Source organism: Pinus tabuliformis, chromosome 6 (genome assembly GCF_031772625.1).
Source record: "Pinus tabuliformis cultivar Carrire ecotype Pingquan chromosome 6, CPIR1, whole genome shotgun sequence".
Classification (NCBI taxonomy): Eukaryota; Viridiplantae; Streptophyta; class Pinopsida; order Pinales; family Pinaceae; genus Pinus; species Pinus tabuliformis.
Genome location: NC_142292.1, coordinates 201112851 through 201257029, shown reverse-complemented (window position 1 = coordinate 201257029; position 144179 = coordinate 201112851). Strand labels below are relative to the sequence as shown.

Here is a 144179-nt window from a genome sequence, read left to right as displayed (position 1 = left end):
CTTCCCCGAACCATCTTGCGATGGGGATGATATCTATCTGTGCCTCAGGTGAGCACCTCGGGGGTTCTTTATCATACATCATTCTATACATGGGTAAGATAAGCCCATGACAAATTTGGTAGAAATGCGGAATGAACTGAGAATCCCATAATATCTTATGATAAACATGGATGGGTAATGGGTCCTGAGTTGTCCATTTCCAACCCATAGAGGGAAATTTAGACACATAACAAATAGAATCCATAACATATGCGGATAGGTAAAAAGGAGGATAGATCCTTTGAGACATGGATCTCTTAGACCGGTATTTGATAATAGTTGTGAACAGGTTATCAGAAAAGATCTTGGCCCAATCTATAATAACGGCATTTGTGGCAGCATCAATCAATGGTAACCATTCAGACGAAAACTTATTGATATCTGGCATCCCAAATAATCTACAAAGCATGGCCGCAGCAAAACAATACGGAGAGGTGAGGGAACCAGTGTTGTACATACCGTTTTTATCCTTTTTGAGCGGTTCATCTTTTCTGGACCAATCTTTAGTGGTCTCTGATAGGTTCGGGTTCTCTGCCACAAATTTTTTAATGAATTGTGCATTGTAAGTCGCCTGCGGTTCAGGAAGATGATACATGAGCTTCAAGTCTTGTGCAGCAACCCGATGAGCCCATGTCCTTGAATCTTGAACTGTCTGTCGTTCATTTCTGCATTGTCAAGTATCCACTTGATCATATCCGTATATGGGAGAATTTTAGGCCTTGCTGCTATCCGATGAAGGAATGAGCATGCCAGTTCTTCTAAGGATGCTTCGGAAGAGCCCTGTGAATCTGCGACAGCGGTAACCTTCATTATTCTGGGGTTTTCTTCTTCAAGCAGTCTGTACATGCTTTCCCACGTCGATATTCCCGCATCTCTATTACAAGCTGTGTCTGTATATAAAGGTGCCATCTCCTTCACCTCAAAGCCCTGAGCCTTACTTTTCTTTCCCATCTCTTCCTGCGTATGGCTTTGTATCGCCTTTCGTTCTTCGTTCCTGTAGCTCACAAATGGAAATGATTGATCAAGAAAGGTGATGGGAGAGTCTTAAATGACGCAGATATATCAAATATGCCACCTTACGTGAAGTAATTCTTTGCAAAAGCACGCGTCTACATTTAATAGATGACAACTAATTCCTTTATTATCATTAAAAGCGCATGATCTTAAGTCAGATTATGGTAAGTGGCTTTTCTTGAATAACGCGCCCAAAAGTTTCGTGATGGGGTGATTTTGCGATTTGGCTCGCAATCGTCGCAGATCGTGACATCGCATTATCGCACCATCGCGTTATCGCATTATCGCACCATCGCGTTATCGCACCATCGCACACATCGCAGATCGCAAAAGTTTTATGCTTGTCATATTTTTGTTAGCCCATTCCTGCGATATGCAATCTTGCGATCGGGGTTATCGCAAATCGGAAAACCTTGAAGGCTTTCCCATTGGCATTACTTTATTGCGATGCGATATATCGCTTAGTACGAGAATCTTGCACATACCAGGATTATACCCAAATGGAGGAGTTTTTTAGTCATTTTATTATGCGACTTTTTAAAGATTTTTCTTATCATAAACTTAGGTTTTAAAGTATGCAAAAGATCTTCCTAAGCTTACGATGGTAAACTTATTTCGAAGAAAGGAAACTCTAGCTTTTCCTAAAGTTTTAACTAAGGGTCCCCATTCATTTAGTATTTTGGACAACACTTAAATGAAAAAAAGGGGGGGGGTTGTTGCTGGCCACAACAGAACTGAAAGTTTCTTGGACACTCTAGCCAACAACACATGTTGTTGATTTGATGAATACATCTTTGACATATGTCATATTCCAAGTGTTTGATGATGATACTCTACCAAAAAGAATACTAGGCATACAATTAGGGGGAGCTTGTAGAAGCTATCTATGAAAGGGCCCAATGAAATCATTGATGAGTCACTCATGGACAATCTTCCTTTGATAGATCATCTCTCAGGAGAAACTCCATTGAAGAACATGATCCCTTACTCATCCGATGGACTATTGTTGAATATTTCTTCCATTTGATCACAAAGCAAGAAATCTTTCTTGAGCTAAAGGAGTTTATAAAGGCAGGGGGAGTTGGTTCATCACATGAAGAAATGTAAACAAATCTATCATGGACCACATTTCCAAAAGGAAGAGCACCACAATAGGGGAGAAACATACCTATGAAGAACTATTATTGATGAAGAGAACCATAACAGGGGGAGAAACATACCTATGAAGAACTATTATTGATGAAGAAAATATGATGAAGAGAAGAAACTTAATAGGGGGAGTACTTGGGCACCCCGTTTGCCATTGATGTCAAAGGGGGAGAAAATGTTGGAAGGGCAAGAATATTTCCATCAATGACAAAGGGGGATACTGTTGGTTAAGTTTTTCATTGATGTCAATATGACATTGTTGGAGATGGAAAATATTCTTGTGATACATGCCTTAAACCCTTTCATGATGTTGCCCTAACTACATGGCAAAACCCTAAGTACATTTATGCCTTAGATTGGTGATGCATGATCTAAATGCCCATAATACTCTAGAAGATGCCTTATCCCTAACACATTGATGCAATTCCTAATACTTATGATTCCCTTAAGATACATGAATGGAAGCCTGTGTATGAATCCCCAATCGTAATGAATAAGCCTTTGCCCTAATGTCCATGAAAAGCCTTAGATCATTGATGATGAATCCTTAAATGAAGATGCCCATGAATTCATATTGAAAAGGCACCCTAATCTTGTTGATGTCCATGATACCTTTAAAGAATCCCTAATCCTAATCAGCTTGATGACCTAATTATATAAAGAAGGAGCCCTAAACATTGGATGCCTAAAACTAAAATCCTAATGGTTGCCATAAATAAAATAATAATGAAAGTCTCACAAAAATAATTTTATTGGTGGTAAAATGACCCTATTTAAGGATGGGATTGGCATAGGAGTGTAGAGGATTTTTTCCTCTTTCTAACAAGCTATTACACGCCCCCAAATTCCTTATCGTTGAAGAGAAATCAATTTTTGAAATCAACATATGTCAAAAATTATCAAACTATCCAAGCCGACTTGAGTAGGCTCATAACCCTTGGCAAAGAGACGTGTCCCTTCAAAATATGGAAAAACCACTATAAATATAAACCTAAATTCATCCATTTAAGCTCAGATTTTTCAGTGGAGATAAGACAAGAGGTAGAGAAGCAACTGCAACCTAGAAAAGAAACGAAGGCAAGGTTGTGGAATTGTTCCTGGGTTAAATAGTCTCCCACGGGTTCGAGTTAGGAGCAGAGAAGTTGTTGTAGTTGCTATGGTCTAATTTGTCATAGTTGTTGTGGTCGAAGTTACTGTAGTTTCTGTGGTTGAAGTTGTCGTACTTTTCGTGGTCAAAGCTACTATAGTTGCCATGGTCGAAGTTGTCGTAGTTGTCGTAGTCGCAGTTGTCGTAATTGTAGTGGTTGAAGCTACCGTGGTTGAAGTTTCCATAGTTTTCGTGGTCGAAGTTGTCACAAATGTCGTAGTTGAAGCTTCCGTAGTTGCCGTGGTTGAAGCTATCGTGGTCGAAGTTTCCGTAGTTGTCGTGGTTGAAGTTGTCGTGGTCGAAGTGTTGATTTATTAGGATTGGACAAATAGGGCTTGTTGAAGTCTTCTCTTGAGAACAAAATAGGGCAGAGTTGGAGAACTTTCTGAATCAACATATTGAAGATTTTTGGAGATCATTGAATACCATGATGCATTGAAGCCATCATGAGGTAACCTTGGAGATTTTGTTTGGGTGACATGAAAAGTAGTGGTGATACCTTCTAAGAAGACAAGGTTGTCATTGATGACGTGATGTGGAGACTAAGGGAAGGCATAGATGAAGATTGACAAGGCTTGTTGAAGAAGACATTGGGCGCCGTGAAGTATAACCAAATACATGTTGACGAAGTAAAGTAAGGGTTGGAGCCTCAAAAAGACAAGGTTGGTGCCTTCCTTGAAAAGACAAGGTTAGTTCCTTGAAGGATAGGGTTGGAGCCTTAGAGGATCAGAGTCCTCAAGAAGCCAGGTCGGAGTCTGAACCAGATATAGGGTTGGATCCCGTGAGGTTGGTGCCTCAAAATTGACAAGGTTGGAGCCTTGGAAGTCCAAGTCGATGCTTGGCAAATACAGGTTGGAGCCTAGGAGATTGAAGATCGGTGTCTTCATCTAGGGTTGGAGCCCTACATATATTGTACTTGATTTATTGTAAAGAAGAAATTAATAAAAGAATGTATTCTTATTGTTCATTTTGTGTTCTAATTATAAGTGATCTAAATGGTAAAAGTAACAATTGAAAAGAAATATTGATTCACACCCCCCCCCCCCCCCCCGCCCCGCCCCTCTCAATATTTCCAACAATCCTTTTTGAGAAAGCATCATTCTCCTCATATGAATCCAGCAAAAGCTTCATGAATGGAAATGATAATTGAGTGGGTAAAATAACTTATGTTCCATAAACAAGTTGAAAATGATATATACTAGTAGATCTCTTGGGTGAAACTCTGTTTTCCCATACTACATATTTCAAATGACTGTCCCAATTTCTTTTATGATCTGCTAACACTTTCTTGATGACTTTAATCAGACTTTTGTTTGATGATTCTACTAGCCCATTCCCTTGTGGATAATAAGATGTAGAGTGATGTAATGAAATTTGATATTTTTGACAAAAATCAATCATTTTAATGGAACTAAAAGTTTGAGCATTATCTGTAACTATTTGTCTTGGACAACCAAATCTAGACATAATGTTTTCCTCAATAAACTTCATGACCACAGAATCAGTTGCATTCTTTACAGGAATAGCCTCTACCCACTTTGTGAAGTAATCAGTTGTTGTAAGTATCCACCTGTGTTGATTATTGGAAGAAGGGACTATTTCACCAATAAAGTCTAGTCCCCACTGTAAGAAGGGAGATTCAACTAAAACTGGAATGAGAGGGAGAGCAACTAATCTTTGTTTTCCTGCAAAAATCTGACAAGGAATAGAACTTTGTACCAACTCGGGAAAACAATTTTGGCCAATGGAATCTTGCTCCGAGTATTTTGTGTGTTGTTGCTTTCCAAGCATAATGGCCTCCACACACTCCTTCATGGCACTGTTCAATCACCCCTTCTATTTCACTTTCAATCAAACTCAATAAAAGAATGTTCAATGGGTCATTCCAAGATAGATTTTTATTTACTATACAATATTTCATTGCTTCGAGCTTAAAAGATTTGCATTGATTCCTTGTGAATTCAAGAGGATATTCAAAATCTCGCAGAAATGTACAATGTCTTTATACCAATCTGATACGAAAAACTTTTCATCAATGTGCAGAGGAAGTGGTACAGGTACTTAGATGGGAGAAGGTTCTTGTGTATTCTTCTCCTCTGAAGCAGAAGAAGTCTCTTGTGGATTCTTCTCCTGTGAAGAGTCTGAAACCTACATGATTGAATTGATGCACAAAATTTTACAATTTGATTATTCTAACAACATAGCTAGACCTTGCCCCTTAACCAAATTTGTTGGTTTAATATCAAAACCAAAATCCATGATATTAGCAATCCATCTCCCCCTTTTCCCATCTGTATCAGGTTGAGTCAACATTGTTTTTACTACATTGTTAGGTACATAAGCAATTATAGGAGAATGCAACACATAGATTCTAAAAGCTTTCAAGGATTGAACTAAAGCATAGGCTTGTTTTTCAATTATGTCATACTTCAATTTTGCATCCCTCATAACTTTTCTAAAGAAAGCAATTGGCTGCTCATGATGGTCTTCATTTTTCTGCAATAAAATTGTTGCTATTGTGGCATGTGAAGCAAAAGAAAAAATCGTAAAGACTTTTGAATAATCAGGACTGGAAAGCACTGGTGCCTTTGAATTGCTTTCTTAATCTGAGAAAATTAAAATCTAGCTTGTGCACTCCATTTGACTTCATGATTTTTCTTAAGCATATTAGTAATATCTTTGACAATATCAACATAATTCGATATGAACCTTAAAAAAAATATTTTCCCTAAAAATGATTGAATTTCTTTTTTTGTTCGTGGAAGGCTGATTAAATGAATTTCCGAGACTCTTTTAGGGTCAATTGTGACTCATTCCTTTGAAATTATATGTCCTAACAATTTCTCTTCCATCATGGAAAATACTTATTTTTTGGGATTAAGCAAAAATCCCAAATTTTCTGCATCTCTGAAAAACTTTCTTCAAGTGTTTGATATGTTTTGCATCAAATTATGAAAATATAGTTAAATCATCAAGGTAAATTACTATGAATTTATTTACCTTTCCAAAAAACGCCAAATCCATGGCTCTTTGAAATGTTGCACCAACATTTATTCAACCAAAAGACATTTTAGCATACATGAAGGTACCCCGTGTTGTTGTGAAAGTTATCTTTTCTCTATCTTCTTGACTAACTAGAATATGATTGTATTAAAAAAAACCATCTAACATTGAAATCTTGTCAAAACTTGTTACTCTTTGAAGCAATTGATCCATTTTTTGTGGTGGATAATTATCTTTCAATGACAATTTGTTCAGGTTTCTAAAATCAACACAGTCTTATTTCTCCATTATTTTTCCTGACAAGAACCAGATTAACTATCCATTCAGAATATCTTAAAGGAACAATGATTTTTACCTCTAGCAACTTCCTTACATATTTCTCAATAATTGGCAACATGATAAGATTAATTCTTCTCAGTTTTTGCTGAAATGGCTTAGCTCCTGGTTTCAAAGGAATTTTGTGCTCAATAATAGTTGTATCATAAGTCTTCAAATCTTCATATGACCATGCAAATACATCTTTGTATTCTTTGAACAAATTAATATATTTATCTCTGATATCATGTGGCAAGGTTGTTGATATTTTGATATTTCTTACTTCTTCTATTGTATCAATACTGCAATCATGTATATTTTCTTGCTATGAATTTGACAATGAAGATCTTGGTACATCACTTTGATCAATTTTTTTTCAAGAGGAACTAGTCCTTTAGGAATTTAACTATTAGGCAATTGTATAATATCATGATCATCTATTTTTTGTTTCATAATTGTATCTGGATCACCATCATTTTCTTTTATCACATCACTGTTTTCTTCTTCAATATGAGAGCAAGAACTCCTCAATAGTTTAAAAAAAAATTCTTCAATTTCTCATCATCGTCAAAACCTTGCCAGTGTCTTAAGTTATTAGGGATAGAAGGTTTGTACTTAACTTCAATTTTTTATCGCAGCTAGAGGATATTTGGAATCTTGAGAGTGCTTGCAAAAACTGCTAAGGAATCTACATGTATGTTATCTTCTCTTGGAATAGTTGAGATGTTAAAAGCTTGAAAATATCCACACAGTCACATACCTCATTTTTGTAAGCCTTTAATATAGGATGTTTTGTTTGACAAAAAAATCTAACCCATTTCACTATCAATTATGAATCACCAAATACTGTCAAATTTTGCACCTTCATTTTCTTGGCTAACTCTAATCCCAATATTAAAGCTTCATATTCTGCCACATTGTTAGTGACTTCAAAATATAACTTGAAAGATTGAGTGATGATTTTATTTTCAGGTGAAATCAAAACAATCCCGACTCTGGCTCCATCTCTAGAAAAGGCTCCATCAAAATACATTTTCCATATATCATTCTTTGAAGACTGATGAACATTTATAATATCTTCAATTGTGTTTTGTACATTGCACTCATCATTTACAGCCAAGATAAAACATCCTAAATCTTTATCAATGGCATATAGAGGGATTTACTGCTTGATTAACATTACACACAGTATTTATAAACCTCACTTCTCTATACAATATTAATTTTCTCCTCCATAAACAAGGATGGTAGTGTAATACATATCCATTTGTAAGCTTCCTCCAAGCTTAGAACAACAGGATCTTGATAATAACATCCAAAATTTAGGATGGATATATGTCACTACTATATCCATTACTATGCTCTTTACAGGAATCTGAGCAAGGGTGACAACTAGATCTTTGACTAGCCCCAAGCATGGCACTTTCTTTGAATCAAATGTATACAAGTCATGATAGGGCATAGTGATTTGCAACTGAAGTTGATCGATAATAACTTTAGGAATTAAATTGTGAGAAGCACCATAATCTAGCATAAAATTGTACAAAAGAAAATCATGAACTTTTAATGTGACATAGAAAGGTGGAACACTTTCATCTATAATATCCAATCCAGGACCAAAAACCATAAAAGATTTCTCATCTTGTAGGCTAATCACATCTCCTTCAACATCTACACTTGAAGACTGTATCCATTTAGAAACATGCTTCTTATAACCTGGATTTCTTGAAAGTTCAGATAGAGGAATTGGAATTTTGACCCTTTCTAATTCTTTTTCCACATTGAAAACATGTGACATAGGCTTTTCTGCAGTTGATTGATCTTATGGCTAGAATTGAGGTTGAACAAATGAAGTTTCAATATCTTTATCTTGTGGGACATCAAAGGTAACCTTTTTTACAGGTCTACCTGAGCCTTTTCTAGGTCTCAAGTCATATATTTTAATTAACTCAACAATAAGAAATTCAGAAAAAGCTTGATATTTAGAAATTTCAGAAGATTCTTTATTTTGAACAAGAGGATGAATTTGATTGAGAGGGACAATAGCATTTTCAGATGGTTAGTTAACAAAATAATTGATATCATTGGTCACAACTGGTATTACTTATTCAGGGTCTTGATCATCAATCATCAATGGAAGCTAAAAATGTCTTTTGTATTGTACTGGAGGTCTATTTACATTTTATTGTGCTACTCTCGTTTGAGTTTCCATCCTTGAAATTTGGTTAGACAAATTTATTAATAATGAAGTAATATCATCAATTTTGTGTTCCTCTTATTTATTCTTTGATGATGAGCCATTTTCTTCTTTAGCTTTCAGTTTCCTCTCTATTTTTTTGGCCTTTGCCTTTAATTTACCTGATGTTTCCCTATTAGCTTATACCTCAATTGCATTGGTTTTCTACTAAATTTTTAGATTTTCTTTCTCTTAACATTAAAGCAAAATCATCATCGAATCCTTTAGAAAATCTAACTTTTCCTACAACAACTGGAGGTTTACAATCTGGTGGAATCTTATTGTAAATCTTATTAAACCTCATAATGAATTCTGCAACAAGTTCACCAAGATTCCTTCTTACATATTTAAATTCTGTAAGATAATAAACAAGATCCTTTTTATTCCCCATTGATTTATGAAGATATTTTCTTATTCTATCCATGAATTTATAGAATTTGCATGTAACTGTCTAAACCAAATCTTGACATTTCCTTCTAATGATTGAACAAATAGTCTCATATAAACATCTTCATGTTCTATGTTCATATTATTAGCAAAGTCAAGGAATGTAGATAAATGATCCTCTGTTGATGGTCTTGTTTCTCCATTAACTTTGGGTAGATGTTTCAAATATCCTTCAAGAAAGTCATGGATTTGATTTGCTGGTGGAAGTGCTTGTGTTGCATACCGAGTTGTCACAATTGATCTAAATCCAACCATTTGTTGTTGTGGTAACAATGCTATATCTAGGAGATAAAGCTTTACTGGAAGACGACTGGTCTAAAACTATAGGATTCTTTGGAAACTAAGGATGAACAATTAACTTTAGAAAATGGGTGTAATATAAAAAATTCACCCCTCCAAAATATAAAACCCCTTAAATTTCACCCATGGGCTAAGATTCACCCCTAAAATTTTCTATGGTTGTCCTCCTTGAGTTTAGGACAATTCCTTTTGAAGTACCCATATTCATTACACTCATAACATTGTATCTTTGACATGTCAATTCTCTTTTGAAATTTCTTTCGACGTTAAAATTTCCCAAAATTTTCCTTGTTCCTTGTTGATGTTGCATATGCTTGAGATGGTTTAGTTGATCTAACATCATTCTCTGCTTTTAATCTAGATTCTTCAATTTTACATAATGACCACAGTTCGTTGAATGGAGTGGTTTCCTTCTTCCATAGATACTTGATTCAAAATTGCCCCATTCATCAGGTAGTGCATTGAGCACTATGTTGGTCATCTCTCGATCAAACATTACTTCCCCAAGTTCTTGTAATTGGTCTCTAATTCCAGATACTTTCATGAAATACGTTGCTACCTTTTCTTCCCTTGATCAACCATTTGTTGTTGTGGTAACACTATATATCTAGGAGATAAAGCTTTACTGGAAGACGACTGGTCTGAAACTATAGGATTCTTTGGAAACTAAGGATGAACAATTAACTTTAGAAAATGGGTGTAATATAAAAAATTCGCCCCTCCAAAATATAAAACCCCTTAAATTTCGCCCATGGGCTAAGATTCACCCCTAAAATTTTCTATGGTTGTCCTCCTTGAGTTTAGGACAATTCCTTTTGAAGTGCCCATATTCATTACACACATAACATTGTATCTTTGACATGTCAATTCTTTTTTGAAATTTCTTTTGAGGTTAAAATTTCCCTTGTTCCTTGTTGATGTTGCATATGCTTGAGATGGTTCAGTTGATTTAACATCGTTCCCTGCTTTTAATCTAGATTCTTCAATTTTACATAATGACCACAGTTCGTTGAATGGAGTGGTTTCCTTCTTCCATAGATACTTGATTCAAAATTGCCCCATTCATCAGGTAGTGCATTGAGCACCATGTTGGTCATCTCTTGATCAAACATTACTTCCCCAAGTTCTTGTAATTAGTCTCTAATTCCAGATACTTTCATGAAATATGTTGTTATATTTTCTTCCCTTGATATTTTTATCTTGTATAGTTCGGTTCTTAAGAACATGATTTCTCCTGCAATGCTCACAAAAAAAAAAAACAGATGAGAGAATCCTTGATTGATTCTATAAGGATCCTTTGAGCCCTTATTTGTCCTTTCGTTAACTTTGATAGAGCTTGAGACTTCTCTTGTGATAGTTTGGTGATGGAGCCCTTTACATATTCAATAACCTCATTCTCCATGAGAATTAAATCAATTATCTTCTTCCATGCAAGGTAGTTCGAGGTCCCAACCAATTTATTGTTCTCCTTGCAGAATGAAGTCATTTGGTTTGAGGATTGAGACATAAAAATATAGAATACTTACTTGTCAAGTGAAGATGTTCCTTTGATGACGTTATCTTCAACTTGATGCCTTCTTGATGATGTTGACAATTGAGAATGCCTTATTGATGATGAATGATTTCTTGATGATGTCTTTCTTCTTTAAAGATGACAATACTTCTTTTCTAGACGATATGCTTGAGATGCTTAAAAGAGAGGGAGATCACCTTGATTTCTTTGATGATGATGGAAATGCTTCTTCTTACTTCCTTTGGATGCAGAAATGTAGAATATGGAGACTTCAAGATGCTTAAAATGTGTAGTCCTTCTTTATTTGAGTGGAGGTAGGGTCCTTGAGGTCTTCATCTCCTTGTGATGATGTGATCCTTGAGATGAGTACCCCTCCTTGATGCTTCATGGTCCTCCTTAATGACTTCCTTGTGCTCATCCCTAGTGTATCCTTCTTTATTTGGATGACCTTCTTCAATTTGCATTGTCGTAGTCACCTTAGCTCTGATACCATGTTGAGAAATCTAGGGGCATCTAGGTTGGGTGATGTCTCTTACTTTGATAATTGCTTGTGATGTATTTTTACTTAAGTTTTATTAGCTTCTTTTTTCACTTGATTATAATTAGTGTTGTTATCATCAAACAACTACCAAACTATAAAAATCAATGAGATGAGAGGACACAAAGTGTAGGTTATTATCCATGGCCAAAACCTCTCCTCTTCAGAAGAAAACCCACAAGAATTCTTCTCTTCTTATAGAATGTTCAAAGACAAATTCCAAGACCTATGACCCTTGCCAAAGACCTCTCCAAGACCAAGTTAATCTCTTATATGATCAACTCGTCCTTCATAAAGTCAACCCTAGTCAATGTTGCTTCAAACCTTCTGATTTCATCCTCTCTTCAGGATTTTGGTCACTGCAACAAGTCTGTGATTCTGGGCCCTTCTATACTTTAATTTCGCACGTGTGACTATTATAGAGCATATTTATAACCTTTTTCTCCTTTTGTCCTTCATTTGGGGCGCTTTTACTTCCTGGGAAACTTGGTTTTTTCTTGATTCTTTGGCTCCAAACTTTGGCTTCACTTTAGCAGGTCTGAAATCTAGTATTTTTGCAACAGTGATGATGCCCTATATCTCGCACGTGTTGGAAGATATAGCCTAGAACAGTCCTTCAAACTTCGATTTCTTTTTCTCCTTTTGTCCTTCTCCTTCACTAGGTATTAGGCTCCTTCTTTCTTCTTTGATCGAACTATTTCTTGCTTGAATGTGTGTCTCCAAAATGAGGTCAATGATCGTCTTATATATAGGCTTCTTCATGGTGGTCGAATGCCCCTAATGAGGCCGATTTGTTCCTCCTTGAAGGTTGAATTGTTGATTGCACGTTGACAAGGTCTTGGAGGGTATTTATGACATTTTTTACTTATATAAAATTTATTTGACTTGATACACGATGCCCAAACGGGTCTTATACATATTACAAGACTCAAATGACTTATTTGACTCAATGACAAAACCTAGAAGCACTCAATGGGTGCTTGACCTACAAATAAAATAATACTGAGCATGAAACCCATGCTACAAAATAATAATAATAAATTTTATTTTTATCTTTTCATCAAATACATAAAATCACGATTTAGCCCCAAGGGATAGTTCAAATGGTCGAGTTCCCGTTGCTAAGCACTTTCCCAGTTGGGAGGTCACGGGGTCAAATCTCCTCGATGCCCTCGGGGTTAGGCTTGTTAAGATTGGCCGACGGGCAGATCCCTTCAGGTGGAACTGCCCCGATATTTACCGTGGATGTAGCGGCCACTCAGTGACCGTGAACCACAGCTTTAAAAAAATACATAAAATCATGATTACATTAGACATTATGAACCTAGTTACACTTTTCAACACATCCTTCCCTTCCTCCTCTTTTGTTCCCTTAATCTTTCATTTTTATTTTTATTTTAGCTCTAGTTCCTTTCCCCTCCAAAATACAAAACCCCTTAAATTTCGCCCATGGACTAAGATTCGCCCCTAAAATTTTCTTTGGTTGTCCTCCTTGAGTTTAGGACAATTCCTTTTGAAGTACCCATATTCATTACACTCATAACATTCTATCTTTGACATGTCAATTCTCTATTGAAATTTCTTTCAAGGTTAAAATTTCCCAAAATTTCCCTTCTTCCTTGTTGATGTTTCATATGCTTGAGATGGTTCAGTGGATCCAACATCGTTATCCAATTTTAAACTAGATTCTTTAATTTTGCATAATGACCACAGTTCGCTGAATGGAGTGGTTTCCTTCTTGCATAGATACTTGATTCAAAATTGCCCCATTCATGAGGTAGTGCATTGAGCACTATGGTGGTGATCTCTCGATCAGACATTACTTCTCCAAGTTCATGTAATTGGTCTCTAATTTCAGATAATTTCATGAAATATGTTTCTATCTTTTCTTACCTTGAGATTTTCATCTTGTATAGTTCGGTTCTTAAGGATATGATTTCTCCTGCAATGCTCACAGAAAAAAAAAACTCCACCAATTTGTCATAGATCTCCTTCACTATCTTCAACTTTGCAACATAAGGGATGAGCGAATCCTTGATTGACTCTATAAGGATCCTTTGAGCCCTTATTTATCCTTTCATGAACTTTGATAGAGCTTGAGATTGCTCTTGTGATGGTTTGGTGATGGAGCCCTTTACATATTCAATAACCTCATTCTCCATGAGAATCAAATCAATTATCTTCTTCCATGCAAGGTAGTTCGAGGTCCCAACCAATTTATTGTTCTCCTTGTAGAATGAAGTCATTTGGTTTGAGGATTGAGACATAAAAATATAGAATACTTACTTGTCAAGTGAAAATGTTCCTTTGTTGATGTTAACTTCAACTTGATGCCTTCTTGATGATGTTGATAATTGAGAATTCCTTCTTGATGATGAATGCTTTCTTAATGATGTCTTTCTTCTTTAAAGATGACAATACTTCTTTTCTAGATGATGTGCTTGAGATGCTTCAAAGAGAGGGAGATCACCTTGATTTATTTGATGATGATGGCAATGCTTCTTCTTGCTTCCTTTGGATGTAGAAATGTAGAATATGCAGACATCAAGATGCCTCAAATGTGTCGTCCTTTATTTGAGTGGAGGTAGGGTCCTTGAGGTCTTTGTCTCCTTATGATGATGTGATCCTTGAGATGAGTACTCCTCCTTGATGCTTCATAGTCCTCCTTAATGATTTCCTTATGCTAGACCCTAGTGTATCCTTCTTTAATTGGATGACCTTCTTCAAGTTACCTTGTTGTAGTCACCTTAGCTCTAATACCATGTTGAGGAATCTAGGCGCAGCTAGGTTGGGTGATTTCTCTTACTTTGATAATTGCTTGTGATGTATTTTTACTTAACTTTCATTAGCTTCTTCTTTCACTTGATTATAAGTAGTGTTCTTATCATCAAACAACTACCAAACTATAAAAATCAATGACATAAGAGGACACACAGTGTAGGCTATTAGCCAGGGCCAAAACCTCTCTTCTTGAGAGGAAAACCCACAATAATTCTTCTCTTCTTATAGAATGTTCAGATGATGAATTCCAAGACCTATGACCCATGACAAAGACCCCTCCAAGACCAAGTTAATCTCTTCTTTGATCAGCTCGTCCTTCATAAAGTCAACCCAAGTCAATGTTGCTTCAAAACTTCTGATTTCAGCCTCTCTTCAGGATTTTGGTCACTGCAACAAGTCTGTGATTCTTGGCCCTTCTATAATTTAATTTTGCACGTGTGACTGTTATAGTGAATATTTCTAACATTTTTCTCCTTCGTTTGGGGTGCTTTTACTTCCTGGGCACTTGGCTTGTTTCTTGATTCTTTGGCTCCAAACTTTGGCTTCACTTTGGTAGGTCTGAAATTAGTCTTGTTGCAACAATTATGATGCCCTAGATCTCACACGTGTTAGAAGATATAGCCCAGAACAATCCTTTAAACTTCGATTTATTTTTCTCCTTTTGTCCTTCTCCTTCGCTAGGTATTAGGCTCCTTCTTTCTTCTTTGATCAAACTATTTCTTGCTTGAATGTCTGTCTCCCAAATGAGGTCAATGATCATCTTATATATAAGCTTCTTCATGGTGGTCAAATGGCCCTAATGAGGCCGATTTGTTCCTCCTTGAAGGTTGACTTGTTGATTGCATGTTGACAAGGTCTTGGAGGTTCTTTATGACATTTTTGACTTACATAAAATTTCTTTGACTGATACATGATGCCCAAATGGGTCTTATACATATTACAAGACTCAAATGACTTATTTGACTCAATGACAAAACCTAGAGGCACCTAATGGGTGCTTGAACTACAAATAAAATAATATTGAGCATGAAACCCATGCTACAAAATAATAATAATAAAATTTAGTTTTCTCTTTTCATCAAATACATAAAATCACGATTTAGCCCCAAGGGATAGTTCAAATGGTCGAGTTCCCGTTGCTAAGCACTTTCCCAGTTGGGAGGTCACGGGGTCAAATCTCCTCGATGCCCTCGGGGTTAGGCTTGTTAAGATTGGCCGACGGGCAGATCCCTTCAGGTGGAACTGCCCCGATATTTACCGTGGATGTAGCGGCCACTCAGTGACCGTGAACCACAGCTTTAAAAAAATACATAAAATCATGATTACATTAGACATTATGAAGACCAAACCTAGTTACATTTTTGAACACCTCCCTCCCTCCCTTCCTCCTTTTTTGTTCCCTTAATCTTCTTTTTTCTAATAGCCCTAGATCCTTTTCCTTTCCCTTGCTCTTCCTACACTACCTCCCCTATCATTATTTCCAACACCCCTCATTTCTCTTAATATCTATTTCATCTTTTAGTTCATTTCTTAAATAGTATTAATACATTAATAATATTCAATTTTATTCTTAAAAATAAATCTATTCTTAATTTCTTTTCTGATCCAGATTTAAACAGGAACGCAACAAATTACAGAGATAACCATATACACAGAGATGCAGCAGAAATAATACTTCATTTCATTAATGGAAAATACTGAAATATGCTTACAACCAGAAATGGAAATAAACCAGCTAGGGCGATGGTAGCTTATCTCTGAGAAGAGATGTGATGGCTACATGCCTCTGAACTGTTCCGAACTGAGTTACAATGAGGCTCGAAGGCCTATTTATTGTTGAGAAACAATGAAAAACCCTTCACATCCCGAAACCTAACCCTAGAAGATGAAACGCCAAATTGTGGGCCCCGTTTGGGTAAATTGGTACATCAATTTCCCGGGGTCGTAACTTTGGCATACGATCTCCGTTTGACGCATACGATAGCTCGTTAGAAAGATCTATCCGAGTACTACCACTTTGGGAGGCTCAAAACGGCTCCGGAAGTTCCCAAATTCCCAAAAAAACGTCGTTTAGGGCCTCAAAACGGCTCCGGAAGTTCAGGACCCGAAAAACTGCTAAAAATAGTAAGTTGTGCTACAATTAAGGAAACTGAAAATGCTGAGAAAGACAATGGTGGGGGTCCAGGTGGACTTGGCAGGTGGCCACCAATATCCACCTGGATCATTCCTCCCCCCTTAGGAAGCAATGGTCCCCATTGCGTTGAGCTCCTCCATGAGATGAGGAAACTTCTGTTGAACTTGTTCCCTGGTGAGCCACTTGCCCTGCTGAAGGAGTTGGCCTACTTTGACAACTCGATATAGTTGGATATTCTGTTGGCGAGTGTTCTTGATCTGTGTGTCCATGATCCGATCAGTTGCAGCTTGTTCCATGCAATCTGGATTTAATTCTGTGGGTTTGAGCTGTTCTGCAATGTCGGATGTGTCTAGCAATGGTGGAAAGTATGGCCGAAGGCGGTCCACATTGAACACTGGGTGCAGGCCAAGGAATGGGGGAATGCTGAGCTCAAATGCATTGTCTCCCATCGCCTTAGTAATGGTGTAAGGACCATATCGGAGTGGTCTCAATTTCCGATAGGCTCCAGTAAGGCGTTCCTTTTGCAAATGCAACCAGACTTTGTCACCCACCTGAAACTTGTGTGGCACCCGGTTGATCATGTCGCTGCTTGTACTTGGCATTTGATTTCTCAAGAATGTCATGGACCTGCTGGCGAATGTGTTGGATGCGCTCAATGAAGCTGGTGGCCTTATCTGTTTCGGACTGGACATGAGCTGAATTCATGTGAGTAGCTGCAAGTGGTATGGCCACATCAATGGGGCATAGTGGCTGGAATCCCAAACCCACCTGAAAAGGGCTATGGCCAGTGGAGCTGTGAAGAGCTTGGTTGTAGCTATGCTGAACATAGGGGAGGCTCTCGTCCCATGTGCGTGGATGCTTTGAGTTATACATGCGCAGAATGTGCACAATCATCCTGTTGACAACCTCTGTCTGGCCATCAGTTTGAGGATGGAAGGCTGTGGACTTCGTGAGTTTGGTGTCCAGCATTGACCAGAGACTGGACCAAAATGCGCTGAGAAACCGACTGTCCCGATCTGAGATGATAGACTGTGGGATCCCAAAGTGCACCCACACTCGTTCAAAGAAGAGTTTAGCAGTGGCTTCTGCTGTGATATTCTTCTTGCAGGCCATCATAATGGCCATCTTCGAGAACCTGTCGACGACCACAAAAACACAGTCATTTCCATGCTTAGTGGAAGGAAGGCCTGACATGTAATCCATGGAGATGGATTCCCAAGGTCGACTAGGGGTAGGCAATGGGGTATAGAGGCCGTGCTTCTTAATGGTCGGTTTGGCAATGGCACAGGCAGTACATGATCGGATGTACTTCCCAACATCCTGTCGAAGATTCGGCCAATAGAAATAATTTTGCAGTACTGCCACTGTTTTCTCGACCCCGAAATGCCCAACAGCCTGACTGTAGTGTGCTTCCCAAATCATCTTGACACGCTCGCTTGAAGGAACACAAAGGTGACCGAGGTGGCATAATAGGGCATCCTGGAGGTGAAAATCTGCAACATGCCGACCCTCCAAGAGTGTCTGGTATGTGTGGCCGAATTCTGGGTCGCTTTTGTAGAGAAGTGGCCAGTCAGAAGTCTCGTGCCCACAAGAGTTGAGCACGGTGGTTAGCGCCATGATCGGTGGCCGACTGAGGCAATCTGCAACATTATTGGTGCTGCCCTTTTTATACTTGATGTTCAAGTGAAACTATTGCAGGTATGTAGACCACTTCTGATGGCGATCATTCTGCAATTTCCCTTGGGTCTGTATGAACTGCAGAGGTCGGTGGTCTGTGTGGATGACCGTTTCCTTCCCCAAAATGTAATGCTTCCATTGTCGGCAGGCCTGTACAATGGAATACATCTCTTTATCATAAGTGGGGTACTTCCGGACTGTGTCTGAAAGTGTTTCACTGTGATATGCCACTGGATGTCCATGTTGAGTAAGGACTGCGCCAATAGCATAATCAGAGGCATCTGTCTCGACCTCAAATGGTTGTTGTAAATCTGGTAAAGCGAGCACTGGTGCCGTGCAGAGCCAATCCTTCAACTCCCTGAATGCCTTCTGTTGAGATTCAGACCAAAAGAATTTTGCTTTCGCCCCGCCCTTGGTGACTTGACTCAAGGGCCAAGAAATATGAGAAAACCCCAACACAAACCTGCGGTAGAAGTTGGCAAGACCTAGAAAGCTGCGGAGCTCTGTTAGAGTGGTTGGAGAGGGCCAATCCCGAATAACTTGGATCTTGGCTGGATCGACATGCACCCCCTGTTCATCAATGATGTATCCCAGATACTGAACCTGGGTCATGCCAAAAGTGCATTTCTCCAAATTGGCACATAGCTTGTGTTGCCGCAGTGTTTGGAGAACCTGTCGGATGTGGTGGAGGTGCTCTTTCCAACTTTGGCTGAAGATCAGAATGTCATCCAAGTATACTACTACAAAGGAGTTGGTGAATGGCCGCAAGATGTCATCCATTAGCCTCATAAAGGTTGCATGAGCATTCGTCAATCCGAAAGGCATGACCAACCATTCGAAGAGGCCCTCCTTGGATTTGAAGGCAGTCTTCCACACATCGGAGGGTTCGATTGGTACCTGGTGATATCCTGACTTCAGATCGATCTTGCTGAAATATTTCGCCCCCTTTAGTTGGTCTAGGAGGTCATCAATCCGCGGGATTGGGTACCTATTACGGGCAGTGATCTTGTTCAGCGCCCAATAGTCAATACAGAGTCTCCACGTCCCATCCTTCTTCTGTACCAACACGATCGGGCTCCCACAGGGCGATGAACTCGGACGAATGTGACCTTTCTGCAGGAGCTCCTGAATCTGCCTCTTGATTTCATCGTTCTCCAGAACGGAGCGTCGATAAATTGGTCCATTGGGTAGCGGCGCACCTGGGGTCAGATCGATGGAGTGCTTGACTTGACAGTGCAGAGGAACCCCTGCCGGGGAGGTGAAGATGTCCTCGTACTCCTCCACAACCTTGTCCATCTGTAGTTGTCGTGCAGAGGGACCCCGTTTGGAGGCTGCGGCCACTGTCTTTTTCTTTCCTTGAGGGCATATCATCAGGAAAACAAATTTCCTGGTTTTGGAAATGATCTTACTGGATTATTTTGCAGTAATCAAAGAGATGGCGGCAGGTGGTGCTACCTCTGGTATCCTGAACAACTTATTTCCCAATGTAATAATAACAGCACGGGGCCTTGATTCATACACAGCATGTCGCTTCCACAAGTATGGTTGTCCTAGTAATACATCACAAACTTCAAGGGGAGCAATGTCACACAATACCTCATCCATGAAGGGTTTGATGTTGTATGGAAGGCGACATTGTTGGCTCACGCGAAGATCTCGTCCTTGGTGAAGCCACCCAATGGTGTATGGTTGTGGATGTGCTGTGGTCGGTAAGCCCAACCGCTTCACGACCTCTGCCGAATGAGGTTCTTTTGACTCCCGCTATCAACAATGAACTGTATCGGGGAGCCCTTTACCCACATCTGGGAGTGGAAGAGACGGTCCTCCTCCTCTGGATCTTCGGGTTCATTTTTCTGGATCTTTGCGGTAGCAACAGTGGCACTGGGATCCGCATCAATGATCTGCTTCCCTTTTTCATACCCCTTATCGGGTTCCGACTCAGAGTCGGAACATGCATCTGATTCTGAAACATTTAGCTCAGCCACCAGTGACTGCTTGGCCCGACACTCACTTGTGTTGTGAGTGGAGCTCTTATGGAACTCGCACCATTTTCCAGTGTCCTTTCTCGGCTTCGCGGCGCTGTTCTTTGCTTGCAGCTTCGACTGGTTGTCTTGGGTTGTCCCGCCTTGGCTTTGTCCTTTGTTCTGTGGTTTAGGGGCACCTTTCCCCTGCTTTGGATTCGCAGATCCAAAGTCTCGCTTCTTTTGTTTAAACTTCTGCTCGACCTTGACGGCATATCGGTATGCTGCGCCGAGCGAGGGGATGTTTAGGAACTGTATTTCTTCCTGGATGTACTTGTGTAGGCAGCCACGGTATTTGAGTATCAAATGTTGCTCTGAATCCTTGATACCCAACTTTGTGCGAAGGGTATGGAAAAGATTGGTGAACTCCGGCACGTCTTGGTCCCTTCCCTGCCGCAGCGTGGTCCACTTTATGTATTCATCCTCATAGCTTTCGACAGGGTAGTACTGCTCCTTGATGGCATCCCGGAACGAATCCCAGGTGGGTGCGGCTGAAAATAGTGAGCCAGTACTTTCATCCTTCTGCTCACAGTAGGTTTCCCACCAGTCCTTGACGTGGGGGGCTGCTTTGAGAAGGGCAAAAACAATCTTTTCCCGACTCGAAAATTCATGAACAGAAAAATAACCCTCTAGCAGATTTAACCATTTATCTACGGCATCTGCATCTATCTGACCCTCGAATATGGGGATTTCAAAATTAGCTTGTACCTTAAATGGTGTGGCGTTTCCAGAGTAGCTGCTGGAAGCCGATGCGTTGCTTCTGGGTAGCTGCTGAAGGATCTGGGCAAAGCTGTCCATCATCGCGTTCCATTGTCGCTCGAGGGCTTCTTCGAGCAAGATTTTGATGGGATCTCCTGCCCCCTCGTCTTTCTTCTCGTCTGCCATGGGAGGCCGTCGGGATTTGCGAGGCTGGTCTTGCAAAGGTTCAACCAGTTCAAGCCCTAACTCCTTATATCCCGACCTTGTTGGGGACATGCAAAGAAAAACAGAGAAAAAGCAGACTGCTCTGATACCACTGATCCGGATTTAAACAGGAACGCAACAAATTACAGAGATAACCATATACACAGAGATGCAGCAGAAATAATACTTCATTTCATTAATGGAAAATACTGAAATATGCTTACAACCAGAAATGGAAATAAACCAGCTAGGGCGATGGTAGCTTATCTCTGAGAAGAGATGTGATGGCTACATGCCTCTGAACTGTTCCGAACTGAGTTACAATGAGGCTCGAAGGCCTATTTATTGTTGAGAAACAATGAAAAACCCTTCACATCCCGAAACCTAACCCTAGAAGATGAAACACCAAATTGTGGGCCCCGTTTGGGTAAATTGGTACATCAATTTCCCGGGGTCGTAACTTTGGCATACAATCTCCGTTTGACGCGTACGATAGCTCGTTAGAAAGATCTATCCGAGTACTACCACTTTGGGAGGCAACATGGGTCCATGGACCCATGTTGCCCCAAATTCCCAAAAAAACGTCGTTTAGGGCCTCAAAACGGCTCCGGAAGTTCAGGACCCGAAAAACTACTAAAAATAGTAAGTTGTGCTACAATTAAGGAAACTGAAAATGCTGAGAAAGACAATGGTGGGGGTCCAGGTGGACTTGGCAGGTGGCCACCAATATCCACCTGGATCATTTCCTTTAAGTGTTAGTCAACTTTAATAATACATTTCCTAATAATAATAATTTATTCTTAATATGAGTATTATTATTTATATCTTTTCATTTAAACCAGTATTAATATTAGTGATTCTTAATTCATTTCATCTTATAATAATTATCTAATTCCTCTCATTGAATTCTCATAATTTGATTTTATTATCATAAATTCTATTCACTTTATTGTTAATTTGACTTCTAGTCACATTTTTGTTATTATTATTTTTTTTTTTGCTAAGTTGTGTAAGTCCTGAGATAATTACATACTTAACCTTTGTCTTGACAAACTGCAACCCATGGGTATCTAAGCCATCAAAATCGCCCGAGGATCGCACATGGCCTACACCACACTAGCCCTTAACATGGTTGGATTTTTGCCCACAAAGTTTTGAACCGATGACCTTCACATCATGGAGTTCCTTAACAATACACCCCATCACTGTCTATTCTATGCCCTATGGGCACATTTTTTTAATTCAACTAAAAATTAAATAATAATTACATTTGTACTTACATTTATACTTCTTTTATATAGTAATAAATTAATGTATAATTTAAACCTTAGTCAACCTTCTTTTTTGCCCCTAATTTTAATTAATAATTTTAATACCAAAAATAAAATTCCCTTAATTCATGCTTTTAATGTTCACATTTTTATCTCTTATCCTTCTAACATTCAAATCATTTTTCTTTCATCTTTAATGTTCACTTTTTTATCTCTTATCCTTCTAACAATCAAATCATTTTTCTTTGATCTTTTTATCTATTTATACTTAGTTTACACTCCTCTTCATCATTCAAGATTTTTGTCCCTGAAGATGGGTGAAGTGTTCACTCAAAACGTCGGACATCCCATGAAGATTACACAGTGTTCCAAAAAATGTTGCCAAAAAATTTAGTTGTATAATCCTCAATGCTAGAAAACAAATTTCTACCATTGGCCATATGATGAGAGTCCACTTAATTAATTCACTTATTATTTGGAATACATAGTATAGCAGAAAGAGCATGAGATCTAGTTGGACCAAAAGAAGAATAGGTGGAAAAGCTTAATTGATTTTCTTCATATTTGCTTACAACATTTCTATCTTCTTCCAAAAATGTATATCAAGTTGCCCACCTTCAACGCAAAATGATAAGTCTTGCATGGAATTTTCTCTTTGTATTTGGCTCTCTTGTTAGAATGTGGAGTAGATATAGTTGAAGGGGAATTGTTGTTTTTTGGTTATTTGGATCCTTTGGACAACTTCTAGAAGGGGTTCTTCCCCTTGTCATTGATATATATTGGATCATTATATTTTTTTGTCATCCATATCAATGTTTTCACAGTGGAAAAAGTAGAGGAATCAACTCACATGACCATTTTTACCAGTGGGACCTAATTTGGCAAACGGGGTCCGAAACTTTCTGGGAGCATTTTGAGGCATAAAAGATGTTTTTTGGGGGTAAACATTTTTTGATTTAGCATTACACCCTTTTTTCCTATTCTACACACAAATACCTTTCCAATGACGCAAGAATTACACCAATCAGAGTCTATACGCGGAAATTATGCCACTTAGAAGTTGACCTTCCTTTTTTCACCGCCATAATTCGAGAGGATGCCACACCAACCCATATAATTCAGGGAAAATGGTCTAGCCATGTGATTATGATGAAGAAGACTCTAGAAGATTCTATATTGTAACTTTGGTTAAAAGTTGAGGTAGTCAAACCTAACCACTGGTAGGCTATCAGGTTGTGTTATAAGTGGGCCACTAGGAGGAGAAGGTGTTCCATTCTTTCGAGTGAATTTGCTTCATAGTTCAGCGAAAATAACCAATAGGGATAGGAGATAGAGCGCACAGAGAGGATTTGTTCACTATAGTAGCCCACGGGCCACAAGCCATACTTCTTTGTACTCGCAACCGTATTTCCATTCAAAGAAAGAGAGCAGAGTGACCTCATCTTCCATCTGGGTTTTTCTCCCGAAAGGGTTTCCCGGGTCATATTAGGTGTTAAATGTGTTTGTGGGATTTTATTTCACCATTCTCTATTTTTTGCATAATTTTAATTGACATGCATATGATATTAACAATAAGCTATAAATCTAAAGAGAAATAAAATTGTAAGTGTAGATTTTGGATTTTTAAATATAACTTTATTAGATCTAGTGCGATGAACTATCCAATGGAATACCACGACAGTTTATGGATCAGTGATCATGAACAAACAAGGCTTTTTGTCTGAAATACATGTCAAAAGAACCCATCTTCTTAATTTCTCACAAAAAGTTTAAAAGAAATCGGAATATAATTAGCACAAAACACATCTCTAGTATAATAGATGTAGAGAAAAAATATGCTTTTCACTTGGAAAGGATATCTCGTATTACTTGATTTCCATGTTTAGTGATTTCACGATTACTAAACTAAAAGATCAATACTTCGAATTTAGAAATATAATCTTCATCTTTTTAGGAACTTAGCACAATCAAGTGATATTAGTTGATTTTCCAGTTGATGAACATGAATTAAATTGGTTTTTTCATAGAGATACTCAAATTTTAACCATGCTTCTTTGGTGAGTTGAGGTTATGAATATGAAATTTCAAGTCCCAAAATATGAACATGTCAATGAAACCTCTGGTTTCATCCCTTCGATTCAAACATTCACAAGCCTCTCATTATCCTATGGTGCAAGATCTATCACAATTGTGATCCAATAAAAACCTTTACTTTTGAGTAGGTCCTTCAGATAAGTATTCTAGGGGTAATAGTCGATGCTTGTCAAATGGAGCTCGTAAAGGTTAGTATCCATTTTGCAAATTATAAAGTAGAAAGCAAAATGAGCTAAAATAAAGTACACCATTGTGTAACAATGTGCAAAATTAGATAACTTAAGAAAAATGGGACTTAAACTAAATTTGTATGAGGAGATGAGGCCCTAAGGGAATCTCCAAAATGAGGTTTATGCTTTATTATTTATAAAATCATGGCGATTCAATGATATCAAATAGAACAAATTATTAAAACGAGTTACATCACTATGAAGAGGACTTAAAGATACATAGTCTACAAAAAATTGTAGTGAGAATCGATGTTGTATGATAAACTTATAGCAAATTGAAAAACACTAGCAAAATCTAGATGATGAACCTAAGGTACCATGTGGTAGTTATTGATTGGTCCACTTGATAAAGATTGTGCAATCTTAGATGGCAAACACTACCTATGCAAAAGAAATTTGATGTGGCATGTTGAGGTAATACCATGTGCTATAATTCTTTGCTCACTATGCTAATGTGGTAGTGTGCCACATGTCATGGTTTTCTGCATGTTACAATGACATAATAGAGTGGTATCATGTGTTGGGTGTATTGGGTCTAAGCACAACCACATAGTGATATCAACTCCAAAAATCACCAAAATCTTTGAATCTTAAAAATATCCATGTAATCAATCTACATAAACCAAAAATATTATTAGTTCACTAGTTGAATTTTACTCCGCAACCTCTCTCATGCCATGTTTGAACTTGCACATGGTCACAGGATTGTGGTAGCACAACAAACTCACAAAATGCTTGAGTTTTGTGATAAAAACCTCAAAAGGGAGACATCCATGAAGGAAAGAGAAAACTCAATTATTTTTTTGACTTAGTGCATTGTGTACAAGCTCCTTTATTAAAACAATTACTTTCATATTGAAGATTCGCTTATTCACAATTCACTAGGACAGAATTCAATTGGTTATGTATAAAATAGTAGAATACTCCAAATGTGAATTCCAACTTCGGATATATCAATGCATGGTAAGGTCACACTGATTAAAGTCAACCTTATCTTTATAATTCCATAGAAGCTAATATTGTGTATAACTAATTATTTATATGTGCACAAATAATTATCGACCAATCAAATGTTGTGATAATTATGTTATCTTCATGAAATTTTACATATAAATTTTTATGGATAACTTTTTTTTTCATATATTTTCCCACTAACATCCCATGTTTAGGGATATGCACTAAAAATCATATTTGACTTTCTTATTTTTCTAATTTTTATATTTTACATTATTTACTTTATTAGTTATTTTCATTTTTTTCATGTTTTTATAAATGGGAGATCAAATTGTTATAGGGATATTTAATAGTCATAGGTAAATGATTCATGTGATATAATGATTATGCATCATTGACATATATATACTAGAAATAGATCATATATCATATCCCTCTCTCCAAAAATATAAGAGAATGAAGTTTGTGGAAAATATAAGAAGAGAATATTCAAACAAATAAATGACTAAACATAAGAAATTTTGAGACAAAAAAAAAATAAAAAAAGGAGACAAATTATTTCCTATTTTGAAAATCCAAGATTCATCATAAGTATTCTTGAGTTAGTTTCTCTCATAGAGAGAAGCATAATATTAATCATAACAAAAGAAACTGAGGAATTTTTCGACTTATATTAAAGGTTAATAATATTCATGAGTTAGTTTATCTCATAGGTGTTGAAAACACTGAGAGGGAAGTGAATCAATATTTATTTTCAATTATTATTATTACCGGTTTAGATTCTTTACAATTTAATCAAAGAAATGATTTTATTAAATATAGAAAAATATTGAATACAATATCTAATGAGTTTTGCCAAGCACCCACTTGGACTTTAATGAGGCTCCAACCTCTAGGGCTCTGACCCTATCTTACCAAGGTACCAACCTTGAATTTAGGAGCACCAACTCCAAGGACACCAATCCTTCCAATTCTGAGGCACCAACCCAAAGGGCTCTGACCCTATAGATTTATTCTGTTAATAAATGTTTGATTGTAACATATTGCTTCCAAGGACTTCTTTACAAAAAATCATGTCCTTGTAGTCTTTGCAACAGGTCGCTTGTTTGTGCTATGGTTTCACTTTGGATCTGAACCTTCCAAGAAGAATCAGTTCAAAATATTGTCCTCCTGCTCTGTCTTCTACTTCCTTCTTCACTCGGCTTTTGACTTATGTTGTACCTTCGTCGTCTGCTAGACCTTCGGCTTCTCGACCTTCGGCTTTCTTGGTCTCTTTAAGTTCACAAACTGTGAACTTCTTTAATTCTTCTCTGTATCGATGCCGAATTGCTCCTTAAGGTGAGGTTTTATAACTTGTATTTATATGGGTTTCCCCAATACTCAAAAGACACGTTCATTTGAAAGGAGAGGCCGACTTATGGATATTCATCCAATTACTCATAAGCTTGTTTTATTTACGGAAGATTTTATAGGAGAGACCGTACCCAAAGAGGTCCCACATCCACGTCATCAATCACAATCGCAACTTTCGGAGGTCCCGTAATCGCAACTCTTAACATCACCGATGTAACATGGTCGATATCCATATTGCCGATGAAACGGACACGATATAATATTAAACCATCGTCAATAGATCCGTCGGGTCCACAGCTAATATCGCAATCGGCGGTCAAGTTCACAAGATTTATCGCAATCGGCGGTCGGGTTCCCAAGTCTTATCGCAATCAGCGGTCGGGCTCACAAGTATTATTGCAATCGGCGACCCGACAATGACAACCCTTATGATTTGCGTAACTTCCCTGATACCTGGACGCAATATTAAATACAGGTATATTCAATGGAACTATCGGGTCCGCATATTATATCGCAATCAGCGTTTTGACATTCCTTTGAAACTTGCAATTCCTACAGATGTGATATTTCATTAAGTCATGCTATAATGGTGCAACGAGTCCGCAATGTTATCACAATCGGAGGATTTGGATATACATTCCTTATGACTTGCAATATGAATGTTCCGACAGGTGGACACGATATTTCATTAAGGTGAATTGTGATGGGATGATCGGGTTCGTAACTCATATCGCAATCGGGGATTTGAGCAGTGTTTACATAACTTAATATAATAAAACCACTGATAAGATTTATGCCGATATATACTATCACTTCCTCCGATATGATTCTTATTCTTGGCATATGCGATTGATATGTATTGTCTTGGCTCGTTGCTCCTGTGGTTTCTCTTTACTCCTATGACTTCCGATACACTGCTCCGATAACTCTTCTTCTGATTAGCTCTTCTCTGCTCCGATAGCTCTTCTTCTGATAGCTCTTCTATGATGGTTTCTGATGAACTTTTCTTGCTCTTATTGTTTCACGGATCTACTTTGCTTGGCTTCACATCATTATTTACTATCCAAAATATTGTCATATTGACATCAATGAAAATCTAGATCAACAATCTCCCCCTTTGACATTGGTGGCAATATTCTTCTTCTCTCCCCCTTTGACATCAATGGCAAAGGAGTGCACAGGGACTCCCCCTGCCGAACTGCTCCGCCCTCCATGTGGCATCTTAAGAATCGGTTTAGTGTGATGCTAAAGCAATAACCCCCATCTTTTGACGGAGATGTTCAAATGTTTCTCGAGGAAGAGGTTTGGTGAAAATATCTGCAATATGTTCCTTGGTATTGATATATTCCAACTTGATGTTTTTTTCAGCCACCTATTCACGGAAAAAATGATACTTGATTGGTATATGTTTGGTTTTTGAGTGCATCACTGGATTTTTACTAAGACTGATAGCACTTGTGTTATCACAATGGATGGTGATTAGCTGTTTAGTTTCTATGTTGACATCCTTCAAAGCTTCCTTCATCCATAGTATTTGTGTACAACAATCAGCTATGGCTATATATTCAACTTCAGCTGTAGAGAGAGATATAGATGATTGTTTTTTGGGGAGCTAAACTACCAAGAAATCTCCCATAAAACATGCATTTCCATTGGTGCTTTTACGATCATCCACGCTTCCAGCCCAATCAGCATCGGTATAAATTGTCACTGTAGTATTTGTGCTTTTGGGATACCAAAGACCAAAATCAATGGTTCCTTTCAAGTATCTGAGAATTCTTTTCACAGCGAACATGTGGGATTGCTTAGGAGCTAAATGAAATCTTCCCACTATTCCCACTGCTTGCATAATGTTGAGCCTTGTAGTAGTTAAGTATAAGAGAGCTCCAATTATTGACCTGTAAAGAGTTGCATCTACCGAGGGGGAAATCATCATCTTTTCTTAGTTTGCAGTTTGTGGTCATCAGTGTGCTCATAGGTGCACATTCTTCCATTCCATATCTTTTAAGCATATCTTTGAGATATTTTGTTTGAGAGATAAACATGCCTGTTGTGGTTTGTGATACTTGTAGTCCAAGGAAGTAGGATAGCTCACCAATCATTGACATTTCAAATTCTTTTGACATATTTTGAGCAAACTCATGGCTCATTTCATCATTATTGCTAGCAAAAATCAGATCATCAACATATACAAGGGTGATTAGTAATTTATCCTTATCCATCTTCATGTAGAGATTACTTCCTGCCACCCCCTTTTTGAAGTTTTGTTGTTGTAGATAGTGATCCAATCTTGCATACCATGCTCTAGGAGCTTGTTTCAAACTGTATAATGCCTTTTTCAACTTACATACAAAGTCTTTTCCTTCTGCTAGATCAAAACCTTCTGGTTGCTCCATGTAGACTTCTTCCTTGAGTTCCCCATTCAGAAATGCTGATTTTACGTCCATTTGATAGACTTTGAATCCTTTTGAGCATGCAAATGCTAAGAACATCCTTATAGCTTCCATACGAGCTACTGGTGCAAAGATTTATTCAAAATCAATTCCTTCAATTTGTGAATAACCTTTACAAACAAGTCTTGCCTTATTTCTGATTATTTGTCCATCTTCATTCATTTTTTTCTATCACCCACTTAGTTCCAATTATATTTTTATCCTTTGGACGAGGTACTAGCTCGCATGTCTCATTCTTCTCGATTTGAGAGATTTCTTCTTCCAGGGCTTCCACCTAATGAGGATCCTTGCTTGAGTAAAAGTTTATGGTTCTATCATAGATAGGAGAGCAATGTCATTTCTTTTTGGGGTACTGTCATCCTTCTTCAGGTTTGTATTCCTTCATCTACATTGCCAATAATCTATTCTTCCGGGTGATTCTTTTGGAGGAATTTCACTTTTAAAGGAGTTTGAGATGATTCTTTTTCTTCTTCTTTTTTCTTGACCTTTTTCTTCCTTTTCAAGTTCTTCTTCACTTTCTTCAATAAAGGAGTCATCTTTATGATCTTCAATTTTCTTTTCTGGAAGCTCTTCATCAATCTTCACATCAATACTTTCCACTATTTTTCGTAGTCAATTATTGTAGCATTTGTAAGCTTTGCTTCTAGTAGAATACCCAAGAAATATTCCTTCGTCAACCCAAGAATCAAATTTTCCCGGTGAGTCATCACTGATCTTTATGAAGCATTTGCTTCCAAAAATATTGAAGTATTTTACTAAAGCAAGTCTTCCTTTCCATAATTCATAAGGAGTCTTCTCATTATTTGGTCTTAGTTGTGTTTGACTCAAGGTATAAACTGTTGTCCCGACTGCTTCCTTCCAAAATTTTCGCTGCAAGTCAACTACTAGTAACATAGTTCTGGCCATTTCTTGAACAATTCAATTTCTCCTTTCAACTACCCCATTTTGCTTAGGTGTTCTAGTAGCGGAGAGCTCTCTTTCGATTCCATGTTCTTTACAGAATTCATCAGATTCTTTTGATGTGAATTCTCCACCTCTATCTGTTCTAAGACATTTAATTTTGGAATCCTTTTCATTTTCTACAAGAGCTTTAAGATTCTTAAAATATTCAAATGCTTCAGATTTATATTTTATGAAATATACCCACATCATTCTAGTATAGTCATAAATAAATAAAACAAAATACCTTTCTCCTTGGAGTGATGGAGTTCTGGTTGGCCCACATAAATCTGCATGAATGATCTCTAGAGGTTTTGATGTGGAAAACTCCTTAGTCTTGTGGTTGGTTCTAGTTTTCTTACTATGTTGACATGGGCCACATACAGCTTGATCGGGTTTTGACATCTTTGGAATGTCCCTTACTGCATTAATTTTGTTGATATTGATCAAGTTATCAAAGCTTGTATGCCCCAGTCGATTATGCCACAACCAGCTTTCACCTGTTTGACTTAGATAACATTTATCTTCTTGAATTTTGTTCAGAATGTAGACGTTATCTGATGTCCTAACTCCTTTCGCCACAAGTTCTCCAGAGGAAGAGTTCCTTATTTCACAATTTTTAGTGCTGAAGACAACATTATGTCCTTGATCACAGATTTGGCTAACACTAAAGAGATTGTGTTTGAGCCCATCTACTAGCAAAGCATTTTGAGCCTTTCCTTTTCCATTAATAAGGGTAACGGTTCCTTTTCCAGCAATTTTGGCAGACCCACTCCCAAAGGATACATTTCCTTCCTTTTTTTTAATGAGACAAACTTCCTTTTGTCACCTGTCATATGTCTAGAGCACCCACTATCCACAAACCAAAGATTTTCTTCATTGTGAGCACATAAAGCCAAACCACATTTATCCATATTGGGATTTTCATCTTTTGCTTCTCTACTTTTGAGGGGGAAATTTTGTTCGCTATGTCCATTATCATTACATAATGAGCAAATTGGATCAAATTTGGCCAAAGGATCAAACGAGTTGAAAGTCTTGATTTGTCCTTGCCCTTTGAGACTACATGGTTTGTTTGTCTGATTCTTCAATCTTGGTGCTTCATTCTTACGAGCCATGCAATGTTTAGCTTGATGACCAAAATTTTTACAATAATAACACTGTCCAAGAAAGATATTTTGATACCTGTTATAATAGCCATGATTTGAATAAACCTTCTTCCTTGGATTTGCTCTTTCTTCATTCAGTCAGGCCTTTGATGAGATGATTTTTCTTCTTTTGGATTGCTGCAAAGTACGTCAACATAACTTCTTGTATTATCCTTGGCACTTGATGAAAAACCAATCACGGACTTGTCACTTTGAGATTTCTGAGTGTTGAGAATGTGATCAAGTGTTTGAGAACTATGCCAAATTCTTTTGATTTGTTCCACTTCCTTTTTGAGAGATACTATTTCAGCTTCATAGCTTTCACATATAATGTCCTCCCTTCTTTTAGCTTCCTCTTTGTCTGTTTTAAGAGAGATAACCTTCTTTCGTAACTCCTTATTTTCGTCAATGGTACTTATCAGTAATTCATTTGTATCTTCCTCATTTTCCTGTCTTGGTTCATCATCTTCAGTGAATGCCATAAATAGTACCTCCTTACTTCCAGCATAGTCATTCTCTTCATCTAATTCATCATTATTTTCTTTGTGATGGAAGATATCTTTGGATTATTTCTTCTTGATGACCACATATTCATCCTCATCAGATTCATCTTGTTTAGAGAGGAAAATCTTCTTAGTAAGTCCTTTCTTTTTGTATATCCTTCCTTCCTCATTATCACCATCATGCTTATGAGGAAATTTCGTAGCGTAATGACCTATTCTTCCTCAGTTGAAACATATAAGAGGATGCTTACCTTTTAGCTTGAATCCTTTCTTAGTCTTCGTACAAATTGCGCCAATTCCGATTCAACATCGGAGTCATCACTGCTGATATTCCATCCTTTCCCATTTTTTTATTTTGAGGCCTTGAATGCTGCATCTTTGGAACTTGGGATTCCTTTTCTCATCTCATAGGCAGTGAGGATTCCATGAAGTTCATCCATTTTGAGAATGTCTAGTTCCTCAATTTCTTCTATAGCACTTATTTTGGAGTCAAATCTATCTGGGAGAGATCTTAAGACCTTTTGAACAACAATGCTTTCTTCAATATTTTCTCCTAATCCTTTAAGAGAGTTGACTACTTCAGCTACTCGGAGGAAGTATGATGCAATGTCTTCTTCATCATCCATTTTCAGGCTTTCGAACTGCCTCCTATGAGTTTCGAGTTTTGCCTTCTTAACCTTGGAGTCCCCATCATATAAGCTAACCAGTTTATCCCATACTTCTTTGGCCGAGTCACAATTCAAGACTTTCATAAACTCAGAATTAGTAATTCCACTGGCAATGGAATTTAGTGCTTTGGCATTGGCAATGTGCGCTTTCCTTTCATCTTGATCAGTGGGGAGAGTGGGAGAGGCATTGTACCCATTTAGAACATCGTTCCAAACTTCAAGTCCAAGGGATATTAAGTAGTAATACATTCTCTTTTTCCAAAAACCAAAATTAGTACCATCGAACAAGGGAAGCCTTCCTGCTGTCATTTCTTGATTCTTCATTGTAACTAAGAATCCTTCTTCTAGTTGTTAGGCTGATTCTGAAGAAATCAACTCTGATACCAATTGTTGGAAATATTGAAAGGGGGGTGAATCAATATTTCTTTTCAATTGTTATTATTACCAGTTTAGATTCTTTACAATTTAATCAAAGAAATGATTTTATTAAATATAGAAAAAGATTGAATACAATATCTGATGAGTTTTGCCAAGCACCAACTTGGACTTTGATGAGGCTCCAACCCTATCTTACCAATGCACCAACCTTGAATTTTCCTTCCAATTCTGAGGCACCAAACCCAAGGGCTCCGACCCTATAGAATTATTCTGTCAAAAAATGTTTGATTGTAATATACTTCTTCCAAGGAATTCTTTACAAAATCATGTCCTTGTAGTCTTTGCAACAGGTCGTTTATCTGCGATATGGCTTCACTTTGGGTCTGAAACTTCTAAGATGGATCAGTTCAAAGATTGTCCTCCCACTCTGTCTACTGCTTCCTTCTTCGCTCAACCTTCGGCTTCTGCTACACCTTCGTCGTTTACTAGACCTTCGGCTTCCTCTGTCTGTTTAAGTTCACGAGTTGTGAGCTTCTTTAATTCTTCTCTATGTTGATGCCTAATCGCTCCTTAAGGTGAGGTTTTATAGCTTTTATTTATACGGGTTTCCCCAATACTCAAAAGACACGTTCATTTGAAAGGAGAGGTCGACTTATGGATATTCATCCAATTACTCATAAGCTTGTTTTATTTATGGAAGATTTTATAGGAAAGACCGTACCTAAAGAGGTCCCACATCCACGTCATTAATCGCAACTTTCGGAGGTCCCACAATCGCAACTCTTAACATCACCGATGTAACATGGCCGATATTCATAATGTTGATGAAACAAACGCGATATAATATTAAACCATCGTCAATAGATCCGTCGGGTCCATAGCTAATACCACTATCGGTGGTCGGGTTCGTAAGACTTATCCTAATAGATGGTCGGGTTCACAAGTCTTATCGCAATCGGTGACCGACGGTGACAACCCTTATGATTTGTGGAACTTCCCTGATACCTGGACGCGATATTACATAAAGGTATATTCTATGGAGTTATTGGGTCTACGTATTATATCGCAATCAGCGTTTTGACATTCCTTTGAAACTTGTGATCCCTGCGGATGTGATATTTCATTAAGTCATGCTATAATGGTGTAGCGGGTCTGCAATTTTATCGCAATCAGAGGATTTCGATATACATTCCTTATGATTTGCGATATGAACATTCTGATAGGTGGACGCGATATTTCATTAAGGTGAATTGTGATGGGACGATCAGGTCCATAACCCATATCACAATCGGGGGTTTGAGCATTGTTTACATAACTTAATATAATAAAATCATCGATAAGATTTCTGTCGATATTATATACTGTCACTTCCTCCGATATGGCTCTTACTCTTGGCATATGCAATTGATTTGTATTGTCTTGGCTCGTCGCTCCTGTGGTTTCTCTTTACTCCTATGACTTCCGATACACTGCTTCGATAGCTCTTCTTCCGATTAGCTTTTCTCTGATCCAATAGCTCTTCTTCCGATAGCTCTTCTTTGATGGCTTCCGATGAACTCTTCTTGCTTCGGTTGCTTCACGGATCTGCTCTGCTTGGCTTCACATCATTATTTACTATCCAGAATATTGTCATATTGACATCAATGACAATCTAGATCAACAATAGGAAAAAGCCTAATATTAATTGTAACACAGGACAAGAGGAATTTTTGGACGTATATTGAAGGTTAATAATATTCATGAGTTAGTTTCACTTTTCGAGGAAAGTCTAATATTAATCATAACAAGCTACATGAAGAATTGTTTATCTTATATTAAAGGTTAACTTTATATTTATTGTAATTATAAGCTAAAAAGAAAGGGAGTTTAGTTTATTACAATGATAAACTTGAAAAGAAAAATAAAAGTTGCTAATATAATTTAAAAAATAAAACGTTTCAAGTAATTTATTTATTTGTTTCTTAAATTTGAGTCCACAAAAGGAAAAAATAGTGAAAGGTTATAATATTTAAAAAGATCATATAAACCTTTAAACATGCAACACTCACAACAACTTAAAGGGCACCAATCACAGTGATATAAATGCAAAACATTTTATTCTAATTATGTGTCAGTATTTATAAATGCTTTTACTTCAATATAGATAATGTAATTGCATTAACCCTCCCTAGTAAGGGGGAAAGGTACTCTTTCAGGGGAATTTTTGTCCTCCTTCAATCAATTCGAGGACTTTAAAAACGTGCATAATGTTGTGGCATTCCGCTCAACTAATTTCTTCAGTGTAATTTGCATGTCGATGCCTAAAAACCATTTTGGTCATCAACAAAGCCCTCAGAGGTGGAACTATTTTTTATGCACATGAAGGGTAAATTGAACATGTGATAGGTTGTTGACTTTCATTGAATAATTTTACTAAAGTTGTGATCCACAAAAGCGCAAGAATGGTGGATTTTGAAATATCAAAGCTCAAAAAATATGGTTGATTAGAAAGAATCTCCATTTTCATCCATGGGAAGTTTATTTCACAAATGTTTATGGAAGAGATTGGTCTATGAACCATATTCCAGGGTAAATTTGCATTCCCCACCAATATTCAAGAATTACCTCAATGTGAGAAGAGAGCTTCTAAGATGAAGAAGATTAGTTTTTACTCTATGAAGGGCCTCCTAATTCCTCACATTGTAGGGAAGGACCATTTACATTCAAAAATTACCGCAATGTGAGAAGAGAGTTTCTAAGATGAAGAATATATTTTTTTACTCTATGAAGGACCACCTAATTCCTCACATTGTAGGGAAGGACCATGTAGTTCTTCACATCACATGGAAATTGGCAAAGAGAAGTTTGATGCATTGAAAACTCTATCAAAGTGTTAATAATTCCAAGAATATGTTCTTGAAGAACAAGCTCACCCAAACATGCATGAGTAATTCAAATACCATGGCAAGTTTCCTTACGAAGATCACCAAGCTCGAAGATCAACACTTTGCTATTCGTATGAGGATCAAAGAGTATTAATTAGTGGCTATTGCACTCAATGGTTTCTTTCATATTTGGAAAGCCTTTGTTCAAGGTGTGTGTGCTCTCAAGCTTAGAGAAGCTTTGAAACATATTTGTCCAATAAGAGATGCCTAAAGAGAAAATGACCAATGACCAATACCTTGCACTTATCAAGGAGGTGAATAAAGGCGGAAAGAAAAGTGGACCAATAAAAGGTAAGGAGGACACATCTATCTTAAATCATAGTAATAAGTAATATAATCATGTCACAAGAAAGGCCATTTTCTAATCAATTTCTAAAGGATAAAAGGAAAAGGTAAATAGCAAAAGGCAATGTGTATAAAGGAGAGAAAATAGTCTAGGAGTGGATGAGTTTGGCATCCAAGTTTGAAATAGCTTTCTATGATTTCATGCCTTTCTACCAATACCACTTATGACTTTGGTTATTATTTGGATGGTGAAGCATCAAGGTATATGAAATTCAATAAGAAAATTTTCAACAATTTTTGAGAACAAGATGTGGGCATGCAAGTGGAGTTGAGTGATGATATCACATATCTAGTAACTTGAATCAACAAAATCACATATAGATCCTTCACACGATCTTCTTTTTATCCCTGGATTAATTAGAAATCTCCTTTTAGTCTCAGTCATTATAGATATTAAATGTATGGTTGAGATTATTGATCAACGGTGCACCATAAAATATTGCAATAACGATTTTTTGTCAAAACAGTGTTCCTACAAAACAAGAGGCCTTAGTGCATAGTAGTGGCATGTTGTGTGAGGTGTGGCACTTGGTCCTTCGTCACTTACATTATGGAGCTCCTCCTCTCTTGAAAGATATGGTGCAAGGATTGTCAACTTTTCAAGAGAGAATGGATTGGTGTGTGTAAAGTATGTGCATTGGGTGCACCCTTATCCTAACATTACTTTTCCATACAACAAGCAAAGATTAAGAGAGAATCATGAGTTGATACACTCTAATACATGTGGGCCTATGTCCTTTTCACTAAATGGTAATATACATTATGGTTTCTTTATTGATGATTCTTCTTGGAAATCTTGGATATGTTTTATGAAAAATAAAGATGAATGGTTCAGTATATCCAAAGCCTCCATTGAAAATCAAACAAGGAAGAGGATCAAGGGGCCTTGGTTTAAGAGGCAACTTACAATAACATACAACTCACAAAAGAATGGGGTCGTTGAACATATAATCAGATTTGACACTGATAAAGAAAATGGCATGATTCATGACATGGACTTGCCTCACACCTTTGGGCAAAATCATGCAATATTATCTACATGAGATTTTAAAGGGCGAAACAATAGAGCAAGTTCTTATTGATGAGAAGCTATAATGAGATCGAAAGGCTACTAGATTTACATTCCAACAAAATTGAAGACCAACTATTGTAAGTAGGAACATGAAATTTGATGAGTGTGGGTGGCCTTCAAGGTCACAGGAGCCTCCTATGGTGATTGAAGGCAAAGGTTTCTCATTCCATATTTATATCTAAAATCAAAGAAAAAATCAGATTAAACTCTCAAGATTCCAACCAAGGTGAAGAGGCAACAACTACCTTCCAGTTTAGCAAGAAACCCAAGATGACTTACCTAGACATTATAGGATGCACAAGGAAAAGTTGGAGCACCTAAATCTACATTTTTGGTGAGTCATCCACCTAATAAGTTTCCTATCTATGTTGCATTATAGACTTCTAATCTTGGGACATATCCTATTAGCCTTGAGGAGGTTACTACAAAGAAATGATGGCATGATACCATGATAGAGAGTACAACTCCACCCTCAAGAATGATGTTTAGGAGATGGTTCTAAGATCTACAAGGAAATCGGTGATAGATTCCAAATGGTTGTACAAAATCAAGCATGCAATTGAGGGGAGCATTGAAAAGTACAAGGCCAAGTTTTTTGCTAGATGATTTCTCAAAAAGAGGGAGTTGACTATGATGCAACTTTTGCTCCAATTGCAAGGTATACGTCCATCAAAACCATCATACCTTTAGCATATTAAAGTGTTGGTTGATCTTAATATCATATGGATGTAAATATAACATTCTTAAATGGTGTGATTGAGGAAAAGGGATTTGTAGATTAATGAAGAGGTTTTGATATCCATGAGCAACGGATCCATATTTGTAGGTTGGAAAAAAAAACCTTTATGCATTGAAATAGGCACCACAAGGATAATACTCTTGGATTGATGAGTATTTACTAAAGTTGAGCTTCTCCAAGACTTGTGCAGAGCCTAATCTTTATTTTGTATTTGATAAATTTTCTATTGCCCTTGTATGTAGATGACCTAATCAGCATAGGGGATTTTGACCATCTCATTTTGTGGTGTAAGAAGAAATTGGTCAGTGAGTTGAGCATGAAGGACATTGGTTTGTTACACTATTTTCTTGGGCTAGAAGTTCTACAAGTTGCAAGGGAAGTCTTCCTTGGATAAGGGAGTATAATGTGGGGATTTCAAATGCTAGACCAAGAACACATTTCTACCCATATGGTTCCAAATTTGAAGTTAACTGGTAATGAGGATTCAAATTTAATTGATCCCACTTTATATAGAGTACACATCAGAATGATAGTAAAACGCAGATAAAACATAAACATAAACAATAGAAGACAAGAGGACACAAGATGTGGCACCAGCCAGGGACAAACCCCAATGTGGGGAAACCCTTGATCAATTCTTCTTATATTCTTCAATAGTTCAACAGAGAGAAAGAGATATAGTACAATTATTTGAAGTCAATACTGACTTGTCAAAATAGGAGATCTGACATCAAAGATCTTCACCATGAAGATGACACAATGAAGTTGCAATTCTGGCACCAAGGACTGCAGTTCTGAATACTGGTTAGGGCATACTTATCAACCCTCAATCTTCAACTGATTTCAACATATCAAGCTTCTAGAGCTATGGTTCTCCAAGGTGAGACCCTTACACCACCACGCTGCTCCTTGCTGGCTGAATAACCCTCAACGCAACACTTCTAACAGCCTCATGTTGCTGGCTATGGCCTGCGGCCTAGCTCAGCAAGTCTGGGCCTGATTAGGGCACAAAACACAGTCTCCTAACAACCCCAAAATCTGCCCAGATTTGCCTTTAATTAATGTGGTTGTCCTCCAAGGGAAGGTTGTCCCCTTCGCTATAATTCAAAGCAGCCTTCTAGCCCTTAACAATGGCTCTGCCCTCCTTTCATTACAGCGGCATCCTACAGTCCTTAGAACAGGCTTGCGACAACCTTTCTAAAGGATTGTTCCACCCTCTACGAGCCCTCAAACAGCTCCCTTTCTCCTCGGCCTTCTAACAAGATACTCAGCCTCCTTTCAGCCCTTCGGTCTTCCTGAAATGGCTTCAGAACAACCCTATTTCACCCACGCTGAATTGCCTCCTTCACGCTATGATAAGGCTCCTTCTTGCTGCAGCTAGGGCATCCTCTTGTTGCGGCTTAGGGCCTCCCTCTTACTGCGGCTTCCCTCTTGCTGCTGCTTACGGCCTCCCTCTTGCTATGGATTAGGGCCTCCTTTGCTACAGATTAGGGCCTTCCTTTTGCTGCGTATTAGGGCCTCCTTTTGACTGCGGCTAGGCCTCTTCTTGTATGCATCTAGATCTCTCTTTGATTGTGGCTAGGTCTCTCTTCATGACTGCGGCTAGGGCTTCTCTGATCTTTCTTTCCACCACGTCCTCCTTGTGAGAAGACAAACCCAAACAAGTGGAGAGAGAGATCATGAGATAATGTGCTCCTCAAATGACTTGAGGTCTCCTCTATTTAAATGCAACGTTGAGGTTGAGCTAGGGGTAAAAGTGCTTGTTTAGCTTGTTGGCCGACCTTGACAAATTGTCAATAATATGAATAAATTCATATCTCCATAAATACATGTCGGAATCGGATGATCTTTAGATCAATCCTACACCTCTCAGAGAGAGGAATCCAAGAAAAATATCAGCTGCCATAAATAAGGTGACCCATATGGAGTTTGGCCCTAGTTGCCAACTTTAACAATAAAGGAGCAGTGGTCCAGATTACATTCCTATATATTCACAAGTGGCCAACACTATGACAAAACCCCTAGCAAAGGGGAAGTACAAAACTTTGAGAGGGAATTTTGGTTTGGTATAGAACATATTCTTTGGAAAGGAGTTAGTTTTTGCTGCTCTCAGTTTCTTCTCCATTAAACATTAGCTTTTGTCATTTCTTATTTTTAGGGATTCTCTATTTTAAAAATAAAATCCATTGGTTGACAAGTGATTAGTCATCAATAAGGTATTTTCATTTAAATAATGACTTGAGTACTTGGCATGTGTTGGCACCTGTTTGCCACACAGAGGAATGTGCCTAGCATGTGTCGGCATGCATCTACCTATTCCTAGCACATGTGGAGCACATTACTTAGGGAGTTACACTTTTCTATTCTTGAACTTTTTCTGGATGCGTGGACTCCTCTCTTACTCTATGAAAATATATGGGGGGCAGATTCACAAAAATATAGTCATTGTAATTTCAATGTTAATGAAAATTCATGTGATCACCACTCAGATTTCTAGCTTGCCCATTTTGATTTGCAGATTAAATATCTCTCATATCTAAACTCTATCACTTGTCCGATTGATCTGAAATTCTGATATGCAGTGTCAACATCTTTGACCTATTCTCTTATGCTTTTAGCTTTAAAAAAATTTAAGTTTTGATTTTGTCTTAACATTTTCAATTTCAGCTGTAGGGTAAAATATTTGAGCGCTGATGTGCTCATGAAGTAGAATGTTTAATAATAATAACCAATCAACATCGGTCATCACATTGCTCTAGGTGTATTTGCTACGATTTGATGACTATTCTTTGGAATTCATTCTTATAATCAGGTTAGATGTCCCAATCGATGACTATTTTCTTCTTTGGGTGTCATTCACATGCAATATTTGTCTTTCCTTTCTGCTTCCAATCTTTTAGACAGCTTCTTATTGCATGTCCACAACAAACACAAACAGAGCATCCAAAATTGACATTTTGATAATCAATTTTCTTCTTTAGCTCTTGCACTGTTGTTTTGCATATAGTGTCCTCCAACTCGAGTTCAACAAAATCCATACATTGATAGACTAGCATTTTATTGGTTGTAGGTATGTTTTCAATTAATGTCAGTACCTTTTTATCCTATAGCTCAACAATTTTGCAAATCACACCTGGCCCATTTCTAACCGTCACATATTAATGTCCACTTTCATTGCACATACCATTACAAAAGAAACTGATTCTTGAAGGCTGATGTTCAAGGCCTTCATATTTGTAAATTCAAAAAGAAATAACCTTTTGGGAAGGAGGAAAATATCAAATACCCTTCTGACATCCCTTCCAACATCTCTAAGAAATACCCTAAAGCTATTGAATCATCTAAGTTATATTTTCTGAGAACTGAATATCTATCCTTTTGGAGGTTAAGAAGGCTGAGCGCATTGAAGCAACCATACTTGTAAATGCTGATCTGATGTTCGGGTTTTTTCACATTTAGAGGCCACTTTACGGACCAAAGTTTTAACATAGCTAAAGCTTCATAGTTTCAGACAGCTTTAAAAGGGCAAACATAGCAAGCAACTACAAAACAAATAGAGAATCAAACACCATGATTAATAACTTCCACTCTGATAAATTTATAAAGTCCTTGGATTAAAAAATTCCAATCAACAAAGCATTAGAGCACAGAAATCCACCTCTCCTTGTACCTGAGCGTGGTACATTTTCATGCATTTACCTCATTGTTACTTTTAAATATCTAGTAATCACATGAAGAGAGATTCAATGCAGATGCAAAAGAGAACTACTCCAAATTGCCTGTTCCCTACCATTATAAAGCTATTATGCAGAGTAGACAAAAATCAGACTAAAGATATCCCTAGTGTTACGCTTAGATAGATCACCTTTACCAAATCACATTTTATTGTATTACTCAAAATTGCACAAAAAAAATGAGGGAAGCGTTAAGCATTAGCATGACCTTGTTACTGTGCCATGCAAAAACATTAATACTTCAACATGCTAAAACACTGCATATTCACGAAGATTCCCCACAAACAGAAAATTTCTGTTGACTGGAAATCTGAGCTTTAGTGTGATAAAAAATAACCACGCTAGTACCCTTTGTTCCCACGAATACGAGTACGCATATCCACCTGCCACACAAACATCAGTAAACCTTGGGTTACGATTGATCCTAATTATGCAGGCTGGGTTGGAATCAGAATAACAAAATTCCGATTGCATTGCACTATATATGAGACATAAATATATCAAATGCTGATTTGCAGTACATATTTTTCTTTAGCGTGTTTCCCCTAATCATAATAATAAAATAACCAGGTCACAAAACGGAAGAAGTCACATTAAGATTGAATATTCTTGATAGGAGATACGTTTGTATTATGGTAATAATTGACGAAAGATTGGACATCTAAAAAATGTTCTTTTACACAGATAGTTGGAAGTATTAAGAAACATGCCTGGAATAAAACTATCGATCCTTTTCAAAATGCGTATCGATGCACTTTTAGACAAAATGGATGAAACATTTCTACAATGGCACCTTGGGATGAGAAACATATTTGCCAAAATCGGAAGAATCGAATTTGATATGGTTCTGAATAAGAAATACTAATTTTCCTATTCCACAAAAATTAAAATTCCAGAACCTCCGATGGTTTATGTTATAGCTCAAGTTACTCTGACTAAAAGGACCTCAATGATTGATTCACAAGAAACTAGATGATGCCTTTGATTTGAGAAAAAGGGAACTTCATCAATCTTAGAAGACAGCTCTCATACAGACAACAGCTTCTATAGTCGTAGGGCCCCATTAAGGGTGTTGGCTATTATGGCCCCACATCGACAAGATCCCCCAGAGGATGTGGCCCTGTATCATTGTAAATCCGCAGAAAGGGTATCCAGGTCTAAGGGAGTGCCATATATAGCCCTTGTCTGTTTTATTTCCTCATCATTCGTGTTCTCTATGTGGGCTTCATAAAGAGAGCAATTTCTAACTGTTAATCTGCACTTGTGATGATGTTTTTGAGCTATTAGCTTATTACTATGAATTCATAGAGGAATTCTCACTTGTTGAGAAAAGAAAATCCCATTATGCTACAGTGACTTAAATAAAATATTTAATAATGATAACATCTCCTAGTTACGTGGCTGCAGAGAATATTTATAGCAATATGACAACACGGGTGTTCTTTCTCTGTGTGATGATCAATGTCACATGGTTTGGGTTCGACAACGTTTAGGTTCGATTTGAGTTCGAATTTTTTTATGAGGTTTGGATGAGGTTCACCATTAGGTTCGTTTATATATATACAGATGTATTAATTATATGATAAAATAGTAAGAAATCAACATCAGTAAACATCAAAAATGCTATCACGGATATGTAAACTGCAAGGATAAATTGCAAGCTTGAGTTGTGATATGAAGTTATAAGTTTTGATCTATCGACTTGGTTAATGGCTATGAGGTTCGATGAGGTTCGCCGAACCTCAAATTTTTTTAAGGTTTGCCAAAATTCGAACCTTTAAGGTTAAAGTTCGACAAACCTTATGACATAGGTGATGATCATGATGGATTCTATCAAAAATAATTTTATCTATTGCTAGGTATATAACAACTTATCACCTTTTGAAATGCTTCAAACTTGATGTCACATCTGTCAATTTCTGCTACAAGTCACGAAACTTTCACAGTCACCGCCTAGCCTTTGACATCGATATCTCAAGGTTTTGTTTACATTCAAATCTTAGTGTTTGTCTGGGCCTGCTCACTACATTCGTATCAGCCTGTTACTGATCTCATATTAAGCATTTTGTTTTTTGGCAATTTACAATGTTTTAAACTAGGCATTTCTTTCTCAATGAATTTTAGATTCTTAAATGACATCTGCACTCCCTTCAATAATTTTTTAAGGTTTGGACTTCATCGGTTTAAATTGTCATATGTTGCACCTTCACTGGCATTTGACTGTGCCCAATTGCTTCCCAACTGCACACTCTCTTCCTCAAAACTCCAGAAACACAAGCATGCTATCTCAAAACTCATGTTCATTGCTTCATGGTACACTTTCTGCACATGATTCTTTGTGTGTATTTTGAAGCCATTTAATTATAATCGATCTTTCATAAAGGTAAAACATAGGTTTAATCTGTGCTGCAAATACTAGCCACCAGACCACCTTCAACCATAGTTTGAAAAACCAACCCGGTTTGAACTGGAACTGGTCAGATAGGTCAAGGTCAAACCAGCCACCAAACCAGACTGGTGGACCAGTTTGGTAACCAAACCAGTACAAACAGGTCAAAACCGGACTGAACCGATCAATCCCATCCTGAACCGGAAATGCAGTAAAAACCTAACTCCTCAACCCTAAACTTAAACAAAAATCTTAACTCAACCCTAGCAATGCTGGCAAACAATGGTAATGTTAAATTCTTAAAGGATAAAGAGGAAAGATTTACTTAATTTTTTAACATTACCATTAATTGTTTCAGGATGTTTGAGAGTTCCAATCTTATCGGACTTCATATGAAGAAAGTAGAATTTCATATCCCACTCAAAATTCAGCAGACTTAACAGTTTTGAGGATTTTTGGCTTGGTTGGATTCCAACACTCCCGTAAATTCTATCATGTATGAGGGTATGGGATTGGCATTTAATCAAGAGCACCAAGCCCTTTATGTAGCTTGATGTTGGTGGTATTGATTGTTGAACTCCTTTGCCATCACCTTAACAAAACTGTAACCTTCACTCAAACCATGATAAGTGGCTAGGCATGTTAAGCTTTTTCTGCCATATGATAAGGTTGAGGAGATGAACCCTTTGCTCAAGCCAAAATCATTGGTTATCCCTGTTAAGATTTTTTTTCTACCATATTATAAGGTTGAGGAATACGAGTCTGAAGACTAATCCAAATGATGTTTATGTAACCCCTACTGATGATCCCATTTTTAGTAGTGGTGATGAGTTTGATGAGTGATCATGTTAATCAATGATTTGTAGTAGACTAGTGGCCCAGTAACTTGTAGCATGGCTTTTGGGCTCTAGAGGCCATTTAGAGCGTCACTGATTATGTATTTTGTTGCTGATATGTGCCATTTTTATATATTCACCCTTACATGTTATATATACGAACAAACTTTACATATATTGTCTTTAATGGAATGGAATCATGGTTTGTAATCTTAGAAATATTTTTTATTAATATAAATTAATTAATTTATGTATTTTTTTAAAAACTGGTTCATTGACTTTGGTTCAATCCAATTCTGGTTTGGTACCAAGTTTGATAGGTGGTTGATTGAAAGACTGGTTTCGGTTTTTAAAACGACACCTTCAAGTCACTAGAAAATGTAGTGCCCTTCCTAGTGTAAGCATAGTTTTGACAATGTCTCTTCAGACACTCCAGGTCATGTTGGCTACAAGGTGTTGAAGAATGTAACTAGTGCCGGTCTTCATAATTATACTTAAGTCATGATGTATTGTATTTGTCAAAAGAAAGAAAGAAATTTTATTATTAAAAAAATTGACTTATTAAAGCATGGGTTTCATGCTTGGGTCAATTGTTTTTAGGTCAAAGTCTACATTGAAGACTTCTAGGGTTTATGTCTTGTGTCCTTGTCCATGTCATAATGTAAAAGAACATTCTTGGGCTTTATTTGTCAAGAAAGAAATTCATTTTATTGTAAAATAGGTCAATTAGGCCTCCTCCACCAAGTCGACCTCAAGAAAGGACAAGTCGGTCTCAACAAGGGAATTCGACCTCACAAACTCACTATATATTGGAGCAACTCAACTCATTTGGAAGCACATCTCTCACAAGTTCAAATTGCAGTAGCTGAAAGCAGAAAAAGTGCGAAGTTCAAGAAGGAAGTTGGAATCGAAGTTTTTGGGTCTCTCTCTCTCTCTCGTGTGCAACGAATTCTGATGTTGCATCAAGGTCAAAGTTGTGAAGTTGCATTAAGGTCGAAGTTGTGAAGCTGCTAGGCTGAAGCTACTGAAGTTGCTAGATAGAAACTATAGTCCTAAAGCTGGGTCAAAGTTGTGAAGCTTGGGGTCGAAATTCTGGGTTGAAGCTACAGTTGGGAAGCTGGCACTTGGTAACTTCAGAAGAGATCATCTATCAGAAGGAATGTTATGCAACCAGCGCACAAAAAGATAGATCAACGACTTAAAAAGTATCCTCTTCGAGGGGGAAAACTCCGTTACATTACATAAATGAACAATTCTCGGATGATACAAATGACAAGACCTCCTTTGTATATATAGGAGTCTAAGGGGTCACAATATAATCAAAGCCTACCTAACAATAATAATGTAAGGGCACAACAATAATAATAGTGGGCTTCTGTGGGGCACAACAATAACAATATGAGGGCTACATGGGCACAACAATAACAATAAGGGGGCTACACTAGTATTATAGAGACCTAACATGCCCCTCTCCTTCAAAAAAGTGTTGTCCCCATTGCTTGAGTAGTTCAACTTTTGGATACTTCTGTATAAAATTTTCATCCTCCCATGTGGAGTCTTCAACAGGGAAGTTCTTCCACTTAATGAGATACTCTGAAATTGATCGACTTCGTAGCTGTCGAGTTCTTGTTTCCGTGACTGCTTCAAGCTCAAATATGATTTTTCCTTCTTCGTCAAGTTCTGGCAACATTGTTTGAACTGGAAGCTTATCACCGATAACCTTCTTTAAGCATGAAACATGGAAAATTGGGTGTACTCGGGAAGATGCAGGCAGCTCCAATTTGTATGCCATAGTACCAATCTTTTGCAACACCTTGTAAGGACCATAGTACTTGGGTGATAATTTATTATCCTTCTTAGCTTGCTTGAGAGACATTTGTTTGTATGGTTGTAGTCGTAAAAATACCCAGTCACCTACATCAAAACTTCTTTCACTGTGATGCTAATCTGCCTGTTGTTTCATTCGATTTTGCGTCATAGTGAGGTTATCCTTTAAGAGTTGGAGAACTTGTTGTTGATGCTCGATGTGATCTTCCACTGCTTGAACCTTAGAATTTTCTCTTAAAGATGATGTGATGGATGGTGGATGATATCCATAAAGTGCCATAAATGGGGTCATTTTTGTTGTAGTATGGAAGGAAGTGTTATACCACCATTCAGCTAGAGGTAACCACTTGACCCATTGTGTTTTTTTATCAGATACAAAGCAACGAAGATATCCTTCCAAACATTTGTTCACTATCTCAATTTTCCCATCAGATTGAGGATGATAAGATGAGCTATGAGCTAATTGAGTACCAAGACAAGAAAATAATTTCGTCCAAAAATTTCTAGTGAAAATGGGATCTCTGTCACTTACTATAATCTTTGGGGATCTCTGTAACTTACTATAATCTTTGGGTTTCCATGAAGCTTTTGAATTGTTTCCATAAATGCAGTAGCAACTGTATTGGCTTTAAAAGGATGAGATAATGCACAAAAATGTGCATACTTGGTAAGTTTATCAACTACCACCATGATGACACTCTTTCCTTTAGACTTGGGTAAACCTGTGATAAAATCCATTGAGAGCTCCTCCCAACGCTGACTTGGAATGGCTAAAGTATGTAACAGACCCGTGTCGAAAAATGTAACTAGGTTAGGTCTTTATAATGACATGTGTAATTGTGATTTTATGTAATTGATGTAAAGAAGAAAAAAAAAAATATTTTTGTAAACCTTGTCTCATGGGTTTCATGAGCAAGGAATTTTATTTTTAGTAATGGCTCCCATTGTGAGCCCTTAGAATTGGTCATGAAGTCAAATAGAGTCAATGTCATGTATGAAGGACCCTTCTTGGGCATGTTACATTTGTATATGAGTCAATGAAAATGTCAAATAGCCCTCCAAGACCAAGCTCAAGCATCTACTTCACATCGGCCTTAAATGAAATAATGAATTTGTTCCAACAAACATGTCGGCTCACCCACTGTTCAAGTCGGCTTATTATGGAGGCTCCAACGACTATAAATAGGGCAGCTTGACCTCATTTCAAAGATAGATTTTCGATCAAGATCTGAAGCTAGAAATAAGTACGAAGGTCATCAAGAAGAAGCCTTATAACCAATGAGGAGAAGGGAAGGAAGAGCGAGGTTTTTGGGACTTTTTGGGATTGTTTTTGGGCCAAGTAAGCTCCACACATGCGAGATTACAAACCTGTCTATTGCAGGAAGAAGGCCAAAATATTACAATCATCATAAGAAAGTATTTTGGGTGAAGAACAAGAAAGATATCAAGCTAAGTTGTCAAGGAAGCAGTCTCCATCTAAAGCGAAGGGAATCAAGGTTCCAAAGTTGATACTTCACACATGCTAGGGTTTTTTAAGGAAGTTGAGAAGTTGCAGATCTAAAAGGACGCTCAAATCTGAAGTACAAGTAAGGCAAGCAGTTGGACTAAGTGTTGACGTGGGCACGAAAGAGAAGCAGTGAAAGGGAACTTGTGTCTTGGTCTTGGAGAGGCAAATAGGTCAATGGTCATGGTCTTGGTATTCGTCAATTGAAATCTCTATAAGAAGAAGAATTTGTTCATGTTTTCCTCTCAAGTGGGAGAGGTTTTGGCCCTGGCTGATAGCCTACATTCTGTGTCTCATCTCCTTATGATTTATGCATTGATCATTGTTTGATGAAGAAGAATACTAATAATCTAAGTAAAAGAAGATCCTAATCTAAGAAAGTAAAAAGCATTCACAAGCAGTTATCTAATGAAGAGAAATCACTTAATATTGATGCCCTAGATTTCTCAACATGGTATCAAAGCTAAGGTGACAAAGTCAAGGAAGGGCATCTTATCAAGGGACACTCAAGGATCAAATCTCGAGGAAGGCATCAAAGTGAATCTAGAAGATCATCTTGAAGTCAAGATCTAAGAAGAAGTGTCAAAACCCTAGATCGAAGAAGAAATCTACACCAAAAGAAGTCTTGGGATCATCATCAAGAAAAGAAGGCCAAGACCCTACATCTACTCAAGTTGAAGAGATCTACGAATCAAGGTAGCTTGAAGTTTATTCATCCAAGAGAAGCACCTCAAGATCAAGATCACATCATCATCTTGAAGAAAGTAAAAACCCTAGCTCAATCAAAGAAGCATTCCTGGGATTCGCTCTCAATCATTTTGATGTTGAAGTATCTTGAAGACTATTCATCTAAAGGAAGTTAGATCAAAAGGCGTTGGCATCGTCAAAAAGGGCAATCTCCTTTTATTAGAGCAAGGATTTCATTTGGAAGAAGATCATCCAAAAGGAATTAATACATCTTGATCAATCATCATCATCAAAGGGATCAAGTTGAAGATTTCAACTTCACTTGACCAGTAAGTATCTTTTCTTCTACAATCTAATCTAGTAAAATGACTTCATTTTGCAAGGAGATCTATAAGTTGGTTGGGTCATCGAACTTCCTTGCATGGAAATGGAGGATAGACATAGTCCTCGAACAAAATAAAGTCATTGATCATGTTATTGATCAAGCACTATCTGAATACATGGAAAGGGATCTAAGGGCTCAAGAGATTCTTATGGAGTCTATTGAAGATCCCCTCATTCCCTATATAGCAGAGCTAGAGACATCAAAAGAGATATATGATAAGCTGGTAGAACTATTCTCTAAAATGTGATAAGAAAGGTCATATCACTTAGATCTCATCTATTCAAATTGAAGGTATCAAAGGATGAAGGGATATCTACATGTCTCTCAAAAGCATCTCAAATAAGAACTCAACTGCAAGATCTAGGAGAGATGATATTTGATAAATAAATGGTCTCCATTGTTCTAAATGCATTAACTGATGAACAAGGTAACCTCGTATGAAATGCCCGTACAAAGAAGAATGTTATCCCATTCAACAACTTGTGGTTTCTATGTAAGATAGATGAAGACATGTTGAAGGTAAAAAGTGATGAAGGACCAAGTGAAAGGGGTCAAACACTTACTAAAAGGAAAGGGAAGTTCAGGAAACATAGTTCTCAAGAAAACATGGATGACATTCAATGCTATGAATGCCAAGAATATGGGCATTACAAAATAGATTGTCCTAAGATCAAGAAGGAAAACAACAAAAGAAGAAGAGAAGAAGCCCATATGACCGAAGAAGTGGAGGAAGCTGAAAAGAAGAAGTCCAAGAATGAGGAAGTAAGAGATCTCTACTATGACTGAGATAGTCTTCCTCACCCAAGTTTTTTCCAAAGTTCATGTTCTTAAGTCTTGTAAGATATGGCTATCATGATTCACTGAGAAAAATGATGGGATGCACGATGGCATCATAGAAGCATTGAAAGCAAGAGCTCGTGACATCATCATAGAGAAGCATGAAAGATGGTTGAAATAGAAATCTATGGCAATCAACAATATAGCTCTTGGGAACCTCGTAAGTGGCACTTATGGAAAGGAAAAAATCATCCAGGACAAAGCTCATCATACATCAGTCAAAAAGGAAACATTTGTTGGATGAGGATACTCTAGATCCTCAAGATTCCCTGATGGAATCTTCATCGAAAGGTTCATCAATCAAGAGGGGAAGCAAGTGTTTCATTGGGAAATCCAAGGATTGAAATATTTGACTAGGATATCTCCATGAAAGATAAGAAGACTCTAATGAAGTTTGAAAAATAAAGAGACCCTTGACAGTGTATATATTTTGGAGATGTGTCAATATGTATGTCGGATGCTGATGCAAATAGAAAGATGTCATGATGAAAGACCATCACAAAGGTAATTTTGATTTAACATTCATTTCTTATTTTTTAATGATATTTGGATGGGCTTATGCAGGGCTGCCAAGGGAAGAATTGTGGATGTCTTCCACAACTGATGCCCATGTAGCAGAATGAAAGATCCTTAAGAAAACATGGCATGAAGTGTTGAAGATAGTGTAACGAGGTTCGGTATTTACAAATGTAACTTTGATCTTTGTGCTTGTCAATAAAAAGAAATATTATTTTTGTAAATTAAATGAATGAGTTTCTTGCTCATTTCATAAGTCTAGAAAAGTCAAAGAGTCAAAGTCATATGTAAGGATCTCTTCTTGAGCCTTCATGTAATATATATGCGTTAACCAAATGTCTAAGAACAACCCTCTAAGACTAGCACAATCCTCTTGAAGACAAGCAAGCAAAACGATGAAAAACACAGTCACGTCGGCCAGCAAAAATGAATTTAAAGTCATGTTGGTTCACTTGGTAATGTCGGCTTATTATGGAGGCACAAAACCTATAAATGGGCAGCTGAAGTCACCACAAAAACACAGATCACAATCTCGCAATTCTCTTACGAAGCTCGGATGAAAACAGGGTCTGCAACTTCGCATGATTTGAAGAAGTATACTCCCGAATGACTACAGTCAGGATACTATCTCATTACCTCGCAGGAAATCTCAGTCACCTCCTGAGTATATGTTTCAGTGTATTGCTAATACTCCTCGAAGGAAAGAAATGATACAAGTCTCAGCGCTATGACAATACAGTCACAAGTGACTACACTCTCGGCATGAAGGATCTATGTAAAAACTTTGTCTCGGCCTTCATATATCATAAACACAGTCATGATTTTGATGATCACTGTTTCACTATCTCGAAATATACATGGTAAAGAGGATCTTTGTGATCTCTGTGATGAAGCAGCAATGAAGCTCATAGTTATGACGAGTCTCTCAGTGGAAGCACAATGTTGTTGCAACATTAATGAATGTCTTCATGATGCAGTGATGATGATGATCTCAGCGATACAAAGAAGAGAATTGGTGCCTTGGTCTTGGAGTGGCTCAGTCAGTCAAGGGTCATGGTCTTGGTGTTCGTCAATTGGAATCTCTATAAGAAGAATTTCGTGCGGGTTTTCCTCTCCAAGAGGGAGAGGTTTTGGCCTTGGCAGAATGCCAACATCTTGTGTTCTTGTCTCTTTGTTTTGGTAGCTATTTGATGAAATAAGAAACACACACTCTAATAATGTCAAAGAGAAGATTGTGCTAATAAGAAGATTAAAAATGCCTCACAAATAGTTATCAAGTCAAGAAGAATCTCATTAACTACATGTGCCCTAGATTCTTCAACATGGTATCAGAGCTATGGTTGCAGTCTAAGGAAGGGCATAAAAGAGACACTTAAGGATCAGCTTCAAGAAGGACATCAGAACAAGTTGAAGGAATTGAAAGATTAGTCCTCAACAAGTAGTATACAATAACAAGACAATTCAAGATCAATCTCAGTCTCAATGCTAGTACTCAGAAGTCGGATCACTCTGAATCTTCAGATAGTACAAACAGGTACAGGACCTCGTTGATGAAGTTTCCCTCTATCAATCTCAATGAGCACAGTGAAGTATGATATCTCGACATTCTTGTGATCATAATACAATCATTGTCTCGACCACCTCATAATCGCAGCCCTCAACATACGAAATGATGTTACTACGTCATATATTATTAGCATGCTCACGATGGCGAGATACTAAAAAGTCTTGGTATCTTTGTCTCGATAACCTCTCGGCATAAGAATGATGACCTCAAAGATACTATAGCACCACTCAGTTTCGATGGAAAGAATCATGGTAATCCCACAGTAGTGAATAGTCTCATACACGCAATCTCGAATAAGAAACTTAGAAATACTACAGTGATATATATATTCTCCGCACAGCCATGACAAGTAAGATCTCGAGGATAAACACAAGTACATTCTCGGTCAAGGAGCAGTCGGGATCCAAACAAAGATTATGATCTCAGTGAAAACTATGAAGAGACAATCATGATCTCTATAGTTCAAAAGGCAGATCTCCAATACACATCTTAGTAAAGACACAATGATGAATTCGGTGACAAGTTTGGGCTCACAACACAATACATAATCCGAATGAACAACACTCATAGACATCACTGTCTCGGTACAGTATTACAACAATATACTTGTCACAGTTCTGGATCTTGTCTATAAACATGATCTCAATAGCATGATGCTCGGATCAGAGCATCAATTTGCTGATGCTAAAGTATAATAAGGTCCACTTGTGGGATGGCAGTATCACGAGCATGTCAACAATTGTTGAAGTTTCTAAGTTTACTTAGTTAGAAACCCTCCATGCACTTTATCTGATTTATTCCTACCTACTTGTTATTTTCCTTAACAAGTTATTTACAATGTAAATACTGAAAATAAACACTAGTGCATGCTCAACATATTACATATCAGCAACTAAAAGAAACAGAAACAAACACACCATATGACACCATTATTTTTGGACTAATGTCCCCGAAAAAACCGAATGTGGGAAAATTGGTACAGCTATCTGAGGGTTTCCTTATTAAGCAATATCAGAGTACAATTTGGGTGCTGAAACTGGCCTACCCAACAAAGAATTTCCTTGGCAACAATACCTCTCAATTTCTAACAAATCTCCTGGCTGAAACCCCGGATAATCCTTCCGGCAGTTACTCAACACCAATATGCCCCAGAAACCCCAGCATCAGCCTCTCTCTGGACTGCGTCAACCCCTCTCTGTCCCACGCTGGCCCTGCGTCACCCCAGATGGGTCTGCGTCAGCCTTGGGATGCCTTGCGTCAACCATCTGGGCCTCTACGTCAGCAACGCTTGCCTCTCTGAGGCTCTGCGCAGCTCCTGGCTGCCTCTACGTGGCCCTGCGTGAGCCCTGGCTGGCTCTGCATCACTCTCATTGGTTGTTGTGCCGCTCTCCTGGCACTATCTTTGCCTCTTTGTCTCTCTGTACTCAAATTCCCCTCAACTGCATCTCCCAATCACTAATTCTATCTCTCTTAGCAAACCCTGCTCTAGAGAATAGAATCACTGATCACTCTGGTGTTTTCTCCAAGTGACCCTCAAGCCTCCTCTTATACTTTTCCTATTGACATATCAACGGCTGAGATTAAGTCCCTAATCAGCGGCTAAGATTAGATCGGGCTTGATCCATGTCTTTTGGACCACTCTAACTCAGATTCATATTAATACACATTAATATTTTATTTTCCCTAAGTTCAGACTTAGGGACTCCATTAAAAATATTAATTATTTTAATATCTCCTTATCTGTTTAGAATATGCCCAAACCCTTTCTAGGTATTGGAGATCTCATGTGCCCCAACCTATCCACCAAATTTCGTGGCTAGAGCACATCCGATGCTACCCCAAATCAACACTCCCTCTTAGCGAGGACTGTGCTTTAGCAATACTCCTCACTGAGTATTACTCTGATCATCCGGCATCAGTACCTATGTTGATGCTAGGCCTTCCTGCCCAACATCCTCTGCACTGCTACATCCTGTACTACTGCCCATGGTTCTACCACTGCAACTGCTGCATCTATACGACAGCGTCCTCTGCATTCGTGTTGTTATTGGTCCTTTCTCCCAGCACTGCATCCGCACTGAACCTCCTCTCATCATGTTGCATTGTGCTGCCCACTGTTGCACTGCAACTCAGTTACGAAGAAGTAAGTAACTGATCTCCCAATCTGACCTCCCTGTTGGGCTAGAGACACCCACGGATGTTGAAACTCCCTCTGCCGCTGACAAGTGCTCCCTCTCAAACCTCTGCGCTGCTGCAACAACTCCCTGCATCTCGCACTGTTGCACACCTCTTTGTGCCATCCTGCACTGGTGCAACACTCCTGTGCCTCTCGCACTGCTGCAGCATGCTAGCCTCACGCTGTCTCAAGACTCTTACACTGTAGCTCTCTCTGCCGCTCCATTCGCATTCGTCTCTACCCACATCATCCAGTCTTGCTACTCCTCATTGGGGCTCCCGTAGCAAGGTCTAATCCAAGAGGCTGGGTACCTCGAGGATCCTGCCCCTCATCGCCTGTAGTCCGCCTAACTACAACTCGATGTCTCCCCACTTTCACTCAAGTGGTGTGTGTGCACTCATGGCACAGTCATCGACTGTCAAAACTTCTTTCTCTGCCCGTGTTGGCATTGCCTTAGTCTTGGAAGGCTCTCCCTTACTCTTCTTCCTTGGACACTAGGTCGCATAATGACCCAACTCCCCACAGTGGAAGCACTTGATCTTGGAGAGATCTTTCTTCTTCCGCTTCTCCTGCTTTCCCTCAAATGCTAGGGCCACATCTCCCTCTGATCTCTTCCTGGCGAAGAGCTGCCCACATCTCGTCCCAAGGTGGGAGTCCCTCTGCCCAGTATGCTCTGGACAAATACCTCTCAATCTTCTAAAATAGCATTCAGAGTTGTCCTCACCATCAACTCCTGATCCGGCGTCGCTTCTATAGCAGTCAACTGATCTCAGATCTCATTTAGTCCTCCAAGGAAGGTGTCAATCGGCTCTATCCTGCTTTCCCTCAAATGCTAGGGCCACATCTCCCTCTGATCTCTTCCTGGCGAAGAGCTGCCCACATCTCGTCCCAAGGTGGGAGTCCCTCTGCCCAGTATGCTCTGGACAAATACCTCTCAATCTTCTGAAATAGCATTCAGAGTTGTCCTCACCATCAACTCCTGATCCGGCGTCGCTTCTATAGCAGTCAACTGATCTCAGATCTCATTTAGTCCTCCAAGGAAGGTGTCAATCGGCTCTCCCTTCTTCATCTGATACGACCTCAACTGATTCTCAAGTAGCATTCTTCTCTGCATAGAAGTATGCTAGTACAACTTCTTGAGAGCCTCCCACATCTAAAATGTCGTTTCCTTCTCGACTATGTGTGGTACTACATGATCCTTGACCCCGTCAAGGATAATGCTCCTGGCCCTCGCCATTGCCTCCTCGTACTTGTCATTATCATTAGGGTCGACTGGGATAGCTATTACCTTCAAGGTGAAGTTCTTGACACGATTCCTGTCAAGTATGGATAAGATTCTGGCCTTCTAGACTGCGAAGTTCGATGCTCCGTCTAGTCTATCCAGGTCTCTTACTCCTTGTAGTGCCATGATGCTCCTCTACTTCCTCCTGGAAGTTCTCTGTTCGACTCCTCTGCGTCTCTACTTCTCGTCTGGAAGTTCTCTTCTGAACTCCCTCTAAGTCTTGATTTCCCTCCTGGAAATCCTTCTGCCGCTGTTGAGATGCCCCCTACTCTGATCGTCTTGTGCAACCACACCACTAATCTGGGTTCCTCGGCTTATAAACCCTCAGTAGCAACTTCTCTGGCCTTGCTCTGTCAGGTACTATTCTGACTACAGTACCTCACCAGCTCCACTCTGCAATATTCCCACAGCCTTCTAAACCCCAGCAACCTGAAGGTGAGAGCTCCTAGGCTTTGCGCAATCCCGGCACCAGCGACCCGGCCTCCTCAGCCAACTGCGTCAGCCCTCCAAGCTACTGCGTGGCTCTGCTAGAAACAGCTTCTGTCACCTCAGGACAGCTGTTTTTTGCTGCTATTGCTATGCTCAGCTGATGTCCTTTAGTCCTCCTATGATCTGCGAGCACCCTCTGATACCATGTTGAAGTTTCTAAGTTTACTTAGAAACCCTCCATGCACTTTATCTGATTTATTCCTACCTACTTGTTATTTTCCTTAACAAGTTATTCACAATGTAAATACTGAAAATAAACACTAGTGCATGCTAAACATATTACAGATCAGCAACTAAAAGAAACAGAAACAAACACACCATATGACACCATTATTATTGGACTAATGTCCCCAGAAAAACCCAATGTGGGAAAACCAGTGCAACTATTTGAGGGTTTTCTTATTAAGCAATATCTGAGTACAATCTGGGTGCCGAAACTAGCCTACCCAACAGAGAATTTCCTTAGCAGTAATACCTCTCAGTTTCTGACAAATTTCCTGGTTAAAACCCTGGATAATCCTTCCAGTAGCTACTCAGCACCAATCTGACCCAGAAACCCCAGCGTCGGCCTCTCTCTAGATTGGGTTAGCCGCTCTCTGTCCCACGCTGGCACTGCGTCACCCCAGATGGGTCTGCGTCAACCCTGGGATGCCCTACGTCAGCCCTCTAGCCCTCTACGTTAGCAACGCTTGCCTCTCTGAGGCTCTACATAGCTCCCGACTGCCTCTGCGTGGCCCTGCGTGAGCCCTAGCTGGCTCTGCATCACTCTCCTTGGTTGTTGCGCTGCTCTCTCAACACTATCTCTGCCTCTCTGTCTCTCTGTACTCAAATGCCCCTCAGCTGCATCTCCCAATCACTAATTCTATCTCTCTTAGCAAACCTCACTCTAGAGAATAGAATCACTGATCACTCTGGTGTTTTCTCCAAGTGACTCTCAAGCTTCCTCTTATACTTTCCCTGTTGACATATCAACGGCCGAGATTAAGTCCCCAGTCAACGGCTAAGATTAGATTTGGCTTGATCCATGTCTTTTGGACCACTCTAACACAGAATATTTTATTTTCCCTAAGTTTAGACTTAGGGACTTCATTAAAAATATTAATTATTTTAATATCTCCTTATTTGTTGAGAATCTGCCCAAACCCTTTCTAGGTATTGGAGATCTCATGTGCCCCAACCTCTCCACCAAATTTTGTGGCTAGAACACCTCCGATGCTACCCCAAATCAACAACAATGTGTTCAGTATAGAAGGAGTCAAAAGAAACAAGAAGATGAATTAGGAAGCAAGATGATCTCAAGATCATAAAGCAATTTCGATGATGACAAGATCACAAAAGTCATGATGCTAGTATGTCTCCAAAGAAGTTTTGGTAAAAGGATACAAGTGGTTCATGATGGGAAGCTCAAGCAAAGAAAGTACCAAGGTGAAGATCTCCTCTTCACATACCAAGTAAGTATCTTTCATGTTTAATCAATTTTTGGTTTAATAACTTTCTTTTGCAAGGAAATAGAAATATTGGAGGATAGTCATAGTCCTAATGAAAAAGGTCCTTGCATAGAATAAAGAGGATTGTCATAATCCTCATAGAAAAGAAAAGTCATTGATGTCTATAGAAAGGTCTCTAAAGGTCAAGCAGTGCTTGAATGCATCAGGAGATTCATAGGAATCATATGAAATCACTCAAAGATCCTCACATGCCAAAAGAGGAGACATAAAGAGAGATATATGAAATACTAGAAGATATATTCTCTGGAATTATAGTAAAGAAGGTCACATCACTTAGACCTACACAAAAGTTTGGTCCTCAAGCAAAGCAAGACAGAATAAGTATAGCTAAGATTCAATGCTATAGAAATATTTTGGAAGCTCATATCACTGAAAGATGGAGGAAGCTAAAGAAAAGGGCCAAGAAAAGAGGGAGTAACAAATCCCTCCTATGAGTAAGATAGTATCCCTCACAAAAAGGGTCCTAGTATAAGCTCCTAAATCTTGTGCTATGAGATATGACAATGATAGTAAGATGCATCATGGAATCATGGAAGCATTAGAAACAAGAGCTCATGACATCATCATGGAAATCATGAAAGACAAAATCCATGGCAAACAAACATGTAGGATATAGCTCTTGGGAACCTCAGTGGACATTGAAGGAAAGGAAGAAGTCATCTAAGACAAGGCTCATCATACATCAAGTCAAAAAGGAAACATCTTCCAATTGGGGATATACAAAATCCTCAAAATTCTATGATGGAATCCCCATTGTAGGGTTCACTAATCTAGAGAGGAAGCAAGTGTTTCAACAAGAACTCCAACTTATGGAATCCATGAAATGATGATACGATGACATGAAGCAGATCAAGGAATTGAAGATCTTTTCAATCAAGAAAGCTGCCCGAAGAAGCCTCGATGACCTAAAGGTAAAATAAGTTATGTATGCTTGTGTTTAATATTATAATGTCATGTCATATGGTTGCAGGTAACATGGATCATTGCTTCTATCTTAAGAAGCATGATCAAGAGAAAAAGGATCTCCTCCTCTGAAAGGATGCAAGAAGGCATAAGTCACACAAGAGAAAAAGGATCTCCTCCTCTGAAAGAATGCAAGAAGGCATAAGTCACACTAGATGAAATCAACATAATATGTCCTCATATGAAGTATGAGGTGGTTGACTACAATGAAGAAACTTTGATTAAAAGCTACTGAGAATGGAATGTGTGAGGAAAGAAGACATTGTGAGATATGCAACCCTGATGAAGGCAATCAACATCCAAAAGATCAAGAAGACTTGACTAGAAAATCTCCCAAAAAGATATGAAGACTCTGATGGAAAAAATGAAAAAATGAAGACCCTTGACAATGGATATCTTTGGGAGATGTGTCAACATGTATGCAAGATGTTGATACCTACAGAAAGATGTCATGATGAAAAGCCATCTCGTAAGGTATGATTTGATATAATATGATGTTTTGATTTCTTGAATAATATCTGGATAATGCAGGGCTACTCGAACAAGAGTTGTAAATACAAGTACAACTAGCATTCATGTGATGGATGGAAGAAGCGTGATGAGAAAGAAGTAGTCATATAATGAAGGTTCCAATATGAAGAAGGCCACTTTCCATGAAGAAAGGAATGACATGACAAACTAAAGAGGAAAGTGATCGATGTTTGTTGCCCTTCAAAGAAGAAGGTCCAATGTTGCACGAAGCGGGGGCGAAGCGGAAGCGTTTTTTGGTAGCGGGGACGCGGAAGCGTCATTTTCCAAAAATCTAGGAAGCGAAGCGTCCGCAGAAGCGTCTGCTATATATATATATATATATATTTGCATTTATACTCAAAACAAACATCCCAAATAGAAAATTAATTTTAGAAGACATGAAAACATGCATATTTTTGCATAAATCAAGATAGATATAACATCCATTGTACATTAATGATTAATTATTCGAGCATCAACCATTTAGATGCATCAACCATCTAGAATCTAGATTCTTCTCCTCTTGTCTAGCCTTTGCCTCTACCTCGATTGTCTAGGGATGTTAGTCAACATTGCCTAATTTTGATCAAACTACCTAATTCAAGACTTAAAATATGGTAGAAAAAGCTTAACATGCTTGATCGATGATTTTGACTTGATTGAAAGGTAATTTTTTGCTAAGGGCGTGCCGCGTGACAAAGGAGTTCAACAATTAACACCACCAACACTAGGGTACATATAGGGCTTGGTGCTCTTGATTAAATGCTAATCGCATACCTTCATACTTGATATAATCTAATGAAATACCACAATCCCATTGATCCTGAATTCCTGAAAACTGTGAAGTCTGCTGAATTTTGAATAGGATATGAAATTCTATTTTCTCATATGAAGTTCAATGAGGCTGGAACCACTCTCAAACATCCTGAGTCATTTCATGGTAATGTTAAAAATTTAAGTAAAAGGATGAAAATGAAAAATAAAGGAGAATGTCACTTTTACTTTAAGAATTTAACATTACCATGAGGGAGCATCTGCTATATTTATATTTTTTTTTGCCTTCATTCGTCACCCTAACCCAAGGTGGACCCACCCCCAACAAGCAAACTCACCTAAAAACAAAAAAAAAACAAAAATTGAAAAAAACCGATTTTCTAAACGCTTTTCCAGAAGCGTACGGGAAGCGTACGCTTCCTCCTTCGAAGCGCCACGCTTCTGACGCCCGAAGTGCCGTACGAAGCGCGCTTCGGCGCTTCCGTACCACGCTTCCGAATTTCCAGGAAGCGGCAAAAAATTCAGAAGCAGCGCTTCTGGCTAAGCTTCCTAGGCGCTTCCATACGGGACGGACTTCGGGGCTTGGAACTGTGGGGGGGGGGCGCTTCGTGCAACATTGAGAAGGTCAACTAACTTTCATGACATCAAGGAGAAAATTTGATCAAGCAGCTAAAGAACCCACAAAGAAGAAGTTGTACGGAAGAGTGCCTGGATAAAAGGGAGCTCTGACTGGTCCCTGGTCAAGAGGGAGCTTGGATTAGATCACCCCTGATTACAAAGGAGTGACATTTGTGTTTTTTCTATTTCATGTGTCATGTTCTAGACCAGGACTAACAACTATAAGTCTAGGTGAAGGCCATGAATGGAAATGCAGACACAACATTCTTGTCTTCACCTGGGAAGAAAGAATGGAGGATTAGGTAATCATCTGGCATCCGATGCTCTTTGAAGATGTGTAGGGCATCCAAGATAAGAGTAGGCAAGAGGACTGACATTCTTTGAGGGTTGAGAACCCAAGATAAGAATATTCCTAGAAGGTCATACTCTGTGAACACCCAAATGGGTATGTACCTTGAGAGACAATGATAAAGGTGTCTATAGTCATTGGTCTCGCCAACATTGTGCTCTGATCTTATGAGAGATAGAGTTGTTAGTCAAGGCCTTTGCTATGAACAATTTTGGTTACTATGATGCTATACAGTTGGGTTACCAATCGGATTCTTCTTATGAGAAATTCTTCAGATTGAGAATGAACAAGTACCATTATAAATACCTCCCTAGTTAAGAGGGAGTGTTGAAGAAAGTGTAACTAGGTTCGGTATTTACAAATGTAACTTTGATCTTTGTACTTGTCAAGAAAAAGAAATATTATTTTTGTAAATTAAATGAATGAGTTTCTTGCTCATTTCATAGGTCTAGAAAAGTCAAAGAGTCAAAGTCATATGTAAGGAGCTCTTCTTGAGCCTTCATGTAATATATATGGGTCAACCGAATGTCTAAGAACAACCCTCCAAGACCAGCACAATCCTCTTGAAGACAAGCAAGCAAAACGATGAAAAACATAGTCACGTCGGCCAACAAAAATGAATTTAAAGTCATGTCGGTTCACTTGGTAATGTTGGCTTATTATGGAGACACAACACCTATAAATAGGCAGCTGAAGTCACTGTAAAAACACAGATCACAATCTCGCAATTCTCTGAGGAAGCTCGAATGAAAACAGGGTCTGCAACCTCGCATGATTTGAAGAAGTATACTCCCGGATGACTACAGTCAGGATACTATCTTCTTACCTCACAAGAAATCTCAGTCACCTCCTAAGTATATGTTTCGGTATATTGCTAATACTCCTCAAAGGAAAGAAATGATACAAGCCTTAGCGCTATAACAATACAGTCACAAGTGACTACACTCTCGGCATGAAGGATCTATCTAAAAACTGTCTCAGCCTTCATATATCATAAACACAGTCACGATTTTGATGATCATTGTCTCACTGTCTCGAAATATACATGGTAAAGAGGATCTCTGTGATCTCTGTGATGAAGTGGCAATGAAGCTCATAGTTATGACGAGTCTCTCAATGGAAGCACAATGTTGTTGCAGCATTAAAGAATGTCTTCGTGACGCAGTGATGATGATGATCTCAGCGATACAAAGAAGAGAATTGTTGCATTGGTCTTGGAGTGGCTCAGTCAGTCAAGGGTCATGGTCTTGGTGTTCATCAATTGGAATCTCTATAAGAAGAATTTTGTGCAGGCTTTCCTCTGCAAGAGGGAGAGGTTTTGGCCCTAGAAGAATGCCAACATCTTGTGTTTTTGTCTCTTTGTTTGGTAGCTATTTGATGAAATAAGAAACACACACTCTAATAATGTCAAAGAGAAGATTGTGCTAATAAGAAGATTCCTCACAAATAATTATCAAGTCAAGAAGAATCTCATTAACTACATGTGCCATAGATTCTTCAACATGAAGAAGGCAACGTGGCATGAAGGAAGACCAGATATGGACTAATGGATCACTTTCCAATGAAAGGAATAATGACATGACTGACTCATGGATGAAAGTGATGGATGGTTTGTGCCCTACAAAGAAGTCCCAAAAGATGTAGACTCTATGACAAAGAAGAAATTCATGACATCAAAGGAAGGAGTTCTACAAGCAACTGGTTATCCCATGATCTCCACCTAAAGAGTTGTTGAAAGCAAGTCCCTAGTCAAGAGGGAGCTTGGGTACATTCCTTCAGTGGAATGGGTATGTCCTCCCTAAGTTGAGAGGGAGAGATAGACACATCATTCTTGTCTTCACTTGGGAAGACAAAATGGAGGATTGGGTAAACATCTGGCATTTGATGCTCTTTGAGGATGAGTTAGGGCATCCAAGATAAGAGTAGTCGTAGAGGACCAATATTCTTTGAGGACTGGGAATCCAAGATAAGAATAGTCCTAGTGGAACATACTCTGAGAACCTGGGTAGGGTATGTTCTGAGAGAGAAAATGATGAGGGTGTCTATACATCATTGGTCTCGCTAGCATTGAGCTCTAATCTTGTGGAGAGATTGAGTTGTTAGTCAAGGCCTTGCTATGTGACAACGTTGGTTGATATGATACTATACAGATGGGTTACTAATCAGACTCTTCTTATGAGAATTCTTCGGATTGAGAATGTTCAAGTACCTGGTATGAATTATGCATACCTCCCTAGTTAAGAGGGAGTGTTGAAAAGTGTAATTAGGTTCAATCTTCTTAATGACGTGTAATCATGATTTTATGTAATTGTTGTAAAGAAGAAAATAAAATTATTTTTGCAATGCTTGAATCATGGGTTTCATGATCATAGTTAAGGCTCCCATTGTGAGCCTTTAGGGTTGGCATTAATTTTAGATAACAATGGTATGTTCTATGCTTAAGAGCAATTTACTTCAATTTTCCTTACTAGCCCAATATCAATTTCCAGATTAGCAATCACATTAACATGACAATAAATGTAGATAGAACATAAATAAAAAGCAGAAGACAGGCCAAGGAAAGAGGACACAAGATGTGGCGCATGCCAAGGACAAACCCCAATGTGGGGAAACCCTTTGATTAATTCTTCTTATTATTCTTCAAAAGTTCAGCAGAGAGAGAGTACAATATACAAAATTCACTTGCCCAATCACAGTCAAATCTATCCAGTCAAATTGCAATCAACAGGATGCCCTAACCAGAAATTCAACGTTGATCAACTTGGCAAAAATCTTCCTCCATATTAGCTCGATCAAACCCAGTCAACTTGGCCTCCAAGAACAATCTGAATTAACCCAAAACAGTCCCGAAAATATTATTCAAACTTGGTCAATGCAGAGTCAAACATGCGGTCAATGCTGGTCAAACAGCGCAGAATGCCTTGATTTCTATGCCTAGAAATGCGCCTGCCCAAACAAAATTTCTCCAAGAAAAATTGCAGTCAAACAAGGTCAACTGTTGTCCGGTCAACCCTTTGGCAATTCGGTCAACGCATAAAATAGAAAATCACAAACTGTCCTTCGCACGTGTGGAGGAGAGAGGCTGCCTAGAAATCCGTACACCCAATCAGATGAGGAGAGAGAGAGATGTGTGAGTGATGATGAGTGTCTAAATGAGGTAGATACTCCTATTTATATGCTACGTTGAAGATGAAAAGACTGACTTTTGTGCTTCTGAGCCTACATGAGTTTGTTGGTCGACCTTGACAATTTGTCCATAAAAGAAATAAATTCATAACTCCATTTGTACATGTTAGAATGGGATGATTTTTAGATCAATCCTACACCTCTCGGAAAGAGGAATCCAATAAAAATATCATTATATGAGCTGTCCAAGGTGGAGTTTGGCCCTAGTTGCCAAATTTAACAATTAGTCATCAAGTCATAGAGTCTAGGAAGTCAATGTCATGTATTGAAGACATGTTATATATTGTAAAAGGCAATTTTGATTGTGTAAATAACCCTCCAAGACCTTGTCACAAGCTACTTCTCATGTCGGCCCTTCTAAGAAGATGAAGATGTTTCTAGACAAGCATGTCGGCCCATATGCAAGCAGAAGTCGGCTCATTTTGATGGAGAGATCACTATATATAGGGCAGCTTGGCCTCACTCAAGAACACAATTCGGTCAAGCAAGAAAGAAAGAGATAGAAGTGCGAAGATCACAAGAAGAAGCTCTATCACCAAGCGAAGAAAGAAGGATCATCACCAAGGTTGTTTTCTGATCTGTTTTGGGTTGTTATACTCCACACGTGCGAGGATCTAGGGTTGTCTATTGCAGGAAGGACCGAAATACCACAGTCATATTTAGAGGGCAGATCGAGGATAAAATCAAGTGTTGGCATTATGATGCATGTGTTGTACTTGATGGCAAACAACTCATAGAAGATCAACTCACTTATATATATCTAGATGAATCTACAGAAGAGATATCAGATGACAATTCTCAGTATGACAAGTCCAAAGGGGGAGATTGTTGGCATTATGAGACAAGTGTTGTCCTTGATGGCAAATCACACAAATGATAAATTATAGTGCAGCAAATTTATTTGATAAATTATAGTGCAACAAAGTTTCCTTCCATGTAGAGAAAAGTTCACGCACTTTTATGCAGAGAAAAGTTTATTCCATGTAGAGAAAAGTTCACGCACTTTTATGCAGAGAAAAGTTTATTCCATGTAGAGAAAAGTTCACGCACTTTTATGCAGAGAAAAGTTTATTCCATGTAGAGAAAAGTTCACGCACTTTTATGCAGAGAAAAGTTTATTTCATGTAGAGAAAAGTTCACGCACTTTTATGCAGAGAAAAGTTTATTTCATGGAGAGAAAAGTTCACGCACTTTTATGCAGAGAAAAGTTTATTTCATGTAGAGAAAAAGTTCACGCACTTTCATGCAGAGAAAAGTTCCTTTCATGAAGAGAAAATTTCACGCACTTTCATGGTTGGTTCATGGTATTAGTTCGACAGTTTTTGATCCTATGGTTTTGGCCCGTGGTATTGCATCCAAAAGTGTTGATCTCACGCACTTTCATGGTTGGTTCATGGTATTAGTTCGACAGTTTTTGATCCTATGGTTTTGGCCCGTGGTATTGCATCCAAAAGTGTTGATCTCACGCACTTTCATGGTTGGTTCATGGTATTAGTCCAACAGTTTTTTGATCCTATGGTTTTGGACCGTGGTATTGAGAAAGGACTAAGGCTATAAAAGAGGAAGGAGATCATTTGGCAAAGCATCATCTGAATTATTGAATATCTGATAAAGTGCTAGATCTGGAATACTATGATTGGGTTATGGTGCAGATCTGGATCTGAGCTAAAGAGGGATCTCACCGGTTGATAGAGAACAAGATCTAAGGATAGATCGGGATCAAATGGTTTGAAATGAACTATTTCTATTTGATTATGCTTATTCTAGATCTGTATATTGAAAAATGATCTGAACTGGGTATAACTTAAGTTTGAAATCGCTGCAAGTCATGTTTGAATATTTATAGATCTGTACGTGGGTTGGCTTTGGTGTAAGCGCGTATATATGCAGGTTTGGTTCATTGTAGTAGCGTATACAATTTGAGCTATGATATTTGAAGTCACAGGTGGTTCTGGTTGTTGATGGGTTCTGATGACAGTTTAAAGGTGTCAGTATTCTGCATATCCTGTTTGGTTGATTGTGTTTAGCTTCAGTATTGATGGATGAGAACTAATATTGGATCAGGATCATAATGACTCATATTTGTGTGATCTGATGGACTAGATCTGGGTGCTAACACATATATTATCCTTGTATATGTATTGATCTGGTGTTTGGGTGATTCAGAAGATTGATTGATTATGTGCTTCAATGATATTAATGGGTCCAGTATGAAAATTGGATGAATCGTGGCCTTTCAGATTATGTGTTGTGCTTCAGGAATATCCAGTCTGAAAATGTATGAAACGTGGTACCTGGAGGAGAGAAGATTGTAGGTCGGCGCCTACGCACTAGTATTTTAGCTAGTACAAGAGCTAAGGGGGTGGTAGCTCCCTTCCAGTAGCAGTTGAAAACTTTGGAGCATTGTAGCAGGTAGCAGCCTGCGTACTAGTAAATGGATCGACTAGTACAAAAACTATGGGGGTTGTAGCTCCCTTCCAGGAGAAACAAGAGAACGAAAGAGGGTTGTAGCTCTCTACAGGTAGAAGCTTGCGTACTAGTATAAGACTGCACCAGTACATAAATATTGTAAAAGGATTTTCTTATTAAGAAGAAGATTGAGATGACTTGCAGCAGGTGGTTTTCTCCCACATTGGGTTTCCACCTTATATCATGGTGTTCATGTGTGTGGCTTATGTGTGATGATCTGTTCTATTTTACTGCACCTGTTTACTGTTAATATGGTTGATAATGTTCTAATGCACTCATTAAGGATCAACTAACTGAATCATAAGAAGTTGTGGAAGTAGCATATATGAATCTGAATATGGAAATGACAAAGTTTTATTGATGTGATAATATTGATTCACCCCCCCCCCCTCTCAGTATTATTTCCAACATCAAGGTGATTCTCAAGCCGAGTTGAAGGAGAAAGAGTCTCCATCTAAAGCGAAGGGAATCAAGGTGTCATTCTCCCTCACATGCCACATTTAGGGTTTTTGAAATAGGGCCGAGGGTTGCAGATCTGAAACAAGTGACCGAAATCTAAAGGAAGCTGAGATAGTGGGAGAAGAAGGAAGTTTGACCATCGTTGACTCAAGGAAGAAATCAAACTAAGAAGACTTCTGACTTGGTCTTGGAGAGGTTGTTGGTCAAGGGTCTTGGTCTTGGTATTCGTTAATTGGAGTCTCTATAAGAAGAAGAGTTCGTTTGGGTTTTCCTCTCAATTTGGAGAGGTTTTAGCCCTGGTCGATCGCCTACATTCTGTGTCTCTTGTCTCTTTATTGGTTATGCTATGATAGTTGTTTGATGAAGAAGAACACTATAATAATCTAAGTAAAGAAAAGATCCTAATCTTAATAAGTAAAAAGCATTCACAAGCAGTTATCATTGATAGTCAAATCTCCTAATTCTAATGCCCTAGATTTCTCAACAGAACGAAATATAATTTATGGAAAATTTGTAAATGCAATTATTTAAAGCAAAAAACAATATAGCCCTAAGAAAATTAACATGGTATCAGAGTTGGGCTAAAGAAAAGTCATTGAGATCACCCCTTGAAGACACCGATGATGAAGTAAAGACGTTGGAGACTGTTACCCACCACCTGTGGGTAGTGTATATAGGAGAATTTTTTCTCCTAGATGGTCCTCAGCCGACAGCCAACAGCCCCTTGAAACCACCAGATAGCTCAATGTGCCATTATCTCCGCCACCAGATAGCTCGATGTGTCATTATCTCCGCCACCTGAGCCAGCCATGTGGTCCCTCGCCCACTTGTTATGATTGTATGTTTGAAGGTGGGCCTCCCGACCCTGAAGGTATGGCTTTTCATTGGTATAGTTGAGTAATTTTCCTTACTTGTCATGGGCACTTTTGGGCATGGATTGGTGGGGGGATTCGGCAGAAAGAGTGGGCTAGGTTTGTACTCTTGTCTCCACTGCCTGATTTTGTGGTTAGCCTTGTATCCTAGTCCCGTGGGATCTCCTTTACTGGCCATTAGCTTTAGGGTTGGTGTTGAAATTTCTAAGTCTGACACGTTAGAAATCCCTACTGCATTATCTGGTTTAATTTTTCCTACTTGTTTATTCCATTAACAAGTTATTTATAAATATAAATACTGAAATAAACACAAATACAGCCTTAACTCATATACAGATCAGCAACTGAAATACTGAGACAAACACACAAGGGACAAGGTTATTTTTGGACAATCATCCCCGGAAAAACCCAATGCGGGAAAACCGGTGTAGCAGTTCTGAGGGTTTTATTATTAAGCAACTTCTAAGTACAATTAGGGTGCCAGAAATGGCTCACCCAACAAAGATTGTTACACGGTAGTAATACCTATTTTCGGAGACAGATATTCAGCTAGTCTGCCCCACGAAAACCCTTCTGACGCTTCCTCTTAGCTCTGCGTCAGCCCTGCTAGCTTCAAATCAGCTCCTGAAGCCTTTGCATCAGCCTTCTAGCTCTTTGCGTCAGCTCTCTGGCACTCTGTGTCACCCATGCAGATCCCCAGTTGCCTCTGCATAGCTTCTGCTGCCTCTGCATAGCTCTAGCTGCCTTTGTGTCAGCCTCTTTGGTCTCTGCGCTGACCCTCTAGCACTATCCCTGCCTCTCTGTTATGTACTCACTGCCCCTCGCTGCAGCAGATCATTAGTTCGAATTTTCTCAGCAAGCCCCGCTCTAGAAAATCGAACTAACTGATCAATCTTGGTGTGTCTCCAACTGACCCTCAAGCCTCCTCTTATACTTTTCCAGTCGAGTCTTCAACGGTCGAAATTAAGTCTCTAATCAACGGCTAAGATTAGATTTGGCTTGATCCATGTCATTTAGAACATTCTCACCCAGTTTTATATTAATACCCATTAATATTTTAATTTTCCTAAGTTTAGACTTAGGAACCCCATTAAAAATATTAATTATTTTAATATCTCCAACCGGGTGGAATTTCCCCAAACTATTTCTGGGTTTTGGAGTCTTATGTGCTTTAGCCTCTCCACCAATTTTCATGGCTAGAGCACATCCGATGCTACCACAAATTAACAGTTGGCACTACATGGGAAATCTCGATTTTGGTTGCATGGTCCCGCTTCCCGACACCATATACATCACCCCCTTCCACTAATTTTAGCTCCATTCATCTCTTTTCCCATTTGGGTCAACATGGGTCCATTGGGTCCACATAAGGTTAGCGTCCCCCTCCCCCTTATCCACACCTTGGGTTGGGCCTGGATGATGCCCTGGAGGTTGATGCAGCTAAAAAGAAAAGAAAAAGCATAATTTGGCCACTCTCAACAGGAAATGTACCACAAAATGCAAAAGATGGTCGAGACATACAAATTTAGCATGTGGGAAAAAGCCAAACATGAGCTCTACCCCTTATCCATGGCCATCACCTTGGTTCCTATGGGCCCTAGATGAGCCCCCTACATCATTAAGGAACCCATAATTGTCCCAACCTCTGGTGGGCAATGAACTACCCCCCCTTAAGGGGATATCCACTACTATATATTACACATCATGCTCTCATCCCCTGGAGCCCTGAGCAGTTATGAAGGAAAATCAATCAAAGGCAAAAGCATATGGAAAAGGGTGGAAAAACAAAGGTCGGGGTAACTCATGTGCCACGATTTGATCCCTTCTACACTCACATACCCAGGTGTGGGCTTCCCTTATTATAGCTACCCTTGTACCATGACATGTGGTCTGGATGAATCCCCTAATCCCCACTCCATTCCATTACTATATCATTTTCCACCACCACTTGAGGGATGTACCATGGACATGTCACCCCCCCCTTTAAAGGTTGAAACTGCCTAATAGGGTCCTTGATTAGCCCCTTTTGAGCTTGGAAATACCTATACATGCCAAAGCCCACTATGAAAAGGCATGCCACCATGAAGTGCCCCATTGATTCCATGACTTGTGAGCTCTTTTACTTGATTATTCTTATTGTATTGGAGGGCAAGGGGGTACATTGGACCTTATGCGGGATTGCAGCTGAATCTCCATATTGGGCTTGGTCACCCTATACGGGGTCCTAGCCCTCTAGAGGACCACATTGGCACTTGTAAGGTGAGCGTTGAGAACCATGGGCCTCCACCATAACAGAGAGTACTTCATGGATCCCCAGCACCACTTGTTTATTGCTCATGTTCCACCTTTTGGATGAGGATGATGCACCTAGTTCACCATGCCCTATTGACTCCACACATGCACCATTCACTTGGCAAATATTCCAGGGTCCAGAGGACGTCTCCCGCTGCAGAGGTAGGTCTTATGTCATCATCCTAGCCCTTAAAGATGGTCTACATGGATTTTCGATCCACTTGGAGACCAATGAGGATGTCCTTGTGGCCCCCACACCCACTTGGGAGCACCACAAGTTCTTGCCTGGAAAACAAGGGGCCAACCCCTTGTCCACTATGTTTAGAGTCCAGTGTCACATCGTGGCACCCCTAGGACTTCATTAGGCCTCCTCAAAGGGCCAACGACTCACTTTAGTGATCATTCTACCCTCATGAGAGGCTTATTCTTGTTTTATTGAACTATTTTGGTGGGCTTGTCACCAAAAGTATTGTTATTATGCACATTATTTTATTTTAGGGGCATTATTAGTCCAAATTAGGCCATTCGAACCCCTTTGAGGATTGTATAAATAGAAGTGAGATGATTCATTTTCATCACCATCACTTTGATTGGATTAGTATCTCTTGTGAGATTTTCGCACTTTTTGTTGGGTAAAATCTTTGGAGCTTTCTTGATGCACTATGATGTTTGGATTTTCGCTTTGTCTTTGGAGCTTCTTTCTAATGTGAATATGATGAATGGATATACTCTCTCTCTCATGTAAGTCAAATTTTGATGCTATTCTTGTTATTTTACTGATTTACTGCATGTTATGATTATCATTATTCTTGTAAATGCGAAATTCTTCTCGGAACCTTGAATAAGTGATTTAATGCATGCAATATACTTGAAGAGAGTGGGGAATGTTCCTAGAGGCACCTCTTAGGTTGAAATACCTCGAAACTTCATCTCTTTGGCAAATTTGAAGTATAAATCCCTATTGACCTAGTTGTTTCCCTTGTAGAGGCTTGCAAAGATCAATTAGGGCTCCTTAGCACACGAAAATTCTTGATCTATGTGTATCTTGAGTCCATTAAGCCCAAGCAATAAGGCATTGATCCTCGTATCCCTTTGGTGGTCAAATTTCCCTCACTTTTCTTCACTTTTCCCAATTCTAGGCCTAACACCAGAAGGTCTCCTAGTCACACAAAATCTTTTATAGCCATCTAAACACCTTGAAAATTGGTCCACAACTGCATTGGGGTCTTCTCAAGGGGTCCTCCAAATTTGAGCATAATCCGACAATGGAATCCCGAGATATTGCAAGCCCTAGCTCGAGGATCATTTCTCTCCCTAAGCTGCTTTTTGGGTTAGTGTCCTCACTTGGATCATTGCATTCAAATTTCAAAAGCAAATTAGTTCTTTGATCCTATTCTCTTCCCTAGTTAAGTCAAGCACCTCTTTGGTCAATCAACTCCATACCCTTGACCTACTTTTGGTTCACCTAGGTTCTTTGTGATCCCACAAATTTATAGCTCAAATTCAACAAGGACTACATAGAATCCATTTCACCATAAGGATCCTTAAGTCTAGGAAGCCCCTTGTCAAGGCATATCCTCCAACCCTAGGCCAAGGTATCCTCATAACCCTTCTTAGAGAGCCCATCACCTTGCTTCTCAAGCAAGTAAGCTATTTAATTGAGTCCCTCTTGTGAATAGGCTCCTTATTCGATCATTGATCCATTCATCATTGTGATTCCTCTTATACCGAATCTCCTCCCATCGGTGAAAGTCCATAAAGAACAGGGAGCCTTAGCTAAGGTGACATTGGGCTATCGCTCGATTGTTGCCCCTTGACCTAGTAGTTGCTCTATAGGATCCCCTCCTAGGACCCATGCTAGTTTGAGCGATAACAGAGACCTAAAAGAATGTTAGGTTTTGAAGGAAACCCTAGTCACCCTTTCTAAAGGAATTAGAGTTTTGTGGATAGCATGAGGTTATGACTTTAAATGTAAAATACACAAATGTATTTGTAAATAATAGTTTATTAAAATATGAAATGTACAAAGATGATTGAATGTTACAATGAGGGCCTGCTTATATACTTAGGTAAGTGCCCCTTCATGACTGGGCATATCTTTTTAGACATGCCTTTTCATGAACTAATGACTATTAAAATAATCACTACTTTGAATATTTATTATTTACATTTATTTTATTTTATATGAATGATATTCATAACATTGCTCCTTTCTTCAAAAACGTTGTCCTCAAAGCTTAATCGCTGACAATTTCATCAGGTTGCTTACGTCATTTAGGGATGTTGAATCCCCCCTTGCGAATCCACCTTTTTTTATAATTAAATATATATAATTATTTAAATTATATATATATATATATATACTTATTTTAATTATATAATCAATTAATAGAATTATATGATTCCACACTATATATATAATTAATGAGGATTCAACTATTCAACCTAAGCCTCAAGGAAGACTGGTCAAATGACGCAAGGAGGAGACACGACAGTGGGGAACGATGGTTGACCTGTCGGAAAATGTGATGGAGCGGAAATTACATGACACCTCTGGTGCTCGACCCTATCCCTTAGAATTTCCTCTTTATTATACAAACCTACTGTACCTGCCTTTAGGGTTTACAAACTTGTTCATATCATCGGTCGAAAGGTGATTTTCTGGTTTTTTTTCTTCTGGCGTGTGATCTTAATAGGCTGCTTTGAACTCTTCAAATGACCTAAAAACACAGGATGGGCCTTCTTATGTGGACAATAGCATAGAACAAGAAATAAACATTGCAAAAGCGTAGAAGGAAGACAAGAATAATGATATCTCTAGAGCAACTTCTAGTCCTGGAAAAAACTTCATCGACGATCTTTCAAGGAGTACCACTATAGACATTTTTACAAAGCATTTCAGTAAGTATGGGGAATTAACGGACTCGATTATAATGAAAGACTGTGTCACTAGGCAACCTTGGGACGGTTTGTAACAATTGCTAACCCCTCTATTCTAGACAAGGTTATAGAAGACGAGCATGTCCTCGATGGCAAAATGGTGGAAATTAGTAGAACCATGCCAAGAAGAAATTTCACGAGGCCCAAAGCATAGATTTCTAGGTCCTAGATACCTGTCAATTCACCATTAGCGAAATTGGCTGGAAGATGGGAAGTTATTGCAAGCTGCTGAATTAAATAGGGAACGGTTCCCTCTCCCACCATAGTTTCTGTGTGCTCCTTGTTAATCTTGAGAATCCCCTTCAGAGCACGAATGGTTTTGTTATTTTGTGAAGTTTTCAACAACCCTATTTTTGCTGCCCATCGCAGATTATCATGGGACTTGCTAATCATCACAAAATATTTGCATCACCCTGCCAATGGCGACCCATGGAAACTTGCTTGATTATGAAAACTCGACAGTAATGTCATGCTATGCAATGTAATTTCTTGTTCAGGATTGCACGTTATTGATGCTCTATCGTTGGTATTTTTCTTATTGCCAACAACACTTGGAATAGCCAGGTGAGTTTGTTGTCCCTATTCAGCACCAACGACAGAGCCAGGCTGCCTGGGTTGACCCAAAACATATGATTGTGTAGAAGCTTCAGACATTGATTCAAGCTATTGTGAAGAAGGTCCAGCCACTAATCCAGCTTGTTGTGGAGGAGAATCTTCATTAGGACCGATGTCATTTCCACCTAGATAAACAACAAAAAAATTTATTGTTACATCATCATTGCAAGAGTCAGTATCTGAATTGCCTTTATAAAAAAATGATGTTGTCTCGTTATCTGAGGTTGATTCTACCTTAGTTGAGCAACTACTTATTTCTGGATCTCTCACCAAACTAAACCCTTGATTCTACATACTCAATATTTCATCAATCTCTTTTTCGTCTTCATCTTTATGTGACCTTGGTGATGAAGGGTGTGAACTAGTAGGTGAAAACCTTGATGCCATGGTGGTCTGTGAATTTCTACTAGAAGACCCACTCGTTGTGTGCTTGACACACATGACCCCACTCTTCTTGAAGTTGAATTAGCCATGGTTTTTAATGGAGGGAGTGGAGGGGGAGGAGGGAATGAATAGCCCATATGCGATAAGCCTATTGCACCGACACCCAACTGATTATGGCTATTATCTTCTTCTATGACTAGTTTCTCTGAAGTATCATATACACCCAAGTCCACACTAGCCAACTCTGATTTAAAACTTGAATTCGTAATGTTACTCTCAATTGAGGCGGTAATTCCAGACAAATCAACACTAATCTGTCCTTGTTCTAGTTTTCCAACAGCACTATTAGTCCTATCTGCTGCTAGATGAAGCGAATTCCATAGGAATGCAATGTGCCCATCTTTGATAGAATTAGTTTCATATGCTCTAACTTCCTTAGGGGCATCATCAAGTTTACAAGATTTGGCATTTGCGTATACTGTTAGTTTCAGGAGTCTCTTGATCAATCCCAGGTTCATTAAGATCCTTGTAATTTTGTTCTTCATCCTCCCTTGTCTGTTCCAAATCAACTTGAGGATTTCATAATTCAACATGTTCAACAACATTTCTGATCCAGGTGGATATTGGTGGCCACCCGCTGAGTCCACTTGGACCCCCACCATTGTTTCTTTTAGCTTTTCAATTTCCTTAATTGTAGCACAATTTACTATTTTTAGTAGTTTTTCGGGTCCTGAACTTCCAGAGCCGTTTTGAAGCCCTAAACAATGTTTTTTGGGAAAATTGGGAGCAACATGGATCCATGGACCGATGTTGCTCTTTCCAAAGTTGTAGTTCTCAGATAGCTCTTTCTAACAAGATATTGTGCGCGTCAAACGGACATCGTATGCCAAAGTTACGACCCTGGGAAGTTGATGTACCAATTTACCCAAACGGGGCCCACAGTTTGGCATTTCGTCTTCTAGGGTTAGGTTTTTGGATGTTTAGTGTTTTCCATTGCTTCTCAACAATAAATAGGCCTTTGAGCCTCATTGTAACACAGTTCAGAGGCATGTAGCCACCACATCTCTTCTCAGAGATAAGCTACCATCGCCCTAGCTAGTTTATTTCCATTTATGTTTGTAAGCATATTTCAGTATTTTACATTAATGAAATGAAGTATTATTTCCGCTGCATCTCTGTGTTTATGGTTATCTCTGTAATTTGTTGCATTCCTGTTTAAATCTGGATCAATGGTATCAGAGCGGTCTGTTTTTTCTCTGCTTTTCTTTGCATGTCCCCAACGAGGTCAGGATATAAGGAGTTAGGGCTTGAATTGGTCGAACCTTTGCAAGACCAGCCTCGCAAATCCCGACGGCCTCCCATGGCGAATGAAAAGAAAGACGAGGGGGCAGGAGATCCTATCAAAATCTTGCTCGAAGAAGCCCTCGAGCGACAAAGGAACGCGATGATGGATAGGTTTGCCCAGATCCTTCAGCGGCTACCCAAGGGCGACGCATCAGCTTCCAACAACTACTCTGGAAACGCCACACCGTTTAAAGTACAAGTTAATTTTGAAATCCCCATATTCGAGGGTCAGATAGATGCAGATGCCGTCGATAAATGGCTAAATCTGCTAGAGGGTTATTTTTCTGTTCATGATTTTTCTAGTCGGGAAAAGATTATTTTCGCTCTTCTCAAAGCAACCCCCCACATCAAGGACTAGTGGGAAACCTACTGCGAGCAGAAGGATGAAAGTACCGGCTCACTATTTTCAGCCGCTCCCACTTGGAATTCATTCAGGGATGCCATCAAGGAGCAGTACTACCCTGTCGGAAGCTATGACGATCAATACATAAAGTGGACCACGCTACGATAGGGAAGGGACCAAGATGTGCCGGAGTTTACCAATATCTTCCATAGCCTTCGCACAAAGTTGGATATCAAGGATTCAGAGCAGCATTTGATACTCAAATACCGTGGCTGCCTGCACAAGTACATCCAAGAAGAAATAGAATTCCTGAACATCTCCTCGCTCGACACGGCATACCAATATGCCATCAAGGTCGAGCAAAAGTTTAAACAGAAGAAGCAAGACTTTGGATCTGCGAATCCAAAGCAATGGAAAGGTGCCCCCAAACCACAGAACAAAGGACAAAGCCAAGGTGGGGCGGCCCAAGACAACCCGCCAAAGTTGCAAGCAAAGAATAGCGCCACAAAGCCGAAAAAGGACACAAGAAAGTGGTGTAAGTTCCATAAGAGCTCCACTTACAACACAAGTGAGTGTCGGACCAAGCAGTCACTGGTGGCCGAGCTAAAGGTTTTAGAATCAAATGCATGTTCCGACTCTGAGTCAGAACCCGACAAGGGGAATGCCAAAGGGAAGCAGATTATCCATGCGGAGCCCAACGCCACCGTTGCCACCACGAAGATCCAGAAGGAGGAACTCGAAGATCTAGAGGAGGAGGAGCGTCTCTTCCACTCTCAGATGTGGGTAAAGGGCTCCCCGCTACAGTTCATTGTCGACAGCGGGAGCCAAAAGAACCTCATTTTGGCAGAGGTCATGAAGCCGCTGGGCTTACTGACCACAGCACATCCACAACCGTACACCATCAGGTGGCTTCACCAAGGATGGGATCTTCGCATGAGCCAGCAGTGTTGCCTTCAATACAACATCGAGCCCTTCATGGATGAGGTATTGTGTGACATTGCTCCCCTTGAAGTTTGTGATGTATTATTAGGACAACCATACTTGTGGAAGCGACATGCTGCGTATGAATCAAGGCCCCGTGCTGTTATTGTTACTTTGGGAAATAAGTTGTACAGGATACCGAAGGTAGCACTGCCTACCGCCATCTCTTTGGTTACTGCAAAACAATGCAGTAAGCTCATTTCCAAAACCGGAAAATTTGTTTTCCTGATGATACGCCCTCAAGGAAAGAAGAAGACGGTGGCCACGACCTCCAAACAAGGCCCCTCCGCACGACAACTACAGATGGACAAGGTCGTGGAGGAGTACGAGAACATCTTCACCTCCCCTGTAGGGGTTCCTCTGCACTGTTAGGTCAAGCACTCCATCGATCTAACCCTAGGTGAGCCGCTGCCCAATGGACCAATCTATCGGTGCTCCGTTCTAGAGAACGATGAAATCAAGAGGCAGATTCAAGAGCTGCTGCAGAAAGGTCACATCCGTCTGAGTTCATCGCCCTGCGGGAGCCCGATCATGTTGGTACAGAAGAAGGATGGGACTTGGAGACTTTGTATTGACTATCGAGCGCTGAACAAGATCACTATCGTAATAGGTACCCGATCCCACGGATTGATTTTCTCCTAGACCAACTGAAGGGGGAAAAATATTTCAGCAAGATCGATTTGAAGTCAAGATATCACCAAGTACCAATCAAACCCTCCGATGTGTGGAAGACTGCCTTAAAGCCAAGGAGGGCCTTTTCGAATGGTTGGTTATGCCTTTCGGATTGACGAATGCTCCTGCAACCTTCATGAGGCTAATGGATGACATCTTGCGGCCATTCACCAACTCATTTGTAGAGGTATACTTGGATGACATCCTGATCTTCAGCCAGAGTTGGGAAGAGCACCTCCAACACATCCGACAGGTTCTCCAAACACTGTAGCAAGACAAGTTATTTCCAATTTGGAGAAATGCACTTTTGGCATGACCCAGATTCAGTATCTGGGATACATTATTGATGAACAGAGGGTGCATGTGTATCCAACCAAGATCCAAGTCATTTGGGATTGGCCATCTCCAACCACTCTAACAGAGCTCCGCAGCTTTCTAGGTCTTGCCAACTTCTACCGCAGGTTCGTGTTGGGATTTTCTCATATCACTTGGCCCTTGAGTCAAGTCACCAAGGGAGGAGCGAAAGCAAAATTCTTTTGGTCTGAATCTCAACAGAAGGCATTCACAGATTTGAAAGATTGCCTCTGCTCGGCACCAGTGCTCGCATTACCAGACTTGCAACAACCATTTGAGGTCGAGACAGATGCCTCTGACTATGCTATTGGGGCAGTCCTTACTCAACACGGGCATCCAGTGGCATATCACAGTGAGACACTTTCAGACACAGTCCGGAAGTATCCCACTTATGACAAAGAGATGTATTCCATTGTGCAGGCCTGCCGACAATGGAAGCATTACATTTTGGGGAAGGAAATGGTCATCCACACAGACCACCGACCCTTGCAATTCATACAAACCCAAGGAAAATTGCAAAATGATCGCCATCAAAAGTGGTCCACATACCTGCAACAGTTCCATTTGAATATCAAGTATAAGAAGGGCAGCACCAATAATGTTGCAGATTGCCTCAGTCGACCACCGATCATGGCGTTAACCACTGTGCTCAACTCTTGTGGGCACAAGACTTTTGATTGGCCACCTCTCTACAAAAGCGACCCAGAATTCGGCCACACATACCAAACACTCCTGGAGGGTTAGCATGTTCCAAATTTTCACCTTCGGGATGCCCTGTTATGCCACCTGGGTCACCTTTGTGTTCCTTCAAGCGAGCGTGCCAAGATGATTTGGGAAGCACACTACAGTCAAGCTGCTGGGCATTTCAGGGTCGAGAAAACGGTGGCAGTACTGCAAAAGTATTTCTATTGGCCGAATCTTCAACAGGATGTCGGGAAGTACATCAGATCATGCACTACCTGCACCATTGCCAAACCAACCTTCAAGAAGCAAGGCCTCTATACCCCGCTGCCTACCCTTAGTTGACCTTGGGAATCCATCTCCATGGATTACATGTCAGGCCTTCCTTCCACTAAGCATGGAAACGACTGTGCTTTTGTGGTCGTCGACAAGTTCTCGAAGATGGCAATTATGGCGGCCTGCAAGAAGAATATCACAATAGAAGCCACTACTAAACTATTCTTTGAACGAGTGTGGGTACACTTTGGGATCCCACAGTCTATCATCTCAGATCGGGACAGCAGGTTCCTCAGTACATTTTGGTCCAGTCTCTGGTCGATGCTGGACACCAAACTCACTAAGTCCACAGCCTTCCATCCTCAAACTGATGGCCAGACAGAGGTTGTCAACAGGATGATCGTACACATTCTGCGCATGTACAACTCAAAGCATCCACGCACATGGGACGAGAGCCTCCCCTATGTTCAGCACAACTACAATCGGGCTCTCCACAGCTCGACTGGCCACAACCCTTTTCAGGTGGGCTTGGGATTCCAGCCACTATGTCCCATTGATGTGGCCATACCATTTGCAACTACTCACGCAGATTCGGCTCATGTCCAGTCCAAAACAGATAAGGCAAACAACTTCATTGAGCACATCCAACATATTCGTCAGCAGGTCCATGACATTCTGGAGAAATCAAATGCCAAGTACAAGCAGCGACATGATCAACATCGAGTGCCACACAAGTTTCAGGTGGGCGACAAAGTCTAGTTGCATTTGCAAAAGGAACGCCTTATCGAAGCCTATCGGAAACTCAGACCACTCTAATATGGTCCTTACACCATTACCAAGGCTATGGGAGATAATGCATTTGAGCTCAGCATTCCCCCATTCCTTGCCCTGCACCCAGTGTTCAATGTGGACCGCCTTTGGCCATGCTTTCCACCATTACTAGACACATCCGACATTGCAGAACAACTCACACCCACAGAGTTAAATCCAGATTGCATGGAACAAGCTGCAACTGATCGGATCATGGATACACAGATCAAGCACACTCGTCAGCAGAATATCCAACTGTATCGAGTTGTCAAAGCAAGCCAACTCCTTCACCAGGGCAAGTGGCTCACCAGGGACCAAGTTCAGCATAAGTTTCCTCGTCTCATGGAGGAACTCAACGCAATGGGTACCACTGCTTCCTAAGGGGGGAGAAATGATCCAAGTGGATATTGGTGGCCACCCGCCGAGTCCACTTGGACCCCCACCATTGTTTCTTTCAGGTTTTCAGTTTCCTTAATTGTAGCACAATTTACTATTTTTAGCAGTTTTTCAGGTCCTGAACTTCTGGAGCTGTTTTGAGGCCCTAAACGACGTTTTTTGGGAAAACTGGGAGCAACATGGGTCCATGGACCGATGTTGCTCTTCCCAAAGTTGTAGTTCTTGAATAGATCTTTCTAACGAGATATTGTGCGTGTCAAACGGAGATCGTATGCCAAAGTTACAACCCCAGGAAGTTGATGTACCAATTTACCCAAACGGGACCCACAGTTTGGCGTTTCATCTTCTAGGGTTAAGTTTTTGGATGTTTAAGGTTTTCCATTGTTTCTCAACAATAAGCAGGCCTTCGAGCCTCATTGTAACACAGTTCAGAGGCATGTAGCCACCACATCTCTTCTCAAAGATAAGCTACCATCGCCCTAGCTGGTTTATTTCCATTTATGTTTGTAAGCATATTTCAGTGTTTTACATTAATGAAATGAAGTATTATTTCCGCTGCATCTCTATGTTTATGGTTATCTCTGTAATTTGTTGCGTTCCTATTTAAATCCGGATCAATTTCCTTGGTTAGAAGATTCTTTAATGTTAGTTCCTTTCATGTCAATGTATTCTTCCTTTAGACATGCTATAAATTCCGCACACGATTTTTTTAATTGCTGAAAAGATTCTCGAATTTCACTTAACTGCTCAATGATTTCAAGATATAAATTTAATGGCATATTGTGCAGCAGATAACGTCCAAAGTCTCACATGGATCTGATACCACTGAATCAACAAAACTGTAGCTTGTTGACTTTAAATATAAAATAAACAAATGTATTTGTAAATAATATTTTATTAATATGAAATGTACAAAGATGATTGAATGTTACAATGAGGGCCCGCTTATATACTTAGGTAGGTGCCCCTTCATGACTGGGCATGTCTTTTTAGACATGCCATTTCATTAACTAATGACAATTAAAATAATCACTACTTTGATTATTTATTATTTACATTTATTTTATTTTATATGAATTATATTCATAACACTTCTCAAGCAAGCTATTTAATTGAGTCTCTCTTGTGAATAGGCTTTAGGAATCACTCCTTATTCAATCATTGATCCATTCATCATTGTGATTCCTCTTATATCGGGTCTCCTCCCATCAGTGAAAGTCCATAAAGAGCAGGGAGCCTTAGCTAAGGTGACATTGGGATATCGCTCCATTGTTGCCCCATAACCTAATAATTGCTCTATAGGATCCCCTCTTAGGACCCCTGTTAATTGAGCGATAACAAAGACCTAAAATAATGCTAGGGTTTGAAGGAAACCCTAGTCACCCTTTCTAAAGGAATTAGAGTTTAGTGGATAGCATGAGGTTAGTGTTTGGAAGAAACCCTTGGAAGAAGTATGCCCTGGATATGATGAAGACTCGAAGCTTTGAAACCCTAGCATGATCAATGAAAAGTTATATGAGCATTTGTGACAGATTCAGTGTAACCCTAGATCCATTGTAGGAGACAATATGTTTGATTTGGTTGTTAGCAGTTGGGCATCCCCTCCTTTGACGATATCTGTGATATATGGTTGGTGTCCTTAGTACCTCATGATTAAAAAGGGAAAAACTTGTGTTAAAATTGGAAACTAGGGCCAAACTCCATGTGGGTCTACTTATTTATGGCAGCTGATATTTTTCTTGGATTTCTCTCGTCGAGAGGTGTAGGATTGATCTAAAGATCATCCGATTCCAACATGTATTCATAGAGACATGAATTTATTTGTGTTATGGGACAATTCGTCAAGGTCGGCCAGCAACCAAATTCCCCCCCACTTGTCCTCCACATTTTAGTATAAATAGAGGTGGCCTTCAAGTCAATTTGACACGCATTCTTGTGATCTCTCTTCATTCTTTGGGTTTGATGAAGAAGAGAACTAGAGGGAGTGCTCTAAGATATACGCTGGCTTAATGATGCCCTAATCCATTGTAAAGGGAAGAAATCTAATGATGCCCTAACACCTAAGTCACCGGATTCGCCGTATTTAATCCATAAAATTCGAAATTCGCCGTATTTCAAGCTCATTCGAATTTGTTCGTTCCAGTTCGCCGTATTTCATGCCGTATTCGAATTTCATGGCGTATTCGAATTTTTGTCGATTAAATTCGCCATTAAAATCGTTTAGATGCGTTGAAATTCGTTTAGATGCGTTAAAATTCCTTTTTTCGCGCCCGCGGGTATGAGTGTTGCTGTTTTAGCCTTAGGTTTCATTGGTTTCGTTGTTGAGTGTTGACGCAGATTCAAGATAATGCAATCTAACAATATATGTGTTTTGGACGCTTCATCTACTTTGACACGTATCCGACATGACAGGTCAACCAATCGAAAACGAAGCAACCTGATTGAATAATGCCACGTCATTTAATGCCACATAGGACAATTCCATTGCCGGACGCAATCTGATCGAGTGTCAGTTTCCCGGCACCCGGCTAGTTATTTTCGTCTGCCGGCGGTAGTCAATAATTGTGCCTTGCAGGACTCATTCCCACTCGGCGTTTATGACGAGTTCACAAGCCAACAAAGTTCATCTCTTTCTCATGTGGTGGTTGTCGAATCTCATTGTTAGAAATTGAAATATTTGTATAATATTTAATATAATATTATTTTAATCCATTTTATTTTTTCCTTAAATGGAAACTTTCAATATAATAACTTATATCATTGATAGAAATTGAAATGCAGTTAATTATATTTAGAGAAAGATGAATGCTCCTCTTTATCATAATTATATAAAAATATTTACAATATATATTTTAAGAAAATCCTTACGCAAATATTTAAAGTATATATTTTATGAAAATTATAGAATTCTTTTAATTATGTATATTTATAAAATTAATTTTAATCATAATATTTATAAAATTAGTGTTAAGTCAAAATTTTATTATTTAAACAGGTTTAGTTTAAGTGATGGTGAGATAGGGTATTATCTTTACTATTTATATTTTATTTTTGTAAGTGATATATTGAATTTATAATTAGTATATTGTTATAATGATGTTATTTTTGTTAATAAATAATATTTTTTTACATTAATATCATTCCTTGTAACTTTACATTTCCGCAGACCTTCCAGCTTATAATGGTTCCCTCCTGGTCAAATTTATGGGTATTCCATAGCTGAATATGAAGTATATTTCAGTTAATATAATTTCTAACAATAAGATAGTCTTTATAAGTGTATAAATCTGCCCTCTATCTTTAATATACTTTTTTTTTTTCGAATTTCTATATGTCGAATTTTATCGACAAAATTTGAGTTGCCGAACTTTATTCGAATTTCATGGTCCTCGAACTCGAACCTGGTGACTTAGCCTAACACTGCCATGAAGTGCCCTAGCCGTGGAAGAAAAAGGGTCTTCTTGAAGATCCTACGCTGCCCTAATTTTCAGTCAATGAAGCAAGTCCTTAACGCAGTCTTGGAGGAGTCTTGCAAGCAGTCATGGAAGAATCGCTGTCATGGAAGGATGCCCTGGAATCTAATACGCTGCCCTAGAGGATGCCCTAGACTCTAACGCAGTCATGGAAGAAGCCCTAACGCAGTCAGGGAAGAAGGCTTCCATATCACAGCAAGCAAGTGACCTAAACGCAGGTCTAATACTGTTGTTCTTAAGTGACCTAATCGTTGTCCTGAAGGAGTCATAACCGCAGAGAAAGAAGTCACCTAGAACGCAGTCAGTGAGGGTTTCATAGGCAGCAAAACGAGGCATGTATTCACTGTAAAGAGGGGGCCTTGACAAGCCCTAACCGCAGTCTTATCAAGTGTCACAAGCTGGTGCCCTAGACGCAGTCAAGGAAGAGATGTATACGCAGTTTGCGGAGGGATCTAAGTTGCAGTCAAAGAGGGTGCTATAGGCTGCTTAAGGAGGCTCCAAACAGCAGCATTTAAATGTGCACTAGGACGCAGTCAATAAGGCCTTAATCCGCAGCTAAAGGGAGCTCTAGTCTCTGTCCTATCCGTAGTAAAGGAGGCCTAAGAAGAGGCTCCTATCTGCTGTCCTAAACCGCAGATCTAGAGGTGACCCCATACGCAGTTAAGGGTGACTGTCCATAGCTACAGGAGGATGGTCACAGGCAGCCTTACACAGTCACCTAGCCACTGAGATTATGCCACGTTGCTGTAGGTGACAGCATGGCCATTTGTTTGGGTATGTTATGCTGGGCAGAAGTATCCAATAGGGCTGCTGCATAAAGTTTGATTGGGTCACTGTGTGAAGGGACAAGCAAAATGAATATGCTGCCTGAAGACTGTGTGTTAGGCCGCAGGCCATAACATCACAATCAATTTCGTATGGATATTTAAGGACTCATATCATTAGCATTATGTATGGAGTTGTTGTATGTAATACTGCTGAGATCTCAGACTATTAGAGGGTTGTATGGTGATGTTCCAATATGAGATGGACAGAGCTATAATCATGGGTTCATTGAGGACAGATGCAGCATGATGGATGCAGCATGATGAGATGCAGCATGGTGATTGATGCAACATGATGGATGCAGTATGATGAGTGCAGCATAGTGATGGGTGCAGCACAGTGATGGGTACAACATGGTGATGGAATCACTTGTGTTCAGATCTGCTACCTCATGTGTCATCTTCCTAGGGAAGATCTCTGCTCTTATTATGACAAATCTAAATGTTGACTTCTGATGTATATGTACTATTTCTCTCTCTGCTGAACTATTGAAGAATATAAGAAGAATTGATTAAGGGTTTCCCCACATTGGGGTTTGTCTCTGGCTGGCGCCACATCTTGTGTCCTCTTGTCTTGGCTTGTCTTCTGTGATTTATGTTTATGTTCTATCTGCATTTTACTATCATGCTAAATGTGATTGCTAATCTGGAATTGATATTGAGCTAAGATGGAAAATTGAAGTAAATTTGCACTCAGCATAGAACATACCTAAAATTAACAACTTGGAATACAGATTCTGCAAATGATTGCATTTCTTCTAAAGAGTCTTGGTAATAGGATCAAGAGGAAGTCGATCTCTTCCTTCAACCCTCAGTAAAGATAAGTACCCTTCTAGAACTATTCAAGTTTATCATTTTTTTTATTGTTGTTCCTGCATGTAAATTTGAGTATTGGAATTCTTCTAACTTCTTGATGAATATGTGAGCAGTTCCTTCTTAAGAATCATTTGGATACTAAAAGGTGCAAGAAGAAAGTTGGTACAGGAAAGAGGAAGCTAGAGCAGGAAAAGAACTTAATGCTAATTTGTTGCAAGATGACAAAGTGTATGTGCTATAAAGGTATTTGAATATTACGAGGTATGTGTAATTGTTATGTTGGCAAGTTAGGCCTTGAGGTATGACAAGAATATCACCCTCGAGCCTTAATTCCTGGTACATAATGGTGCACTTTATAGTAACAGTTAATAATGACTTTGATATACGTTGATTTGATATTGTTGATGATGCCTGTGATAAATATGGTAACTTCAATGGTAATAACGTGATATTCAGTATTTACTAACCATATTTTTTATTGATTTTGATGAGACTTTGATAAGTTGTAGCTACCATGATGAATTAACATTATTAATTTTTGCAATGTGACTGACTTGATGGTGATAGGACTCTAATGAAAATGTTTGCACTAAGAAATGATGTTGTAATCATGACCCTTGAAGTATGAAGATACTCTTACATGAAATTAACCCTTGATGAATGTTTAATCACTGAATAGTTGATGATGACTTGCCTTGACTGTGATATATATATATATATATGAGAACCTGATATAATTTGACTTTGTGATCTGATATATGACAGTCCAGTATGATCTAAGATGTCCTGAAGAAAACTATGATCTTGATGCATGAAGAAGCTTCTCATTTCAGAGGGAGCCGCTTGATGGACTTGGATTAATGAATATCTGACATTGTCTATGTTAATTGATTTTATGAGCTAACATTTCTCTGCTGACAGGACTGGGTTAGGATCCACTTCTCGTATAGAAGTGTTTTTCACTAGATCGCATTAATGGATTATTGTTGCTAGATTTGATGGATCCTTGTGTTGCTTGCATGTAACCTAAGCTAGATGGAGTCCGGATATATATATGTAACTGGGACAAAAACATCATCATGGACTGAGAAAAATGTTGCTACTTGTGGTTGTTGCCTCCCTGTGTGAGAAGGAGTAAGTATGTATAAGGTATTCTTTTCTTTATGTCATAAATTTTCTCTAACATAGTATTGGAGTTGATGTCCCATATAAACAGGAAAACAAAGGACTGTTGCTCTAAAGTTTTGCATAAGGCAAGATGATTCTTCAATGAGTTGTTTGAACTGATGTCGATCACTTTGTATAGATTGATGATTGGCTGCTTTTTGAACATGTGTTGGGCATGGCTATGATATACTATGACTTATTGAGAGATTCGTCATACAGAGAATCATGTGTTTCATGACAAATTAGATATTCCGGATATGATGCACAAAAAAATAAGGCACGAGACTCCATCAACTTCTTGATTGATGAGCAGATAGATATTTGGATTCTTTAGTAACAACATGTATGATTGCAGCTGACCCGATGATCTCTCAGTGTCATGCACTATGGCTAGGACTAACAGCCGCAGCCCTAGTGAAGGCACTCATGAGAGGAAGGGGTCCTCACTCATCAAGAACATTGAGTATAAATCTTCCCCCCCTGTTGAGCTCCCAAGGTGCAGAATGGAGCATTAAGTGCTCCTGGTGTTGAGGGATATTTAGACAATAGGTTTGTGTGATCCCTACTCTTGTAGTAGGTCGGGTATCTCCATTATCTTCGCTGTAGGGTGTGTTTGATCGTTGTCTTTCATGACAAGTCGGGCATCTCCCCCTATCAAGATTAGCAAAGTATACTCCAGTTGGCATCATACACACAAGTCGGGCTTGTTGGGACTGTCCCTCCCCATCTGGCCAATGGGTTGAGGAGGCTTTGGGCATGTGATCCTTACCTTTGGTAAGTCAGGCATCTCACCAAGCTCGGATTATGATGGAGATGTTCTACCACGTGACTCTTAAGGGTCATCGCTGGGAAGATCAGTAAGCAATAGGATGGATGTGATCCTTACTCTTATAGCAAGTGGTATCTCGCCCATTTATTACATAATGGGTTGATCCTTGCTCGATAAGTTGCATCTCATCTATTGCTCAATATAGGGTGGTAGATGTAGCTCCCCTATGATTCTTCTTCTCTAGATTTGAAACTATTCAACAGTTGGAGATGGGCAGAAATGAACCAAAACGAGATATGACTTGACGACTATGATGATTTTTCTTCAAATGATCAAATTGATTATTGGATATAAGGTGGAAGCAGGATGCTCCCCTATGATGATGATTGAGTTGATAAGGTGGAAGTTGGATGCTCCCCTATGATGATTCTTCTTCTTCTTTTATTGGATCAAGATTGTTTAGCTGATGATCATAGAAAATTGAAACAAGATGTGATGAGATGGATATAGCTGAGATGGAGGTCATATGATTTGACATGGAGACTCGTAGGGTTTGGAGGACCAATCTCCCCTACCATCGGTTGCAGACTATTTTTCTTCTATGAGCTAGAGTCAAGATGAGATGTGATGATGATGCAGCTGCTTGCCTTCTTCTATTGAGATATGTCATCTGAGATGATATTTCTGATGCAAATGGAAGTTCCTCCCTAGCTGAGAGAGAGTGTTGAAATTTGGCAGTGTCGAGACGAATTTCCCCTAAGGGAAACCCTAAGCCCCCAAAAGCAAACCCCTTATCCCCCATGAGATATTATATTGGTCGAAAGAAAGATTTCGAATTATTATTGTCAAAGGGAAATATTTTGATAATAAATTGAACAAAGAAATCATATTGAACAAAAATCTTAATTGGGCGAGAAATTATTTAGAGTGAAATTCAAATTCAAAATTGTGATTCCCTCTAAGAGATTTCAAGTTGGCTCATCCCCAAAAGATGTGACAACTCAACTATATATTGACACATCTCTTTCCATCATTCGACATTCATGGTGGTAACAAAAGAAAAAGGTCTGATGGTCTCTATTTGTGGCCTGTGGCTCTCGCTCATATACAAGAGTACTCTCGCATTAGACTGTGGCTCTCGCTCATGTACAAGATCACTCTCGCATTGGATTGTGGCTCTCGCTCATGTACAAGATTACTCTCGCACGGGACTATGGCTCTCACTCATATCATCGATCGAATCATTATTGTGTCATATGACTCACTACAGTCGGATCATTACGGTAGCATGTCTTATTCTATGGTTCGAGTTCTATAGCTCGCTTTGTTATCTCTTTGAAGCGCTCTATAACTGGTTGTATGTTTTCGTGGCATTGCTTTCAGTCTTCAGTTTAGATGGCATCCCTATGGTTTCGCCTTTGTTTTAAATCCTACAATATATGTCAGTGTTTTGGATATTCATGACTGACACCAACGGGATCTATGTATATCTAATAACAATGATTGGTTCTTCATATACAGTGACTTGTGTGAAAAGGATTGACTATATATATATATATATATATATATACACACACACACACACAGACTCACATCTATATGACAAACGGTTGTTATGATACATATGACGGAGTTCTCTTATGATACATGTACTCAGTGATCTTTTATATGGTACACAATGACAGTATCTTCTTCATGGCAGAGAGAATATGTAATCATGGAAAAACACCTTTATAGCATGTATGACATGGCACACAGTTTATGTAAACATGGCAGACTCCTTTATAGTGACATGGCTAACAGCATGTATGACATAGCAAATAGTATATGTGACATGGCAGACACCTTAAAGGTATATAAGACATGGCAAACAGTATATATACGATGGCAGTCACCCTTATGATATATAACAGTGATTCGTATAATAGATTTGGTAGACTCTCTTAATGTGTGTATGTATGTCAGTGACATGATATAGCAGTCATGATAGATATTTTGATAGGATATGAATTGGATCTTGATCTATTTTGATGTATCTCAAAGACAGGATATGGCTTGGACCTTGATCTAAGGCAGTGACGATTTTGGCAGTGGCTTGGTGTGAAAACTCTATTACTGTAGCAACTGATTTATTTTACCTACTTATTTTCCAATAAGTTATTTACGAAATTCCTTCAGTAAATATTAAAATAAATTCTACTACAGATATCACACCATTATACAGAAATAAATACATGCACAAGCATCAAACACATCAACACAGTTATTTTTGGACAATTGTCCCCAGAAAAACCCAATGCAGGAAAACCGGTGCAACAGAGGAGGATTTTATTAATCAGATTTTCTTGAGTACAACTAGGGTGCCAAACTGGCTCACCCAACAGAGATAAATCCTCCAGTGCTTCCCCTAGGCTCAACGTCAGTCCAGCTAGCCTCTGCACAGCTCCCAGACCCTCTGCGTCAGCACTCTGCCTCACTGCGTCAGCACTTGGCCTCTTTGCGTCACCCACGCAGGCCCTCCAGTCACTGCGCAATCCAGCTGCCTCTGCGTCTTTCTGAGTGGCTCTGCGTCTACCTCTTTGATCTCTGCGCTGGTCCTCCGGCATTGTCCCTGCCTCTCTGTTACATACTCGCTACCACTTGCTACAATCTAGTCTTCTAGTTCGAATTTCTCAGCAAGCCCCACTCCAGAAATCGAACTGACTGGTCTCCCTCAGTGTGTCTCCAACTGACCCTCAAGTCTTCTCTTATACTTTTCCTGTTGATGAATCAACAACCAAGATTAAGTCCCTAATCAACTGCTAAGATTAAAATAGACTTGATCCTTATCTTTTAAAAGCTTCTCAACCTTATCTTTATTTGTACCCATTAATATTTTTATTTTCTTGAGTTGAGACTTAAGAACTAATTAAAAATATTAATTATTTTAATAACTTTTCATCCAGATGAAATTTTCCAAAACAATTTTTGGGTCTTGGAGATCTCATGTGCTTTAGCCTCTCCACCAATTTTCATGGCTAGAGAACATCGGATGCTACCCCAAATCAACACTCCCTCTTAGCGAGGAATGTGCTCTAGTAATGCTCCACCACTGAACATCACCCTAATCATCCTGCACTGGTACCTATGTTGATGCTTGGCCTGCTGCCTAACATCCTCTGCACTACTGCCTCCTGTACTGCTGCCCATGACTCTACCACTGCCACTGCTACATCTGTACTGCAGCTCCCTCTGCATCCATGTTGTTGCTGGTCCTTCTTCCCAACACTGCATCTGCAATGCAACTCTCTCTCAAATGTTGCATCATGCTGCTCATAGCACTGCAACACCTAATACTTATCCATTTCTGTTACTGAAATGGATTCTTTACCATCCCCATCTTCTCCCTGAAATAAGCGAACTTGGTTCTTCCAAGGGCCTTAGTAAGGATGTCCACCACCTGTTCTCCTATAGGAGTGTAACTCAACTGCACAGCTCCTCGTTGGACACAGTCTCTGACAAAGTGACATTGAATATCAATGTGTTTTAAACGATCATGAAACACTAGATTCTCAGAGAGCTTGATGCAACTCTGATTATCACACATGATCCTGGTCGCTTCCATCCTTCTTCTGAACAGGTTTACAAGCAATTTTCTAAGCCATATGGCTTCGCACAAAGTTGTGCTAGTGGCCATATATTCTGCTTCGGCTGAGCTCAGAGCTACGGATTTCTGTTTTCGACTGCACCAGGAGGTCATTCGTGATCCAATGTTGAAACAGTTCCCAAAGGTACTTTTCCGATCTACTGAACTTCCTGCCCAATCTGCATCAGTAAACCCACTCAGTGCGATATCATTTCTTCTGGTGTACAAAAGTCCATAATCGATTGTTCCCTGTATATATCTGAGAACATGTTTGGTTGCTGCCCAGTGCACCCTTTTTGGTTCCACCATGAACTGATTGAGGGTGTTGACAGCGTAACAAATGTTTGGCCTGGTATTGACCAGATACATCAGGGACCCTACGAGCTGCCTATATAAGGTGCGATCAACATCCTTGTCTTCTGATGCATCAATTTTCTTCCAGTCGGTGATCATTGGAGTAGCCATAGGCCTATAGTCCTGCATCCTAAATCTCTTCAGAATTTCTGTAGCATATCTCCCTTGTCCAAGGAAGATCTCCCCCTTCTGCTACCAAACTTCCAACCCCAGGAAATAATGCATCTGTCCCAAATCTTCATGTCGAATTCTGTGGCTTGATTCTTCTTGCAGTCCTCGATGAGCCTGGATGATCCTGTCAGGAAGAGATCATCCACACATAATACTAGGATTTGAGTCTCATTCTCTACAACCAGATAGTAGAGATTTGGATCTGCGTCACTCTTGACGAACCCCATCTTCTGCAAGTAGCCATCAATTCGACCATACCACGCTCTAGGTGCCTGTTTGAGCCCATACAAGGCTTTCTTCAATCTGCATACATGATACTTCTTCTCATGTGTCTCAAAGCCTTCTGGTTGTTCAATGTATACTTCCTCTTTTATTACCCTGTTCAAGAATGTCGTTTTGACATCCATCTGATGAATCTCCCATCCCATTTGTGCTGCAAGAGATATCACAGTTCTAATAGATGTATACCTGGTTACTGGGGCAAAGGTCTCTTCGTAGTCAATTCCTTCCTTCTGAGCATACCCCTTAGCCACAAACCTAGCTTTGTATTTTTCCACATTGTCGTCTGCAGCGTATTTAATCTTGTAGATCCATCTCGAACCTACCACCGATCTGTCTTGAGGCTTAGGCACTACTTCCCAGACACCATTCACCATTATAGAGTTGTATTCCTCTACCATCGCATCCATCCAAACTTGGTGTTGAGCGGTGTCCTGAAAACCGATAGGCTCCCCATCCTGAGCTACTAAGGCCTAATATCTATCTGGCTGTCTTTGCTCCCTTTTATTGTTTCTCGGTGCACCGATGAAATCTTCTGCATCCCGCAGAATTTGTCAAAGTTCCCGGCTCGTTCTTCCTTTGGTAGCAGGTGCATCTGTTAGCTCCTCCTCTTCCTATGATTCTTCTTATTCTGAGGGAAAATTCTTGGCTTCCGTTGGTTGAAGTGGTTTGACCAATGGCTCATCTTTTCGCTGCTCCTCGGAAGGCATTTCTCGATATTTTCTGAAGGCCCTATCTTCCATGAACTTCATATCTCATCAAACTACTACCTTCCTGCTCCCTGGAAAATAGATTCTATATGCCTTAGCGTTCTCGCTATATCCCACTAGATATCCTTTCTCTGCAGTTTGATCTAACTTCTTCCTTATCTCCTCGGGTATATGGCAATATGCTAAACTCCCAAATATCCTGAAATGGCTGACTTCAGGTGTCTTCCCGGTGAAGACTTTCTTTGGAGTAATCTTGCCCAATGCCCTATGAGGAGTTCTATTCTAGACATAGACTATCGTGCTGCATGCTTCTGCCCATAGGAATTTTGGCATATCCTAATCATACATCATGGCCATAGATGCTTCCACGATATTCCTGTTCTTCCTTGTTGCTACTCCATTCTGCCCCAGATTGTAAGGAGTTGTCCACTGTCTTCTAATGCCCTCCCTAAAGAAAAAATCAGTGAAGTCCTTGTCGACATATTCTCCACCATTGTCTGAGCGCAAAACTTTTATTTTCTTCCCTGTCTGATTCTCCACCAGAGCCTTAAACTCTTTGAATCAACAGAAAACCTCGTCCTTGGTTTTCTGAAAATAAATCCAAGTTTTCTTAGAGTGGTCATTAATGAAGGTGACGAAGTATTCGGCACCACTAAGAGCTTTAGTGGACATTGGTCTGCAAATATCTGAGTGCATCAATCCTAGTATACTCTTGGCCCTGTTTTTACTTCTAGGAAATGTTGCTTTGGCATACTTACCCAGAGCACATCCTCTACATACATCATGTCGTTCTGTACTAAGATCTGGAACTCTTGTTATAGTTTTCCTGAGAATTCTCAAAACCCCATGGTGCAAATGCCCCATTCTTCTGTGCCATAGTTCATTTAAATCCTTGTCCCCATTACTGTCTATCAGTGCCATTGGTGATTCTAATTGTAACCTATACAACCTATTACTTCTAATTCCGATCTGCACTTTCTTTTTCCAACTCGGGTGTTTGACATATACTTTCTCCTTAATGAAGAAAACGGCATAACCCTTGCTTTGAAGTTGTGATACGAAAAGTAAGTTCATCCCCAGTCCTGGCACATGCAGCACATTGGTAGCATGGAATCACTCTCTCGTTTCTGTTTGAAAAACTATGGTACCCTTCCCTACTGGAGTACACTTTGCCTTATTCCCCATGGTGATCTGAAAATTCATCCTTTCCTCCTGATAATTTGAGAAACATTCTAGATTCCTGTCATATGCCAAGAGGCTCCACTGTCTATATACCATACCTCTGATGATGCAGAGCTTGTTATACAAGCAACTTCTTCTTCCAATCTAGAAGCCATCATAGAGAAATCGAAATTACTATCTCTTGTGCAATTTTCTGAAAATCTCCATGAGTCTCTTGACGTAGATGCCTTTGCATCATGATCTCGACCCATAATTGATTTTCCCTTCCTGTCTCTGATTCCTTGCTCTGATACCATGTGAAAATTCTATTACTGCAGCAACTAATTTATTTTACCTACTTATTTTCCAATAAGTTATTTACGAAATCCCTTCAGTAAATATTAAAATAAATTCTACTGCAGATATCACACCATTATACAGAAACAAATACATGCACAAGAATCAAACACATCAACACAGTTAGTTTTGGACAATTGTCCCCAAAAAAACCCAATGCGAGGAAACCGGTGCAACAAAGGAGGATTTTATTAATAAGCTTTTCTTGAGTACAACTAGGGCGCCAAATTGGTTCAACCAACAAAGATAAATCCTTCCGCGTTTCTCCTAGGCTCAACGTCAATCCAGCTAGCTTCTGTGTAGCTCCCAGACCCTCTGCGTCAGCACTCTGCCTCACTATGTCAGCACTTGGCCTCTCTACGTTACCCACGCAAGCCTCTCTACGTTACCCACGCAAGCCCTCCAGTCACTGCACAGTCCAACTGCCTCTACGTCTGCCTCTCTGATCTCTGTGTTGGTCCTCTGACATTGTCCCTACCTCTCTGTTACGCACTCGCTACCTCTTGCTGCAATCCAGTCTTCTAGTTCGAATTTCTCAGCAATCCCCACTCCAGAAATCGAACTGACTGGTCTCCCTTAGTGTGTCTCCAACTGACCCTCAAGTCTTCTCTTATACTTTTCCTGTTGACGAATCAACGGCCAAGATTAAGTCCCTAATCAACGGCTAAGATTAAAATAAACTTGATCCTTATCTTTTAGAAGCTCCTCATCCTTAGCTTTATTAATACCCATTAATATTTTTATTTTCCTAAGTTGAGACTTACGAACTCATTAAAAATATTAATTATTTTAATAACTCTTCATACGGATGAAATTTTCCAAAACGATTTCTGGGTCTTGGAGATCTCATGCGCTTTAGCCTCTCCACCAATTTTCATGGCTAGAGCACATCCGATGCTACCCCAAATCAACGCTTGGTATAACTGTAATCTAATGTGGCAGTATTTTCACTATGACTGTGACTTTGATACAACAGTGGTGGATGACTCATATCCTTAACAGCATGATGATATTGTTTCTTGCAACAGTCATATAGCAGAAGCATTCTTGGATTATTGGATGTCAGTTCACAAACATAGTTGTGAACTGACTTAGGATGGTCTTAAGTGGCCTATGGATGTATCTCACTGTACTATGTATCTCAGTTGAACAATTGATGAACATTTAATAGAAGAAGAAGTTGGATGCGTTTTCCCCCTTATCGGGTTTTGCCCTGGTCTCTGACCTAAATCTTGGTGTCTCTATTGTGTATGTTTTTTTTTCTTTTTTTCTTTTTTGATCTTTATTGTTTCGCTGCACTGTTAATGTTATTGTTCTTTCTACATAATTGTTGATGATGTTATAGGGTGTATGAAATATAAATTAATGGCAAATTTGTAAATGTAATTCTCTAAAGCAAAGAACAATATAGCCCTAAGAAAATTAACAAGAAGCGCACAATAAGAAATACACCAAAATTTACCCAGGAAACCCTAATTGGGGAAAACCTACCAACATGCGTGTTCTATTATTATTCTGCTCAGCAAAATCTCAGAAAAATTGATTACAAATAATGGTAAAAATTCTCCTTCAATTCGTTGTCCTCGACACACTGATTTGTGCACTCTTATCCAACTCAACCTCCTTGTCTATGCAGCTGTTATAGGGTGCTCTGCGCAGCTGTTACAAGCTTATCTGTGCAACTGTTACAGGTTGACTCGGCCCTAAAAAGATGTATGTTGGCCGAAGAATTCGTTGAGGCTATTCAGCCTCTCTTTCTGCCCTAGCGTGCTGATATGGAAACACTTCTTCACTGGGTTGAACACACAAGTCTCTAGTTCATAATCTCGTGATTTAACAAGTCTGCGCCCTTCTTCTTTATAGAATCGAACAAGCTCCTCAACTCAAGCGAACTAGCTCCTTGAACTCAAGTTGAATTGGCCGCTTGAACTCAAGTCGAACTAGCTCCCTCTACATCTGTGCTACTGTTGGTCCATCTTCCCAACATTGCAACTCCCTCTGCATCTGTGTTGTTGCTGGTCCTTCTCTCCAACACTGCATCTGCACTGCAAACTCCTTCTCATCTTGTTGCATCGTGCTACTGCTGACTACTATTGCATTGCAACATCGTACCCATTTCTGCTACTGAAATGGATTATTTATCATCCCCATCTTCTCCCTGAAATAATCAAACTTGGTTCTTCCAAGAGCCTTGGTAAGGATGTTTGCCACCTGTTCTCCTGTAGGAGTGTAGCTCAACTGTACAGCGCCTCGTTGGACACAGTCTCTAACAAAGTGACACCGGATATCAATATGCTTTGACCGATTGTGAAACACTGGATTCTCAGAGCACTTGATGCAACTATGATTATCTCACATGATCCTGGTCGCCTCCATCTTTCTTCAGACTAGGTTCACAAGCAGTTTTCTAAGCCATATGGCCTCGCACGAAGTTGTGCTTGAGGCCATATATTCTGCCTCAGCTGAGCTTAGAGCCACAGATTTTTGTTTCCTACTGCACCAGGAGGTCATTCTTGATCCAATGTTGAAACAGTACCTAGAGGTACTTTTCCGATCCACTGAACTTCCTGCCCAATCTACATCAGTAAACCCACTCAATCTGATATCCTTACCCATGGTCTACAAGAGTCCATAATCAATTGTTCCCTGTAAATGCCTGAGAACATGTTTCGATGTTGCCCAATGCGCCTTCTTCGGCTCCACCATGAACTGACTAAGGGTGTTGACAGCGTAGCAAATGTCTGGCCTGGTATTGACCAGATATATCAGGGACCCTATGAGTTGCTTGTATAGGGTGGGATCAACATCTTTGTCTTCTGATGCATCAATCTTCTTCCAGTTGGTTATCACTGGAGTAGCCATGGGTCTACAGTCCTCCATCCTGAATCTCTTCAGGATTTCTGTAGCATATCTTCCTTGCCCAAGGAAGATCTCCCCCTTTTGCTGCCAAACTTCCAACCCTAGGAAATAATGCATTCGTCCCAAATCCTTCATGTCGAACTCCGTGGCTAGATTCTTCTTGCAGTCCCCTATGAGCCTGGATGATCCTGTCAGGAAGAGATCATCCACATATAATACTAAGATTAGAGGCTCATTCTCTACAACCAAATAGTAGAGATTTGGATCTGCGTCACTCTTGACAAATCCCATTTTCTGCAAGTAGCCATCGATTCGCCCATACCACGCTCTAGGTGCCTGTTTCAGCCCATACAAGGCTTTCTTCAATCTGCATACATGAGACTTCTTCTCATGTGTCTCAAAGCCCTCTGGTTGTTCAATGTATACCTCTTCTTCTATCACACCGTTCAGAAATGTCGTTTTGACATCCATCTGATGAATCTCCCACCCCATCTGTGCTGCAAGAGATATCACAGTTCTAATAGATGTATACCTGGCTACTGGGGCGAAGGTTTCTTCGTAGTCAATTCCTTCCTTTTGAGCATACCCCTTAGCCACAAACCTGGCTTTGTATTTCTCAACACTGTCGTCTACAGCGTATTTAATCTTGTAGATCCATCTCGAACCTACCACTAATCTATCTTGAGGCCTTGGCACTACCTCCCAGACATCGTTCACCATTATGGAGTTGTACTCCTCTACCATTGCATCCAGCCAAACCTGACGTTGAGCTGCCTCCTGAAAACTGGCAGGCTCCCCATCCTAAGCTACTAATGCCTGATATCTATCTGGCTATTTTCGCTCCCTCTTATTGTTCCTTGGCGCACCGATGAAGTCCTCTGCATCTCGCAGAATCTGACAAAGTTCCCTACTTGTTCTTCCTCTGCCAGCAGGTGCTTCTGTAAGCTCCTCCTCATCCTGTGATTCTTCCTGATCCAAGGAAGAATTCTTTTCTTCCGTTGATTGAAGAGGTTTGACCAACAATTCCTCTTTTGACTACTCCTTGGAAGGCATTTCTCGAGATTTTCTGAAAGCCCTGTCTTCCATGAACTTCACATCTCGTCGAACTACTACCTTCCTGCTCCCTAGAAGATAGATTATGTATGCCTTAGCGTTCTCGCTATATCCCACTAGATATCCTTTCTCTGCAGTGTGATCCAGCTTCTTCCTCTTTTCCTCGGGTATGCGGCAATATGCTAAGCTTCCAAATATCTTGAAATGACTGACTTCAGGCGTCTTCCATGTGAAGACTTTCTCTGGAGTAATCTTGCCCAATGCCCGAAAAGGAGTTCTATTCTGAACATAGACTGTTGTGTTGCAAGTTTCTGCCCACAGGAATTTTGGCATATCCTGATCATGCATCATGGCCCTAGCTGCTTCTACAATAGTCCTGTTCTTTCTTTCTGCTACTCCATTCTGCTCTAGATTGTACGGAGTTGTCCACTCCCTTTGATGCCCTCCTTAGCACAAAAATCAGTGAAGTCCTTATCTACATACTCTCCACCATTATCTGAGCACAAAACTTTTATTTTCTTCCCAGTCAGATTCTCCACTAGGGCCTTGAACTCTTTGAATCGACAGAAAACCTCATCCTTGGTTTTCAGAAAATAAATCCAAGTTTTCCTTGAGTGGTCATCAATGAAGGTAAGGAAGTACTCGGCACCACTAAGAGCTTTAGTGGACATAGGTCTGCAGATATCTGAGTGTATCAATCCTAGTACACTCTTGGCCCTGTTTTTACTTCTAGGAAATGTTGCCTTGGCATACTTTCCTAGAGCACATCCTCTGCATACATCATCTCGTTCCGTACTAAGATCTGGAACTCCTGTTACAGTGCTCTTGAGAATTCTCAGAGCCCCATGGCACAAATGTCCCATTCTTCTATGCCATAGTTCGGTCAAATCCTTGTCTCCATGAGTGCCTATTAGTGCCATTGGTGATTCTAGTTGTAGTCTGTACACCCTGTTACTTTTGATCCCGATCTGCACTTTCTTTTTCCAGCTCAGGTGTTTGACGTATACTTTCTCCTTGATGAAGAAAACGTCATAGCCTTTGCCTTGAAGTTGCGACACGGAAAGTAAGTTCATCCCCAATCCTGGTACATGCAGCACATTGGTAGCACAAAACCGCTCTCCCATTTCTATTTGAAAAACTATGGTACCCCTCCCTACTGGAGTACATTTTGCCTTGTTCCCCATGGTGATCTGAAAGTTCATCTTCTCCTCCTGATAATCTGAGAAACATTCCCGGATTCCCGTCATATGCCAAGAGGCCCCACTATCTATATATCATACCTCTGATGATGTAGAGCTAGTCACACACGCCACTTCTTCTTCCAGCCTGGAAGCCAACATAGAGAAATCAAAATCACTTTCTCTTGTGCAATTTTCTGAAAATCTGTGCGAGTCTCCTAACGTAGATGCCTCTGCATCATGGTCTCGACCCATAATTGATTTTCCCTTCCTATCTCTGATTACTTGCTCCGATACCATGTGAAAATTCTATCACTGCAACAACTGATTTATTTTACCTACTTATTTCTCGATAAGTTATTTATGAAAATCCTTCAATAAACATTAAAATAAATTCTACTGCAGATATCACCTCATAATATAGAAACAAACACATGCACAAGAATTAACACATTGACACAAATATTTTGGACAATCAGTCCCCGGAAAAACCCAATGTGGGAAAACCGATGCAGCAAGGGAGGATTTTATTATTCAGCAATTTTTCAGTACCACTGGGTGCCAAACTGGCTTATCCAACAAAGAGAAAATTCTTCATCACTTCCCTCAATCTCAGCGTCACCCTGGTTGACCTCTGCGTAGCTCCTAGACCCTCTGCGTCAACCACTACCTCTTTGCGTTAGCACTGGGCCTCTCTGCGTCACCCATGCAGGCCCTCCAGTGACTACACAGTCTGCAGCCTCTACATCTGCCTGAGAGGCTCTGCGTCTGCCTCTCCAACCTCTGCGTTGTTCCCCTGGTGCTGTTCCCAACTCTCTATTCTGTACTCGCTGCCTTCTGCTACTCTCCAGACCACTAGTTCATATTTCTCAGCTAACCCACTCCAGAAATAAAACTGACTGGTCTCCCTCAGTGTGTTCTCCAACCGACCCTTAAGCCTCTTCTTATACTTTTCATGTTAGTCCTTCAACAGCCGAAATTAAATCTCTAATCAACGGCTAAGATTAGATTTGGCTTGATCCATGACTTTTGGAACCTTCTAACCCCGTTTTATATTAATACCCATTAATATTTTATTTTTCCTATGTTTAGACTTAGGAACTCCATTAAAAATATTAATTATTTTAATATCTCCCAAATCAGTTAGAATTTACCCAAACCATTTCTGGGTCTTGGAGATCTCATGTGCTTTAGCCTCTCCACCAATTTTCATGGCTAGAGCACATCCGATGCTACCCCAAATTAACAAGTAACTGATCATGGACTTTCAGGAGTATACAAAGTACCAGAACATGAGCTTTATCCACAACCAACCCACCTAATAACCCCATTTAATGCAGTTTTCTTGTCTCTTTTTTCACTGCATGTATCATCTCTTGGAGCCAAGATAATATATAATATCTTCCCTGTCAAGTTACCTTCTCAATTGGATTGGTTCATTTTAAAAGTTTAATTATGTTACGTCTGACTCCAGCCAGTAGTACAACCAGTTATCGGGACAAAGGTTTCTACTTTGATTTTGGTTTGTTGCATGGTATCAGTACACAGGAGTTCCACCTTGATTTTGGTTTGTTGTCAATATGAACCAATCAAGGAAATATTGGATCCCCCAATGAATCCTGAAGGGTGTAAATTTTGCATCTATATTCTAATTTCATTATGAATATAATATAAACATCTCTTTTCTCTACCCAAAAAACATAAGTTAAATCTTACAATTTTTTGACTCTTATTTTGTACTCCCGCTCAGTGTTGTTTGTGGCACCTGTTCAGCAACTTTTGTTTGCATTTGTTGTAGTGAATTGTATGATACCTTTCATGGTGTTGGATATGCCTATCACCATTCAATTGATCATTCGTTTAGTAAAATTAATTCATGTTTTTAAACAATGTCACCATTTGTCTATTATTTGTCAGAGTTATCACATTTCAGGCTTGGTCACATCCTAACACTTAGAAGAATTGTGCTTCCTACTCTAGTACCAACGTTGGATTTTATACGAGGAGGAAGAAAAATATTCCAAAAAAAGAGTGCATGGAAGAAAACCTTCATTAAAAACTAGAAAAATGTTAAAATGGCTTCACATACTTTTGTGAGGATGATGGTTTCCTTGTATGTAACCATAGTGCCATTATTACATTAATCTTCTCTGTCAAGTTACGCATACATTGACAATATCTACACCTTGCATCTATATCTAAGACGACCAATACCAAATGCAAAGCTTCAAAATTGCACTATAAAATAAAATAAATATTAAGTATCCTAACAAATTTTCAAAATAAGAGAAAATCAATCCTAATCTTGCTACATCGTATATGATGGAAAAGCACTCTTGCGGTCAATTATATTTGGGATTTGATTGGAATAGGCCATAAGAGAGAACCTGTCCTCGCTTGCAATTGAAATATGTTTCCCTCAGGCCTGCACACTCACTTGGTATCGATGGACCCTTTTCCCCTGCACAGTCTCTATATGAGCGCTTCTCCTCCTGTATCAAAACATCAATTATTTAGAAGCCCCAGCACTATTGACTAAACAAATAAAGTACCAAGCAGAAATAAATAACTGCTTAAAAATTTGGAACAGTATTCAGGACTATGAATGAAAGAATCAGAGAGAATGCTCAATTACATATATGACTCGGACCAATGCATAGTATTTTGCTTTCAAGAAGACCACATCATGTGGTTCCTTTAACTCCATAAGATGAGGCCCTATACAAAGATACCTGAAATGTTTTAGACAATTTCGATATCCAAATTATATGCCTCCTAAAAATTTCATTATTCTCAAAGCCTCTCACAAAACTTGATTTGGATCTGTAAGTAGGCCTTGACATGCATTTTTGTAATGATGGTGTGCATTTCTTGGAAATGTCAAAAACAATGTCTGAGGGCATTTTTGCAAGCAAACTGTGCGCATTTGGAGCAGAATCAAGGAATCTAAGACTCAGGTTTTGTGCCCACCATGGCTGAGTACTGACCTTTACAGACCATTTCCTTATATCATCCACAAAGAAGACATAGCATGTATTTTTGTAAAGGCCTTCAAACCTTTTGGACATTTTGTAAAAGCAAGGGTTAGATAACAGAGATGCATGAGTTTTTTGGAAGTTTATACCGAAAAAAAAAAATTGATAGAATGGATAGAAAAATTGCAGCATATTTTTTAATGCAAGGGAGTTGAAAACCCTTATAAACCGAAGATTGCCTGAGAAAGATTGAAAGGCCATGCATCCAAATGGTGGGAATGGTTGAAAATGGATAGAAAAGAAAAAAACAAAGGTCAAGAGATCCAGCAATGGGAAAAAATAATCACCAAGTTCAGAGCTAATTTGTAACTTATGACTATGCTTTGAATATGCTTATAAAATTAGAGGAATTAAAGCATAATAATAGATGTTTAGGGAATTATAATGAAGAATTTTAAAAGTGGCCATAAGAGTTGGTATTATACGAGAGAGTGAAGAAGAAATTATAAAATTTGTGAATGGTTTGAAACTGTCCATTAGAAAGAGCATTTGTATCAAGGAGATGCCTCATTGCAAGAGATTTGGCATTTAGCCTTGAGGAATGAAGAGTGTTGATGATAGTAGTAGCATCAAACAGGTACTTCCGCACAAATCAAGTGCCTAGCCTAGACACGTGGAAGTTGTCCAAAGGACCTTTAACCTTAGCAAATTACTTAAATTAAAGGAATTATTAAAGTAACTTTCTTTTATAAGAAAAAATTAGTTAATCTAATGAAATGCAAAGTCATTTGCATTAGTGAATTAGATGAATCTCGACCATTGTGATCTCTCGTGAAGTTGAGATCTAATCTCAATTGTCGATCACTTTGGAGATTAGGGTTGTGGATTTGGTCAATAACTCAAACTTATAAAAAGAAGGTTCAACCAAGCGAAAAGATACATCAAATGAGCACAAGAGAGTGAGATAGTGAGATCTCAGTGATTGGATGGAGAAGGAAATTCATCTAAATGGAAAATGGGCAAAGTCTGAGGAAGAAGAAGAACGGGCAGCAAGGGAGAAGGATCCAGCAACTAGCAAAATCGAAAGGCAAGTTTTGAGTGTTTGGTTAGCTTGAAAATTTCCAGGCTTTTGTTGTTTGTATTTTCCCTCAAAGGGCCATTTTCCCAGTAAGGGAGCCCTTATATGCTAAAGATAATTTAATAATAAAATAACAGGTTTGAAGGCAAAAAATTACTTGTGTGCATGTATATGAGATGGGTGTCATTTTGCTTCCATTGTTTATCTTTTATTTACCTATTAAAAATTCCAACAGTGCTTTTATTTAGTAGATCTGTAGTTAATAAATTTACAGCAAGGTATTTACTAAAGAATAAATTTCCAGTAGATGGGGTTAGTAAAATTAACATGGTATCCAAGCATGCATTCTAATAGGGAGGCCAATTTATTGGTTTTGCACAAATTAACTAGCAGCGATTTGATGAAGGTCAATCTTTGGAGGGAAAGAGCGAGACTGTACTAGTCCAGGGTTTGGTAGGAACTAGGAAGTAAGTTTTCATGGGTGATTTAAAGGACCAAAACACATATCCACAGAGATTTGCAGTAGATGTATCAAATCTGCAAGGATATCTTCACAAAGCTATAAACCAACAGCAGTTTTTTATTCTTGTTGGTGCTAGAATGACTTAGCATAAGACAGATTTTATCAGATATAGCAATGGCAACAGCTAGTCTCAAATTTAAAGACCGGCTTAATGGAGCATCTAACTTTCTGTCCTAGAAGGCGAGCATGACCTTTGGGACATTACAGAAAATGTTGTTCCTATATCTACAGATGTGGGACTCAAGAAGGAACATGGAAAGAAGGACATAAGAGCCCAGAGAGTGATCATGGATGTGTATAAATGTTGTTTATACTAAGAAGGGGGGTGAATCAATATAAAGCTACTTTGATTACGAATTAAACTTTAACGTCTTCTTTTAATAGAAATGCTTAATAAATCATCAACAATACCATGCATGAAATCAATAGATCAAGAACCATAGGTCAAATCACATGGGTAGCACATAAGACAGGATTTTTTAAGGTGTAAACCCATGAAGAGAGAAAACCACCATTCTTCTTCTTCTTCTCTTCTTTAATCTTTACATCTGTTCATTGGCACCAACCGGTAGAAAGCACCCACTCCCTTTGCTGGCACCCACCAGCAAGAAGCACTCACTCCTTTTGCACTGCACCCACCAGCAGGGAGCACCCACTCCCTTCATTGTTTCACTAGCAACCACCAACAAGAAGCACTTACTCTCTTAGATCAGTTTGTTGGCTCCAACCAGCTGGAGGCACCAAGCCCCAAAATCAATGTGGACCTCCCTTTCATCCATTTTCAAACTGGATCCACTGCCTTTAGTACAAACTCCAAAAATCAACCATCAATTTCTCTCTGCTCAACCACACATTCGCAATACACGACAATAGATAGCCTAGCTCAACAATCATAAACATTCATCAGCATACTGGTTACAATACATCTCTGCTATACAAACCCTAAGCAAAAATCTTCTTTGATCAAAAATCTTCTTGGAGCTCTGGGCATCAACAACATATTATCAGCATCCCTATTCAACATCATACTCAGCAGATCAACAATTTATGAGTCAACAATAGTATACTGCAGCAATGAACAAATCAACCAGCAAGTACTTTACAGCCTCGGAAATACTTCTCCAAGTTAATCCATATGATGTCTCTGTCAACAGGTAGCAGCAGACTTCAAATTATAATTATGTCCTTAGAGGTTCACCGTTCAACACACCAAGCATTATACAATAGCAAGGGCCAAGAAAGACTATAGAAGATCTATAGCAACCTTTGTAACATTGAGAGTCTTTTATAACAGCCCTGATCTCATTCCAAACATCATGCAATAGTAAAAACAAACATAGTGTAGCTTCTAAATATCAATTATGAGCATACAACATCATAAGCAGACAGTATACCTAATGCAAACCTCTGTTTCCGCTTCAGGAACAATGACTTAACTGATCTTAGCTTCAAAATACAGATATGACATACAAGTTTTGGACCTTAGAGCGATTTCACCTTACCTAGTACAAGATTACAAACCATTGTATCAGTGTGAATCAACTTCATCAGTCATAACATAGGAAAGCCTATATGATCCACATACTTCGTTCTATCCACACTCCGAACAGGAACTTTCACAGTCAACTTACCAAGCAAAGCTTTGATAGCATATTCATTGCACTAGATCGCCTCTCACTCTGAATCATGCATAGCACTAGATTTACAAACTGATATGCGTGCCAGGGATAATCAATACATAGCCTCAGACTTTAAACCCATGTCATAATTTGGCACATTTGATCCAACCAGAAGCCACAATTACAATGCCAGAACGAAGATCATGCGATTTTGCCAACACAACTCTTGCTCCAAGAACAGAAATACACTCAACCTTTGCACACTAGAACAATCACCAGATCAATTAAACACTTTCGCGCACTAGAACAGTCATCAGATCAATTAAACACCTTCGCGCACTAGAACAATCACCAAATCAATTAAACACCTTTGCAAACCAAAACAATCATCAAATCAATTAAACACGTGCAAATAGGACTTGCTTCAGTGCCAGAACAGAATTGCTTTTAAATACACCTTCATCGCACCTGTGCTAGAACATAAACCATTCAAACCACTCATTGTGTTATGCACTTGATAATTCCAAATCAAAGAGAACTGGATACGCCCTCATCACACTAGGAATATGTAACCATCATGTGTTACCCACCATTTTGTGGGTGATATCCCTTGCAGAAAAAAATTCTCCAAGATGATCCTCAGCCGACAGCGCCTTGCAGCCACTAGCTAGTTCATTGTGCCTTTTCTCCGCCACTTGAGCCAACCATGTGGTCCCTCGCCCATCTGCTATGATCTTATGTTTGAAGGTGGGCCTCCCGAACCTAAAGGTATGTCTTGTCATTTGGTAATTGAGTATTGTAGTTTGCTTATCATGGACACTTCTGGGCATGGATTAATGGGGGTATTCGGCGGAAAGAATGGGTTAGGTCTATGCCCTTGTCCCCTAGACCCCTTTTGGATATTAACCTTGCATTCTAGTCCCATGGGATCTCTTTTACTGACCATTTGGCCTTAGGGATGGTATTGCACGGGAAAACCCAATTTTGGTTGTGTGGTCTCACTCCCTTATCCACTTATATTACCCCTTTCCACTCATTATTACCCCATTCATCATCTCTCCCACCTGGGTCGACATTCTCCACTGGGTCCACAAAAGGTTAGCTTGCCCTTCCCCTTGCCCACACCTTGGGTCATGGCCTGGAAAGATGCCCGGAGGTTGATGCAGCTAAAAAGAAAGATAAAAGCATATTTGGCCACATTCAACAGGGAAATATACCACAAAATGCAAAAGATGGTCGAGACAAACACATTTAGCACGTGGGCAAAAGGCAATACATGAGCTCTACCCCATCATCATGGCCATCACCCTGGTTCCTACAGGTTCTATGAACCTCCTTCATCATATAAGAACCCATGATTGTCCCAACCCCTGGTGGGCAATGAACTACCCTACCTTAAAAGGGGGTATTCACTGCTATATCTTATACATCATGCTCTTACCCCTTGAGCCCCGAGCAGTTAATCAAATAAAATCATAAAAAGGCAAAAGGCATATAAAGAAGGGTGGAAAAATCAAGGTCGAGGCACCTCATGTACCATGATTGCTCCCTTCTAAACATTATAAACCCAAGTGTGGGCTTTCCTTTTTATTAGCTACCCTTGTACCCCAGCATGTGGCCCAGGGCTACCCCTTCTCATCCCCTACTTCATTCACCTATCTGTCACATGCCACCACCTTTTGAAGGATGTACCTTGAATATATTATCCCCTTTAGAAGTAGAAACCACCTAATATGATACTTGGTTAACCCCATTTGGAGTTTAGGAGACATTGGCACATCCCGAAGCCCATTATGGAAGGGCAGGCCATTATGAAGTCCCCACCTGTGGTCCATGATTGGTAAGCTCATTTACTCAATTTCTCTAATGACTTGTTGTACTGGAAGGTTAGGGGACACATTGGATCTTATGCAAGATTGTAGATGATCTCCATTTTGGGTTTGGTCTGCCTATACAGGGTCTTGATCCTCCAGAGGGCTACATTGGCACATGTAGGGTGTGCGTTGAGAGCCATGGGCCTCCACAGCATCAAACAACACTCCATGGATCCCCACAGTCATTCAAAGATTGCACGTGGTTCACCTATTGGAGGAGGAAGATGCACCTGATCCATCATGCCCAGTTGGCCCCAGAGTTGCACCAAACACTTGGCAGATGATCCAGGACTTGCACGATGATGTGGCATCACCTACGCCATCATCCAAGCCCTTGCAAGTGATCTACAAGCATCTTCAATTTCTTTGGAGACCCATGAGGACACTTGTGTGCCCCCACATGTCATTTGGAGCACCACAACTTATTACAAGGGGCCAACCCCATGTCCACTTCTTTTGAGGGTCCTATTCTTCATTGTGGCACCCATGGACCTCATTAGGCCTCTTAGAGGGCCCTACGGCATGCCTAGATTATCATTCGACCTCTTGAGAGGCTTACTCTTTCATTTATGAGCTAGTTTGGTGGGCTTGTCACCAAAAGTTGAATTATTAGAACATTATTTTATTTTTGGGGCTTATGTAGGCCAAGGAGGCTAATTCGAACTCCTAATTTGTGTATAAATACAAGTGAGATGAGTTCATTTTCTCATCATCACTTTGGATTGGATCTCTTCTCTCTTTTGAGAATTTCGCACTTTTTCTTAGTGGATGAATTGGAGCTTTATGGATGAATTTTGATGTGTGGATATTGGTCTATCTTATCTTCGAGCTCCTGTCTTGTCAATTGTGAATGGTTGGATATATTTTGTTACATGTACGTACACACTTTTAATGTTATTCTTATTTTACTTTGTCATGTACATTGGATTGGGATTTTCATTGTTCTAGGGCTAATTGTTGCATGCATTTACTGCTTAAAATTGTGGAATTTTGTCTCTATTATAATTATTGTAATATGAACGAAATCTCCTAGGGGTAATTTGATCAAAGAATTTGACCTTGATAAGCCACTCCCTTTGTGCATCGAAGTATAAAAGTTGCAAGATTGCTTCTCCTAGACCTAGAAGTCTAGCGAAGTGGTCTTGAGGCCTCCTTGACTGGGAACCAAGAAACCCTACTCATATTCATCATAGACTCCATTCTCCCAAATATTAAGGCATTGATCTACCAAGGGTGGTCACTAAAAATCATATTCTTTCACCTCCTTCTAGGTCTATCCAAGTTGGGGTACCTAGGGCATCAATTTCTCGACAAGTTAGCCCTCCAAAAAGTTTGATCTCTTAGAGTCTCCTACGTTGGCCTTTCCTCAAGCTCTCCTCCAATCTTGAAGCCATTCTGACGATGGAGATGGGAGAAAAGCCAAGCCCTAGCTCTGGGATCAAATCTTGCCCTGCAATCCCTAAGGCTAGTACCTTATACGATCAAAACAACATCTTCAAGTGCAATTATTTCTTTGATCCTTTCCCTCACCTTGTCTAAGGTAAGAATATCATTGGTTGCTATATTCCTTCCTCATACCCTAGACTCGGTCCACTTGGCCCTATGTGGTCTCGCTCCTTTGAAAGATCATTCTTCAAGAACCATCCAGGATACCAATTCTAGCAAGGATTTTAGGGATTGGGGAACTCCACAAGTCTTATCCCATAAACCTAACCCTCAAATCTTCTCTTCCTTTACCTAGAATACATAGTACCTTGCTTAGAAAGCAAGCAAGCTCCATCCTTCAAAATCCTCTGGGAAAGGGTTTATTTGGGTCACTCATATCCATTGACTTATCCTCCATTAGTGACTCTATACATACCAGGTTTCCTCCCATCGGTGAAAGTCAATAAATAGAAGGGAGCCTTAGCTAAGGTGACAGTGGGCTAAGTCTCCATTTGTTGCCCTTGGCCTAGCATTCACCCTTTAGGGATCCCCCTTAGGTCCCCTACTAGTTTGAGCGGTAACAGTCACCAAATCAATTAAATACCTTTGCGCACCAAAACAATCATCAAATCAATTAAACACATGCAAATAGGACTCGCTTCAGTGCCAGAACAGAATCACATTTAAATATGCCTTCATCGCACCTGTCCTAGAACATAAACCATTCGAACCACTCAACATGCTATGCGCTTGATCGTTCCAAATCAAAGAGAATTGGATATGCCCTCATCACACTAGGAATGTGTAACCATCATGCACCTATACCAAACAAAAATAAAACAATGTGATTGTTCCAAAACAGAAAAATGGAAACAATTACGACCAGACATGCGATTACGCCATCATATGCAATCTAGCATCTGATCACACCACAAGAAGACACAATAATAAGTGATTGTACTAGAACGGAGCGTCCTTGAATGCCAAAACAGAAATACACGTGGATATGCCTTCATCATATTGGAGCTTTGCAACCACCATCAGACTCAATCTTACGCCAAGCACCTATGCCACAACATAAAATAAATAGCATTCAAACCTCTCCATAGCCTACGTGTTATGCACTTGATCACTACAGATCAAACATCACCATTAATCATGCAACCAAATCCTCAATCGACATAAATACAGTTCAAGCCTTTGACCAAATCAATCTGCTGATGTAAAAATTACAGGAGAATACCCCCAAAGAAGGATGTGGTTTTTGGGGTGCTATTGTTTTCTATGCCTGGCAATATCTGCACGGGCTCTAGCTGGAAACAATGCATAATTTACGCTTTCTAATCAATACAACACCACGTAATTTAAGCTGACTAGTCCTATCAAGTCTGTTAAATGTTGTTGTGATTAAAAAACTTTAATTGCATCTTTTTTGTTGTTTTCCCTGCATCATCGTCCTGTTAAACATCCAACATTAAAGCCTGCATACCTACATAAGAGATCATATGAGAGTTCTGCCAAACATTGTTGACATCAATGCCAACGCAAAATTGCTAACAGGATGTCATAAAGTGTGCCTTATGCTCTATCATGTAGGGCGACCTAAAGGTTTCTAGTTCGAGCATTGAAGTCACCTAGAAGAATCACATCATCAAAAGTGGAGTAATGGGAAGATATGCGTAAAGGTCGAGGAAAGGATCGCCCTCAGAATCTATGTGAAGTGAAAAGTGTGATGAGGCTAGTGGGAAGTAGCAAACTATATTGTAGTTGTCTCAAAGAAGGGAGTTGTGCCAACAAAACCAAACCAACAGAAATTTGGCATGTTCATCCAATGACAACAAAGTGATCTTGTTATAAAGAGAATCTCGTATAAGATACACAACCCCTCAAATCCTCCAATGTTGTCAGGTCTTGTCTCCTGATGACAAGACCACAGCAAATGATACCCATGGATCTTGAGTGGTGTCTGCATGGGGCTTGCACACATCTCTATAAGGAAAAGGAGATCATGAGACCCAATCGCATCATGAAGCGTGCTAGGTGAAGAAGAAAATGCAACACTAGAATTCCAATTGCCAATGGATATGGTAGGCCAACCCCGCCCCCCAATCTATCTTATAGTTGAATGAGTGATCCAAGGGTGTGAGTATCCTGGAGTAGCCAAAACACAGATGACGACTTTGAGATCCTGAATTACTACACACTTGCCTTCCTTCTGCACAACCATGACCCGGTCCCTAGATAGCTTAAGTTCCACCTACTAAGATTTTGTGAGGTCAACGTCGAGGAAGATATTTTGTGTGGTTGGGAGTGTTATCAATCTTCTCTTCGCTCGGAGGGCTCTTAGTCGGTCCTCCAATGACCGAAAGCAAGGGAAAAGTGTGGAGTTGGGGCCCACCCATGCCCAGTCAAGAGTAATGTCCTTCAAATCCAATGTGTCGTGAAGGAAAGAGATGCCTATCTATAGGGGGTCAAAAGGAGCTACTGAAGGGGGGATCCCACATACTCCCAAGTTAAGCTTCCAAGCTCAGTGAAGGTGTTCTTTGTCTAACTTTGCCTGTATCATAGCTTCAACTAAGGTAAGTTGGGGTGCTATTCACTTTTTTGGATCACTTCAACCCAAGATTTAACTTTCAATTGTTGGATTATTGTCTTCTGTTAAAGAAGGGCCTCTTGATCTCATCATGTAGATTGGAGTTAATTAAATGGAGTTAATTATTTTCAATCTCAAGGGATTCCATCTGATGTAGTAGACTCTCAACCTGGGATGTCCAAAATGAGAAATCACACTCCATGGCAATTTCTATGGGGTTGTAAATTTGTCCCTGTTCATTGAGGGTTAACAAAGGGGAGCCCTCCAATGTCCATTAATCAACCCAAAACCCTCACTTCTAATTGAACCAAAGCTTGAAACCCTCGAAGACAATTACTTGGTTAGAGAAAGAGTGAGTGGAAAAGTCTAGGGTTGGATTGAGCTGAGTCTACCAAGCTTGAACCCCACGAAAATTAAAGGGACACAACTGCAAATAGATCGTTGTTGGCATTGGGCCTCAAGCAGATGTCGAGATTAGATGAGACAGGAAATCGATCCACAAGCAAAGCTAGGAGCAAACAAGACAAGAAATCAAGCCACAAGAAAATGCCAAGAGTAGACTAAATCGGATTGTGAGCAGATGTCAGGGACAAACACCAAAAATGAGGGAAATGAGGGAAAATGGGCCACAATCAAACACCAGGATCAAATGCCAAAGATGAGTCAAGAAATTGGGTTGTGAGCAAATGTTGTTAAATCTCTAACGCCATATCTGATTTATTTCTACCTCAACAATTATTTTATACCCTGAAATTATTTACTCAATACAATCTAAAAACTATTGGAAAATAAATTCACTAGTATTTTAACTTTCAAAAATTAAGATGCAGTGGAAATAACATATTGAAAATCAATCACCCTACAACAACAAAATTCTGCCGAAAGTAATCTTCCTTCACTTTATATTGCTGAAGGAAAATTAGGGCCTAGACCACAAAGAACACACGGAAAAATTACAGTTGCTTAGAACCTGAAAATCAACCCGTCTAGTAATCGGCGTCAAGGAATTCGACACACTAGAAATTGGCCCTCTTGGAAGATTTTGGTCCTTAGAGAATCCCCCCCCCCCTTCTCCTCTCGTACATCCCCCACACACTTGAGAAAATCAGCCCCCGAACTTTAGAAACTCGACCTCTCTCTCCTAGACTCAACCTCCTTGAACTTTGCTCTCAAAATTTCCTTGCTGCAATCCTTCTCCCTTTTCTTCAGTGCTAGAGTCTCTCGCTCCTTGAAAAAGTCACTCTCTCAACAATAGCAATGTGTCTTCATACTCTCCCATAGGTTCTCCTTATAATTTCTCCATGGGCCAAATCTCTAATCTCTAAAGCTATGTCACATGGTTCACTGGATCTGAACCTTGAGGTTTAGAATTCGAAAAACCTCAAAAAACTGTAAAGATTTGTTCCATTTCGTCAGGTTCGAAGTTAAGCAACATAGAAACATCTTGGGCAAACATGTTAAAGGGCATAAAAATTCTAGTTCATTAAGTTCGAACCTCGAGGCCAAGCGGCAGTTGCCGCAGAACATATAAAAAAAAATCATCATGTAAAATTTTGTTTCCCAATATGAATCTATCGTCTTGATTGTTGGAAATACTGAGAGGGAGGTGAATCAGTATTTATTTTCAATTGTTATTTTTACCAGTTAGATCACTTATATTTAGAACACAAAATAAACAATAAGAATAAATGTTTTTATTAATTTCTTCTTTACAATGAATCAAGTACAATATATGTAGGGCTCCAACCCTAGATGAAGACACTAATCTTCAATCTTCCAGGCTCCAACCTGTATTTGCCAAGCACCAACTTGGACTTCCAAGGCTCCAACCTTGTCAATTCTGAGGCACCAACCCCAAGGGCTCCAACCCTATATCCGGTTCAAGCTCCGACCTGGTTTCTTGAGGACTCCGATCCTCTAGGGCTCCAACCCTATCTTCCAAGGCACCAACCTTGTCTTTTCGAGGTTCCAACCTCTTGGGCTACAACCCTTAGCTTCACTTTGTCAAGATGTATTTGGTTATACTTCACGGATCCCAATGTCTTCTTCAATGAGCCTTGTCTATCTGTTGAAAATGGCAACAAGAAATGCTATAAATATCATCTTAGGTACCAGTGTTGGACATAGCAAAAAGGAATGAAAATGGAAGTGCTAAAAATAGCATCGTTATAAATAGCATTTCGGGATAGATTCCAATTTTAGTTAATCCCTGAACTAAAATTGAGAAGTAAAATTCGAATTTGATCTTAAGAGTTGTTTGTAAGATAATTAATTAATTCATCCTGAGTTAATTAGTTGGAGAAAATCAAACATGAAGTCTATGTGAAGACATGCAACAGTTTCTCCATTAATTGAGGAAGTTATCCCTTGATTAAAGGAGATCAAGATGAGTTCTACTTTGAGTTGTAATTAGTTAGCTCAGTTATCTGAGTTAAGTCCAGTTAGATTAGTTCAAATAGTTTGTAACTTTGTTGAACTAATTGTAAGTTCAATTAGTTAATGCAAGCATGCATGTAACCGCTGCACTTCAGATAACTGAATATTCTCTCATAAATAACTCGTGCATGTCAGTTCAGTCAGAGACCCAATTGAGATCAGAGGAAGGGACAGTGTACTATCAGTTGGAGGATTTTTCCTATAAAGGAAACTCATCCATGCAGAAGGAATTATCTCCTTCAAGACTGCGCAATTACTATTGAGTTTAATGTGTTGTGTGAGAGGTGAATTCACACAGGTGGCAGCATTGGACCCCAAGAGAAACTGCGCAAGGAAATAGGAGGCTTGGAGGGCAAAGGAGAAGGTTTGTGAGAAGCCTTTGACTGTCTATGAGCAACAGAGGGATTGTACTGAGAGCTGGATAGCTTGTGAGCTAAAGCTTTGTGTTATCCTGAGATATTTCCACTTGTATGATAATACAGATAGCAGGGTTTTTAGCTGAGGCTTTCCCCAGAGTATTCTTCTGTGTTTCATGTGTGATTAAATCTTCTTCATCTGTTATATGTGTTCTATTTGATCTTGCTCATATTCGATTAAGCTTCCATGAGTTTGTTGTAGAAGTAGATCTTGTATTTTGCTTTAGTATATTGCATACTCTGTTGATCTACAGTGGGAATTTCTACATTATCTTCGTCTTCTTTGTAATCTCCACGTTATGTCATCAATGACAACCTTGATCTCTTCTGTTAATTTTAGGTATGTTCAATGCTTAAAGCTATTTATTTCAATTTTCACAGTCAACTCAATATCTTTTCCAAATTATCAATCACACAGCATTAAAGTAAATTGCAGATAGAACATAAACATAGGTTGCAGAAGACAAGCCAAGACAAGAGGACACAAGATGTGGCGCTAGCCAGGGACAAACCCCAATGTGGGGAAACCCTTGATCAATTCTTCTTATATGTTCTTCAATAGTTCAGCAAAGAGAGAGAGAGATAGTACATTGACCACAGAAGTCAACACTTTGAGTTATCTAAATAAGAGCATAGATCATCTCTAAGAAGATGATACATGAGGTAGCTGAACTCAGTTGAAGACATGCTACTTCAACTGATTCTCCTAGGTGACTTCATCACCCATCATAGTGTTGCACCTCGTCATCATGTTGCACCTCACTGTGCTGCATCATGTTGCACCCATCATCACTATGCTGGACCTCATTATCATACTGCTGCACCTTCCTATACTGCAACATCTTGTTGTACCTTATCATCTTGCTGCACTCACCAGTGCTGCCTCATCCTGTACCTCATTTTGCCCATCATGCTGCATCTCATTGTTGCACCATGATTTCTATATTGCATGTCCCATGTGCTTGCAGCACCATGCTTGCCATGTTGTCCCAATGTGACATTGTTGTACCATGTCATAGCTTGTTGTCCCAAGTACCATGCTCCACCAAGCATCATAGCCTTGCTGTCCCATTTGTTTGCTGCACCATGCTTGCCACCATGTGCTTGTTGCACCTTGTTGTTGCATCTTCCTTTGCTGCACCATGTGACCTTGTTGTCCCATCTTTCTTTGCTGCAGCATGTGAGCTTGCTGTCCCATGTATCTTGCTGCCAACACACCATACAAACACTGTCGTTTGTCACTTCATTACTGCTGTAATTTCTGGGACTGGTTAGGGCACACAACAGTCCCTAACCGTCCTCAAATCTGGCCCAGAATTTCCCTCATGAAATGCAGCCTAGGCAAGTAAGGCTTCTCTCCACTCGTGCTACTGTTATGGGCACTTTACAGCCCCAAACACTTCCACGATGTCCCTGTTTTGAAGTGGTTAGGCCTGCGGCCTACCACAGTCCTTGCTGTCACCTACAACCCCCTCCAAAACAGAGTTCCTTACCTCGTTTGCAGCCCAACAGACTTGTCTTTGACCTGCGTTTAGCCCTGAACATACTCGGCCTTCTTGCAATAGCAACCAGCCCTCAAAACAGATCCTAGAAGGCTCCACGCTGCCTTCTTTTCCTCGCTGTAGGTGTCATGACCCCTTTAGGACAGCACTATGGCCTTTCCTCCATAACTGCATTAGGAGTTAGGGCATCTCCTCTAGGTCATGCGTAGATCATCTAGGACTGTGTTTTAGCTTCATGCTAGGGCTCCTTCCCTACTGCGTCTAGGGCTTGTAGAGACCAGCGTATAGGGCAGCGAGTAGCCCTCCTTCTTGACTGCATCTAGGGCTTGTACTAGGGCTCCTTACCTTCTGTGTTTAGGGCTTCCTCTCTTAGATTTCTCATCCACTAAAACCCAGAACAAGTGGAGAGAAATCAAGAGTGAAGTGTGTGTGAAACGACTCTCAAGTCATCTCCTTTTATACTAAAATGTTGAGCACATGCGGGGGTTATTTGGTTGCTGGCCGACCTTGACGAATTGTCTTATAACACAAATAAATTCATAACTCCATGAATACTTGTTGGAATCGGATGATCTTTAGATCAATCCTACACCTCTCGATGAGAGGGATCCAAGAAAAATATCAGCTGCCATAAATAAGATGACACACATGGAGTTTGGCATCTTCACGTGAAGGTGTTTCCACTGTCCTTCATGGTACCCAATCTAGATCTCCAAGGTCACATCATGAGGGCCTTCAACAATGCATCATGGTCTAGTGGATGTCATTCTCCAAGGATTATATGATGACTGCTCTTCAAGTATCTTCAAGTGTACTTCAAAATTGCCTGCAACAAATGATGCTCTCACAATGCTTCTCCATGCCTCAACAGTGCTACAATAGGTCTTCAAATGGCTCCGAGATATGCTTTGGCAAATGCTTCAAATAGCCACTATAAATGCCTCTCCAGGTTAGTTCAAGGTCTGGTTCAAAGTGTCTCCAAGATGTCTTTCAAATGAGCCCAAAAGATCTTCAAGTCTGCCCTAGGATTGTCTTCAAAAGGCTGCAACAGGATTGCTCAAATAATGTCTTCAAATATGTTCCAATTCACCTCAAGGAGGTCCTCAATTACACAGTCTCCACAAGCTACACAAAACTACTACAGATACGCTTCAAAAGGCTCTTCGCTATCTTCCACAGGGATACGTCTCAAATTCTACTGATATAAATATAATTACAGAATCTCATTCCTTCATCCGGGCCGCCAAAAACAAGTCTGAAATATAACAGTTCTAGGACTGTTCTTAAGGTATCAGCCTCTGCAAATACAGGTCCTAGATCTGAAACGATACTGTCACAGTACTGTCCACAGATCCGAAGAATAAAAACTATGTTATAATAAGAATTGCCCAAACAATTAATCTTCTTTTTCCTCCTCGGGTTCTGTCTCCTTCTGAGCCTCATATCTGTATTGATCACCGAGATAGGATACTAGAATGAAGTGTTTTAACGTCAATTTATACAGATTTTACCTATAAATGAAAAGACATGTCCTTTCATAGCAGCTGACATGCTAGAGCCAACATGAATATAAGGCCGACATATGAATTGAATATTGAAATTAATCTTATCGTTGAAACATCACTGTTTATGGAGGAGCCAACCTTCTAAGTAAATTAATGGACAGTCATATCTTTAGTAGCAGACATGGGGATATTTAACAAATTTTCATTGGTCTGCCATGATGTATATGCATTATATGTGTCATGTGAAAGATGGAAAAAGACAAAAGAGATCATGCTAAAGACTTGTCTGCCATGCAAAATACCTTGTCTGCTATTGTATCCCATTTGCCATGTACATGCAGCAATTATACATTGTTTGCCATGTATGGTCATAGGAAACATGTATGCCATGTTTGTCTGCCATTAAACAAAGTCTATACATGTTTGTCTGCCATTAAACAAAGTCATTTTATGTATATGGTAATGGTAAAGTGCATAGGTATATGATGTTTGCATAGCTGTTTTAGGAATTAAGCAAAGTCATTTCATGTATATGGTGTATGCTTCAATAAGGCTAGGATATTATATGGGACTTGCATTAATATTTTAATGCCTAAAGATTCATCTATGTAGGGTTTTATTCATTTGAAAATACATAGTAGAACTAGGGTTTCATTAGGATATGTAAAAGGATTAGGATTGGGATTAGGTTAGGATTTTATATGAAAGGTCTTCACACTTGGAACTTCTTCAATAGTTTGGATATGATTAGGATTAGTGTTTGCTTCAACTAGGGTTAGAACATTATGTAAAGCTAGGATTTCCCTAGGGTTAGGGCAACATCACGCATCACAAGAATATTTGCCATCTCATCAATGCCATATTGACATCAATGACAACCTTGACTAACAATCCCCAAACTGGCGATGTTGCGTATTCAAAGGGCCTTGATGTGGTTTATCACTCGCAAGACAATTTGTATCATGCAATTTAACGTCAGCTTAATATGGATTTTGATGTAATTTCATTACGTTCAAGGCCAACCAACATAGAAAAAACCCTGGGAGAGGAGGCTACAGGGCGAGTAGATTATAGGTTAGAAATAAAATTGCACAAATCTGAGTTGGGGGGCTACAATCGCACACAAGTTACAATCTAGGTTATGCGTTTTGGTTTAGGTTACAAGTTGCATTTATGGAATCGAGTAAATGCTATTTATTCTTTTCGTCCGAGAGAACGTATGCTATAAATTAATAAATATAGTATACCATATATTATAAATTAATATAATTTATATTTTTTAAATTATAAATTTATTAATAGAATATTAATTATAAATATATATAAAATATAAATTATATATATATATATTTGAGAATTTGAAATATGTATTATGGATGAAACTAATGGTGAACCTTATCCGAACCTCATGGACAAATTTGAATTCGAATCGAAGTTCATTGTTGCTAAACTCGAACTCAAACCCAAACCATGTGACATTGCCCCAAAGTGATAGACGACTAAGATTAATCCCGGCCTTGTAAGAGCAACAATGGAGATTAGATCTAAGTCACTTAAATAATTTAACATTGATCCTTAGATAAACATTAGCCCAAAGTCAACATTAATTAAATAATTAATCAATGTACATTAACCTAAGTTAAAAAGTTAGGAAGGAGATCATATTAGTTGCTCCTCTCAAACAATTACCTAAAGATGACTTCTTCTCCTACATGTTATGTAGAAGACCTTCCAGAGCTACAAAATCAACAAATGTTGTAAGCAGAAGCAAACAAGAGAAATCGGGCCGCAAGAAGTCACTCGGAGCAAAGGAGACCAGAAATCAAGCCACAAGCAGACGTTGAGAATAGACACCAAAGATGAGGGAAAATGGGCCACGAGCAAACGCTAGGAAATGTCGACGATGAGATAGGCCATGAGTTAGAGAAAATTCAAAAAGAAAGTTGTTTTTGGTCCATTTTCAACTATTTTTGGTATTTTTCAACTAATGGGTTTTCAACCTATTGTAATGTAATCCTGGTTAAGAGATCTAATCCAAGTTAATGGATTGCAGCTTTGGATGCCACAATATCCTACATATTGTATTGTAAATCGTGAAGTTAATACAATGAGAGTTAGAGGTATGGCTCTAAACATTTGTTGATTTTCCTAGATAAGAGTTTCGAGGGTGAATTTCTAAGTACTGTGTGAATTGTTGAGAATTATAGCTCAGATAGGAACTTCCGTGTATGTTCAGTGTGAACTTGTGAGAAGTAATTTGAGATCTTTTTGAAAAGGTTATTTCGAAAAGTAATTCTAATTTTGGAAAAGCAATTCTATTTTGTAATTCACTTGGATAAAAAAGCAAAAATCTTATATTTCATAGTTGAGCCTAAAATTGTACTTAGACTAAAAATAATCTTAAAAGCAATTCTCCACTAAAACTAAATACAGGGCAAGGTACAAGCTATTACCCACACTTGAGCAACAGAGAGAGAGAGAGAGAGAGCAATCAAGGGAAAATATTCTTAGGCAGCATGCAGCATGAGAAAGTCATGCTAATTTTGGAAAAGTAATTCTATTTTGTAGTTCACTTGGATAAAAAAAAAAAAAAAAAAGGCAAAAATCTTATATTTCACAGTTGAGCCTAAAATTGTACTTAGACTAGAAATAATCTTAAAAGCAGATTCTCCACTAAAACTAAATACAGGGCAAGGTAGAAGTTATTACCCACACTTGAGCAAGAAGAGAGAGAGAGAGAATAAGCAATCAAGGAAAAAGCATTCTCGGGCAGCATGCAGTATGAGATAGTGGTCCATACAATTATGTACAATCATACAAATAGATTGTACATGTCTGTACAGACGTATAGACAAACCATACATGTTATCCTTCAGGTTGTACAATATTTTCTATGTTGTTTTTTTCTATGTTGTATGAGATAGTGGTCCATACAATTATGTACAAACATACAAATAGATTGTACATGTCTGTACAGACGTATAGACAAACCATACATGTTATCCTTCAGGTTGTACAATATTTTCTATGTTGTTTTTTTGCAAGTTGTACAATCTCAATTCAAGGCATTTTTTGGTATTTGTGCAAGTTGTTTTTTCTGGGTAGAATGTGGAAGTTTCCTTGTAAGTTTTTTCGATGGAATGAAAAATTAATTTGAAGGAGTAAATACCTATGTGTGAAATTATTTTTTTTATATTTCCATTGTATTTTCCAGCCTCATGGGGACAAGGAGTTGAGTAACTTCCTAGACCACCTTAACAGTTTATCTAATGACATCAAATTCACAATGGAAGTTGAAGAAAACAATAGCATTTCGTTCCTCGACATTCTCCTCCTTAGAAATAAAGATGGATCACTTGGGCACAAGGTGTCTAGAAAGAAAGCACACACTGATAACTACCTTCATGCAGAATCTCACCATCACCCAGCTCAAAAGATGGGAGTGCTTAAAACCCTCTTCACTAGGGCTTTAAGAATATATGATGCCAATCATGTTGGGAAGAAATTGAATATTTAAGGAAGGTCTTTTTAAGCAATGGGTATAAAAATAAAGACATCATTAAGACCATCAAAAGAGCTAAGACCAAAAATCAAGTAAGAACCCTTGCTACTAACTCTCAAACTTCTAACAATAAAGCTTATCTTCCTTTCATTCAAGGAGTCACTGACAAGCTTGTCAGGGTTCTCAAAAAGAATGGTATCGAAACCTCTTTCAAACCCTTAACTACCATTAGACATAAGATGAGATCTGTTAAAGACAGTCTGGATCACCTCCAGCAAAAAGGCGTTTACAAAATAATGTGTTCATGTGGAAATTGTTATATTGGGGAGACAGGAAGGTCCTTTAAAATAAGGCTCAAAGAGCATGGTGCTGACATCAAAAATAACAGAACTAAGTCATCTGCACTGGCAGAACACTTAGCTAAGACATGTCACCACATATGCCTTGAAGACTCTAAAATAATCGCTAAAGAGAAGCATCAATATAAACGTAAAATTTAGGAAGCTCTTGAAATTATAAAGCATCCTCAAAATATTAATAGAGATGGGGGTCTGGAAGTAAGCAGAAGTTGGATTCCTGCCCTCACTCAAAATGCTAGAACTCTCAACCATGACTAGTCCAGTATATAATCTTCCCTATTTACCTTTCATATTCATCCCTCCCTCATAATTCTCTCCCTTCCCTCCCTTCCCATAACCCTTCCTTTCCTCCCTTAAATTTCCCTAACTAATATAAACTAATCATTCCCTTTAATAATAATATACCAATATCGTAATATAAGATTAGTTTTTATTTCTTTGATAATAATTATTAAACCTTTATAATAATAACTATTCAACCTTTATAATAATATTATCCTTCATCATTTATAATTAATCTCTTCCTCCCCATTTATCCCCCATCCCCTTAATATAAATCATTAGTATTAATTTCAAACAAACAAAAAATATTATTAGTAAAGGTCTGATTTAGTATCATGTTTATTAATCTAGTTAATAATATAATTATTATACGATTAATTCAACTTCATTATTAGTAATAAATATTATTACCAATACTGATAATAATTAATTCTTATAATAATAACATGATTATTAACTTTATTAATTAACCATTATCCTAAATTAACCTTAATTAATAGTTAATAATTTATTAATAATTATTATCATTATTTGTAATTTTCATTTCTATTTTCCCTCATCATTTTTATTCCCTAACATTTTTAAACCCCCTTTTTTCTATTTATTCCTCTATTAATAATTTAGGGTTAAATGGTCAGCCATTTTTCTCTGCTCTTCCTTCATTGCACTATTTATTGCCTTCCTCCTTACTCTTGTCTGTGGATTTGTCCTGACGATGAGTCTTGTTGTAGACTTGAAACGTCAACATTGAACATGACTACTGTGGTTAATATTCCGAATACTGATTCTAAAAAGCTTCGACCTAGTTGCAACTTCACAACTTCGATGTAGTTTCACAGCTTCGATGCAGCTTCAGAATTTCATCTTGCCCAACAACTATAGAAACCCTAACAAAAGAGAGAGAGAGGCCCAAAACTTTGATCTTGTTCTTTTTCTTCTTCTTCGTCCTTTTCCAACTTCTATCTTGAGGAGATCAACTTGCTTGAGAGTGTGTCCAAATGAGGTCAAGTTCCTTCTTATTTATAGGCTTTTGAGGGGTACACATCGCTTATCTTTAGGCCGACTTGTCCCTTCATGTAGGCCGACTTGATCTTTGCATCATGACGAGGTCTTGTAGGGTTTTTTGACTTTCTTTTGACTCAAATAAATTTTCTTTACAATATGTAACATGCCCAAAAGGGTCTTTCATACATGACAATGACTCAACTGACTTGTAGACTCAATGACAAGCCCTAGAAGCACTCAATGGGTGTTTGACCTAAAAATGTCCCTTGAGCATGAAACCCATGCCTCAAGAATAACAATAATAAATTTATTTCTCTTTTCATTAAATAAATAAAATCATGATTACATATGTCATTATGAAGACCGAATCTAGTTACATATTTCAACAGGTTAGAGAAGACAATTTGGATAGGTTATAGGGTAAACCTATTTGAGCCCTAGTTCATAGCAGTAATAGCATGTGTAAGGATGGGGTACAAGAATATGGGGCACCCGCATTATAGAGCATTGCTTATTCTAAGGGAGATAATCATAGGACTTCTAAATTTTAGCATTGAGCATCAAGTTGTATGCAAAGGGTGCGCACTTGGAAAGCATGCCAAGGTTGCTTTTCCAAGTTGCAAGCATAGGTCTAAGGAGATTTTAGACCTAACCGATTCAGATGTTTATGGACTAAATGTCAATGGCATCAATTTTGGGAGGTATGTACTATGTTTTCTTTATCAATAATTTCTCTCATAAAACGTGGATTTATTTCTTGATGACGAAAGATGAGATCTTTAGCAATTTTCAAGAGTTCAAAGGTCTTGTTAAGAACTAGACAAGAAAGAAGATAAAGGTTTTGAGATCAGATAATGAGAGTGAGTATACATCCAATGATTTCAAGGATTTTTGTGAGCAAGAAGGAATCAAAGGGGAGCTAATAGTTTTGTATGACCCATATCAAAATGGGGTTGCAAAGCAAAAGAATCAATATATCATAGACACTGCTAGAGCCATAATCCATGACAAGGACTTTTCCATGTTATTTTGGGAAAAGGCATGCAACATAGAAGTCTACATCTTAAACAGGTGTTCGCCCAAGATCTTGGAGGACAAAACACCAGAGAAGGCATTCATGGTGTGAAGCCAAAAGTGATGTTAGATTTCCTTAAAACCCAATAAGTTGATTTGCAATTTCTAAGTGTAAAAACCCAGAAACACAAATAACTGATTATCTGGAAAAATACATTAAGTTTTCTAACTTAACATGTGTAGTGGAAAATAAATAAGAAAACATATCAACCATAGAACACGAGATATACCCAGGAAACCCCAACTCCAGGGAAAATTTGCAACATTGTGTGTATTTTATTATTCTTCTACAACGAAAGATTTTCTTCTAAGAACTACAACAAGGAAGAAAATTCCCAGTTTTTCACAAGAAAAATGCTCGTACAAACTCTAGCTCAATTGATTCCCTTCCTGCTCATTGAATCTATGGAATTCCTACACAGACCAACAATACAATCCACATGTACAAATAGACCTTTGCACTAGGTTGTAAAGGCTCGGCCCTCACTCAATTTCTTCTGCTTGGATGTTGAGTTTTGTGATCTGCTGAAACGCTCACTCTTCCTCTGTTGCTCTCTCTCACACCTACTTGTGCTCAACTGACTTGCCACTAACTCGCTCCATCTCCTCTTACAATTTGGATCTCACCCCTAATCTCCCTCTCAATGGTTGAGATTAAATCATAAGTTAAATTAGGAACTTTTTTCCTAAGTCTAACTTTAGGAAATAATTAAATAAATTAATATTATGTAAACTAGCAGTCTCATGTGTTCTTCTCCTAGTCTTGGCACTTAGACAAGCGAAACACTTCTTCTCTACTCCAATCAACACTCCCTCTTAGAGAGGAAGGTGGTCTGCACTACACCCAACTTCTCTCTGAGGTAAATAAATATGCTACCTCGCAATGCCTTGGTCAAAATGTTCGTTGTCTGCTCCTCTGTTGGCACATACTAGAGTGTAACGAGACCTCTCTAAACAATATCTCTGATGTGGTGATAACATATGTTGATGTGCTTAAAGCAATCATGAAACAATGGGTTTTCAGAGAGCTTGATGCAACTTTGATTGTCGCAGTGTATCACGGTAGGCTCCAACTCTGTCTCGAATAAGCCCACGAGAATCTCCCTCAACCAAATAGCTTCACACCTTACCAAACTGGCAGCCATGTACTCGGCCTCAGCTGAACTCAATGCCACTGATCTTTGCTTCTTGTTGAACCAAGAAACTGTTGTTGATCCAATACTGAACACATCCTGATGTGCTCTTCCTGTCTATGGGGCTCTCTGCCCAAACTACATTAGTGAAGCCCTCAAACCTCAACTCATCAACCTGTCTATACCACAATCCATGCTCCATTGTCCCCTTGGGATATCTCAACATGTAGCAACAGCCCAATGCACTCTGATAGGCTCGACCAAAAACTAGCTCAAAGAGTTAACTACAAAACATATATTTGGCCACGTGTTCATCAAATACATCAACATCCCAATCATATGTCAGTAAAGTGTAGGATCTACTCACTATGATCTACATGTATCGAACTTCCCCCAATTTGTGAGAAGAGGGGTGGTCAAGAGCCTGCAATCCTGCATGTGAAATCTCCGCAGAATCTACAGAGCGCACTTGCCCTATCCCATGAAGATCTCTCCATCACCCTGCCATACCTCTAGCCCAACCCCATATACTTCATCTCAAGCTCGCCTAGAAAATGAGTTGATTTGCACCTATTAAAATCAAATTGTCCACATATAGCACCAAAATAAGCAGCTAACCCCCAACAATAATGTAGTAGAGGTCAGGGTCCGGTTTACTCTTAGTGAAGTCCAAACCCTAAAGGTAACTACCTATCTAAGCATATCATGCCTATGAAGCTTGCTTGAGCCCATATAAGGCTCTCTTGAGTTTGCATAAATATGTCTCTCTACTGCATGTCTCGAAACCCTCTAGTTGCTCAATGCAAATATCCTCCTCAATAACCTTGTTGAGGAAGGTAATTTTCACACCCTTTAGTGGATTTTCCACCCCATTTGTGTTGCAATAGTTGCAACTGCCCTAACAGGAAAATATCGAGCAATTGGGGTGAAGGTCTCGTCATAGTCAACTCCCTCTATCTACAAGAACCCCTTGGCCACAAATATTTCTTTGTACTTTTCAATACTCCCATCAACTCCATGCTTGATCTTGTACACCCAACGAGAGCCTACCACAGATTTGCCCTCTAGCCTACACACCACCTCTGAGACATCGTTCTTCATGATGGAGGCATACTCCTCCACCATGGCATCTCTCCAAACTTACTGAGTGATTTCATCCTCATAACTAGAAGGTTCACCATCTATCAACTTGATCATAAGTGTCATGTATCCTGGGTACCTTTATGGTTGTCTACTCTGTCAAATTGAAGTACTTGGAGCACCAACTTGCTCCTGCGCCTCTTGAATCAATTGATCTTCCCATCTTTTTCTCCTTCTTCCTGTGTTGGGAGTCGCTGCCTAAGTGGGCTCCATTCACTCTCCCATCTGTGTGCCCTTCTCATGCTCATCTTGCCCATGCACAACTGTGGTTTGAGGTATTGGTTGAGCTTCCTACTTTGGAGTCTGCTACTCCTCCTCCTGCATAATAGCCTGCTCACACTCTAAAGACTTTCTCAGAGCCCTATCTTCCTCAAACTTCGCGTCTCTCATGATGATTGTCTTCCTATGTGCTAGAATGTACACCTTGTATGCCTTGGATGTGTCGTTGTAACCCACGAAGATGCCCTTCTTTGTTGTGGGCTCCAGCTTCTTCCTTTTCTCCTCCGGTACATGGCAATATACAAGGCCACTAAATACGCGAATATGAGACACGTCCGATTTCTTCCCTGTAAACATCTCCTCAGGTGTAACTCGCCCCAACACTCTATGTGGGCTCCGATTCTGCAAGAATACTGTTGTATTGCATGCCTCAACCCAAAGGAGCTTAAGCATCCCCTGATCATGCAATATGGCTTTCGTTGCTCCAACTATGGCCCTATTCTTAAGCTCTGCCACCCCATTCTGCTGAGGATTATATGGTGTGGTTAACTCCCTTTTGATGCCCTCCTTGGCACACAACTCCTTAAATGCGTTCAAGGTGTACTCCCCATCGCAGTCCACCCTCAACGCCTTGATCTTCCTGCCAGTATGGTTCTCAACCAAGGCCTTAAACTCCAAAAACTTTAAGAAGACCTCATCCCTCTTCTTCATGAAAAATATCCAAGACTTCTTCGAGTGATCATCTATGATGGTGACGTAGTACTTGTACTCTCTAAGGGATACTGTAGAGAAAGGACCACATACATCTAAATGAACAAGTTCCAAGATGCCCTTGACCCTGTTGTCTCTGCTAGGAAAAGATGACTTTGCATATTTGCCAAGTGTGCAACACTTGCACACCTCATGCTAATCCATGTTGCCCTATCGCAGCCTTGTCGCTATCTCCTTAACAATCTTCAGCTCTATGGTGTAGATGTCTCATGCGCATATGCCATAACTGCCCAAGCTCGTTGCCTGAGTCACGGCCTCTTCTACTAGTCAATGATGTGACTATCTCAAAATGTAATCTGTATAGGCTCTTGTCCCTAACCCCGATCTGCTTTGGCACCTTGGAGTCTAAGGGTTTTATAAAAACCCTGCCATGTCTGAAGGTCACCTCATACCCCTTATCCTCCAAAGTCAAAACTGAGATGAGGTTCTTTTTAGCCCTGATACATAAAGAACATCTCTGAGATATATAGAAGGTTTCCAAATTTCCTCTCAAAACGAACTATATTGATACCCTTAACCCAATACTTTCCATCGTCTCCCATCTCTATGTCGAAGTATGTGTCTTACTCTGACAGTTTGTAGAAACACTTCTTGTTTCCTATCATATGACATGACGCACCACTATCCACATGCCATAAACTGGTGGCCACTTAACTCGCCATACAAGCAATGAGTGATAACTCCTCAAGATGAGAGGAAAACTCATCTATCTCTACAGAGGTTGCTACTTGGTCCTTCTTGGACCCTTTCTTCTTGTTGGGGCATTTAGTAGCGTAGTGCCCAAACTGATGGCAAGAAAAACACTTGATCTTGCTAAGATCCTTCTTCTTCTCGCCCTTGGAACTCGGCTCACCACCACCATTGCTTTTTTTACCCTTGGATTTAGTCCCTTTGCTAACTAGAGTGAAATTTTCTTCATCTTCCTCACTTTTGACACGAGATTCAGCTCGAGCTTGTCTGCAAATCTCCTCTAGGACACAGTAACCCCACAACCTCTCCCAATCTGGAAACTGTTCTTGGGCACATATTCTATCCATAAAGGTTTGCCACAATTTGGTGAAACCCAATAGAGCAAAATTCACTAGATCCCTATCTGGAACTATCTCACCCACACTAGCCAACTCTTCCTTTACCTTGGAAAACTTGGTGAGGTAAGAAACCACTGAATCTGACTTGGACATTTTAATGCTCCTGAGCTTGTCCTTCAGCACCAACTTTCTAGCCTTGCTCAAACCCTGATAGAGACCAATGATGGTAGTCCACATTTCTTTGGCTTTCTTCTTCCCAATCAGGTGAGGGATAATGTGGTCTTTGACTCCTTCCAAGATAATCCTTTTTGCCTTGGCATCCATCTTATTATGTTGAGCCAATTGTTGAGGATCTGACGATGCGGCTGGGACATTATCAACAAATTCCCAAACCCATTGCTCCTCCAACGCCATTGCTATCCTTTCACACCACGAACAAAAGTTGGATGCATCATCTAGTCTATCTTCAAATTCGAGACCCCGATATGCCATATTGCCAAATCAAACTAATAAATACAAATCGCATTAGTAGAATGAATGCGCGCTACTCAAAACCCTAACGACCAAATCGATCTAATAACTTACCCCCTCTTAATCACAGAAACTGCTCCTGAAGAAAAAATTGGTGCTTATTCTTCAATCACAAACAATGCTCTGATACCATGTTAGATTTCCTTAAAACCTAGTAAACTAATTTGCAATTTCCAAGTGTAAAAACCTAGAAACACAAATAATTGATATTCTATAAACTTAATCACAAACACACTAAGTTTTCTAACTTAACATGCACAGCGGAAAATAAATCAAAAGGCAAACACATCAACCATAGAACACAAGATATACCCAGGAAACCCCAACTCTGAAAAAAATTTGCAATGTTGTGTGTATTCTATTATTCTTTTGCAGCGAAAAATTTTCTTCAAAGAATTACAAGGGAGAAAATTCTCCATTTATCATCAAGAAAAATGCCCATCCACTCCCCAGCGAAATCAATTCCCTTCCTGCACACTGGATTTGCGAAATTCTTGCACATACCAACGATCTAATCCACATATGCGAATAAACCTCTGCATTGGGTTGTAAAGGCTCAACCCTCACTTGATTTCTTTTGCTTGGATGTTGAGTTCTACGATCTGTTAGCACTTTGTAATTCCTCCAGGTTGAGGAGAGGAACCCAAAGGTAACCACAAACCACTTTGAAACTAGAATCTAGCCCTTCCAGCTTCAGAGAGGGCTCTCTCTGTCCAAATGTTCAATCACTTAGATCTTAGGCTAGGTATGGTGCTCAGAGGGGAATAGATTTTAACAATTTGTTGATAGGGTAGAGGGAAAATCCATTGGGCATACGGTCATAACAAGTTGATTGTTTTTCCAGTGAGAGGATGAAGGGATGAGGGATCTTTTTACAGGGGCAAGGTAGGCAGTCCTGCTGGTGTTTTCAATTTAATTCGTTGTAGAAGGGTGAGTAGAAGAATGGTGGAAATGAAATATAGAGCATCAAACTGTGGGATGAATTCTAAATGCCATTTAAGAAGAAAACATAAATTGTTTAGCAAACTATATCAGAGCACTTTTAAAGTGAATTCTGAGATAAATCTTGGTTTAACCAAACATGAAGACATACATTCAAAGCATGGAAATGACAAGAGACAAACTTACAACATAAGAAAACACATCACCATCAAGAGTTGACACAGGAATCCCTGTAAAGTCACACCTTTGTCTTTTTCATTCACTGGAAAATATCAGAAAAATACAATGCACATAGTGTTTCTTCTTCTAAACCCTAACCAACCCTTTGCTTCATCAAGATTACATCATAAATAGATCAAAGACAATCGATTCTCACCTCTAGGAACCGAATTCCCTAAAAGGATTTTTGTTTCTGCCTAATGCAGCGAATATAGAACTGCTTTTCTAAAAACTAGGAACTATTTGACCAAGGCTTTTTCAAGCAAATTTACATTAAATACAAAGTCTAAATTGAGTTTCAAAGTCCTTAGACGCCTCAAAACATTAACCATGACCATAAAAATAAATTACATGAAGTTTTGACATAGATTCCACGATCAAAAGGTTGACTGTGTGGAAGCGCGGGGTTGGCGTTGCGCAACTCCTAGTCCAGCAAAAACGCAGCATAGAAGCGCAGCGAATTGATGGTTCATATAGCTCCAGTCACTCCTGAATTGCTCAATGACTGATGCACATGTGAAATGGCCTGGACATCATCAACTTCCCCTTTAGAAACCTCCTTTCATTATGCAAAGCTTCCAACTCTCAAAACTCCACCTACAACAAAAGTGCACCAAAACATGTCCTTCATGGTTTTGACCCGTACTGAGGTCTCTGAACAAGATACACAACCTGTTGATGATGCTGACAATCCTAATAACCCTTTTCAAGTCCCCACTCACCAAAAAGATGACAAAATTTCTCATTCCCATCAAAACCCTAATGCTTTGCCAGAATACAAAATTGTTGTGAGCTGCTCCTTTTTGAAAAAGTTTCATAGTTTCTAGAGTCTAACTGATTGTGCTCCCAAAAAAATTCAAACAGAACATGACCTCCTTATCCAACCCCATTAAAAACACATACTTAGGCCAAAAGAAACCAAAATTGCTTTGATTTACCTGTTCCAATACTCAGACTTTGGCTGCTTCAACCAACAAATCAAGCTTACCTCTATCCTTCTCTTGTATTTCCTGCAACTATTGCTTGGCAGCCCTTAGCTCCTTCCTCAAGGTGAGGTTCTGTCTACAGATGTTTTTGAGCTGCCTATGCAAAGGAAGAGTCATTTTCAGCATATACTTGGCATTTTCCATTGTTGGCTCACACATGTTCAAATGATCATAAATCTTTTTCCTGGCCCTTTCATCTTGTTTCTTAAGTCTAATAATCTCCTTTTGGGCTTTCTTCAACTGCATCCTCAATCTGTTGAAAGTATGCTTCCCTTCATCCACCCCAGCTTTCTTCTCTTCTTGCACTGACTTTTCCTCTTATATCTGTAGTTTTCTTGCTGAAGACCTGATAACTCTTGTTGATGGAGTTTCTAACTCTTGAATGTCCTCTATTACAACCTTCTCTTTACCTTTAGACTTGGTGACATATGGAGCTGATTTTGTTACTGGTTTTGTTTCACCAATCTTAGATGTCCTTTCTAAAACAGTCTTTTTCAATTCCCTGTTGTCATGTTGTAATTGGGAAATGACCAAGTGTGCCTTCTTCAATTGTTCTTGTAGTTCTATAATCTCCCTGTCTTTATCATTTGGAACAATATCCTTTGGTATGGTCTCTAAAGCTTCAAATGGTTGCTCAAGTGTTTGTTCCAAGGGCAGTTTCTTTGCAGTGGCTCTAGTGAGTGGCTTCTTAGGAATCTCCACTACTTCAGGAGAAAATTGCAACTTTTTACCCTTCTTCTTCTCTAATGGATCAACTGAAACTGATGGTCTTTTCACTGAACTTTCAACTGGTGATTGTATATCCCTTACCACAGATGATGGTGTGTCATTCTTACTCCAAGAGCTAGTTGGTAACTCAGCTGCCAACTTGTTCAAATGCAACTCTGATTGTTGGGTTTGAGTTGATCAAGGTGAGTTCTTGGGGTTCAAACCTAACAATGTCTCCTCCCTTGTGTTTCTTTCTATCTGGGGTTGTCATGATTTCACAACAGAGATGAACTCTAGGGTTTCCTGAATGCAATTTCAGTGTATTCCAATTGAGCAACAAATAGAGTAGAAATTATGAAAAAAGGGCTTTAGATAAGAGTTTTATGGCAATTCAGAATGAAAACCCTACATGGTAGACTCAGACAACAAAATTGATCTCTCAAACCCAAAATAGCAGCTTGAAATGTTCTTTGCTCATAGTGGGAAAATTAAAAACACACGCACCGCGAGAAAGCGCAACGCGTGGGAAGAAAAATATGTCTTGATCTTTGAGAGCAGCAACAACAAGATATGAGGTTTCAAACCATTAAAAAGAGTGTCAAGCTTCAAAAACATGGGTGGCAAATAAAACCTTGAGTGTTTGATGGAAGTGACAACACAAAACGTAGCGACTAAGGTAACGCGCAACGTATCTTCCAGGCTCAAACAAGAAACGCGGTGAGCTTATGAATTCAAGTCTTGCAGATTTGTCTGAGTGTTTCTTCAACAAATAGGGGCAATTTTAACAACATGCAAGACAAATGATTCAAGGAAATAAGGAATTGGCACCTGGAATAAGCGATTAACCACTGGCTTGAAAAACGTAGCAACTATCTGTGAGCGCAGTGCCTCCCCTGCAAACTTTGCATAGCGAACCCCAAGTAATGCCCAACAAGTTCTCGATGGAAAAATGAATGGCTTTGTGGTATTTTTGGAAGTTAAACAAGCCTTTGAACTCCCAAGGTGGCTAAATCCGCGTTTCAAGGGCGATGATTGCAATTTTGAACCTCAATCATGAAAGCGCAACAATTGTCAGAAGTGCAGCGCATCTCATAACCGTTGTACCAGTGTGATGTCATGGCACAATGTGATTTGACACTCTAATTGACCATATTGACCCTACAAATATGTGCCAATGATAATAAGACAAGACATTATGACCTCACTCATGATTTTTTATGAGACATGACCCTAGACTCTCTTAACTCAACTTCTTAGGGAATTAATAACTATTTACATGATCTTTCACACACTCTGACATAATTACATCAATAATGAAACCTTTATTCTACATTAAGACCAATAGCTTGATCTCTACAAGATCATAGCCAAAACCTTTACACATTTGCCAAAATAATTTGAAAAGACAAAACTTGTTTTTTTTACTACTATAATATAGACACTAACACGATCTACAAAAACCCTCACCCTTCCTTCGTTGCTCTCTCTCACACCTGCTTGTGCTCAACTGACTTGTACTAACTCGCTCTATCTCTTCTTATAATTTTGATATCAACCCTAATCTCCCTCTCAACAACTGAGATTAAATCGTGATCAATGGTTGAGATTAAATCATAAGTTAACTTAGGACTTTTACTTTTTCCTAAGTCTAACTTTAGAAAAATAGTTAAATAAATTAATATTCTGCTAAAGTGGCAATCTTCTGTGTTCTTCTACTAGTCTTACCACTTGAACAAGCATATCACTTCTTCTCTACTCCAATCAACAAGTGAGTCATTTTTGTATCTTTAGTTGTCCAATTTATATTCATGTACTTGTAGAGAAAAGAACCAAGTTGGAGCCCTCCAATAGGAAGGGTTTATTTGTAGGTTACAATGAGACTTTAGAGGCCTACAGAAACTATATTCCAGCACAAAGGAAAATAGTAGTAAGCAAGGATGTAAAGTTTGAGGAAGACTTCGCATGTAGAAAATCGCAAGTTAGAGGAAGACTTTGCATCCAGAAAATCGCAAGTTTGAGGAAGATTTTGCATCCAGAAAATCGCACGAGACCATTCTAGTGATAGAAGATGAGGAGCAGGAAACTCAAGGTTGAGCCAAGGTCACCCAAGGCACAAAAAGTTTCTAGTTCAGGAAGTCAACACTCAAGGAGGAGACATTAGCTCGTTCTAGTTCTAATAGGAGGCCTTGATGGTTCACACAGACATTAAGGGATGCACAAGAATATGTTGAGGCTCAAAAGAGCACATTCAAGGAGTGCAAGACTCAAAAGAAGTTTCCCAACTATATGGCATTGATGAGTAGCATCATTGATTTTGAGCCCTCTAATTTTTAGGAGGCAACAGACCAGCAGGTATGGTGAGATGCCATGGTGGAGTACACCTCCATCATGAAGAACGATGTTTGGGACATAGTGCCAACATCAAAAGAGGAATCACTTGCGAGCTCTAGGTGGCTCTACAAGAACAAGCATGTTGTAGATGACAGCAATGAGAAATTCAAGGTGAGGTTTGTGGCAAGAGAGTTCTCCTAGAAAGAGTGAATGGACTATGAGGACACTTTTTCTGCAATCCCAAGTACACTTCCATTAGAGTTATGCCTATTGTATCAATGATGGGATGGAGGATACACTAGATGGATGTGAAGACAGCTTTCCTTAATGGGATCACTGAGGAAGAAGTATACATAGAGAAACCTCGGGGATTTGAGGTACATGGGGAGGAGTCCCATGTTTGCACACTTAAGAAGGCCTTATACGGACTTAGGCAAACACCGAGAGCATGGTATTCCAAGATCGATGGACACTTGGTTAGTATGTACTTCACCAAAAGTGACACAAATCCAAACAGACTTTATTTGTTTGGATCGATCTACTTATATTAGTGTTATATGTAGATGACTTGTTTCTTACCAGTGCAGAGAAGCTCATTGCAGGGTGCAAAGTAGATATGGCAGTTGAGTTCGAGGTGAAGGACACTGGCATGATGCATTACTTTTTGGGTTTGGAGGTTTGGTGGAAAGTAGGGGATATATTCCTTGGGCAATGTAAATATGTAGTTGACATCCTCAAGAGATTTTGGATGGAGGACTACAAATCTAGAGCCACACCCACGATCACCACACTAAAGAAGGTGACATCATATTCAAAGTTGGAAGATCCCGTGTTGTACAAGAAGCTAAAGGTTCTTTGATGTATTTCATCAACACCAATCCAAATACATGTTTTGCAATGAGCACCTTGACTCAATTCACAGTAGAGCCAAGGCAAGATCATTGTGTAGTAGCAAAACATGTGCTCGGGTATTTGAGGGGCACAATGGAAGATGGTCTGAGATATCCTGGAGAAAGTAAGGTGATGTTGTCAAGGTATCTTGGAGATTCTAAATCTTTCAAACTTCTCTTCCAAGCGCTCTGGTGAGATGTCTACAGTCTGCTCATTTGTGGAACAATGTCGTAATCTTGGCCTCAACATGATGTCGAATCAAATGATACTTTGTATTGATGTGCTTGGTTCGATCATGGAACTTTGGGTTCTTGGCCAACTTTATTGCAGAAGTGTTGTCAATCAAAAGAGTATTTGAATGCACCTATTTCTCTTGCAAATCTTCCAGAATTTTCCTGAGCCACACAATTTCCTTTGTTGCTTCAGCTGCTGCCACATATTTTGCCTCAGTTGTGGAATCTGTAGGAATTGATTGTTTGCGTGACCTCTGAGAGACAACTCCTGATCCAAGACTCAACATAACCTAAAGTAGATACTCTAGTTTCTTTATCTCCATCAAAATATGAATCAGAGTATCCACTCTCTTGGTAATACTGAGAGGGGGTGAATCAGTATTTATTTTACAATTGTTACTTTTATGCTAGTTAAGATCTCTTAGGTAGAACACAAAAAGAACAATAACAAAATAAATAATTTTATTAACAAGAATTGACGAGGACTCCAATCCTCTTTACAATGAATCAAGTACAATAATATATCAAGTCTCCAACACTAGATGAGGACTCCAATCCTCAAACCACCAGGCTCCAACCTGGATTTGCCAAGCACCTACTTGGTCTTCTTGAGGACTCCAATCCTCTAGGGCTCCAACCCTCTCAATTGGTTCAGGCTCCAACCTGGTCTCCTTGAGGGCTCCAATCCTCTATGGCACCAACCTTCTCCTTCAATTCTTCAATATAGGCACAAAAAGTCCTTCAAGGCTTCAATATCTTCTGCAACAAACTTTGATAATTCCTCCAAGATCGCCTTCAACAATGGTCTAATATTTGCATCATCAAATGTCTAGTATGTGTCTACACAACTCTCCATGTTACCTAAACCAACTTCTCCAATGTTACTCTATGAGGGCCTTCAACAATACATCATGTGGTCTTCACTAATGCCTCCAAGTCAGCTTCGTAGATCCTTCAATAGTTGCTCCACGTCTTCAAATGCTTTGAATAATTGTCCAAACTAAGTCTTCAAACCTGCTATAGATCCACCTTCAAAAAGGTCTTCAATGTGCTACAAAAGGGTATCTCCAGGACTGATTAGAAAAAGCTCTCAACTGCTGCTATAGGATTGTTTTAAAGCTAATCCAAAACTGGCTTACAACAGCCTTAAAAGATGCCCCATAAACACCTTCCAATAAACTGCTATACAGAGATCTCTTCCAAACTGCCTTTATGTCAATGCCTCAATGTTTCTAAGATAGAGGTTAGATCTGTCCACAAGATTGATTCAATAAGTCCGAGAAACACTCTTATTATAAGTCAAAATCTGCTCTAATATGCTCAAGGTTTTGCCAAGATTTATTCCACAATTCTGAGTAATGTTCAAAGTAGTTTGTCTCTCAACTAAGCCATAAGAAGACTTAAATTTGAGCTATTTGCTAGCCTAGAAGGGTTGTTTCAACAGAGATCTGATCAAGCACAATAAGGCTAAAGTTGAGAGGTTGTCTAAGCTCAGAACAAAATCCCTCTCGGCCCACTCAAACAGTCCTCTAATAGTGTTGTAGCTACAGCACTTCACTGCAGCCCTAAACAGAGAATAATATCACAAATGCTCACAGAATGGCACTGTCCAGCAAGAAATTCCCACCAATAATCAAGAGAAAAATTGGCCCAATAGTTCTCCTAGCCTCCACATATAGTGCCTCACACCTGCAGCTTTCTTTTAAGGAATCCGCACTCTAAATACAGGGATAATCCCTTTCCAAACTCGTCCTTGCCTTTCTTCTTCCTTGCCTCAGTCGCTATCTCTTTTCTCTGCGGATTTCAGATGATATGACCGAATTTTCTTGCTCAGAAATGGGAGAACTCATCCTTATATTTATAGTTGTTTGCATCTACTGAAGAGACATGTCGGTTGAAAAGGTGTGTGAGCCTATATAAGTCGGCTAGCAGACTTTTTATTTCAGCATGTTAAATTCAAAAATTAATTTCTTCGAATTGCTTGAGAGTTAGAGGGTAAGTATGGGCTTAACGGAAAGGTCTTGAGCCCCTCTTTAAGCTGGTATAGGGAGCTTTAAAGAGATAATGTCCCTACAGCAAAAAAAAAAAAATTTAATGTGACTGATCTTGAGGTATGGAACAGTCCTTTAGATTTTTTGTTTATAGGGATCAAGACTTAGAGATTAGGACAAGCTTTAATTTAAATAGGGCTAGGGTATGATCGAGAGATTTTTAAATCATTAGGATTAGGATTTTTAGGTTTAAGGCTTCATTTCATTAGACAAGGATATTCATTGGAGCAAAGACATAGAATTAGAGTTTCAATAGGGCTAGTCAATTTAGGGTTCCTTCAATATTATTAAGGTTTCATCAAAGTGTAATACGACCTTTTTTATGGACTAAAGGTTTGTTTAGGACTCCTTCAACAATGCTTGTGATTTACACCTAGGGCTAGGGTATTATGTAGAAATCAAGCATCTAGGATTTCATCATGCAGCAAGGGTATGCTTAGGACATCAATGCAAGTGTTTCATTAATACACTTAGGGTTAGGGTTTTCATAATGCTAGGGTTTCTTCATCTTCAACAATGACATCATCGTATGACATCAATGACAACTTTGACCAACACAATCAAATTGAAGTTATCCACCTATGTATACTTGAGTCCAAAGTCTTGAGTTCCCTTCAAATACTTTAGAACTCTTTTTGTAGCAGACCAATGACCCTCACAAGGCTTTTGCATAAACCTAAAGAGGATTCCAATAGCAAATGAAATGTTTGGTCTGGTAGTATTCAAGTAGTTGAGACTTCCTACGAGTTGTTTGTATTTTGTTGCATCCTCAAATTCTTTTCCTTCAGTGGATGTGAGCTTTAAATTCTGTTCCATTCGAGTAATCAAAGGATTGCACTCAGCGATGCCAAATTTGTTCAACAGATCTCGAATGTACTTCTGAGAGAGGAATATAAACTTTGGATGTTGGGTTACTTCAACACCAAGATAGTAGTGAGCGTAGCCCAAATTTGTCATTTCAAAAGCTTTCCTCAGTTCTTTCTTTATGGATGCAATGTAATTCTCATTGTTTCCTTTCATTAGAAGATCATCTACATACACCACAAGATATGCAATTGTTTCGCCAACTTTCTTGAACAAACAAAGTTGCATCATCAAGATCATAATGTTTGAAATTGAGTTCCAGAAGATGTTCAGTCAATTTCTCATACCAGGCTTGCGGTGCTTGTTTGAGGCCGTACAAGGATTTGACAAGCTTACATACTTTGTGTTCCTAACCCTTCACAACAAATCCTTCTGGTTGGGACATAAAAACATTATCTTTCATATCTCCATTCAAGAAAGCAGTTTTTACATCCATTTGATGGACTTTCCAACCATTCTAAGCTGCCAAGGCAAAGAGTGTCTAGATAATAGCCCATTTTGTTGTGGGGGCAAAAGTCTCCTCAGAATCAACCCCTTCCTTCTGTGCAAAACCCTTTTCCACGAGCTTGGCTTTATGCTTGTCAAGTGAGCCATCTGCTTTATAATTGTTTTTGAAGACCCACTTGCAGCCATAATTTTTAAAACCGGAACCGGTGACCGGACCGGTCCACCTAATGAACCAGTTTACCAACCGGAACCGGTCTAATCGGGACTGGTTTGGTCTAAACGAACCGGTTTTAGAAAAATACATTAAATAATTAATTTTTAATGAAACAAAACTATTTTGACGATTTAAAACCATGATTCCAAGCCAATAGAGACAAAATATGCAAAGTTTGCTCATTTATATACCATGTAAAGGTGAATATATCAAAATGACACCGAGTGCAATACATATCATCGACAAAATAGCAAAATACATAAGTAATGAGGCTCTAAATGGCCTATAAAGTCCAAAAACAATGTTGCAAGCTATGAGGCCATTGGCCTACTACAAGTCTACAATGTACACATGATCAATCATTAAGTTCATCACCACTACTAGCCACAAGATCATCATCAGGAACTATCTAGACATCATCTGGTTCAGAGCAATGTTGCATGAAGCGCCCCCCCCGGTTCCAAGCCCGGAAGCGCGTCCCGTGCGGAAGCGTCTAGGAAGCTTCGGCGGAAGCGCGCTTCCGCCTGATTTTGCCGCTTCCTGGAATTTTCCAAAGCGTGGCTCGAAAGCGCGCTTCGTACGGCGCTTCGGCAGTACGAAGCGTGGCGCTTCGAAGGGCGAAGCGTACGCTTTCGTACGATTCTAGAAAAGCGTTTAGAAAATCGTTTTTTTTTTTCAATTTTTTTTATTTTAGGTGAGTTTGCTTGTTGGGGGTGGGTCCACCTTGGGTTAGGGTGAGGAATGAAGGCAGAAAAAAAAATATATATATAATATATATATATATATATATAACAGATGTTCCGTCATGGTAATGTTAAATTCTTAAAGTAAAAGTGACATTCTCCTTTATTTTTCATTTTCATCCTTTTACTTAAATTTTTAACATTACCATGAAATGACTCGGGATGTTTGAGAGTGGTTCCAGCCTCATTGGACTTCATATGGAGAAAATAGAATTTCATATCCTATTCAAAATTTAGCAGACTTAACAGTTTTCAGGAATTTAGGATCAATGGGATTGTGGCATTTCATTAGATTATATCAAATATGAAGGTATGCGATTAGCATTTAATCAAGAGCACCAAGCCCTATATGTACCCTAGTGTTGGTGGTGTTAATTGTTGAACTCCTTTGTCACGCGGCACACCCTTAGCAAAAAATTACCTTTCAATCAAGTCAAAATCATCGATCAAGCATGTTAAGCTTTTTCTACCATATTTTAAGCCTTGAATTAGGTAGTTTGATCAAAATTGGGCAATGTTGACTAATATCCCTAAAAAATCGAGGTAGAGGCAAAGGCTAGACAAGAGAAGAATCTAGATTCTAGATGGTTGATGCATCTAAATGGTTGATGCTCGAATAATTAATCATTAATGTACAATGGATGTTATATCTATCTTGATTTATGCAAAAATATGCATGTTTTCATGTCTTCTACAACTAATTTGGTATTTGGGATGTTTTTTTTAGTACAAATGCAAAAAAATATAAAAATATATGTATATATAGCAGACGCTTCGCTTCCTAGATTTTTGGAAAATGACACTACGGCATCCTCACTTCCAAAAAACGTCCCCTCTTCGTGCAACATTGGTTCAAATTCTGAGGATGCCTCAGCCTGATCTACAACCCCAGTATCAATGCCACCAATAACAATAGAAGTGGACCTAATGGAAGCACGAGTTTGTCGACCTGCATGACTAGTGCCTTCCATTCGTTCTTTGCCTTTCGTTGATGCCGCTACTGATCCTGGTTCTGATGCCACCACATAATCTGCTTCATCCCCCGCTAAAGCCATGTCGATATCAAAATCAGCGTCAAACACAGGTTCTTCAGTCTCCCCCACCCATTCTGATGTTGGATCTAGATTAGGAGTTTTTCTCATCATTTGGAGCTCCGATTGCATTAATTGTTTACCCCCAGACCAGGAAATCCTTAAAACCATTAAGTCTGCTGAATTTTGAGTGAAATCTAAAATTCTAGTTTCTCCATATGAAATCCAATGAGGTCGAAACCACTCTCAAACATCCTGAGTCATTTCATGGTAATGTTAAAAATTTAAGTAAAAGTGACATTTCCTTTAATTTCACTTTTACTTTAAGAATTTAACATTGCCATTAATTGCCAACATTGTTAGGGTTGAAATGTGTCAGGAAAATGAGAGGGTAGGCATGTTTTTCTTGGAGGGACTATTTTTGGAGGAAAACAACCCCAAATTTCCCTCAAAACAGCTTCAAAACTCACAAAAATGCATTTTGTGGGGGTGCAATAAACCGGCCGGTTTAGGACAAAACTGGCCGGTTTGACCACAAACCGGTCGGTTCCATCCTAAACCGGCCGGTTAGGACTGGTTAGCTCCAATTTTTGGCCAAACAGGGTGTCTGACCGGGTTTTTTGACTGGTTCCGACCGGTGGGCCTGCTGACCGACCGTTTAGACCGGTAACTGGTTAGCAGGGCCAGTTTTGAATACTATGCTTGCAGCAAATCGGTTTGATTCCCAATGAAGGATCAACCAGCTTCCAGGTGCCATTCTTTATCAAACCATCATATTCTTTTTGCATCGCTTCTTTCCATTCATCATGAGAAGCAGCTTCTTTGAAGGAACTTGGTTCGAAATATGTAGACAGATTTAATTCACAATCATAAGAAACATCCATATCAACAAGTGAATCAAACTCGTCTACATCACCTTCATTCTATCAAACAAATCTTCTTGTCCATGTCTTTCCAACCTCATCAGACGAACACTTTCAAGTGTCTTTGTGAGCCATTTTGGAAGACCTTTCTGAGATGGCCCAAGCTGCACAATTGACTAAGATGGGGCTGAATCAAGATTTAGTCTCCCAATTCGCTCAATCACATCAGTCAAAGTGTCCTCTTGATCAGTGGTTGGAACTCCATGAGGGGAAGAAAGTGCTTCAGAAGGAGATTCCACATATTGATCTATTATAGGAATCCTCCCTTCAAGATGTGGAATCTCATTATCAAACTCTTGAAAAGTCTTTGCATGCCCGAGTTTGTCCAAGCGATCAAGTTGTTGCTCAACAACATTGTCAGTTTTGGAAGATTCAAGAAAAATAACATCTCTAGATATTATAAACTTCTTTACTTCATCTTAAAGACGGTACGCTTTGGAGGTATCTGAGTGCCCCAAGAAGATACATTTCAGACTCCTTACACCAAGTTTGTTTCTTTGTTCCTTAGGTATCAAGGCATAACAAGTGGAACCAAAAACCCCGAGATGCCTCACCGAAGCAATGTTGCCATACCAAATTTCATAGGGAGTCTTGTTTTTGAGAGCATGAGATGGACACTTGTTCTTTATATACACAACACATAGAACTGCATCAACCCAAAACATCAGCTTAACATTCTTGAAAAACATCATTGACCATAGCATATTTAAGATTTCCCTGTTCATTCTTTCAGCTACACCGTTTTGTTGGGGATTACAAGGCACGGTTGTTTGATGTTTGATACCATGCTGACGAAGATAGTTTTAAAATTCATTTGAAGCATATTCTTTTCCATTATCAGTACGAATAGAGCCAATATAAGATTGTGTATCATTTTCAATCCATGCATGAAAGTTCTTGAATATTTCAAAAGCTTCAGATTTGTTCTTCAATAAATAAGCCAAACACATTATGGTGTAGTCATCAATAAATGTCATCATGTATTTATTACCTTTTGCAAAAGGAACAACCATTGGGCCACATAAATCAGAATGAATGAGTTCAAGCTTTCTATGTGTTATGGAACGAGAATCATGAAAAGATTGTTTGTTGTGCTTTCCTAAGATACAAGCATCACATTGCTTAAGTTTCCTAGGAATTGTTGGCAAACCAGTAACACCATTTTTCTTCAACAAACAAAGGTTGTCATAATTCAAATCAATGTTGCACAAAACACCTTCCCCCCCCCAAGGATCCAAACCAGGATCCGGGTCCCATACGGATCTGTGGGGGATCCGTCATCGGATCCGCGGTTTGGAAATCCAGAAACGCAAATCGGGCCGGCAAAAACAGTTCCTGGAAATTCGGAATGATGAAGGCTCAATCCGCGGTTCCGGATTTCCAAACCACAAATCTGACGGTGGATCCATCTCAGATCCGTTGCAAATCGGGCACTGATCTGTACGAATCCCAAGCGGATCTAATGCCCCACGGGCGGTTCTGCGGCGACCAACCCAAAAAACAATTTTTATTTTTTTGTTATCTAACTTGAGTCGGGGGTGGGTTTAGGTTGAGTTAGGGAAATAATAAGATGGGGATAAAGCTCATTTCCCCCTCTCATTTTCTCACTCTTGTATTTTTGGAGAGCTTGGAAGAGTGAAGGACGAGGAGCGAGGAGCAGTGAAGGAGGAGTTTGGAGGAGTATAGAAGGGCTTCCATCTACAAGAACTAAAGAGGTAAGTGCAAACCCCAAACTCCCTCATTTTTCTGTCATTGTTGTTTGAATTTTTTCTCCTCCCTCTCCTACTTTTTCCCATTCTTTCTTCTTGTTCATTTCATTGCAAGCTGTCCATTTATATTCATACTCCAAAATGGTGTTATTTTGGCTTCTATATATCATTCCACTTTTGGTTTTCATGATGGCAAGGGGGAGTATGAATAGATGGGAAGAAGAACAAGAGGAAAGTGGTCCCTATGAAAATTCCAAAACCGGAATCCTATTGCAGCAACTGGAAATCATTCTCCTAATTCTTATTTTAATTTAACAAATTATTTACTATTTGCTACAACAAATATTGAATAACTCACGCTGCAGCCTACACAAATAAAATTGTGGATGAATAAATGTTGGAAGAAATGCTAGCACACACATAAAATAACACAGTTATTTTTGGACAAATGTCCCCAGAAAACCCCAACTTGGGAAAACCGGTGCAGCAGCTAAGGGTTTTATTATTATGCAGCAATGAAATAATCTGAGTACAACTGGATGTCGAAACTGGCAATCCTACAGAGAAATACTAGCAAAAAATCTAGTGAGTAAATTTCCTCACTCCACAAGAAAAATTTGGGCTCTGACCTCAGCTCTAGGTGAGCCGTCCAAACAGACTTTGCACAGCGATTGCATCACACTAGCACAGTCCCTTCTGCACTTGGTTCGAACCAACTTCTCCTCAAGTCGTCTGGTCTGTTGTTGTCTGGGAAAATGTCTCTCCTGGCCTCTGGATCCTATGTCCAGCTTCTGGCACTAAAACTCATCTTTCCCCAACATAATCAAAACTGCCGCTAGAGGCTTCCGCGTTGCCCCATCGTCAGCCTCCCTATGGCTCTTCTACCTCTCTGCAAATGCACTCACCGGATCTGGAAACCTTCATCCAGCTTCACTGTCTCTACCCCTCTCTCACTGCTTCGACCTCATTAACTCTCTCTCCGGCAACTAACTGTTGTTACTCAGGAAATCGATCTGCTCATGAAATCGAACTGCTCAAGTGTCTTCTCCAAGTGCCCATCGACTTCTTCTTATAATCCTCTATTGGGACTCTAACAGCCAAAATTAAATCTTAATCGATGGTTAGGATCATCTTGAAGTTTATCCATGTGAGCTTTTAGATCATTCTCACCTTGACTTAATTAATTCTGATTAATTAACCATATTCCCTAAGTTTAGACTTCGGAAATATTTAAAAATTGGTTAATAATCTAATTAAGTCATTTCTAGACAGAATTTCCAAAAAAGATTTTTGGGTTTGGAGATCACGTGTATTCTATCCTCTCCACAAAATTTCAAGGCTAGAACACATCCGATGCTACAAAAACTAACAATCCCCATATAAGTGACCCAATGTATGATGAGGAGGACGGGTTTGAAGAGGAAGGGGATGAAGAGGACACTAAAATGCTAGAGGGGAAATTTGCATTGACACCCTTGTGGAATTATGTGACCAAACTTGAAGGGGGAAAAGGTGGTGGAAGCTACAAGTTTTTGTGCCCTCGTGGTTGTCATGGAGGAAAACCATATAGTGGTTCATATACCTGTGTGAGGAGGCATCTTTGTGGGGTGTTGGACAGTGATGACAAAAAGGGTGTCGTGGGGATAGCAATTTGCCCAAAGGTTTCAACTAAACAAAGAAGAAAATACATCCAAATAGAAGAGGTTGCACAATAGAAAAACAAGAAACAAAAAACTCATTCTAAATCAAGTGCAACCTCTAGATTTGGTAGCTCATCTCCTCATGGTA

At 39.3% G+C, this 144179-nt stretch overlaps 1 long non-coding RNA gene across 1 annotated transcript; it reads right to left on the bottom strand.

Annotated features, from left to right (window-relative positions):
- Positions 1–41875: 41875 nt before the first annotated feature.
- On the bottom strand, positions 41876–101607 carry LOC149258154 (uncharacterized). Its single transcript, XR_016246004.1, has 2 exons — positions 101497–101607; positions 41876–42405 (listed from the first exon to the last, which is right to left on the bottom strand). It is a non-coding gene; the product is annotated as an uncharacterized LOC149258154 (long non-coding RNA).
- Between the last annotated feature and the right edge of the window lie 42572 nt (positions 101608–144179).